The 144179-nt window shown below is 42.6% G+C and overlaps 1 protein-coding gene across 1 annotated transcript; it reads left to right on the forward strand.

The window, feature by feature from the left end:
• Nucleotides 1-9415: 9415 nt before the first annotated feature.
• On the forward strand, nt 9416-80773 carry FKBP12 (FK506-binding protein 12). The gene is made up of 5 exons (XM_086514639.1): nt 9416-9572; nt 9699-9732; nt 9887-9948; nt 29376-29428; nt 80438-80773. The coding sequence occupies exons 1-5, from the start codon at nt 9485-9487 to the stop codon at nt 80537-80539; spliced, it is 339 nt and encodes a 112-aa protein (XP_086370765.1). The 5' UTR covers nt 9416-9484; the 3' UTR covers nt 80540-80773.
• Nucleotides 80774-144179: the final 63406 nt, after the last annotated feature.

The raw sequence follows: 144179 nt of genomic DNA on the forward strand, positions 1-144179 counted from the left end.
CTTCAATCACTACAAAATCAACCAAAATTGGTACGATAACTGTATTGTCATATACAATTAAAAAGCACATGTAGTTGTAGGCAGAGAAATTGATTGGTAACAAAATATTAAACAATTTGTCAGCAATAAACATTAAACTGTAATATAATCAAACGCATAAACAGCTGTAAAGGTCAAAAATTGAACAAGTCTGGGGTCGCTAATTTAACGATCGAAAGGTACTAGAGGTCAACTATTAATACCATGGGCAAGCTTCTTGATTTTCTCTGGTCAATTAAGTTGTTTAACCGCGAGAGCCAAGTATTTCATGTCCGAGGGCTAACTAGAGGCTATACCTAGAAGACCTTGTAGTTAAGCTACGATTAAAGGAATTGCTCATGAAATCATCGCCTGACTTATTCCCTTTTCTTGGTGACTGCTTCCCAAGTGGTGATACCTCTAATGACTAGGCCATTGTGGATATCCTCATGTCATAATCCCCTAATGAATCTATCAAGCAATTGGTTATTATTGAAGCGCTCACTTGGATTACAACGAGAATTCAAATGCTTCAAGCGACTAACAAAGTCTCTCACCGACTCTCCTTCCTCTCGCTGGGCTTTCTGGAGCTAAGATTCTACACCCCAAAGCACTCCCTCTTGTATGTATTCTTTCAAGAACAGTCTCGTAAGAGTAGGGTAAATTGTTTTTTCTTCCCCCCTCAGGGTTCTATACCAATCCCCAGCCTTTCCACTTATGGTCAGGCTTACAACATTACTCTTATGCAGGTCATTGTGTTCTCCTAGAGAATCGTATATTTGTTCAAACACTTCGATATGCTTTCTCACATCCTCGTTTCTTCTAGGCTCTCTATCAGGCGTGTTACGCATATTCTCAGCAATAGATCAACCGATAGCTTGAGCAAATGTTGCCAAGTCACCTAAGTGAGCAAGCACCGTGGGTGAGGGCGCTCCAGAGACTACATGTGGAGTAGGTATTGGCATTGGGCTTGGCGCATAGGAAGCCCTTGGGTTCCAAGTTTGGTACGGTATTGTGCCATGTGGTGGTCCAAAGTTCATATAAGTGGCCCTAGGCATAGTAGACGTTGGATGTGACATGCTAATGCTAGCCGGTATGGTCCCATTGAAATAAGAGCTTGGGTGTTGTGGTTGTGGAGCATAAGTTGTTGAAACAATGGGAGGGGTAGGAGCTACATGAGTACGAGGACCCATAGGTGTATATGATTGGTACACACTTGTAGGTACTGTTGCAGGCATTGAGCTACCATGTAGCGGTGCTTTACTAACAAAAGAGGTCCATAGCGTGTCTCTTGGCATGCCCATCATTGGGGTAGGCATGGTAGCCGTGGTGTCATCAAGGGAAAGATGAGCTAGACTTGGAAAAGTAAAGCTATCACTTGTGGGCTCAGATTGCACTGAGACCCCACAAGGGAAAGATGAGCTAGACTTGGAAAAGTAAAGCTATCACTCGTGGACTCAGATTGCATTGAGACCCCTTGTGAAACAACATATGGAGGATCCATCAGACTTACTGAGGGAGTCTCCATTTGCGATAAGGTTGCTTGTTTATCCTTCCCTGTATCCAAGAATCTCACGAGACCCATTGAAGGCATGTGGATCCCCTTGTTCTGACTCTCTAGCTCAACAACCCTATGTATGACCTCACAAACTCTTTGTTATTGATTCTCTACACTAGTAGCACCCGTTGTGGATTGCAGGACATCTAACCAGCCCACGTGATAGGTGTGACCTGTGTATAGGTCAGTTAGATAGAGTTTCCGTTTGTAGTTCGTACTCCCAGTTCTCATTTAGGAACGCTCCATCTAGGATTGAGGTGCTAGGGGTGTCCTTTGACCCTTAGTGGTCTCTAATTCATGAGCACTCAATTGCTCTCCTAGCAAGGATATTGACATAGGGGCTTTCGCTTTTAACTCTCTTCATTGGTCTGCATTGGATAAGCTCTCAATTTTCATTTCCCTCGCAATGATGTACCGCTCAACCTCTTGCACTTTGGCAAGGCTTCTACCATCAAGTGATATAACCTCGGAGGGGAATAGCTCTGAAGAGTCAGGGGGTGCAATGAATGGAGTATCCATGTGCATGCTCTCCAGGAGCGTAGGGTCTATGTTGGTCATGAATGGTGAATTTACTTCCCCAGCCCCCTCATTTACATCATTAGCCCCATGTTCGGAGCGAGTGGCTCTACTAAAGGTTTCCTTTAAGCGGCTAAGCACGCTTGGCCCAGATCGTGGATCCACGACATGCATGTCTTGGCTTGATCTATTAGAATTAGGCATTGGGTAACCCTCCATGACGTCGTAGTCAGAGGAAGAGTCACTAGACGCAATATGTGGGTCCTGAGTGGTACTACCTTGGATTCCCGCTGAGGGCTAGAGCCTAAGGTAGAGGAATAATGAGTGCCCGCATATCTCGATGTGCTCGTCCTCTAGCCCACGACCAGAGCGTAGGTGCATGTGACCTCAATACTCTAGAGGCGTTGGTGAGTGTCCATGAAGACCGCTCACCTAGTTTTTTAGGTGTTTACAACCCAAATTGTTTTGTATTTTTGGTCCCTTTTTTTAAATGAGCCACGGAATATGGCGTATGATAGCTCAAAACGAGCATCTTGACTAGAGGGACGTGCCGTGCTTTACAACCCCCGATTTGGTTACGTACAACACTCAAAATCCTAAAACTAGTCTTTTCCTAAGTGGGGAGAGGGCTAAAATTAGTAAGTCCAAAGGGTGAGTGTGAAGGGGATGGTGAAGGACTTAATGAACTTGTCCCACATGCCCTCCCTTCACTCGAGGTCCTAGTCTTTATATATAAAGTAGTGCCAGTAGTATATCATAAGACTGAGGATTGAGGCCTACGCCTGGGCCTGGGCTTGGGCTTGGGCCCGATCCCTTCCTTTTAGAATAATATTTTTTAAATTTAATTTTCAAATTTCTTTTTGGTCTCAATATTCCCGAGCGGTTTTTTTAAACTTTTCTTATTTTTTAAACTTTTTTTTCAAAAAAAAACTGTGGCCGCATGGACGTCGAGCTCCCACGTGCACACATCACCTTCTAGGAGCTTTGTCTAACCTCGTAATAACAGCTAATTAACTATCTAACACAAAATTGCACACTCATACACAGTCAACTCTGCTGCTCACTGTCTACTCTACTTCTCACATTACACACTCACTGACAGCTCTACTAACACATGCACAATACAGATCTTGCAAAAGTAACAAAAACCAGTACAATGCAGCAATAACAGAGCTTACAGATACTAATAGAATCTGACAAAAACCTACTAATCTGCCCTTTACAGTCACTTAGCAGTTCTCACAGAACTCAGCAAAAAACAAAAAACAATGCTTCTAGAGGTAGCACTGAGTGCTCCTCGAGCTTAATGCAAGGTTGTCCCCGGCAACGACGTAAAAAATGTACACTTTGCCGTAGGCTGGGAACTTGCCTGTGCACTGTGTGCGAGCCTCGAAAGGCTGCAAACACACAACTAGAGAATCCTAGCAAGCTTAAAGAACAATGGTGTGTCACTCACCTCTCAATGCTTCCGTCATGAAGGATCCTGTGTTGTGAAGAAGAAGGAGCTGCCGCCGATGCCGCGCTCTACCGTCTCGCCGCTGCCAATGTCTCCGCAATGCTCTCTCTCTCTCTCTCTCTCTCTAGCATACACACACACATACATGAAGGAGAAGGAGACAGAGATGGAGCAAGAGCACTTCTTAGCTTACACCTTAATGAGGCTTTTTAGGTCAAATGGACCTTTTATAAGAGTTCGATCCATTCACACATGGGTGCCCAAAGTGGCTGGTCATTGCACAAATATTTTAAAAATAAGATAAGTGGTGCGTCTCTCATTGGCGATCACCTATTGGACCGACAAGCCCGGTCCATTACTCTATCAAATAAATAATACGGTGTCCATCGTAGGTGATGGGGTGTCCGTGAGGTTAACAGGGAAAATTACCAAAATACCCCTCTAATTTGTGGAAATTTCCAAAAATACCCCCAATATTTTGCCATAAATTTCCAAAATGCCCTTCATGTTTTGAAAATTCCCAAAATATCCCTAGTTGTGAGAGTAAATTTCTACTTTTTTTTTTGTAGCTTTTCATAAGATGACTAATTGTCTATTGTACAAGATGCTAAAACTAGAATTTGAGTTGGTTATGTAGGCTTTCAGGATAAATTGTTCCGTTATTTTTGGAGGTAATTTGTAACAAATTACATGCTAAGCACTCAAAAACGGATCTCAATTGTCAAAAAGGAATAAAGATTAGAAAATGTTGAACAATCCAACCAAAATAGATATAAGGGTGTTTTGGGAATTTTTGAAATTTGAAGGGTATTTTGGGAATTTCCACAAATTAGAGGGGTATTTGGGTAATTTTTCCTTGATTTTTTCTCTAACACTGTCTGAAGCATGTGAACTAATGATAGAGAGAGAGAGAGAGAGAGAGAGAGGAGAGAGAGAGAGAGAGAGAGAGAGAGAGAGAGAGAGAGAGAGAGGCGGACTGGGAGCAAGAGACTGACGCTCCACATTTGGATGATGCCTCAGAGTGCCCTTGTTGCTTGGACGAATGCTTGTCGCCAGCTTCTGAGACTTTTAGAGTGCGTGATAGAGAGAAGCGGTGTGAGTGAGCAAGAGACACAACACTAAAAATTCATTGAACTTGGCCGTTGAGGTGCTGGGTCTGAGAGGAGAGAGGGAGCATAACTGGCTACACTGGCTCACTGCCTGCTTTGGTGGAACTCTAGAAGGAGGTGGAGATGAAGCGATTGTTGAACAAGGGCATCGACGTATCAGGGTCATTCTTGATGCGCGACTAGAAAGGTTGAGTTTTTTAGAAGGGATTGCTTGGCTGTGAGCACGCAACTATGGAAGACAAACCTTGTTTTCTCTGTGTGTGTGTGTCTATCTCTCACACACACACAAACTCTTCATCTTCGTTCTCGCCGAAAGATGGGGCCGAGGTGATTGCAAAGGCGTTGCATGCGAGTGGTGATTACCGCTCATATCGGCAGTACTTTATTATCTTCAGCACCTCCCCCGCCCTTGGCCACGAAGTCTTCGTGATAAGGGCCTCCTCTTTTGTAACTCTCCATGAAAACTCTGAAAGAATCCGTAGTCCTCTTAAGATTCTCATAAAAAGTCCGCGTCGATGTAGAGTCATTCAGAGAGTTTTTTCAGGGTTTTGTTTATATTTGATCGCTAGTCAAAATAACGCTAGTTGACATTCTTGCCTCAAGTTTGCCTCCAACGAGCTTTTAGCCTTTCCTTGCACAACCAAATCCAATGAATATGGATCTCATATTTTCCTTTCTTAGCAACATTGTTGTGTCAAAGTTGTTGGTGGTAGTAGCCAATAACCCAGTGAGCCCTTGGAGGGGGGGTACCCTCTGGCCTGTTGGGTGGATTTCACTTTGTTCAAATTTTGTAAAATAGAGCACCACTTAATAGGGGAGGGAAAACTCCACAAGGTAGTGGAGAGGCTCTAGCATGAGTAGAACAAACAGGTTAAAAGGAAGCTGCAAGATTAGAGCTAAGTTGTTGCGCACATCGAGGGTCTCAATCTTGTAAGATTCTCACAAAAAGGGAGGGGAAGATGTTTAAGCCCTCTGGGAACGGAAAATTATCCCACAATTACGAAGGTAGAGATGTTGATGACGGTGAATCTGTCAATTAAACTACTGTGGATGCTATTGCATCCAACTCATTGAAATTGTTGATCGCATGCATTGCATGTGCGCTTGCGTCGCTATTGAAGGAGAGCCTCTTTTTTCACTTTTGTAGTATATCAAATCCTTCATGTGGCATTAAAAACAAATGTGGCGCTCTTCCATTTCTTCAAGTTGGGTTGCTGACGACTACGTGCATGGGCAGACGGAATGATGCGATAGTCACCTTACATTAGGGTAGTATATTTTTAAATTAATCAAAGCATGATTGAGAGAGAGGGGGGAGGGGGGAACGAAGAGAGATGAAAAGTTTAAACGTTATATGAACAAGCCCAAGAGAGCTAAAAAATGTAACCAACATCATGAAACTTTGCATCATTTCATTATTACATTCCATTTTGAAGACACTTGTGTTACGTTGGTGCACATAGACTTGTGAGATTCTCGGTAGAAGTGTATATTCCTTTTGGCTACTATTGCATATGCTCAAAAGGAGTTTGACTACAACCAAGTGTTGAACAAAAAAGTCTTTTCTAAAAATACAAAGCTCATTTTAATGAAATTTATAAAAGACTTGAAATTTTAGGATATCTTTAATGCTTTCACAATGTTCTTTTCAAGTATGTGATGCGAAGGATATTTTCCTTTTCCTCTTGGTTTCTCAATTGTCATGATTATACATTAAAAGATCTTTTTTGGGAGCTAAACAAAATGGAGCCACTCACAAAAAAAAAAACTCCAATTTCAATAAGGTACAATCTAAAGCCAAAGATCGCAAATACACACTATTCATATTCACTCCAACCTACCAATAAGATCTACCAACTCTACTTCTTCTATAACTTCCCTAAACTAGGCATCTCTTGACAACTTTTTTTGTAAAACAAGCCTCTTTCCTACAAGCACTTGCCATAATATTATGTATTGAGAAACCCTCCTCCCCCCTCCACAACATTACATGGACATGCACACACACTTTTTTACTTATCGAAGCATCTATCATGGTTTGACTATTGATGACCATGAGCTGTGATTCGAAGGAGGGAGCATAACCTTGGATAATCAAGAGAGGAGGAGTTCAATTCCCCTTGCCTCATACTAGTTGTACCTGTGTCTCAAGGCCGACAATAGCCTATGCACATATAAAACAACAATAGCCTATGCACATATAAAACGAATGATAACATACATGATCTACAACTCGTGCATACAAAGCATGAACCAATGCTCCTTGTGAGCTTGGATGATCAAAGCATGTAAATCTCCACCTGTATCATCAATGCCAAAATCTATTCCTCGGTCAAAAAAATCTATCAGACGAAAATATACCTATAACACTACCTAATCTCTGCCTCTGAGTAAGTGGGCATGCTCAAGGAATTGATTGAGCTTGAAGCTCAATCTGTCCTCATGGATATATGCTCTCATCGATGCAAATAGCCTATTTTCGAAGTAAAACACGAGCATGTGAGGATATATCAGAGAATACTTGGCGCATGTGTATGTCAAAGTTGCCATCATCTATATTGAAATTAGTGTAGCAGGGAAACACACATATCTTGGAGAAGATGAAGAAGCTCAAGGCACACAATCGAGAGTATATTGCTTAGTGCAGAATGGAAAGATAAGTTAACCCTCGAATGATGGGCGTATATACAATGCATGGGGGGGAAAACCTCCTAGTGAGGATAAATTCCCTAACGGTCCTACGTGTGCTCACACACATCACTAAGCACATAAGCCAAGATTACTGAGAGTCTCTTTGACATAGTGATAATGCACCTCAATGTGCTTTGTGCGAGCATGAAAAACTAGGTTCCTCGCAACTGCCAATGCACTCCGACTATCAATGTAGATGATGTTGGCAATGTCCTGTCCAACACCCAAATCAGCCATAACGCATCTGAGCCATACACACTCAACCATAGCTTTGAAGACTATCCTGTACTCACCCTCACAAATGGAAGTGGCCATAGTAGGTTTCTTCTTGCTCAACCATGATATGCATGAACTCGTGTTGCCTCTATTGCGCGCGCCCGCCCGCGCGCGCGCGCACACACACACACACACACACACACACACAGATTGTATTATCGTCCACGGAGGTCAATATATGACCTATGGGACCAAAATAGAACATTACATTGGGCTTCTACTAAGAGGTTGTGACAAACATCTCAATTAAGGACTGAGGGTCCGACAAAAAAGGAAAGGAAAGGAAAGAGCAAATCCTACGGAGGGTCAGGGGACGAAGGGACCGGTCTAGGAGTTTGAAATTCCTGGATGATGGCTTTATCGCCTTGATAGACTACCCATTTGCCTTGTTTATGAGCTAACATGCATCTTCTTGAGCTTAAGTTGATTTGGAGTCAACTCCTCGACGATCCAAAGAATTCTTCCTTTGAGGAGACGAGATTGCCGTAGTAGCTTCATCCGCTCCTTTTTATCCTTGAATGTAAGGATGCATTGCTTAGGTGGCACATGCTTGTTCGTGTCATTGATCCAAGAGATAGTGTTGGGCTGGATGTGGATTGGGTGGAGAATATTGATGATGGATTCTTCCAATGTATCCTCGTCGGTGCACCATGGGGGGTTGAGTCCCCCCGATCCTGACCTTAAGGCCAAGAGACTCTTGTAGTCGGCTTTCTTACAATACCATCTGTATCTTGGTGTCAAGCTTCTTGTGTGTTACCTCATGCATTTCCTTCTGTACCGCCATTACAGTCTCCGTGAGAGAGGTCTTGACTTCATGAGCTTTTGCGAATAGATTTAGGCTCTCCGTTTCCTTTGTTTCTTCAAGCAAGCTCAAGCATTGTTTAAGCATTTCGTTCTCCTTGACGAGTTCCTGAATCTGATTCTCTAGGATTAAAATTCGTGCATCTTGGTGAGTGAGAGGGTCCTTTTCTTGGTGCGGCTACCAATGCAGGAAAGCTCTTGCGGCTATGGACTGAGGTGATGGGGGAAGACATATCCCTTCTCTTGAAGAGTGTGACTCCACCCTTAAGTAGTTGTCACTGGAACAGTGAACCCTTGGTAGATAAAACAGGCAATGCCTCCTTGCCAATGGTGCCCCAACTCACTGCCTTGGCGGGCTTAATGGCGACCTATATTGAATGTCGATAGGCTCGCGAGTAGGTTTGGTAGCTCGCGACTCTGACAAAGGTGACGAATGGGCTGACTTTGCAGGCGATGGGTGATGGGCCTACTCATTGCTTTGGCGGGCTTAATGGAGACATGTATTGACTGTCAATAGGCTAAAGAGCAGGTTTGGCAGCTCGCGACTTTGACAAACGCTGACGAATGGGCTGACTCTGCAGGCGATGGGTGATGGGCTGGTGATGGTGGGCAGCGCTAGGAGTAACCCCCCCAACTAGGCGCTGCCTTCCAACCTAGCGGGGGGAGCAGCAAAAGGAGGGAGGGAGCACAAACCCTACGCCAGAGAGAGAGAGAGAGAGAGAGAGAGAGAGAGAGAGAGAGAGAGAGAGAGAGAGAGAGAGAACGAGAACAATTGGTTCTCATGCAACCTGAGAGTTCTCTCGTTTTGTGGTTTTAATCAAATATAAGTGTGGTAGAGAGAAGAGAGAAAATCTTTGTAGATTCTTCTCTCATTTCTTTTTCAAAATGGCTAGCGCATACGAGAATCTCTGTAGATTCCTCTCTCATTTCTTTTTCAAAATGTGTATATTTGCAATTTTTTTTGTAAACGTACAAAGGCCTCCCAGTCGTCACCGTGTGAAAGTCTTTGTAAGTCCCCCACACAGGAGATTAGCTCTAACGAATTTTGATTCTACAGAGATGGGAGTGGAGAAGACGGTGCTTCAAGCTGGAACTGGTCCTAGGCCTTCCGTCGGTCAAACCGTCACCGTCCATTGCACAGGCTATGGTATTCCCTAGCTTTGCGTTCAAGGGCGTTTGTCCTGTCATTAGGGTCTCTCCTCTATGTTATCTCATTTGCGTATTTGTCAGCAGTTTTTGGATGCTTTCTAACCATTTCTACATTCTGCCGCAGGAAAGAATGGAGATCTATCTCAGAAGTTTTGGAGGTAGTCTCATTGTTTCGAGTGTAGATGCCATATTTAGCATTGAAAACTTATTTTTATCCTGACAACACACTGGCATGTTTAGTATTTCCCGCAGCTTTCATTAGTCTTGCTCAAGACGATGGATTCAAGCTGTTTGTGTTTTTTTTTGATGCAGCACAAAGGATCCAGGTCAACAAGTGTTCAGGTTTCAAGTTGGACAAGGAAGAGTGATTAAAGGTACAATTGTGAGTGCTCATTAGAGTTCTGACATGGTTCTTTAAATTTAATTTTTAATCATTTTATATGCTTGTGTCCTGCTTTTTATCAACATGCACTACAGCATGCTGTTGTACATTTATAAACTTGAATTTGTGCACGTGACATACATTCCCGCACATGCCCATACATCTTAGAGATAGATAGATGTCTGCGATTGCTGATGCGTTAGTTTTTCCTATAGTGTTTGTGGATTGGGCACTCATTGGTAATGCACAGAGAGCATCCCATGAAACGCTTCAAGGCTGAAATGTTCACCCTCGAAATGTGTTGTTTCACCTTGAAACGGCAAATGTTAAGAGCTTTGAGAAACGTGGGGTCGACATGTCCATTGATGGATTTTGAAAAGCCCTAAATCGTAAAATTATGGTAGCTTGTTGTTAGAGAAATGACATATGTTTCACTTAATCGTGAAACATTTCAAGGCTCGAAACATTTCACCTGTCTAGACCTGTCAAAATGTGTTCCACGGTGACCATGTGTAACAGCAGCACACTATGGAGCTGCAACAGATACCTTGCTTGACCTTGAAATGGTAATTGAATTACTATGCAGGCTCTATCGATTTTTTTTTCTATTGTACAATATATGATATATCAAATAGAGAAGTGGTTGCAACTTACATAGCTTTCTCCATTTCCTCTTCAAACTGACTTCTTGATGCATCTTTTATCTTCTACATGGCAATAAATTACGCGGCTCGATAAAGAAGATATGCTTTCTTGGCTGGAACCTTAACTTGTTGCGCACATATACTAAATCATTGGCCATTCGATGTGAATGTATGAGGCAAGATGTAGACTCTTGAGACAAGTTCTTCATTGCTAAGCTTTGAAGGTGGGGAATGTTTTTCTTGTTGATCTCGGCGATGAAATGAGAACACTCTTTTGTATCATCCAATGCATCTATCTCGCCAAAGTTCCTTGTTGATCCAATGTTTATGAATTTCTTGCTACACAATGTGGTTTGCAAGCTTGCACTTTGCCCCATTATATTCGATAATCTATACAACATTATCAGGTCTCGTTCTTTAAAGTGAAAATCTCATGAGAAATCCTTTTACTAAAACAAGTATCCATAGAGCCACATCGGAAACTCACATATTAAATCTTTGAATTGATGTACCACGTGTGTGATTTGTGTAAGTGCATATTGGTATCTAGCTCTACAGCCACCATTGCCATTGATGATATTCGTGGGGATGTAGTACTGTTTTGTAAATACATGATGATGGAGCCGATGGTTGTATTATTTGTGGGTATTAGGTTACGAAATGTAGATGACCACCGTGAGTCTCTAACTTGCACTTTTTTTTAACGGTGGCTTCTCTTGGTCTAGGTCTAAATTTTAGGCGTATTGCATACGAGCAGATTTGATGTTGCAAAGTTTTTTTCTGAGTGTCACACAGTCCTTGGAGGTTGGATAATTACTATATTAAATGGGGATTGGTGCAGGATCATGGGTTTAGCTTCGCAGAGGAACAAGGAGTCATTCTTATCAGAGAGGGAGAGTCCTTCGAAACTATCTTTATACAACTTATTACCTTTTCTTTAAGTGCTAAGATACTTTCCTAAGCTATATATGCAACTTGATATAATTGCTAGATAGTGAAGTTAAGGCTTGTAATGTGCAACGGAAGTGAATGATGTGTATGGCTTAGGATGAGTGAACAGTAAGTGCTCAAGGTTCCTTTTACTTAGAGAAAGGGAGAGCCTTCCTCGACTTAATGAGAGTAAACATGCAATGAACAAACACGAGAGTGGATTGCAACTGAGTGAGTGTGCAAGAGAGTGCTAGAGAGAGAGAAGAGACGACACCAGATGGGGTCCCAAATCCCCCTCCAAGGGCCCCTCTCTCTATTGCTAGAGAGGTATTTTCTTTAGATTGCACAAAGTCTGGTACGATGCTTCTAGATGCTGTGGTACTTGATGACGACTATGTCAACGATGATGTTGACAACCACGATGGAGACTATGACGATGACGACGAAGGTGTCGTCGTCAAGTCTAGGATCTGCGACGATGGCGACGAAGGTGTGGTTGTCAAGATAGGGATCTTCGATGACGATGACAATGTCGATGTCGACGACGACGATGGCATCAAGGCTGACAACTAAAAACGCTAGATGCTCTGGGGATTTGCTATTGTGGTGGTATTGCGGCGTGGATCTGCAACCGCTTCGCCGGACTAGGGCTGAAATGCAAAAACGCTGGCTGATTTGCTGAAATCTGAAAACGCTAGGCTGATCTGGGTCTTGACGGGGAAACTGGCGAGGATCTGCAACCGGGTGGGAGCGGGTTCTCACAAGGCTAAGGGCTGAAAACTGAGAACGCTGGCAGAACTGGCTGAATCTGCAAACGCTAGGCTGATCTTGTGAGAAAATGTTGGGGCAAGCTATCTAGTTGCACTTTGCACTTGTGCACTGAGCCCGTCTTCTGTCTTATGTCTCTACTGAGTGCCCATTGAGTTTCTTTTATGCCCTACCTACTTTTCCAACAAGTCATTTATAAATAAATAAGTGAAAAATGTGTACTTTGGCGCGGCTATTCTTAAGTGCTTGGACATGCACGGCCTGTGCACAGGCTCAGAAAGGTGCCAAAACACTTCCTAGGCTTCCTAAACCCTAGAAGTAGAAACAGCTTGTTCACGTACACATAGGGTTAGTTTTGCACGTGGACATCTCCTCCTAGAAGTAGGAATTTCTTAGCAATTTGCCCTAGCTACTTTTCCAACAAAAGTCATTTATAAATAAATAAGTGAAAAATGTGTACTTAGGCAAAAAGGGTTCAATGCTCTAAAAAATGCTCATGCTTGGTTCTATATCATGATACTAATGATCTTGGGTTGTGCAATCAAAGGGTATGCAGCTACTCTCAAGTGCTTGGACATGCATGGCGTGTGCACAGGCTCACAAAGGTGCCAGAACACATCCTAGGCTTCCTAAACCCTAGAAGTAGGAACAACTTGTCCCTAGAAGTGAGATACCGGTATCGAGTTGTATGGTGTCGAGAGAGTGCGCCAACAACTTCTTTTATCATGCGAAGAACTCTTCGCCGGCCACTCTGCTGCGTGGGTCGTCCGATATTTGAACTTCATGAAGGTCTGCAATGCTTGCTTCTTTGGGCTGCGCCGAAAGCGACACAAAATGATCTGTTGCCATAGTTACCCGGAACGGGAACGGGGAACAGGAACGGGAACGGGAACGGGAACGGGAGAATTCGGAACGGGACGGGAACAGGGAGGAGGAGGGGGAGGGCGGAACGGGAACGGGGCCGGAACGGTCCACCTAAAGTAAGGCTTGAATTACCTCCATTCAACTTAGTCCCAAATAAACTCCTAAACAACCCCAAAACTGCCCCCAAATTTGCCCATTAACCTGGCCTCAAACTGCACCAAATATGTTCTCCGAATAGCCCCAAATCTGCCCCCAAAAGCCAACTTTTTTCTCCCAAATGCCTACTTTAGCCCGTTTCGCCCCGCGTTTCGCCGTTCCGCCTCGTTCCCCCCATCCCGGAACACTGTTCCGGTTACACCTCGTTCCGGAACGGCATTCCGTTCCCATCTCCGTTTCGGGAACGGGACTCATCCGGAACTCCATTTCGGAACGTTTGGGCTGTGTTCCCCCTATTCCCTGTTACACTGTCTATTGCGGCTCCAATGCTTCAACTTCGTCTATGATTGTGGGCCCACCTTCTTCAAGAATCTTTGAGGAGGAAAATTCCTGAAAGCACTTTCAACACAAAACCATAAACATGCCCATTCCATGTAGAGTGACTGGAAAAATACTATTCTCCCTAAATGATGGTGCATGCAATGTAGATGAACAAAGTGACAGAGTGCCAAACCATTTACCAAACACACGCAAAAAGTGGGATCGAAACTTGATTTTTTGACCGAAACCTACCAAGTGTGGCAAATCACACCGGAAATGCCAATGCTTGATGGAAAATCGTGCTCGTGCTCTTTTTGAGACCGTGTCATGCTAAGGAAGAAACATGTAAAAGCGATGAATTCCTTGAAAACAAATGTTTTTTCTTTTCGAGAGTGATCCGCATAAATTCATGCTCATTAGTGAGTGAATCATGTGCATCGTGCAATATGGCATGCCTGTGAAAAAGCAACACATAAAGATAGTGACGAAAATACAAGAAACCGTCACGAATGAGAAACTCGAACAATGCGTGTTGACTAATCATGCGAAGACAAAATACTTTTTGAATGGGTTCCTTGGACCTCGACTCAAGAATCAAGATCGGTCCTGCGTGACTGATCGTATTTGCAATGAGGTTAGCTTCACTAGAAACATCATCGTTCAAACCATCATCCTTGCGAACAATCACATCTCTATCATGCAAAAAATGTGTGTCGTGCTTCGGAGAAGAAAGGATTGAGAGAGTCTCCTCATGTTTCTTTTCAAGCTTTTCTAGACTGTGGGACCGTGTACCGAGAGAAACAATCATACTACGTGTCTTAACCTCTTTCGAATCATGAGAGTGAGATATTAATGACCTAGATTGAATATTCTTGTTGCAGCAAAGGATCACTGTAGTAATATCTTCAAGTGCGAGAGAGTATTTTCTTTCTAGTCAATCCGTTGAGTATAATGCCTAAACCACTAGATGCCAAAAATCATGTCACTTTCAGAGAAAGGAGAAACTACAACTCACGCCGAAACCCAACGTTTTGAATTGAGACTGTCACATTTGGACATTCATTCGTGATGGAAGAGAGCATGCCGGAAGCAAATCCATAGACCCCTATCGGATCTATTGGAAGAGCTTCTAAGTGTGCACTCTTCACGAGAGTCACTAATCACATCATGCATACTACCAGAATCAAACAAGATCACAATGCGTTGACCATTCACACGACCATAACACTTCATGAGAGACTCATCCGCTAGATGATCATTAGAAACTTGGGACACATTGGTGTTCTCCTTTATGGCATTAACATAGGATGTGGGTTCTGTGGGTTCTTTAGGTTTGTTGGATGCTTTCTTAGGACAATCTCTTTTCATATGACCTTTAGTGTGACATTCAAAACATCTTCTGTCTCGTGCAAATTCGGCTCATTCTTCAAGAGTTAACTAACCTCCTAAACTTCCTTGAGCAGATTTTTCATCATGCATCAACTTAGGGTTTTCTTGACTTTTAGCTTTTCCTTTTCCCTTAGGTTCATTGTGAGAGTTCTGTGCTTGAGAAGTAGACGAAGATTGATTAGGAGAATTACCGTTGTTCTTACCATTCTGCGGGTTCTGAGAATTCTGCGTGGTACTGTGAGAAGACTTGTTCTCCTTAGGCTTACCTTTATTGCGCTTCATCTCCTGTGCGAGAGCAACCACTACCGCCTTGTTGAGATCTATTGGGTCGAGGACTTCTACATCAAACTTGATGTACTTGTCCACCTGAAAAGGAATGTCTCTTTTCGTTCCGCATCCAATTTGCGTAATTGGGTGCTGAGTTGCAAAACACGGTTAGAAAAATACATAATTGGCTTACCAATTTGTTTAAGGTTACGCCAATCTTCTTTTAACCGAGCTAGGTACTGTGGCGGCATGAAACGCGCCTTGAGCTTGTCTTGGAAGTCGGCCTAATTGAAAGAAAGGGGCACGCCTTCCTTGGCTTCCTCTAGGTGTGCGGCCAATTGTGCCTCTTGCCACACATGATACCAATTAATGGCAAACCGGCAAGATACATGGTTGCCGTCAAAACTTTGCTATTGCCTGTTTTCTTAGTTGTCGCAAAGTAAGCATTAAATTGATGCAACCAAGAATGATAACATTAGCATCCATCTTACTGCCATACTTACTGAACGTCAACTTCTCAGTGACTGGGTTGTTGGAATCTGCATCTCTGTCTGTGCTACCTGATGAATCGCCAACGTCCTTGAGTGCCTCGGACTTCGAGGTGGGTCTCTCTGCGCCTCATGCTTTAACTCCATAGCTGCTTGCTTTTCTTCGGCCGCTATTCGTTGAGCTTCGCACGCTTGCTCGCGCTCAAGCTCCATAGTCGCCTTTCTTTCTTCGGCCGCTATGCGTTGAGCTTCGCGGTCGCGATCCATGGCGGTGCGTTGCGCCTCTTGTTGTAGCATCATGTCCATCATCGACTTGACCAAAAGCCTCTAGAGGATTTTTGCAATTCGTGGCGTAGATGGGGATGGAGGAGGATTGGGGAACAATCCTCTTGGTGTAGAAACTTCTTCTTCTCTAACTCCTCTCTCATCACCTTCATGCGTTTCCATTCCGCTTTGAGTGACGACCATACACTGAGATTTGGGTTCTTAGCTTGCAATCGCTGTTTGAGAAGGCGAGCTCAACTCTTTCCTTCGGGCGCACCCCTTGGTGGCCTTATGCTCACACCAAAGTTGCTTTTTCCCACCTCACATCGATTGGCCGGCCGCTAAGTGCACGGTCCGCTCTCAATGAGTGAAAAGAGGAACAAGGGGAGGCTGGACAATGTAAGGTGCAGCGGATGTGAATGTTGAACTTTGCTCAAGATGAGTGCTCCGAACTGTGCTCAAGGGTTCCTTTTACTTAGGGAAGGGAGAGCCTTCCGTTCCTTTAGTGAGAGAGTGCAAATGATCACAAACAAAGTGGATAAACACCGTGAATGAAGGTGCTGAGACTGGGAGATAGAGAGAGAAGAATACGACACTAGAATGTTGTCAAACCCTCCTCCAAGGGTCCCACTCTCTGTGGCAAGAGAGGTCTATGCTATTGATTGCACAAATCTCGTACAATGGCCTAAATGCAATGGACTTGCCGACGATGAGGAGATGGCAGGCTGAAATCTGAAAACACTAAGGGCTGAAATCTGCAAATCTTGTATTTGCTGAATTCTGACTCTATGTCGGTGACGACGGTGGTGATGATGACGTGACGACGATGGGCTGAAAACGCAGATGCTGAAATTTGCGAATAGCGGGCTGAATCTGGAAACGCTGGCTGAAGTGACCGTGCGGCGAGGATGTGCTGCAGGAAGGTGAGATCTGTGAGGTTTGGGGGCTGCGGTACGGAGTCTAACTGCTGAAAATGAAAAACGCTGATGCTATGGGCTGAACTGTCGTCGGGAATCTGCAAAACGCTAGACTGAGCTGCAATCTGCAAAAACGCCATGCTGTCTTGTGATTTGAAAAACGCTAGTGCTGATCTGTTGTTGCTGTTGAAAATGCCAGGCTGATCTGCAAGGAAAAACGCTGGTTGGTCCTTGTGGTTGAAAACGCTAGGTTCCCTTGTCGGTCTTGCTTTGCGTGTAACAAACTTGGACACTCCAAGTCAAGAATCAACCGCGACAGCACCAAATAACCACTTCAAAACAATTCACAGATCACAATAGATTTGCACTGGCCCGGCGGAGTTCCGTGCCTAGAGATATTGGCCCCAAAGACTGGCGCCCCTTTCGGTATTTCTTTTTGTATTAATCAATCATCAAAGTACAAGAGAGCAGTTAGGGTTTCACTCTCAGACTCTGCGTCCAGATGCTCTGAGAAGTGAGGCCCTCACCACTAATTTAAAGGTTACAAGGGATGCCCAAAAGCAGAGCCCCAAAAGCTTTTAAAATCAAAAGCATCAGTTCTCTCTCTCTCTTAGAGAGTCTTTTCTCTTTTTTTTTAATAAAAAAAAAGCAAAAGCAAAATTCGCGTCGCTCATCATTTTCCAATTTTTTTTTTTTTTTTAATTTTAATAATCCGCCCCCGCGATTTCCGGAATTTAGGGTTTTTGGCAAAAATTAGGGTTTGCAGGAATTTTAGGGTTTCTGCTGTCCGCCACGTCATCACTTTGTGACATTGCGAGATGCTATCTGCTGCCTCTTTTGCCAGAAAGTGCTAGCGCCAGCTTTTCTTATATATTGCCCGAGTCAAATTGTCCTACCTAGTTTCCCAACAAAGTCAGTTATTAATAATAAGTGAAAAATGACTAATATAGGGAAAATAGGTTTTGTGCAATGTAAAAATGCTCCTGATGGGTTCTGATGGTAATCTGATGATTATGTTGTATGCAACCAGAGGATATGCATCTACTCTAAGTGCCTAGACATGCACGGTGTACGAACACTCACAAAAGTGCCAGAACACTTCCTAAGCTAATTGAACCCTTGTCATGAATTAGCTTCTCCACGTACACATAGGGTCAGATGTACACGTGACATCCCCTCCTTTTTAAAGTGAGGTATTGGTACCGAACTGTATGGCGTCGAGGGAGATGGCCAACAGGATCTGGAATCCTGGAAAGGACTCTTCGTCGGTCCACTCTGATGCGGGGGTCATGCGATACTTAACTTCATAAAGGTCTGCAACGCTTGCTTCAGGTCATCTATGGCTCTTTCAATGCTTCAACTTCGTCTATAGTCATGCGTCTACCTTCTTCAAGAATCTCTGAGGATGAAAATTCCTGAAACCACTTCCAACAAGAAAACATGAACATACCCATTCCATGTAAAGTGATTGGAAAAATTCTAGTCTTCTTTAAAGACTGTGCATGTAATGTAGATGAACATATAGACGGAGTGCCAAACCTTTCATCAAACACACGCAAACAATGGAATCGAAACTTGTCTTTCTGATCTAAATCTATCAACTGTGGCAAATCACAATGGAAATGCCGATGCTTGATGCTCAATCCTTCTTGTGCTCTTTCGGATACTGTGTCTTGCCAAGGAAGAGAGATGGAATGTGAATTCCTTGGGTGCAAACATTTCATCTTTTCATGAGTAATCCTCATACATCCGTGCTCATTTATGAGTGAATCGTGTTCATCGTACCATATGGCATGCCTATGAAAAGGGATCACATAAGGACGGTGACTAAAATATAGGAAACCATCACGAATGAAACACTCGAACAATGCGTGCTGACTAATCATGCGCACACATAATACTTCCTGTGGGGGTTCTTGGGACCTCGACTCGAGAGCCAGAATCGGTTCTTCGTGATTGATCGAATCTGCAATGAGGTTAGATTCACTAGACAAAGTATCAACTAAACCATCATCCTTGTGAACTATCACATCTTGATCATGCAAATCATTATGTTTGTGAATAATCACATCTTTATTATGCAAATCATGGGTGTCGTGCTTTGGAGAAGACAAGACTGAGAGAGTCTCCTTCTCTTGATTCTTTTCAATCTTCGCCTGCAGATTAGAAATGAGAGATGCAGAATGAAAAACCTTCTCCCCACGAATGACAATGGGAGAGTCACTCTTGGCATTGAAAGTGAAAGAACTAGCTGCCCAATGAATGAGAGGGTTATGCTCACAAAACCATCGAATGCCTAAAAGCATATCACATCCTGAGAGAGGAGATACTACAAATTTTCTGTGGAAGGACGCTTATTGAACAATGAACAACACGCCAAGGCACTCTTGCGTGATGAGAGAGTCCATACCGGGAGCGAAGCCCGACACCTCGAAAGGAGATGTCTTGCTAACCTCCAAGCGGGCTCTTTTGACAAGAGAGTCACTAATCACATCATGCATATTGCCTGGGTCAAACAATATGATAAAACGCTGACCCTTCACATGACCATAACACTTAATGAGAGACCCATCAATGGGAGGATCATGAGAAACTTGGGTCACACTCGTGTTCTCATTTATTGCATTGACATAGGATGTGGATTCTGTGGGTTCTTTAGATTCATTAGTGTTGCTAAATTGGCTTTATCAAACAGGAAAATAATTCAAAATGAAATATTGGATTTATAAGTGAGAGGGTTTTCTCGCTTGGAACACCAAGAAAATAATTCTAAATGAATTATTGGAATTTTAAGTGAGAGGGTTTTTCTCACTGGAGACATCCGAGTACAGAGTATTCTTAGTGCGTCATTCAAAGTAACGACAGGAGCACTGTGAACGGGAATATCTGTAAGGCCACCAGGAATGGGTACTTCTGATGCGTCACATCGGATGGGTGATAGGGAGCATCGGGAAGAAGTATCCGACCATCCGGGAATGGACATCTCTGATGCGTCATAGGATGGGTGACATAGAGCATCGTGAAGGAGATTGTACCACAAGTTCGGTAGGAAAGGACTAGGTGATGGGTATTCCTGATGCGTCACAAGGTGGGTGACGGGTGCATCAGAAAGGAGATATCCATAGTCGAGAGGAAATCCGAACTGGAAAGAGGAATACGCGTAAAGACGCAAGCACAAAAATAAAGATGGGTTTTGAGAAGCTTTTCTTAAAAAGCGGAAAAATTGAACGAGTTTTTCGGGAAGAGCAAACGCTTTCCCGCGAGGAATCTATGTCTGCATTGCATTTATGCATGCATCCAGGGACGCCTGCGAAGTGCTGTGAAAGCATTGTTTTTAACTTATAAGGTTTTATTGAGTTTTTGGGCAGATTCAGACTATTTTTAAAATACGTCGGCCGTCCATTTAATAAGTGGGCAGCCATCCGATAAATAAGGCAACAGATCAGCCAGCGTTTTCTCTTTCTCTTTTTCTGGCAAAACAACGAAAAAAAAATTTGAAAAAAAAAAAAGGCCGCGATCTCTACGCGAGCAGCTATTCGTGTCGTGGCGAAGGAGCTATAAAAGCACCACATGCCCTCACTAAAAGGAAGTTACCAACGCCAGCAAGGGAAGACTCTGCCGCCAGATAACGCAAGAGATCGCAAGACTACGAAGCACGGAAGTCGCTTTTCCCGCGAAAGAGCGACAAGTATCTATTGTGGATTCGTCGTACGAACTGTTGTCGCGTGTTTCCGTGGAAAAGCGAAAGAGCGACAAGTATCTATTGTGGATTCGTCGTACGATTTGTTGTCGCGTGTTTCCGTGTGTGTTTGCAGGTATTTCATCGCGAAGGAGAAGCGAGAAGGCTTTGGCCTACGCTTGGAAATCCCGAGAACGGAATTCGGGAATTGTCTGCGGAGTCTCTACTCCGAGTACAAACGGAAAAAGGATTGAGAGCTCGTCTCTCGGATTTCCCTTACGGGAAGGTACGACCATCGAGTCAGAGAATTAGAACGGAGGGGTTTTCTCCGGTTCTTGTGCTTGTAAAAAGATTCTCTTAAATAAAGAATTCTCTTTAAGGGGGGGGGGACCAACCCATCTTCTGGTCCCCAGTACTGTGTCGATCTTCTCACTCTCTCTCTCTCTCTATTTATTTCTCTCTATATCCTTTGGCTTCAGTATTAAGTGATAAATTCTATTCATCCGAATGTATTTTATATTGTTATGCGCTCCCGTTTGTGACTTTGGTATCAGAGCATGGTCTCCTCTCTTTCTGTGTAAAGGAGGACGACTCTGGGAAGATACGGGAAGAAGCCATGACAAGCCAAGAGAGAAGTAAGCAGGCGGAAAGCTAAGTCCTACAGGAAAAAGCTCGCAGAGTTGGAAAAAAAAAAAAATCTCCGCAAGAAGTCGACACAAGACTTGGGATTCTCTGAGAAGGCGACAAGAGCTTGATGCTCAAGAACCTAAAGAATCCAAGGAGCGGAATCCTCAAGATCCTTCAGAAAATATCCATGAACATCAATCCAGAACCATAGCCAAGAAATCCAGTCATTCCGGGAAGGATATGAAGAAGGTCTTTAGACCTTAGAACAGTCCGGTCAAGTTTGATACTTTTGACGGAAGAGAATATGTCCCGAAAGCTACGGTTTTCATTCAACAGTATGAAGTTGCCTTTGCAAACGGCAATTTCTGAGAAATGTCAAAGGTGAGGCATGTGACCAAACACCTCTAGGGGATTGCAAGTGCTTGGTGGTATACCAAAGCTCTGCAAGGAACTTACAACAAGACTTGGATTCAATTCAAGGCTGAATTTTCCGACAAATTTTTTTCCTCTACGCTTTGAGGAAGGCATTCGAGAAGATTAGGATTGGTTTGCCCAATAGGAACACGAGCGAGTCAAAGCAAGTAGTGGTTCACTCTTGCCAAGGTAGGTCCATTCTTGATCCTCTTTGAGGAAGGAAAGATGAACAAATTTAACGAAGGACTTTTGCCCGAATTTTGTAAACCCATCTGCAAGATACTTTGCAGCAGATGGTGGAGTCAGCAATAAAAGCTGAAAGTGTACACCTTGATGTACATAAAATACAATCCCCGCAGTGGGACGAGAACCATTGAACATAGAAACAACGAATTTTTGTTACCTCTCCTCGAAGGATACATTGCTATCCGGAGAAAGTTTGGAGTAACAAAACTCAATCTAATTCCTGAATTTTTGACCCTCAAACTTTAAGTGAGAGGGCAGATCTTTGATCAAAGTTAAATCTTTGAGGAATTCATAAAATGCGTATTGCTTTTATGCACGACATATGCACGTGTCTAACCAGGACAATCACTCTCGAGTATTTATGAGAGTAGGATCGATTTGAAACATTGTTTTTTGAGATGAATTGGTTTGCTCAACCATCCGGAAGGTCAACTATTGATCTCGTATCCGGTAGTTCACCAACAAATTACCTGCTATTGCGAGTAGGACGGCAGAAAGGAAGGAACCATTCCGAGCTTTCAACCAAGAAAAGCTTTCACTAAGCTTATGAACCAACACCCCCTACCCGGTCAGGGAAGACATTGTAGTGCTTTTCGCACAAGTGAATGAACACTCTCTTTACGAGGGAAGGAACAAGTGACGACTATGGCCTGTGCTCGAGGAATCCAAGGATTGAAATCCTAGTTTATTTGATGAGCGGGTTTTGCTCTAAGATCAAGCCAAGGGATCGTCAGGTTGAGCGTCTTCGCTCTAAGGATCTTACAAAGGGAAGGTAATTTCCCAGGTTCACCGAAACTCTAACACAGCTTATGTACATGGATAACACACGAAGATGCAGACCTATGCCAAGGAACTGGACGAGAGTTTGTTATACTCTCTTGAGCGCCTTTTTGCCCAAGGTTATGTGCAAGGGCAAAGACCTAGATTGATTTCTAGGAGGATTATTCTTCTCGGGATTGAGAAGGTGGAATTGAGCTAACAGATTCTCGGATAAGGAAAACCTCCGATCTGTTGGAAAGACGTGAATGATGAGTTCTTACATGGCTCGTTAGTTTGATGATTGGTGAAGGATATCCTCGAGGTACTAGAGGAAGGACATGAACCGGTAAGGTAAGTATTGAATTATTGAATTTCTGTTTGGTTTAATTTTTAAGTTCTCTTTTGAGAAAGGACCAGCTCAACTCACCATTGAGCAAGATTTGGAATTTTTTCCCAGTTTCTCCCCGGCAGTTCAGTTGGACCTCTACAGTTGAGGGCAACTGTTTATAAGTGAGAGGGATGTTGCTAAATTGGCTTTATCAAACAGGAAAATAATTCAAAATGAATTATTGGATTTATAAGTGAGGGTTTTCTCGCTTGGAACACCAAGAAAATAATTCTAAATGAATTATTGGAATTTTAAGTGAGAGGGTTTTTCTCACTGGAGACATCCGAGTACAGAGTATTCCTAGTGCGTCATTCAAAGTAATGACGGGAGCACTGTGAACGGGAATATCTGTAAGGCCACCAGGAACGGGTACTTGTGATGTGTCACATATGATGGGTGACAGGGAGCATCGGGAAGAAGTATCCGACCATTCGGGAACGGACATCTCTGATGCGTCATAGGATGGGTGACATAGAGCATCGTGAAGGAGATTGTACCGCAAGTTCGGTAGGAAAGGACTAGGTGATGGGTATTCCTGATGCGTCACAAGGTGGGTGACGGGTGCATCCGAAAGGAGATATCCATAATCGAGATGAAATCCGAACTGGAAAGAGGAATACGCGTAAAGACGCAAGCACAAGAATAAAGATGGGTTCTGAGAAGCTTTTCTTAAAAAGCGGAAAAATTGAACGAGTTTTCCGGGAAGAGCAAACGCTTTCCCGCGAGGAATCTATGTCTGCATTGCATTTATGCATGTGGTTGCATCCGGGATACCTGGGAAGTGCTGTGAAAGCATTGTTTTTAACTTATAAGGTTTTATTGAGTTTTTGGGCAAATTCAGACTATTTTTAAAATACGCCGGCCGCCCATTTAATAAGTGAACAGCCATCCGATAAATAAGGCAACAGATCAGCCAACGTTTTCTCTTTCTCTTTTTCTGGCAAAACAACGAAAAAAAAACTTCAAAAAAAAAAAAGAAACGGCTGCGATCTCTACGCGAGTAGCTATTCGTGCCGTGGCGAAGGAGCTATAAAAGCACCACATGCCCTCACTGAAAGGAAGTTACCAACGTCAGCAAGAGAAGACTCTACCGCCAGATAACGCAAGAGATCGCGAGACTACGAAGCACGGAAGTCGCTTTTCCCATGAAAGAGCGACAGGTATCTATCGTGGATTCGTCGTACAAATTGTTGTCACGTGTTTGCGTGTGTGTTTGCAGGTTCTTTATCGCGAAGGAGAAGCGAGAAGGCTTCAGCCTACGCTTGGAAATTCGGGAACGGAATTCGGAAATTGTCTGCGGAGTCTCGACTCCAAGTACAAACGGAAAAAGGATTGAGAGCTCGTCTCTCGGATTTCCCTTACGGGAAGGAACGACCATCGAGTCAGAGAATTAGAACGGAGGGGTTTTCTCCGGTTCTTGTGCTTGTAAAAAGATTCTCTTAAATAAAGAATTCTCTTTAAGAGGGGGGACCAGCCCATCTTCTGGTCCCCAGTACTGTGTCGATCTTCTCACTCTCTCTCTCTCTCTATTTATTTCTCTCTATATCCTTTGGCTTCAGTATTAAGTGATAAATTCTATCTATTGAACTATTCATTCGAATGTATTTTATATTGTTATGCGCTCCCGTTTGTGACAATTAGAGTCGTTTGTGACAATTAGAGTCAAGCTTAGGACATGTTCTTTTTATGTGACCCTTGATGTGACAATGATCACATCGACCTTTCTTAGAATAAATGCTATGTTCTTCCGACGTGATTTATCCTCCTAAGATTCCTTGTTTTGCCTTTTCATTTGGAGTGAGCTTAGGTTTAGCAATTGTATTTGCTTTACCCTTAGGTTCATTTGGAGAGTTCTTTTCTGAGAGACTAGAGGAAGATTGGTTAGAAGAGTTACCATTCTTACCGTTCTTATCGTTCTGCCGGTTCTGAGGAGTCTGAGAGGTACTTTGAGAAGTCTTTGTCTCCTTAGGCTTTCCCTTATTGTGCTTCATCTCCTGTGCGAGAGCAATCGCTACCCCCTTGTTGAGATCTACGGGGTCGAGGACTTCGATATCAAACCTGATATAGTCGTTCAACTCGAAAATGAAAGCTTCCTTGCGCTCATCATCGGATTTGCATAATTGGGTGCCGAGCTGCAAAACACGGATAGAAAAAGGCATAACTGGCAACCATTATGCTTGAGATTGCACCGATCGTCCTTCAATCGTGCTAGATACTGTGGTGGTATAAACTGCGCCTTGAGCTTGTCTTGGAAGTCGGCCCAATTGAAGGGAAGGGGCGCGTCTTCGTTGGCTTCCTCTAGGTGCGCGGCCAATCGTTTCTCTTGCCATGCGTGTTACCAGTTAATGACATCACCGGCAAGGTACATGGCTGCCGTTAAAACCTTGCTATTTTCTGGCTTCTTAGTTGTCGCAAAGTATGCATTAAGTTGATGCAACCGAGAATGAATAATAGTAGCATCTATCTTACCGTCGTACTTATTGAACGTGATCTTCTCTGTGACGGGGTTGTTGGAGTTCGAGTCTCTGCTACTTGAGGAACTACCAACATCTTTACAGGCTCGGGTTTCGAGGTAAGTACCTGTAGGACCAACTCTTGCATGCGTTGGTCTCTTTGCGCCTCATGCTCTAACTCCAAGGTCGCTCGTCTGTCTTCGGCCGCTACTCGTTGGGCTTTCCGTGCTTGCTCACGCTCAAGCTCAATAGTTGCCTTTCTTTCTTCGGCCGCCAAGCGTGCTTGCTCACGCTCACGCTCACGCTCCAAGGCTACCCTTTTCTCTTCATCCGCCAAGCGAGCTTGCTTGCACTCACGCTCGAAGGCTACCCTTTTCTCTTCGGCCGCCCAGTGCGCTTGCTCACGCTCTCCAAGTCGACCTTTCTTTCTACTTTTCTTTCTTTGCACTCGCGATCCAATTCTGCTTTCTCTTTCTCGCGCTCGCGATCCAAGATTGCCTTTCTCTTTCTCGCGCTCGCGCTCCAACGCAATGCGTTGCGCTTCTTGTTGCAACATCATGTCCATCATCGTCTTGACCAAAGCCTCCATAGGATTTGGTGCAATCCTTGGCGTAGATGGGGAAGGGGGAGGGTCTAAAAAACCTCTTGGTGGGGAAAATTCTTCTTCGCCACTTCTATGCTCACCACCGCCATGCAAAGTATCCATTCTTCTTCGGGTGATGACCATACACTGAAGTCTTGGGTTATTAAGTTCACGAGGAACTTGGGTTCTTGTGGTTCTTGGGGGTCTTGAGTTCTTGAGGGTCTTTGAGTTCTTGAGGTTCTTCTTTAGCTTGCAATCTGTGTTAGAGAAGGATCTTCTCTTACCCGAGCTCCTCTTTCCCGCGGGCGCACCCCTTGGCGGCCTTGCACTCACACCAAGGTTGCTTTTTCCCACCTCACGTCGATTGCCCGGCCGCTATCTTGGGTTTCTTGTCACTCTTCAAAAACACGATTAGGAATTGACACGCCCAAGTGGACTTGGGTTACGTGCGACCGCAACAAGCAAAAAACATTCTTGTGTTTTTTTCCTTGAGTGATACAGAACATTACCAAAGCTCTGATTGCAATGTAAGGTGCAACGGATGTGAATGTTGAACTTTGCTCAAGATGAGTGCTCCGAACTGTGCTCAAGGGTTCCTTTTACTTACGGAAGGGAGAGCCTTCCGTTCCTTTAGTGAGAGAGTGCAAATGATCACAACAAAGTGGATAAACAGTGTGAATGAAGGTGCTGAGAGAGAGAGAGAGAGAGAGAGAGAGAGAGAGAGAGAGAGAGAGAGAGAGAGAGAAGAATACGACACCAGAATGTTGTCAAACCCTCCTCCACGGGCCCCACTCTCTATGGCGAGAGAGGTCTATGCTATTGATTGCACAGATCTTGTACAATGGTCTAAATGCAATGGACTTGCCGACGATGAGGACGGCGGGCTGAAATCTGAAAACGCTAAGGGCTGAAATCTGCAAATCTTGTATCTGCTGAATTCTGACTCTATGTCGGTGACGACGGTGGTGATGACGACGCGACGACGATGCGCTGAAAACGCAGATGCTGAAATTTGTGAATAGCGGGCTGAATCTGCAAACGCTGGCTGATCTGACCGTGTGGCGAGGATCTTTTGCGGGAAGGTGAGATCTGGGATGTTTGGGGGACTGCGGTACGGAGTCTAACTGCTGAAAATGCAAAACGCTGATGCTATGGGCTGAACTATCACCGGGAATCTGCAAAACGCTAGACTGAGCTGCAATCTGCAAAAACGCGAGGCTGTCTTGTGATCTGCAAAAACGCTAGTGCTGATCTGTTGCTGTTGAAAACGCCAGGCTGATCTGCAAGGAAAAACATTGGCTGGTCCTTGTGGCTGAAAACGCTATGTTCCCTTGCCGGGCTTGTTGAGAAGGTGCATTGCGAGATGCTATCTGCAGCCTCTTTTGCCAGAAAGTGCTAGCGCCAGCTTTTCTTATATATTGCCCGAGTCAAATTGCCCTACCTAGTTTCCCAACAAAGTCACTTATTAATAATAAGTGAAAAATGGCTAAAATAGGGAAAATAGGTTTGTGCACTGTAAAAATGCTCTTGATGGGTTCTGATGGTAATCTGATGATCATGCCGTGTGCAACCAGAGGATATGCATCTACTCTAAGTGCCTGGACATGCACGGTCTGCGAACACTCACAAAAGTGCGATAACACTTCCTAAGCTAATTGAACCCTTGTCATGAAGTAGCTTGTCCACGTACACATAGGGTTAGATGTGCACGTGACAGACAAGCCCTTCTTTCTTGAGTTACCTGCCACTCTTCAAAAACACAATTAGAAATTGACACGCCCAAGTGGACTTGGGTTACATGCGACCGCAATAAGCAATTTTTTTTTGTGGTTCTTTCCTTGAGTGATACCGAACACTGCCAAAGAGCTCTAATACCAATGTAATGTGCAGCGGATGTGAATGATGTGTATGGCTCAGGATGAGTGAACGGTAAGCGCTCAAGGTTCCTTTTACTTAGAGAAAGGGAGTGTTGGAATTAGGGTTGCAGACATACGCACACAGCTTGGAGAAGACGAAGGAAGCTCAATGCACACAATAGAGAGTGTGTTACTTAGTGTGTAATGGAAAGATAGATAGCCCTAGAGTGATGGGCATATATACAATGCTCGGGCGAAAAAAACCTCCTAAAGAGGGAAAAAATGCCCCGGCGGTCCTAGTGTGTTCACACACATCACTACATGTGTATGGTAACAAATCCCCCTTGGAGTGATGCGGTGAACGAGAGCTGGCACATGAGTAAAGGGAAGTGCCATGCCCTGAGGACATGATCAGTCCACAAAGGAGAGTAAGCCCAAAGCTTACGGAAAGCTTCAAGCTTCTCACGAGACAATGCCTTTGTGAAAAGATCTGCAAGGTTATCCTGTGTTGGCACATAAGCCAAGCTGATCTCTCCTGTTGAGAGTCTCTCCCTGACATAATGGTAATGCACCTCAATGTGCTTTGTGTGAGCATGAAAAACTGGGTTCCTCGCAATTGCCAATGTGCTCTGACTGTCAATGTAGATAGTGTTGGTGGTGTTCTGTCCAACACTCAAATCAGCCATAAGGCGTTTGAGCCACACACACTCAACTGTAGCTGTGAAGACTGCCCTGTACTCAGCCTCACAACTCGAAGTGGCCACAGTAGGTCGCTTCTTGCTAAATGATGATATACATGAACTGCCAAGCATGAAACAAAAACCACTTGTGGACACTCGCGTGTCAAAACAACCAGCCCAATCTGAGTCCGAAAAAGCATGTAAGTCTGGCGGCAATGATCCCCCGTTGGGATAAAACAAGCTAAGATGTAAAGTGCCACTAAGGTAGCGAAAAATCCTCTTGATAGCCTGCCAATGCTTAGACCCTGGGCTATGCAAAAATCTGCTGACCTGTGAGACTGCAAACTGAATATGTGGCCTCGTATTGCAATCGTTTGATATTGCAATTCATGTGAGTTTAAAGGCTTTGCGTATACACATTGTCAGTTGCTTATCGTTGATTGGTTCACATAATATACAATCACAGTAGTTGTGATACCTTTGGTCATTTGTATTTTTTGTCGTCATGCATCTCTTGGGGCTCTCAGTTTTTATTTACATAAGAACGCTAGAATCTAAGGAAAGTATGATGTTTATCCTTCTTTAAACCATTGCTCTTAATTTTTATGAGCACGAATGTTAGAAAGTAAGCAAAGTATAGCTTAATGTTTATCTTCTTGTAAAAGCTTATGATGGCTACATTTGAAGTTTGCTTTTTCAATTTCAATGTATTTTATTTAATCGTAGGTTGGGATGAAGGAGTTTTAGGCATGCAAGTTGGAGAGGTAGCACGTCTTAAGGTATGTTTTGATGCTTTTTTTTTGGTTTGGAAAGTGACACATATCTGCATTGAACGCAATTTGTGTTTACACAATAAGCATTTGAATTTGTTGGTATTTAAATGTTTTCATCATGATTTGGTCATCTCTTATGTAGTTTAGTACTCTAATTACGAGGCTACCTTGAAACATCAAGAGTTTTGCGAGTCTTGTGGTTTCAAGTCCGATGCTTAATGAGTCATGACCCTTTTTGTATTTGGTCTGAAAACTCCACATCAGTTTAGGTTCATAGCACCAACCTGACAAAGGTTTTCAAATAGATAGATTATTTGTTTCGAATCCATTTTGCCTAACTTGAAAGGGTCTTGTAAAGGAAGTAGGTGTGCCTACAAACTTGAGTTGGTTTCCAAAGAATCGATATCTATTTTCAAGCTTTTGAAGGAGAATTCATCTTTTTCATGCATGCAAATTTTTGACATTATAACTCCCTAAATGAAATTAACATCGGAGTGTTTTAAATCCAGAATCAAGTCTCTTTATGTCTAGGGGTTTTGCTTATAAGTTTAAGAACAATAGATAGAAGGCCATGCCTTCTAGAAAAATCAACCTTGCAGTTCGATTTTTTGTGGTTGAGATTCTTAATATATAAGAATGTAGACATAGACAATCTAACACTTATACATGCTCGACACACACCCACTTTCATTCACATTTAGCTTTCACTTGCCATTGTTGGGGTTTGAGGGTGAGTTTAGGTTTGAGTATTTAGGAGTTTTTTCTGCTACATCTACTCTCTCAAGCACTATGGCACCATCATTTGTTATCTCAGAGGATCTTAATCACAAGATTGGTGGCTGTGTTGAGGCTCTCTCTCTTGAAGGCGTCGTTGGCCGTCTAGTCGGATGTTCCTACACTCGGATAAAGATCCGAGAGTGGCTTACGAGCTGTTTAATCACTACAAACAAGGGTTCAGTGGAGGAGGAAAGACACTTTCATTGCTATTTTCTCATCACAAGAGCTTGCCTCGAGGGTTGTTGATTGCACTCCTCTCACTTTGAGGGTGATTTTTTAACATCCGTGGTAGGACTCTTGCCGTTTTATGCTTGTCAAACGTGACCTTTTGACACAAACACGTGCATACAAAGTCATCCACGTCCTTCTTGATTTGAGACTAGCAGAAATACTTTTCCACCCCTTCCAAGGTACTCTCGATGCTTCGATGCCCAACTAAAGGAGGATAATGACACTCCATCCACCTTTTTTCTCAAATCCCTTGTCACACACAACATAGTTTTCCTCATCAAATAACCTTCTTTGATAGTATAACCTTCAGCTGCCTCCCCACTCTGTCATCGGATAAAGATGTCTGCCAAATTGGGATTTGTAGTATACTGATCAAGCATATCTTTAAAGTTCTGGTGATGTATTGCAGAGATGGTTGATACGTATGACTTTCGAGACAATGCATCTACCACCAAATTCTTCTTTCCGGCAATGTGGACAATATGGAAATCGAACTGAGACAAAATATTAGCCCATCTCATTTGCTTATTTGCAAGTTGCTTCTGGACAAAAAGTATTGCAAACTTTGATGATTGGTAAATATTGGGAAATCTGCTCCAAGCAAGTAATTTCTCCATTGATTGAGAGCGTTTATCAGTGCTAATAACTCCGCCTCGTAGATCTGTGCAACAGATCTAGAGAGCACTCTACTCTCGTAAGCTATGACATGGCCCTCCTGCATTAAGACCCCACCTAGACTGCTACCACAAGCATGGTAGTAAACTTCAAACTGTTTTTTTGCAGATCTGGCAAAATCTGAAATAGGACCAATCGCCAACTTCTCCTTGAGTGTATTGAATGCTGCAATTTCTGAGGGTCCCTAAGTGAATTGAACATCTTTCTGACTAGTTCATACAACAATTTGACGTCGCTTTCTGGGGAGGTCCGTTCTCGGAATGCTCTAATGTGCGAAGGCCATGAAAGGAAATGCACAGACATGGTGGTATACTTCGTTGTTACGCAAAGCAGTACCTAGACATGGGTGAAATTTTCACTTTTGCGTGAATATGAAGAAGATGTCATCACAGCTTAAAGAAAGACACATTGGATGACTACTGCAAGAGGATTTTGGGATACCTATTTGCCAGTGTCCTCGTTTCAAAGTGTCACTTTGAGGGACCAGATTGAGCGGTTTTACTGTGGTTTGCCTTAGACGGTATTGTCTGCAATAGAAGTCTGACTTTATTGAGAGACTTATGGGACATGCCAAACAAGGTTTTGGTATGCATGCTAGCTCATCGACTTATCCTACGGACAAGGGAGTGTCCACCTCAATAGGGCAAGAGTCTCCAAATGAAGAGAAGAACCAAGGGAACCGGATGAAAGTTCATCAAAGTATTCCGGAGAAGGAAGGAAATCAGATGATTGTGCATGCAAGGGTTTCAACGAACCAAGGGAACGAGATGAAAGTTCATCAGAGGATTCCGGAGAAGTAGAGAAAGATGAAATGTGAACAACATTTTGTTTGATAAATGATTTAAATTTAGTGCATCTAAACATCTCTTAGAGATCAACGAGATTTGGATGTGATGGCTAAGTGATTGTGAATTGAATGAGATTGTAGTGCATCAAGATTTCTATTTGGATGAGATAACTGGATACTATTGTGAGTGCATCAAGAGTACCGGAAGGATGAGATGGCTGCATAGTGATCTAGGTGCATCAAGAGTTTTGAACGGGATGAGATGGCTAGATTGAATGATTGAAACACGGTGTTCGGTGTTAATAAAGTGTGTGATTTTGTGAACTGCATGCTATGTAGATGTATTGTCTTGCATGCTATGTGGATGTATTGTCTTGTGGAGATGGTCATGGGCATGACTTGCTTGATTGAAATGTGAAAAGAAAGGATATGAATGTGATAGTAACAAGATTTAGTAGATCAAGATATTCGTGAAAAGATCAGCGCAGTCTTGGACGTGATTGCTAAATGGTCACAATGATCATGATCCGTATTCGAGACCCTCCACAGAAATGTGATTGATCAGTGACTGTTGTCTTTGTAAAACTGATGGATTGGTGGTGTTTGGTGCATGAGTATATAGAGTCAGTGTCTACTGAAGAAAGTTTTCGTCCTTTGGGTGTTTAATATAGGTGTAATCGAGTGCGATTACAATTCTTTCAAGGGGGGGGGGGGGGGAATGTCACAAGTGATGACGTGGCATGCCCAACTAGAAGAGAAATGGCCACTCGTCCAGTGTCCGGGCGGACGTAGTGTGAACACGGCCAGTGTGGTCGGCCATTATCATAGAAGGGAGGCCAAGGCCTCAATTGGAGTTATCGACCTCCACGGGCAGAGTGCCAATGGTTAGCCCGCGAGGCTAGTAGTGCGCGAGGTCACCTCGAGGAGGTGAGGCTGGGTGGTATGGGATGCTCGGTCTTACAGGTGCACGCCTACGTCCTTGGACGTTGGCCCAAGCACGGGTGAGTTGCCGGATGATGGCTATGGTCGGGTGGTTCGTCTGACGCGTATCTGTAGGCGGGAGATCTTTTCTCCTCGTTCGTTTCATGGTATCAGAGCCGGCTTGGCTGCACGAGGGATCGTGTGCACACCTACGGATCCGTTTGAGTCGGGGAACCTCAATTTCATGTAATTGTTAGTAATTAATTTGTTGAAATTACTTACTTTTCGTCTCGAAAGTATGTTTCCAGGTAAAAAATAATGTTTGGTTGCTAATTGACAGGATGAAGTGCTGAAAATTGAAGTTTTCTATTGATTTTGCTCACTTTCGATGAAAATCAGTAAATCTCTCATTTAATTGTTGGTCTTCGACTAAAATTCAGCATTAGATAACTTCAATAACCTTTCTCTGTAATCTCCTCTATGTCTGTGCGAGGCGCACACACAGAGAGAGAGAGAGAGAGAGAGAGAGAGAGAGAGAGAGAGAGAGAGAGAGAGAGAGAGAGAGAGAGAGAGAGAGAGAGAGTACCTCTCTCTTGCAAGAAGGGGTTGCTTGTTCTTCTGCTGTGAAGGGGAGAGACAGAGAAGCCAACGTGCCTTTGTTGCAGCGCTACAGGAGAGAGAAGAGCCAGCGTTTTCCAGCGTGGGCTTTCCCTTCGCGTGTTAGCCACAAGCGGGCACAAGCCTTAACGTCTCCTCTTTTCTCCACGCGTCATCTACTCTTGTCGCTTGCGTTCGATTTCTTTTGGTTTCGTTGGCAGCTCTGCGTTGGGTTTTTTTAACCCACTTAAGAGTTTATTTAATGTCCCTTTTATTTTGAATGGCCAGGACATTTTGAGTTTTTTAAAGCATGGGCTGAAACCTGTGCTTAATTAAAAACTCACTTACAGAGTTGCAAAAACTTACAGAGAACTGCTCTCCTGCTCCTCTCTCAAGCCTACTCTCTCTCACCTGCTTGCACTCCCGCGCTTCCGCCATCACCTACTCGCCTTCAGACGCTCACGCCGACGCGTGGAGCTCCTCGAACTTCAACTTTTCGCGATCGAAAAGTGTAGAAAAGGCCTGGTTTCGCGTGAAACTGAAATTTTCACGCACTTTGCCATGGATTCCTCCAGCTCAGATGTGCAGCGTGACGACGTGCCAGGTAATGTTCAAATTCCCTTCACACATGCTCTCTACACATGGATTACAAGTACTTTCGAGAGTTTCGACCAGCGTTTTACCGCTCTGGAAAACGCGAACGTTCAGACGAACCTTCGCTTGGCCTCTCTCGAAGGGGTCGTGCAAGGGCTTAGTTCCCGGCTTACTGCTTTAGAAAATACGGCTTAGTCGATGACTGCGCGTATTTTCGAGAGCGAAACCCATCTCGAGCAATTGCGGACGCAGATTGCTGCTTTTGGGCGTTGATAGGGTGGTCCGATTGTCACCATTCCGTACAAAACTACAAATTTCTTAGGTGAAGAGAAGGAGTGTACGGAACTGGCCGTAAATAACTGGCTGCACCAGTGGACTACATACTTTGATCTCCATGGGGAGCATGATGAACGGAGCATTCAAACGATTCCTCTCTATCTGCGAAGTAAGGCGCTTACTTGGTGGGGTGACATGACAAAGAAGCCTACGACGTGGACTGACTTTTGCGTGAAATTCAAGAGGGATTTCGCCAAAATGGATCCTTTGAAAGCCTATGCCAAACTGCAGAGTCTGTCGATGAAAACTCTGTCTTTTGATAAGTATACGATAGCTTTCAAGGAGGCGCTCTCCTTCTGCAAGGTGGATTCTACTCACGCTGTGCACATGTACCTGCTGGGATTGCATGAGGATTACCATTGGGCCTTAATCAAGGACAAAGCCCCGACTGACGTTGAGGATGCAGTGGCAAAGGCCATGATGTTCCATTTGATAAATGGAGCGAACTATGAGAAGAAAAGAATTGCAGACCATCAATCCGGTGAGGGTGCTCCGAGGAAGCGACCCCGATTCCAGCATAAGTCTAAATCACCGCCAAGATCTTCTCAAGAGAAGAAGAAAGCCAAAAATGCTTGAGTTGTTGATGCAGTGAAGAAGGGGGACTTGCTTCGGATGTGGCCAGACGGGTCACCAAATCAAAGATTGCCCCAAGAAGAAGACGAAGAAATCGCAAGGCCGTCCTTCGGTTCAAATTCACGAGATCTCAAGTATCTCTGATGTCATTCAAGTTGAAATCCATCATTTAGTGCATAGTTCATGCACTAATTGTACTTTTAGCACCAAAGTGTTTGGTAAGCACGATCTTCTCCGTTTTCTCGGGAAGATCAATGGTCACGACGTGACCGTACTCCTTGATAATGGAAGCTCACACAATTTTGTGGATGCAAAATTGGTGCAGAAACTGAGCCTTCGGACACGAGACAGTGACCATGAGTATCGCGTGAAGATGGCTTGTATCGAGGATACAGATGTATGGATTCGGATGTTCCAGATTTGTCGCTCGAGCTGGCTGATTACAAAGAGAACTTGGATTTCCACATCATGCGCCTGGACAGAGGAGATGTTATTTTAGGAATTCCATGGTTTTATGATAAACAAGACTCATTGTATATAGACTATGTATATCACTCTCTTGTTTTTGTTAAGCAGAACATGCCTCATGTATCTGTGTCGCTTTGTAATCAGAAGTGTGTAAATAATGGTTTTACAATACCAGTTATTACTGCTTTGGAAATGTATAAAGAAATAAAGTCTTCTGATTGACTTTTAACAATGTGTACCATCTGCTTGGTTTGATTCATTAGGCTTGGTACTTCTGTCACTGAATTTCGTAAAAATGTTTTATGTTCTTTTGTTGAACTTGGGGATTCCGACGAATCCAACCTTATCCGAGAAATCATGATTAATTTCGAGGATGTTTTTCTTGATGATCTACCTCCTGGCTTACCGCCTTGGAGAGGAGTAGATCATGGCATTGAGTTGGTGGTTGGTAGCCAACCCTTCTCAAAGCAACCCTATCGGTTTAGTAAAACCGAAGAGGACGAGATTCAGCGGCAGCTGAAAGATTATCTCGACAGGGGTTTTGTTCGACCAAGTAAGTCCCCGTGGGGAGCATCAGTGTTACTTTCTCGAAAGAAGGATAACACTATGCGCTTTTGCGTGGATTACAAGGGGTTGAATAAGCTCATGGTCAAGAACAAGTATCCGCTCTCGCGCATGGACGATTTGATAGATCGGCTCCATGGAGCGTTATATTTTACGAAGATAGACCTGCGATCAGGCTATCATTAGATACGGATTAAACTGGAAGATATTCCTAAGACAGGCTTCCATACGCGTTATGGTCACTATTGTTGGGTTAAAGGCCTAAATAACCCCTTTTTGTACATTTTTATACTTTGTCCAGATTTTTTAAAGGTCACTTATAATAAAAGTGGGAAAACCCAAAACTCACTTATTGAGTTTTCCCCAAAAACGTGAGCTCTCTCTCTCCCCCTCTTCTTCTGCTAGCGCTTCCTCTCCTGTTGCTCTTCGCCTCCCCTCTCTGCACACACACTGCAATTCCTCGCGTGCTCTTTCACTTGCACACACCGCCGCGCGCTGATCAACTGGTATCAGAGCCTCGATTAGGGTTTTCCCCAAACCTGCAAACGCTGAATTTCAGCCAAGAAGGTCAACTTTCACGCGAGATTTTGCAATTTCGTCGCCGAAGGACTCGTCCTCGGACACTAGAGAGCTCCCGGCAACCAAAATTGACCTAAAACAGGCTGAAATTAGGTAAAAAACAGGAAATTACAGGTTATGACAGCAAAATACAGGTTTTGCAAATGATGTATTAAAGTGTGGGAATACTTTTGCTAAGTCCCCGCTACCTAAAAACCCTGAAATTGCCGAAAAACAAGCCCTAAAACAGGTGTTTTAAGCAAATTTCAGATTTACGCAGGTTTTTGCAAGTGTTTTTATGGTACGATTACATTCGGGAAAGTGCAAATTGATGCAATCTACGCACATTTGACAAATTTTGTCGATGTATGACCATTTGTGGCTCAATTTCATGCAATTTTGATACTACAAATTGGGGCTTTTGTGCTTACATGCTTTTAAAGGCTTTGTATTAGCCTTATGTATGTCTTCTGAGACTAAAAACAACTAAATTTGTTGTTTTCGAGCACAAATTCGCTCGCTGAAATTTCCTGCGCATAAATTTCAGAAATTGAATTTTGTGCCCAAATCGACCTATTTTGCCCCAAATTGCTTCTGTGACCATTTGGAGCTGTAGTGCACATCTCCGTGAGGCTATACTCCGATTTTTTTCGCATTTTGTCCAAAAATTCAGCGTATTATCCCTCTTATTTCGTGCAACTATGGCCTCATCTTCTTCGGATGTGAAGAACCTCTTCGAGATTAGGAGGTTCGATGGTACAGGTTTTGATCTTTGGAAAGACAGGATTCAAGGAATCCTATTTCTTAAGGATTGCGAAGGGGCACTTGAACAGGTGAAGCCACAGAATATGACGGATGAAGCATGGGTTAGCATGAACAGGAAGGCCGTTACATACATTAAAATGGCCATGACAGATGAGACTGTCATTGATGTAAAAGGTCTCACGACTGCTTTTGATGTGTGGGAGAAGTTAAAGGGAATGTATGAAAATACAACGCCTGTCAACCAGGTGCACTTGATGCGAATGCTTGTTGGCATGCAACTAGATGAGTCCAAGAGCGCGGCAGAGCACTTGTCATTGTTCGCAGGTACTTTGTCGCAGTTACAGGATTCTGGCTTGCCCCCTTTTGATGATAAGCTGAAAGCTATCTTCTTGCTTATGACCTTACTTGAGTCATGGGAAACTTTGGTGGTTTCGTTGTCCAATAATCCCAATTTGACCTTTGATGGTGTTAGGGGTTCTATCTTGAATGAAGAAATCAGGAGGAAAGCAAGTGGAGAGGGAGGCAGCTCTGCCAACATGGTTAGAGGCATGACAGAAAAGAAGAATGCTTATGCACAAAGGAGTAAGAGTAAGAGTAAAGAAAGGGGAAATGCAAGCAAAGGCAAGGGTGATGTGACTTGCTATCAATGTGGCAGGAAGGGTCACAAGAAACTTGATTGTAGGTACTATAAAGTTGAGTTAGAAAGGAAAAAGAATGGTGGAGACAAAAAGAAAGAGAAGAAGGAAGTCAAGGCAGATGCACAGGATAGCTCAAAGGACAAAGAGAAGGCCAATGTGGCTTCTAGTGTCGTGATTGAGGAGCTGTCAGATGTAGAGGACATCTTGTGTGCCACTTTGTCAGATGATGATGCTTATGTCTTTGATGCCTCTCTAAATGTTCATTTACAGGACATGCAAATCACCAAGAGTGATCTTATTGATGCTTTGTTGACTGTCAATGATGCATTGTCCCAGACTTGGATTGTTGATTCCGGTGCTTCATTTCATGTGACTCTTATCAAGGAGTGTTTCTCTACTTTTGATGCAGGCAAGCGTGGCCATGTATACCTTGGAAACAATCACGCATGTTCCATTGAGGGTATTGGCACTGTGCATCTCTCCATAGATGGCACAAATGAGCTTGTTTTGCATGATGTTCGATATGTGTCGGGAATCAAGAAGAGTCTGCTTTTTGTTGGTCAGATGGATATGCATGGTTACAGCATCTTGTTTGAGAGAGGGTCATGGAAAATGACTGAAGGCTCAAGGCTGATTGTAAAGGGTACAAAGAAAGGGACACTTTACTGCATGCATGGAAAGGCCGTGTTGGGCAAGTTTATTGCATTGGCTGAAATTAACTCTCACATGGAGTTGTGGCACAAGAGACTTGGCCATATGAGCCAAAAGGGTCTTTCTAAGCTTTGTACTTTGAACAAGCTTTGATGCTAAAGGCACAAAGCTTGACTTTTGTAATGAATGTCAATATGGCAAGCAAGTGAAGCGTTCTTATTACTCTGGTGTCTCTCGTAAATCTTGTGTGCTTGATCTTGTACATTTCGATGTATGTAGCATGCCTACTAAGTCTATGGGTGGTGCATGTTATTTTGTCTCCTTTGTTGATGATCATTCTAGGAAAATTTGGGTTTATTTGCTTAAGTCTAAGGATGAAGCCTTTGCTGCGTTTAAGAGATTTCATGCATTTGTGACCACCCAAACTGGTAGAAAGCTAAAATGCTTGCGTATAGACAATGGGGGGGAGTACACAAGTGCTGAATTTAACAAGTTTTGTGAAAATTTGGGCATTAAGAGGGAGCTTGCTGTGCCATATAGCCCCTCTTCTAATGGTGTGGCTGAAAGATTCAATAGGACACTTTGTGAGAGGGTGAGATGCATGCTGTCCACAGCTAATCTCTCTCATGGATTTTGGGGAGAAGCTTTGAAAACTGCACTGCATATATGCAATCGATCCCCTCACATGTCTTTGAAAGGTGACATCCCTGAAGAGGTTTGGTCTGGCAAGCCTGCTTCATATGATCACTTACGCATTTTTGGTTCCGAAGCTTTTGTGCATGTTAGACCTGAGTTGAGGAGTAAACTAGATGCAAAGTCCATTAAAGACCTCTTCATGGGATATGGTGAAGAAGGCGAAATGGGTTACCGGATTTGGTTACCTTAGCTCAAAAGGGTTGTACGCAGCCGGGATGTTGTTTTTAATGAGGCAAGGCTGCTTCAAAACAATTGTGTCTCAAAGCATGACCATAAAAGGGTGAAATTTCAGCATGACCAGCCACCTGTTAGGCCTATTTTTGACCCTCAGGATGCACCACAAATGGCTGAAAATGTAGATGATCTAGTGGTGTTTGAGCCAGATGATGTTGGACAACAAATTGAGGCTCCTGAAGGGCATTTGCAGCCAAGAAACAATGCTGAAAATGGTGCTGAAAATGATGTACAGCAGCCCATTGTTGATGATTTTGTAGTGCCACCTGATGTAAACCCATTGCCGGATAATGTGGATCATTGGGTGAGGCGGTCTACTCGTCAAAGACGGCCTGTGAGTCGATATGACCCCTCTTTGCATTACATTATGTTGACAGATGAGGGAGAGCCTCTTACGTATAAAGAGGCAAAGACACGTGAGCACAACGACAAGTAGGAGCTTGCTATGCAAGAAGAGATTAAAGCTTTGCATGCTAATCATACTTGGAATTTGGTTGAATTGCCCAAAGGAAGGAAGGCTATTCCTAACAAATGGGTGTATAAAATCAAGACTGTTGATGCAAAACCCAAGTATAAGGCAAGGCTTGTGGCAAAGGGATATGTTCAAACCAAGGGCATAGACTTTCAGGAAGTGTTCTCTCTTGTTGTGAAGATGACCACTTTGCGTGTATTGTTTGCCATTGTGGCTGCTCTTGATTTACATACCGCTTTCTTGCATGGTGATGTGGAAGAAGAGCTTTACATGAAGCAACCCGAGGGTTTTGTCATCCCTGGCAAGGAACATTTGGCATGTATGCTCAATAGAAGCTTGTATGGGCTGAAACAATCATGTAGACAGTGGTACAAGAAGTTTGATCGCTTCATGCTTAAACATGGTTACAAAAGAAGCCATGCAGACCATTGTTTGTATACCAAACGTGATGAGGATGGCAGCCCTATCATTCTTGTGCTCTATGTAGACGATATGTTGATAGTTGCAAAGAAAAGAAGCACTGTTGATGCTCTTAAAGGGCAGCTGAAATCTGCGTTTTCAATGAAAGACCTTGGGGCAGCTGAACATATACTTGGAGTGCGTGTTACACGGCAAAGAGACAAGCGCCTATTGTATTTGTCGCAAGAAAAGTACATTGAAAAGGTGCTAGACAGATTTAACATGGCTGAAGCAAAGCCTCTTGGTGTGCCATTATAGCCATATGTCAAGATCTCCAAGGATGATTGTCCTAAGTCAAAGGAAGAAGCCAATGACATGCAAAGTGTGCCTTATGCTTCAGCTTGTGGTTCACTTATGTATGCTATGGTTGCTACTAGGCCTGACATAGCCCATGCAGTGGGAGTTGTGAGCCGATTTATGGCTAATCCAGGCAGGTTGCATTGGGATGCAGTAAAGTCCATTATGAGGTACTTGAAAGGGACTAAAAACAAATGCCTCTGCTATGGTAAAGGACCAATGGAATTGAAAGGATTTTGTGACTCTGACATGGCTGGTGATGTGGATACACGGAAATCCACAAGTGGCTATGTATTTACTCTTGCGGGAGGTGTTGTTTCATGGTGTTCTAGATTGCAAAAGATTGTTGCATTGTCTACGACAGAGGCTGAATATATTTCAGCCACTGAAGCTTCCAAAGAAGCTATTTGGTTAGCACGCCTATGCAGTGAGTTTGGTTTGCCTGCCAAGGCACCTACGCTTGGTTGTGATAGCCAGAGTGTCATATGTCTGGCAAAGAACGCCATGTTTCATGCACGCACAAAGCATATTGATGTGCTGTATCACTTCATACGAGAAGTGCTTGAGGATGGCCTTATTACATTGGTTAAGGTCCATACATCACAAAATCCAGCCGATGCTCTCACTAAGTGCCTAGCCAAAGCACAACATCATCTATGCATAGAGATGGTGGGAGTCACGTAGCTTAAAGGCACCATTTATGCCTTTAAGTGGGAGGTTGTTGGGTTAAAGGCCTAAATAACCCCTTTTTGTGTTGTTGGGTTAAAGGCCTAAATAACCCCTTTTTGTACATTTTTATACTTTGTCCAGGTTCATATTGAACCTGGACACCTTTTAAAAAGGTCACTTATAATAAAAGTAATATGAACCTGGACACCTTTTTAAAAGGTCACTTATAATAAAAGTGGGAAAACCCAAAACTCACTTATTGAGTTTTCCCAAAAAACGTGAGCTCTCTCTCTCCCCCTCTTCTTCTGCTAGCGCTTCCTCTCCTGTTGCTCTTCGTCTCCCCTCTCTGCACACACTGCACTTCCTCGCGTGCTCTTTCACTTGCACACACCGCCGCACGCCCATCAACTACGAGTTTTTGGTTTTGCCTGTTGGTTTGACCAATGCTCCAGCTACGTTTCAGCAGATGATGAATGATCTGCTGAGACCGTTTTTAGGCAACTTCGTTGTTGTATTTCTCGATGATATCTTGATCTACAGCCGAAATTTGCCTAAGCACCTAGCGCATATACGCACTGTTCTTGAAGTACTGAGGACTAAGAAGCTTTACGCTAAGGCTTCCAAGTGCGAATTCTTTAGGAAAGAGCTTCTGTACTTGGGTCATATCATTACTCGCGATGGAATTCGCGTTGACCCTGAAAAGTTGGATAAAGTGCGAAATTGGCTCATTGTGAAGAATGTACGCCAAGTTAAGTCTTTTTTAGGCTTTACTGGATTCTTTCGCAAGTTTATCAAGGATTACTCTAAAGTTGTTGCTTCGCTTACGCAGCTTTTAAAAGGAGGGGTGAAAGGGCCAAAGACTTCGGGTCCTCATCGTAAAGGTAATCCCCTTGTTGTCTGGAATGAGCGTCTCGACGAGAGCTTTCGGACACTAAAGCACTTGGTGACTACTGCGCCAATATTGCACATTGTGGATCCTAGCAAACCGTTTGTGGTTGAAACGGATGCTAGTGATTATGCTATTGGTGTGGCATTATACCAGGACGGACGTCCTGTTGCGTTTGAAAGTAAGAAACTTTTTGGCGCTGAGATGCGTTATCCAACGTATGAGAAGGAGCTTTGCACCGTAGTCCACGCCCTGAGGAAATGGCGGCACTACTTGTATGGCTCTACGTTTGTTGCATGGACAGATCATCATTCCTTGCGCTATATCTGTGATCAGGGTGATCTCAGAGGCTGGAAGGCTAGATGGGTTGAGCTTATGCAAGAGTTTGACTTTGAGATCCGTTATAGAAAAGGATCCAGCAATCGAGTTGTCGATGCGCTCAGCAGGATTCATGAGGTCAATGCCTTGTCTATGGCTGAAATCTCGACGGATTTCTATCTCTCTCTCCGAGGGCTATGTCGTTCCGATGGCTATTTTGGCAAGATATGGAACGAGGTCGAAGCGGGGCATGACTCGCATACAGGCTTGCGTGGTCCGGAGACCCAAGTGAGTCGTGCTGGAGAGACGAGACAACGACAATATTCCATAAGAGGTGGACTATTGTTCAGAAATGGTAAAGTCTGCGTGTCAGAAATCGATGAGATTCGACAAAGGATTTTGTGCGAATGCCATGATGTTCTTAGCGCTGGGCACCCAGGCATCCAGAGAACTTTGGCTTTGGTCAAGCGATATTTCTATTGGCCAAGAACGCGCTCTTACATAAAGAGCTATGTGAAAAGATGTGCTCAGTGTCAGGTCAATAAGGCAGAGCGCCTTAGGAAAGCTTGCCTGCTACACCCGTTGGAAATCCCAGATGCCAAGTGGCAAAGTATTTCCATGGACTTCATCGTTGGTTTGCCAAATACTAGTCGGGGCAATGACGCTATTTGGGTTGTGGTCGATAGACTTACAAAAATGACGGAGTTTATACCAACGAAGTCGATAGTAAAATGCCATGAGTTGGCAGTTTTATTTGTCGATCAGCTTTATAAGCTGTATTGTCTCCCAGAAGATATCGTCAGTGATCGAGATACTAAGTTCACTGGCCGCTTTTGGCGAGATGTCTTTGCTCACCTTCAGACGAAGTTGAGTATGTCGTCTTCTGACCATCCTGAGTCCGACGGACAAACTGAGAGGATGAATCAAACATGTCACGTGACACATCCAACCCTATGTGTCTGTGGACAAGCTACAGTATGACCAAGGTTCAGTTCAGTCAAGTCAGTCTAGATTTAGAAGTGATCTGACACTTTTGTGAGTCTGTTCACAGACCGTGCATATCCAGACACTTAGTGTAGATGCATATCCTCTGGTTGCACACAACATGATCATAAGCATTTCCATCAGAATCCATCAGAATCCTTCAGGGGAATTTTCCAGTGCATTTAGCCTATTTTACCTATTTTTGACATTTTTCACTTATTATTTTTAAGTGACTTTTGTTGGAAAGTAGGTAGGGCAAATTGAGTAAGTTTGTATATAAGCAAACCTAGACTAACACTAATTGGCAGAAGAGGCAGCTGGAGCACCTTGCTCAACAGGCAACTTCTCAGCAAGACCAACCCCCGCGACAACTCTGGCATTTTCTCTCTACAGAAGGCCTAGCATTTTTGCACCAAATCAGCTAGCGTTTTTGCACTTGCAGATTCCCGGCGACAGTAGACATCAGATCAGCCCTAGCGTTAGCAGATTCCCACAGCAACACAACAGATTTCCTAGCGTTAGCAGATTTCCCCGCAAGGACAGTTTTCAGCCCTAGCGTTTTTGGTTTGCAGATCAACCTCAGCGTTTTTGCAGATCTTCGTGACAGGATCAGCCCTAGGATCAGCGTTTTCAGTTTTCAGCCCTTAGACACCGCAGATCAAGTCCCGAACCTCGCAGATCTCACCTTCCCGCAGCAGTTCCTCGTTGCACGGTCAGTTTCTGCAAGGTTTACTGTTTCAGCCCGGAAAACACAGATTTCAGCATCTGCGTTTCAGCGCGTCATCGTTGCATCGTCGTCATCGCCTTTGTCATTGACATAGAGTGAGAATTCTGCTCATCGTCGTCGACATCGTCAGCAAGTCCAAGCATTGTAGAGATTTGTGCAATCATAAGTAGACCACTCTCGCCATAGAGAGTGGGGCCTTCGGAGGAGGGTTTTACAATGTCTCTGGTGTCGTATTCTCTCTCTATCTCTCAGTCTCATACACTTTCACGCTCAATGTCCATTCACTTGTTTGTGATCATTGCATTCTCCCATTAAGAACGAAAGGCTCTCCCTTCCATAAGAACAAAAGGAACCTTGAGCACAGTTCGGAGCACTCATCTTGAGCAAAGTTCAAACATTCATTCCGCTGCACCTTACAAAACATTAGAGGACATGTTGAGAGCCTATGTCTCTCACAAGCAATCTGATTGGGAAAAGTATCTTCCACAGTTAGAGTTTGCCTATAATAGTAGCAAGCATTCTGCTACTGGATTTAGCCCGTTTATGCTAATGTATGGATTTGAGCCTAATTCCCAATTGCTATTGGCTTAGAGAAAGTCAAGGAACGCCAAGCTCGTGATTTCTCTAGATGTGGAACAATGGGTCTATCTGAAGATACCCAAGGATTCCAAAACTATGCGAACAGGAAAGCATTATAAGCTTTCAGCTAGATATTGTGGTCCGTTTTTGATCACAAATAAAATTGGCCAAGTTGCCTACAAACTGGCTCTTCCTTCGGATGTTAGTGTATATCCATTGTTTCATGTCAGCCGCCTTAAAGTGAAATTGGGCGAAGCCGACGTTGTTGTGCCTATCTAGGAAAATGTACGTCAAGATATGCAAACTGAGTATATTCCTCGAGAACCCGAAGCAGTTTTAGACCATCGTACGTGTCATTCACGTCAAAAGGCTTATGACGAGTACTTAATCAAATGGAAGGGTCAATCTGAAAGGTTTGCTACTTGGGAACCGGTTAGAGCTTCGAAGGCTCAATATCCCCACTTAGGACATCAATGGTTCTTAAGGGGGGAAGTATGTTATGTCCCGCTCACAGGAGAGGGGATCTAGCCCAGATGCCGTCGGGATGGGCGTCTAGTATCCAAGCGGACGTAGTGTGAACATGGCCAGTGTGGCCGGCCATTATTATAAAAGGGAGGCCAAGGCCTCATTTGGAGTTATCGACCCCCACTAGCAGAGTGCCAGTGGTTAGCCCGCGAGGCTAGGAGTGCGCGAGGTCACCTCGAGGAGGTGAGGCCGGGTGGTATGGGACGCTCGGTCTTACAGGTGCACGCCTACGTCCTCGGACGCTGGCCCCAGTACGGGGGAGCTACCGAATGGTGGCTATGGTCGGGTGGTTCGTCCGACGCGTATCTGTGTATCCGGGAGATCCTTTCTCCTCGTTCGTTTCACCAGTCCTTACCTTGAGTGGTGTAAAGGATAAAACAGATGCAGACTCTTGCAGCATGACTTTACTCGTTGCAATTGAATCTTTGGACACAACTTGTTCTATTGATAAACCTTTACAGATGGATATACCTCCCAACACTACTCTGACGACATCCCTTAAGGACGATTTTACTGTTCCGGACAAACCAATGGAATACCTTGCAAATTTCCAACTAGTGATCATCACTCAACAAAAAAGTTTACCAATAGTTTCACTGGAAGCAGATAACGATTCAATCTTTTCTTGGACAAAGCTCGAAGTTACAAATGACTTTGACAAAAGCACTAATCAAGTTGCAGATGTGATATTCATACCTTTGACAAAGATGGGACAAGTTGTAGATATGATCAGTTTTTAGTTTGGCAAAATAGTTATGGTCAATAACAGTGCCATGACGTGGGACTTAACAGAAAGAGCTTTGGATGCAGAAGCAAGCAGAAATATATTTCCTTCTTCCGGAGTTTCTACAACTAGCTTGGGTTTTATTTTAAATGGGAGGGAATGTCATGATTGTAACTATATTGTAGTATTACATCTACTCCTAGTTGCAGATACGTAAAGTGCCATGCCAAGGAGAACCCCTACGCTTGGATGGTCATGACCCTTCGCTCAAGAGATGTACCTCTTCGCCAAAAGCCACACTCCTGCGACGACTGGTCACACCCCTTCGCTCTACGGTTGCGACTCTTCGTCCAATGGTTGCTGCTCTTCGTTGAAAGGATGTGTCTTTACGTCTAAAGTCGTGTCTCTTTACCATGAGACGTGTCTTTTCATTTGTGTCTCTTCGTCTTCTATATAAGGAGCCTATTGTACTTAGTTTTCAAGCTTTCATTCAATCAATCACACACACATTCAGTCTCTTGAGTCTCAGTTTGATCTTATAGGATTAGCACCACTAATCCCTCACATGTATTATGTAGATCAATGCTCTAAGACTAAGAACTTGTTGTTACATGCAAAAAGTTTTGTTTAGAATGCTTGTAAGATGAAGCAAACTTTCCAACTTATAGCGGTTGCGAACTCTCTCTATGCAAGAGGTTATCTTGAAACAATAGGACTTTTGTAACTCTTTTGGTTTCAAGTGCCATCTAAATTACCTCCTTTTGTATATTATGTGGAACTTCCGAAAACTGACAAAAAAATCTATTAAACCTAGATCTATATGTGCTTCTTGTAACACATCTTGTTTCGAAGCCATTTTGCTCAGCATACATGACCAAGTTCCGGAGGGTGATAGAAACTTAGCTCGTTGGTTTTGTAGAGTACCTTCAAAGCATGAATGACCTCTATATAAACCTGCACCTACTCTTGGGTACTGACGACGTGAGTAGGGATGTCAATAGCTGTTGTCCAAGCTATGCATGATAAAGGTGATAATCTTATTCTTCCTGTTTGGACAAGCAACGAAGTTGAGATCACATATTGTCAAGTTTGGTTCTTTGCTCTTCGTAGGTTTGTAGTAGTATTCATTTTTCGATTTCGTATTTAGCTTACCTGAGGACTTAAGAATCTGTTCCTTTAGAAGTTGAAACTAATTTGACTATTTTGTTTCTAATTTCTATTTTCTAGAATTAGGACTTTAATAAGAAATGTGCACAAGTTAACTAATAAGTTAAGGAATCACAGATCTGTAAGAAAAACCATAAGGAAACAGACAACTCTAGTGTGTCATATGATGGGTGACAAGAAGCACCGTGAAGGAGTTGGCCTGTTAGTTCGGTGGGAGAAGACCAGGTAATGGTGGTCCCTGATGAGTCACAAGATGGGTGATAGGTTCATCGATAAGCGGACACACTAAGGGTCTAAGGAGGAAATCCGAACTGAGTAAGAAAATACGCGTAAGAACGCAAGCACAAGAATAAAGATGGGTTCAATGAAGCTTTTTACGAAAAGCAGGAACAATCGCGGGAAGGCAGACGCTTTCCCGCGAGGAATCTATGTTTGCATTGCATTCGTGCATGTGGTTGCATCCAGGGACACCTGGGAAGTGTTGTTAAATGCATTGGTTTTAACTTATAAGGTTTTATTGAGTTTTTGGGTAGGTTCAGACCAATTTTAAAATATGCCGGCCGCCCACTTAATAAGTGGGCAGCCACTTAGAAGATAAAGCAACAAAACCAGCCAGCGAATTCTCTCTCCCTATTTCGGGTAGAACAACGCAAAAAAAAAAAAAAAAAAAAAACCGGTCGCGATCTCTACGAGAGCAATTATTCGTGCCGTGGCAGGGAGCTATAAAAGCACCACATACCCTCACTCACGGGAGGTACCAACATCAGCAAGAGAAGACTCTGCCGCAAGAGATCGCGAGACTACGAAGCACGGAAGTCGCTTTTCCCGCGCAAGAGCGACAGGTATCTATTGTGGATTCGCCATACGAATTGTTGTCGCGTGTTTGTGTGGTTTGTTTTGCAGGAATCTCCCATCTTACGGGAAGGCCCTTCACGGGAAGTACGGCTTCACGCCTAAGTCCCTTACGGGAAAGTACGGCTTCGCGGCTAAGTCCCTTACGGGAAGGAACGGCCTTGTGCCCAAGCCCTTTACGGGAAAGCACGACCTTCGGGTCTAAGATTACAGAACGGAGGGGTTTCCTCGGGTTCTCGTGCTTGTATACGAATTCTCCCTGAATAAAAAAATACTCTTAACGGGGGGGGGGGCCAGCCCATCTTCTGGTCCCCAATACTGTGTCAATCTTCTCCCTTCTCTCATGTTTGCAGAGTATTATAATTTTCAGATTTTCCAAGTGCTCGTGTACGCTCCCGTTTTGTGACAGTGGTATCAGAGCATGGTCTCCTCTCTTTCTCTGTAAAGGAGGACGACTCTGGGAATATACGGGAAGAAGCCATGACAAGCCAAGAGAGAAGTAAGCAGGCGGAAACCTAAGTCTTGCAGGAAAAGCTCGCAGAGTTGGAATTTTTTTTTCTCTCTGCAAGAAGGCGACACAAGACTTTGGATTCTCTGAGAAGGCGACAAGAGCTTGATGCTCAAGAACCTAAAGAATCCAAGGAGCGGAATGCTCAAGATCCTTCAGAAAATATCCATGAACATCAATCCAGAACCATAGCCAAGAAATCCAGTCATTCCGGGAAGGATATGAAGAAGGTCTTTAGACCTCAGAACAGTCCGGTCAAGTTTGATACTTTTGACGGAAGAGAATATGTCCCGAAAGCTACGGTTTTCATTCAACAGTATGAAGTTGCCTTTGCAAACGGCAATTTCTGAGAAATGTCAAAGGTGAGGCATGTGACCAAACACCTCTAGGGGATTGCAAGTGCTTGGTGGTATACCAAAGCTCTGCAAGGAACTTACAACAAGACTTGGATTCAATTCAAGGCTGAATTTTCCGACAAATTTTTTTCCTCTACGCTTTGAGGAAGGCATTCGAGAAGATTAGGATTGGTTTGCCCAATAGGAACACGAGCGAGTCAAAGCAAGTAGTGGTTCACTCTTGCCAAGGTAGGTCCATTCTTGATCCTCTTTGAGGAAGGAAAGATGAACAAATTTAACGAAGGACTTTTGCCCGAATTTTGTAAACCCATCTGCAAGATACTTTGCAGCAGATGGTGGAGTCAGCAATAAAAGCTGAAAGTGTACACCTTGATGTACATAAAATACAATCCCCGCAGTGGGACGAGAACCATTGAACATAGAAACAACGAATTTTTGTTACCTCTCCTCGAAGGATACATTGCTATCCGGAGAAAGTTTGGAGTAACAAAACTCAATCTAATTCCTGAATTTTTGACCCTCAAACTTTAAGTGAGAGGGCAGATCTTTGATCAAAGTTAAATCTTTGAGGAATTCATAAAATGCGTATTGCTTTTATGCACGACATATGCACGTGTCTAACCAGGACAATCACTCTCGAGTGTTGAGTCAGAACATTGTTTTATACGATGAACTGCTTTGCTTAACCATCCGGAAGGCCCATGATTGATCTGGTATCCGGTAGTTCTCCAACAAATTGCCTGCTAGTGCGGGTAGGAAATTATGAAGGAACCATTCTGAGCTTTCAAGCAAAGAACAACTTTTATCAAGCTTAAGTACCTTACAAACCAACACTCCCTACCCGGTAAGGGAAGACCAATCTTTGCAAGGAAGAGATGCTGCTGTAGATTTCAGCCGTAAAGAAGACGTTGCCGGTGATGCCCATGGCTGCCCCCAGTGTACCAGATGTCGTCAAGACCCAGTGCGCGAGTTCCCTCGCGAAGAAGTGCCTACGGAGCATGTTTTCATCGCAACAAGCTGCTGTTTTTCTCTGTTTTCAGCCCATAAACGTCGTAGACAGGGCTGATATACGAGAAGGAACCCGAGAACTCACCTCTTTTGTGTGTAGGATTGGAAGAGAGGATTTTCTGTGTAGAGATCTCTTCCGGGGAATTGCTTTTTCGAGAACCGAGTTGTGTTACGAGCGTCGTGACTTTGAAGGTATGATTTTTATGTTATGATCTCTAAGTATTTGATTGCAGGTGTACTTTCTCTTCGTGAGGGAGTAGGAGCAGAGGAAGGCATGAACCTCTGCAGGATAAAAGTGCTTTGAGGAACTAGAGCCAGATCAGCCCAAGGGTTTCGTACCCAAGTTCGGGAAGCAGATCCACGGATTGAAGAGAGGTAGACTCTCAAGATGTGATCCGGAAGTTGAAATTCCTAAGGAAAGGACTTCGTGTCCAAGAAAGCGGAGTTACTCTGCAGGAACAGGACTCTGGAAATAGAGTTGGAAAAGTGTTGCAGGGATGCCATGCCCTGAGTAGGACGGCAGAAAGGAAGGAATCGAGATTCCAAGCAAAGAAAAGCTTTCATTAAGCTTGAATACTCTTTATCCCACACCCCCTACCCGGTCAGGGAGGACATGGTAGTGCTTTTCGCACAAATGAATGAACACTCTCTTTATGAGAGAAGGAACAAGCGACGACTACGGCCTGTGCTCGAGGAATCCAAGGATTGAAATCCTAGTTATTTAATGAGCGGGTTTTGCTCTAAGATCGAGCCAAGGGATCGTCAAGTTGAGCGTCTTCGCTCTAAGGATCTTACGAAGGGAAGGTAATTTCCCAGGTTCACCAAAACTCTAACACAGCTTAAGAATTATGTACACCTTTGGGTACATGGATAACACACGAAGATGCAGACCTATGCCAAGGAACTGGACGAGAGTTTGTTATACTCTCTTGAGCGCCTTTTTATGCGCAAGGATATTCCGACACGAGAATTAGATGTGTTCGGTAGAAGGATTCTCTACAGAGAAGAGGTTTTCTAATGGTCGTTGATTATTGAGTACGCTATGTGCTTTTATTATTACAGTAGCAACTTTTGGTTGCGGTATATGTTTCTCCATGAGCAGGTCAAGTAGCATTTACATGCTGCTGGAATAAATTCGAACTATTATGTTCGTAAGAGTAAAATTTGCCAACCATTTTAAAATGGTAAGAATTACCTTAACCACATGTGGGAGAACATCCTTGAGATCCAAAGCGGGTTCACCCTTAAGTGGGCCAAGCTTGAACTTATGTTCACAGAATGGTATGGCTAGAATTTTATATGCTTAAGATTTTGCGAGGAATCCTAGATGCTTGCAAGGATGGCCTCTGCAAGGAAGAGACGCTCGTCACGAGAACACTGCTAGTGGTAATAACTTACAGGAGGAAAAGATTGGAAGGAAGTGCTGCCGTGCACAAGGAATCTTCGGATTGGAACCGCTCGCCTACGTTGAGTGACGGCCCGAAACAAGAACCTTCTTTAAGGTGATCGAAGACCTTGTTTGTGAAGGAAGATATCGAAATTAATACTCTTATGATTTGGGCATTCCCTATGTGGGAGGACACAAGAGGTTTAATACCCTCTGGACTAACGGCGAAGGATTATGCGCAAGGATAGATGCCTAGAGTGATTTCTAGGAGGATTATTCTTCTCGGGATTGAGAAGGTGGAATTGAGTTAACAGATTCTCGGATAAGGAAACTTCCAATCTGTTGGAAAGACGCGAATGACGAGTTCTTACATGGCTCGTAAGTTTGATGAATGGTGAAGGATATCCTCGAGGTACTAGAGGAAGGACATGAACCGGTAAGGTAAGTATTAAATTCTTGAATTTTATTTAAATTAATTTTTAAGCTCTCTTTTGAGAAAGGACTAGCTCAACTCACCATTGAGTAAGATTTGGAATCTTTCCGGTTTCTCCCCGGCACTTCAGTTGGACCTCTACAGTTGAGGACAACTGTTTATAAGTGAGAGGGATGAAACTAATTTGACTATTTTGTTTCTAATTTCTATTTTCTAGAATTAGGACTTTAATAAGAAATGTGCACAAGTTAACTACTAAGTTAAGGAATCACAGATCTGTAAAAAAAACCATCAGGAAACAGACAACTCTGGTGTGTCATATGATGTGTGACAAGAAGCACCGTGAAGGAGTTGGCCTGTTAGTTCGGTGGGAGAAGACCAGGTAATGGTGGTCCCTGATGAGTCACAAGATGGGTGACAGGTTCATCGGTAAGGGGACACACTAAGGGTCTAAGGAGGAAATCCGAACTGAGTAAGAAAATACGCGTAAGAACGCAAGCACAAGAATAAAGATGGGTTCAATGAAGCTTTTTACGAAAAGCAGGAACAATCGCGGGAAGGCAGACGCTTTCCCGCGAGGAATCTATGTTTGCATTGCATTCGTGCATGTGGTTGCATCCAGGGACGCCTGGGAAGTGTTGTTAAATGCATTGGTTTTAACTTATAAGGTTTTATTGAGTTTTTGGGTAGGTTCAGACCAATTTTAAAATATGTCGACCGCCCACTTAATAAGTGGGCAGCCACTTAGAAGATAAAGCAACAAAACCAACCAGCGAATTCTCTCTCCCTATTTCGGATAGAACAACGCAAAAAAAAAAGAAGAAAAAAACCGGGCGCGATCTCTACGCGAGCAATTATTCGTGCCGTGGCCAGGGAGCTATAAAAGCACCACATGCCCTCACTCACGGGAGGTACCAACATCAGCAAGAGAAGACTCTGCCGCAAGAGATCGCGAGACTACGAAGCACGGAAGTCGCTTTTCCCGCGCAAGAGCGACAGGTATCTATTGTGGATTCGCCATACGAATTGTTGTCGTGTGTTTGTGTGGTTTGTTTTGCAGGAATCTCCCATCTTACGGGAAGGCCCTTCACGGGAAGTACGGCTTCACGCCTAAATCCCTTACGGGAAAGTACGGCTTCACGCCTAAGTCCCTTACGGGAAAGTACGGCTTCGCGCCTAAGTCCCTTACGGGAAGGAACAGCCTTGTGCCCAAGCCCTTTACGGGAAAGCACGACCTTCGGGCCTAAGATTACAGAACGGAGGGGTTTCCTCGGGTTCTCGTGCTTGTATACGAATTCTCCCTGAATAAAAGAATACTCTTAACGGGGGGGGGGGGGGGGACCAGCCCATCTTCTGGTCCCCAATACTGTGTCGATCTTCTCCCTTCTCTCATGTTTGCAAAGTATTATAATTTTCAGATTTTCTAAGTGCTCGTGTATGCTCCCGTTTTGTGACAGAAGTTGTTGTGTGAAGTTTGATTTCTAGGATTAAGTTTTTAAGATATCTTATCCTTTTTTGCTTAAAGTTGAGTACTTGTTTTAAGCCAAGTAAGTTGCGTGAACTTATTTTACACATGCCTTTTCTAAAACCATTTTTAAGTTAATAATGTTCTGTTTTATCTAGTTTTGTTTCGTAGCGAACTAAGTGATTTAGTTAGTTTGTTTGTTTGTTTGTTTTTGTTTTTCTTTTTTCTTGTGTCCCTTGCTTTTATAGTTTTATGAGTGCTTTATTCCCCTTATAATTCGTGAGTTCAGACTATTCTGAACTTAGAAGGTATATCATCTCCTTAATGTTTCCAAACTTTTGACTTTACAACTCTATACACGAAGTTGAATATGGAGGACATTAAATCGAGAATTGAGTTTTTTATTTTAAAGGTTTCTGCTTAGAAGATTGAGAAGAATAGGTATTAGGAGTTGCTAATAAGAAAGTAAGCATTGCGATATGTCTTTTTGTGGTTAAAAATAAGAATGTAGACATAGATAAAGGGAGGAAGAGATTCACCAAGATTATAGATGACATTAACATCAAATCTTAGTTGAATTTTCTTTTGAATAATGTGGTGACACTCTTTTCAAACAATTAATTGGTACCCTCTAGGTGCACTATTGTACGGTTTTTCTCGCCAATTTCCATCTTTTTGCGCATCCACAAAAGTTAGATAGAGACGTTTTTAAATACGATATACAAAGTACGCTTAAAGACGTTATATGGTATTGGACCTCAACTCTAATCCGTAAAATATGTGAAGTACTGAATGTTATATATTTTATATGTGCGACATGTATCTATGTGTGTGAGTTTGTGTGTGCGCTTTGTGTAATGTATGTATGCATGTCAAATGTGATGTTGATGTATATATGTGGATAAGAGTCAGATAGTGGATATTAAGCCTATACATAGCATGTGAAACTAAACCTTGAAGCTTATAGCTCTTTCTTTTTTTTTTTGGTTATTTGCAAAGGAAGCTGGGTGCCGATTATGTGTATTAAATTCTCAAAAACATAGTACAATGGTAACTCTTGCTTAGCGTATGGAACTAGAATGAAGAAATCCTAAGGAACTTCAAAAAATCAAGGTACTTGAAAAATAACTAGTACGTGACCCGCGCGTTGCTGCGGTTAAAAAAAAACATGACCTCTATTTTTATAAAACTAACCTCTAGTTCAAAGGGTAAAAAGATCAATGCTGGATTTGTGTTTCCGTGATGTAATATCAATTATACAATGGTTGCCACATCAATGTCCATATAAAATTTTTATTGGCAATGTCTTTTGGCAGAAAGGGAGGGTAAATGTGAGGGAATTTTAGCCAATGTAAATGTATGCACTCAAGTGCACTATAGGGTCACCATTGATGAAGATTATATATAACCTTCTCCCTCTCTCTCTCTCTCTCTCTCTCTCTCTCTCTCTCTCTCAAGTGCACTATAGGGTCCCATTGATGAACATCGTATGAGAGCTTGTGTGTGTGTGCACGCTCACGCACATGCCCTTGAGTTGAAGACTCCTCACAAAGGTCATGAGGTCTCTTGGAAGTGTTCTTATGAATTTAGAAGTTCTCTTCTCTCTCTCTCTCTCTCTCTCTCTCTCTCTCAACACATCTTGAGTTCACCACAGAGATTTTGACCCTTGTTAGCTCTCTCTCTCTCTCTCTCTCTCTCTCTCTCTCTCTCTCTAATACACACACACACACACACACACACACACACACACACATCTTGAGTTAAAGAAAACTTTTTGGCTAGGCCTTTGAGGTCTTTTGTGATAGCGCTAAAGTTCATGATAATGTGTAGGGTCTATTAGGGATTTTCCAATGAAGGTAAAGGCTAGCTCTGTGTGTGTGTGTGTGTGTGTGTGTGTGTGTGTCACATAGTGAGTTTAAATTGTAAGAGGGTGGAGTGAATCAAGGTTGCATCCGTACGTACGTACGGATTCTATCCGTACCGTACGTCCGTACAGTACGGTTCAATACGTACGGATAGGTTCCGTACACTTTTTTCTTTTTTGGTGTGTGTGTGTGTGTTTTTTTTTTGTTTTTGAGGCTGTTGCTCTATTTCAGCCGATTAGGCCTCTCTTTTTAAAAAACGCCTTGCCGCAGCTGAGAGCGATTGGTTTTAGCATAAATATAGGTACAATGTAGTGTGTGCTCCTCTCTTGCAGGTGCCAGCTTTGAGTGCAGTGTGCGGTTTGTAGTACTTACTACTTATTAGAGTCCGGACTTCAGACTTCAGTCTTGGATTATGATGATTCATTATGTATTTATTTTGATGCTCTTAGTTTTATGTGACCATGACAGCAGACATCTGACACTATTTGGTTAGCTAAGCTCGGCTTTGTGTTTTCATTGTTTCGTTAGAGTTGTGGACTCTAGTTTTTGGCATTTGCAATGGTCTATTGTTGATTTGCTAGTTTTTATTAAAAGTCTTGGTGAATGCATATATAAATGTATGAAGTACTCTCAGTTTTAGGCTTTGTGAAAAAAGTATGAATTTTTACGTACCTAAAAACTCAATGCATTCTGTACTACGTACGTTGTGAACCGAATTTGTATCGAACACTACGTACCTAACTACCTTGGAGTGAATAGAGGGCACCCCCATATGCTCTCTAAAGGCTCCATTGGGAGGCCCTTAACTTACGTGACGTGGTGCTCTGTATCCTTCAAATTTTCTCGACGTGTGGCAATCGTGGATGGGGTGCTTCTGTTGTCCTAGAGGGTTCTCGAGCCACCCTCCACATTCTTAACACTCCTTTTAGGTTGGCTCCTTCAAGTAGACTCCTCGATTGCCATGCGCTTCTCTGCGTACACGAAAACAGTTGATTTTGACTCTGACTTGTGAGCAATTGTGTTAAGAGATGAACATGTCAGTTAAATGCCCTTCACAAGGCCTATGAAGGAGTCTTCACTAAGTTCCATAAGAGAGATTCCTCTCTCTCTCTCTCTCTCTCTCTCTCTCTCTCTCTCTCTCTCCACACCCTCGCTCTATCTCTAGGCACTATTTGCAATCTATATTTTGTAAACACTGGCTGCATCTCTCTCTCTCTCTCTCTCTCTCTCTCTCTCTCTCTCTCTCCGCGGGGCAAAGTTAGGTTGCATGTGCAGTTGGCACGTAGAACATTATAGGCGGGGGTGCATTGTGCCAGTGTCACAAGGCGGGCACCACGTGCCAATAGAAAAGAACAGACTGAACAGACTTTTAGCACTTCATATAACAACTGAACTGAGAGAGAGAGAGAGAGAGAGAGAGAGAGAGAGAGAGAGAGAGAGAGAGAGAGAGAGAGAGAGAGAGAGAGAGAGAGAGAGAGAGACGACACGGAGTGGTGGAATTCCACCCCAGAGAGTATTGGCCCCAAACCTTGGTGCCCCTTTCGGTATTTCTTTATATAACTGCTGATTCGCAAAGTACAACAGTCGGGGAGCATCTGCTCTGCAATCTGTGCGCTAAAAAGTGCCAGAGAGGCCCCCCAAGGCTCATATTTAAAGGCCCAAAGCCTAAAAGCATCAAATGTGAAAAGCTGACCCTAAAAAATCACTCTCCTAAAATTTCGGAATTTCCCTAAAAATCCGCCGCGAATTTCGGAACGTCCGTACAGGTGCCACATCATCATATTTTGATGAGCAAAGTCTTTTGAGTGTGTTCTGCTTTATTTTTAATGCCACATCATCATATTTTGATGAGCAAAGTCTTTTGAGTGTGTTCTGCTTTATTTTTAATGCCTTTATGTCACTTGGGGCCCCATCGGACGGGGTCCCCATAAGTTGGTAGGACTTCTTCTTCTGTTGCTTGTTCTTCTTAGGGTTTGCAGGTTTTAGGTTTAGGATTTCCAGAATTAGGGTTTCAGCAGTTAGGGTTTCTGACAAAAATTAGGGTTAGGGTTTCTGCTCTCAGGCAGCCACATCATGTGTAAGTTGGCTCCATTCTTTAGGCTTTAACACGTCAGCAGTTTGTTACAGCCAGGCTTTAGGTCATGTTTGCAACTGGACACTGACACATCGAAATTTTCTTGGGCAGGCTATGTGATCATGGGCGCCAACATCCATTTTTGGTTGCCGTCTCTAGTGGAGTACAATGCGTGAAATTGATAAACAATGTATTTTCTTTTGCCTCAAATTGAAAAGCTAAAAAAGAAGTTGTGCGCAATTTTTTTGCATGAAATTGGAATCGGTGCATTATTGACGCGCAAAGAATGATCGAAATTGGAAACCAATGCTTTTTATATAGTTAAATTGGAAATTGTGCTATTGATGTTTTTTTTTTACCGCATGGAAGCTTACTTCATTACGCAAATGCGATCCCCGCCTTGCAAAAGGGATCGTCCATGCTTTTGATTGCCCATACCTCCCTATGAGATGCACTATCTACGCTCCTGAATGCACTTCCTGGGTGCTCTATCTCACCGCCACCGTAGAGCCTTCTTTGTGTCGAGTTTCCAAGCACCTGAAAGAGATGTGAAAAATATCTCTCTCTACAATACTCGCAAGAGCTGCGCTCGAAATCAATAGACAAATTTTGAGATTTACTCTAAACTTTAAATTTGACGGTGAGAAATCCTACAAAATTTACTGTAAAAACCTATAAAGCTAGTCAATTTACCTATTTTTCTGAAAAAAGTCTCTCTCTCTCTCTCTCTACGTTTGGTGATGATGTCCGTCTATTTCTCTTCTCTTATCTGCGTTCGTCTCTAATCTCTCTCTCGCCCCGCTCTGCTCATAACAACATGTTGGTATTACTCTTTGCAATTGGATTGTCCATGCTCTTGATTGCCCATACCTCCCTATGAGATGCACTATCTACGCTCCTGAATGCACTTCCTGGGTGCTCTATCTCACCGCCACCGTAGAGCCTTCTTTGTGTCGAGTTTCCAAGCACCTGAGAGACGTGTGAAAAACATCTCTCTCTCTCTACAATACACGCAAGAGCTGTGCTTGAAATCAATAGACAAATTTTGAGATTTAGCTCTAAAATTTAAATTTGACGGTGAGAAATCCTACAAAATTTATTGTAAAAACCTATAAAGCTAGTCAATTTACCTATTTTTCTAAAAAAAGTCTCTTTCTCTCTCTCTCTCTCTCTCTCTCTCTCTCTCTCTCTACTTTTGGTGATGACGTCTGTCTCTTTCTCTTCTCTTATCTGCGTTAGTCTCTAATCTCTCTCTTGCCCCGCTCTGCTCATAACAACATGTTGGTATTACTCTTTGCAATTGGAAATTGTGCTTTTGATGCTTTTTTTTTTCCGCATGGAAGCTTAGTTCGCTACGCAAATGCGATCCCCGCCTTGCAAAAGGGATCGTCCATGCTCTTGATTGCCCATACCTCCCTATGAGATGCACTATCTACGCTCTTGAATGCACTTCCTGGTTGCTCTATCTCACCGCCACTGTAGAGCCTTCTTTGTGTCGAGTTTCCAACACCTGAGAGACGTATGAAAAATATATCTCTCTCTCTCTCTCTCTACAATACTCGCAAGAGCTACGCTCTAAATTAATAGACAAATTTTGAGATTTAACTCTAAATTTTAAATTTGACAGTGAGAAATCCTACAAAATTTATTGTAAAAACCTATAAAGCTAGTCAATTTACCTGTTTTTCTAAAGAAAGTCTCTCTCTCACACACACACACACACACACACACAGTACCAAGAAGTTCCGTCTCTCTCTCTCTATGTTCGGTGATGCTGTCCGTCTCTTATCTGCGTTTGTCTTTAATCTCTCTCTCTCTTGCCCTGCTCTGCTTATAACAACATGTTGGTATTACTCTTTGCATTTGTGGATGCTAAGGCCTGTGAGAGAGAGAGAGAGAGAGAGAGAGAGAGAGAGAGAGAGAGAGAGAGAGAGAGAGAGAGAGAGAGAGAGAGAGAGAGAGAGAGAGAGACCTATTACCCTACTCCCTTTGGTCTATAAGATATTAGCGTTACTTATCAGCCATCGCTTGCGCCCGTTCTTACCAGATATTATTCACACTTCTCAGACGGGCTTTGTCATGGATCGATGCATACTAGATAATATCTTCACTTTTATGAGGCAGTAGAGTGGGCCAGATCATCTTCTGAACCTCTCGCTTTCTTCATCCTTGACTTCGAGAAAGCATACGATCGTGTTGAGTGGGAGTTTCTCGAAGGATCATTAGCCAGGATGGGTTTCCCTTCGAGATGGATCTCAGGCATTTCCGCTCTCTTCAGGACTGCCAGCAGTGCTATTACTATTGGTGGTCGTGTCAGTCGCAGTTTTGAGCTCTCTCGATCTGTCCGTCAGGAATGCCCTTTAGCAGCATATCTGTATCTGTTTGTGGGAGAGACTATGTCCGACTTTCTTCGTGCTCAGAGTCATGCATTTCGTGGCTTGACCATGCCAGTACCTTCAGCTCCGGACCTTATCGATCAGGAGTTTGCTGATGACACTATGCTGATGTTGCGCTATTTGCTAGCAGCTCTTGATGCCACGCGGGGAGCCCTGGAGGTTTTTTGCATTGTCAGTGGTGCACGCATTAACTGGCATAAATCCTATGGGTTATTGGTTGGCAGTGATGACATACCTACTTGGGGGGTAACTGATGGTTTCACATGGCTACAGCCAGGTCAGACATGCAGATATTTGGGCTTCCAGGTTGGATTTGACGTTTCCTCATAGCAGCAGTTTGCACCCGTACTGCAGTCTATTCGCAGTAAGCTTTGTCATTGGTCTTCACGTCATCTGTCGTTGGCTGGCTGTGCATTGGTTGCCAACCAGGTCATTCTGGCTACAGTATGGTATATGGCCTCCTGTTGGATGCTACATTCTGGAGTGATAGCTCAGCTCCGCAGACTCGTGCGGAACTTTTTATGGAGTGGCACAGATGGGACTACTGATACTCGTGCTCGAGTTCGCTGGTCCACGATTATTCGTCCTAGATCAGAGGGTGGCCTTGGCATTATCGATCCAGAATTACAGAGCCGCGTCCTTCTTACCAAGCTTATTGTTCGGGGTCTTTTTCCCGGCCAAGAACCTTGGAAGATGCTTCTTCAGGCTGCTCTTTCCACAGCGACTCCGCGCCACGACACTAGAGATGGCCATACTTGGCAAACAGGGTATCGTTTTCTCTTTACTGATGCCCCCTTGTGTACCAGCACTCTCTCACCCTTCATCCGATCGCTCCTTCAGATTTGGGTATCCATGCGACGAGCTATCAAACGCTCACCTCCCTCATGCCGTGAGGAGATTGAGCGCCAGCCTCTCATTTGGAATGATGCAGTTCTTGATTCTTCGGTTAATCCACCCCGTCAGCTTGGAGAGAGGACTCACATTGATTGGGCTGCTTGGGACACTGGCCCTGCTGACTCTATGCGGCTATTTCATGAGACACGTATTCTGGATGCAGATTTTGTGGCAGAACATTATGACATTGGTCGCGGGGTAACAGACAGACTGCTTGAGATTGGCTCTGCCATTCCTTCACTCTGGGACGCAGTCATGCGAGGCACAGTTCAGATGCCTCCACATTGTGGTTGGGAAGGCCTCTATACTCAGAGCACTCTCTTATTAGTTCGTTTCGACACCATGCTGTTCACAGTTGATACTGACTACGCTTCGGGGATGCATGCTAGGCTGACATATGCTACTACCTCTCCGCGCCTTGTCTACCCCGGCGCTCGATGGGAGGCCATACGAGTAGTTGGCACCCGCGGGAAGCGTCGTTGTGTTGACCCCCGTTTCGCTTCCGCTGATGTTGCACTTTGGAGGCTTTGGGGGTGGGAGGGTCGTGCCCTATCTCAGCTTTATTGGGACCCAGAAAAGTGGCATTGGCCTCACTCTAACCCCACCGGCGCACATGTATCATTCTTTGAGTACACAGTCAAAATTGGAAGATTTGCATTGATGAGACAACACCCAGAGCAGCCCACTCGTATGCGTTTCTGGTTACATTCAGGTCTCTCCCATGCCTATCTACAGCAGTTTTGGTCAGCCATCTGGGATTTACATGTGGCTCGTCGTATTTCCTTTTTCCTGTGGATGACTGCACATGCCGGACTTCCAGTTGGGACTTGGTTAGCTTCTATGGGTCATGATCCGTTATGTACTCGCTGTTCTTTGTGCCTACCAGAGTCACCTGCACACTGCCTTTGGTCATGCTCGTCTTCTCATGCAGTATGGCTAGCAGTTTGCTTTTTACTTAGCAGAGCTGGTGTTCAGCATGGATTTCTCACTTGGGATCTGACTCCTGGTTGATGCCGATGCCCGGACCGCATCTTTTCTACGAGGGCTCAGACACAGATCCAGCTCTTATGCTTACCATGACTGGTTACCGACGAGGGACTTTGGCTATGTTACCACAGATTGCTTGGCAAGGGGATCCTCAGACACGTGATGAAATCTTCTCAGTCATCACTAGCATTGCACTCTGGAATGTTTGGAGAGCTCGTTGTCTTCATATTCTCAGTGCAGCTCCCCAGCTCCTTCCAGATACCCTCACTGCCATTTGGCTGGACATCATTCACACCCTCATTTGGCAGTGGGATTCTTCCTCAGGTACATCTAGAGCAGCCGAGGCTCGTCGATTTGACTTCCTTCGCCGTTGGGCGCGATCTCCACTCTTCTTCACACTTACAGGTGGACAGATTACATGGCATTATGCACCTCCTCAGTGGTTTCTCCTCCACTCATCATACAGACCACCATGAGATTGTTCTAGTCGAGTTGTCACTATTGTGGCTCTCAACCTTACATTCAGCTTGTACACCCCACGTGATAGGCTATTTTGGCATCTGCTGGGGATTATCTTGTACTCCGTAATATACAGCCCTGATTTTTACAAAAAAAGAGAGAGAGAGAGAGAGAGAGAGAGAGAGAGAGAGAGAGAGAGAGAGAGAGAGAGAGAGAGAGAGAGAGAGAGAGAGAGAGAGAGAGAGAGAGAGAGAGAGAGAGAGAGAGAGAGAGAGAGAGAGAGAGAGAGAGACTATGGCAGCCTAGTTGCACTCCAGCAGTTGCCTACACAGCTTATAACACACACAACAACTCCCCTCATGAACCCACCTACTTGCAATGCAGAGAGGCGTTCGAAATGCGCATACAAACCGTCTCTCTCACACAAAATCTCGATTTTCCCAAAGCATGCGTTCTCTCTCTCTCTCTCTCTCTCTCTCTCTCTCTCTCACACACACACACACACACACACACACACACACACACACACAAAGGGAAAACATTGAATCTGTCGCGTGATATTCAAGCACGGGGGTTGGGGGTGACGAAATAATGCGAGCAGGGAAAAGGGGGGGGGGGGGGGGGATTGCACCCTGCAAGATGCGCACACGTTCGCTCAAGCTAGAAAAAGCTCCAAGTTGACGACACGTGGCAATGCTCACCCCTCAAGAAAATTTAAACCTCATAAAGAAGTAGTATAGAAGGTTAAATAAACAACATGTAATAGTATAATAAATATTGGTTGACGAGTATGTTGCGCATGGAACTTAAGTCTTGGTGGATGATAAACGACCTTGGTAATACGACAAGTTTGCCACTTGTGGGGACATTAAGAACATGCTCATCCTCATCAACACGGAAGTATGAACCACCATCAATTGTACCATCACCATGATTTTACAAGTCATTCAAGATTGGTCCATGCGTACGATATGTACGATACTGTGCAGTATGATACGCAGTATGGTACGCTCTCGAAGGAAGAGTACGTAAAGTACAACTAGATCTTTCTATGTCAAGTAACATTGATAACATCGAAATGAAAGGACCAAAGGAAATATACACTATTTCCAGCCACTCAATCCTTAATCCAACCCAAACATGTTTTTCCATGAGCAAACACCATGTCATCATGAATTAGCGTCAAATGTGTGAGTGCGGGGAAATTAGTATGGGGGTGTTTTCTCTTTCATTTTACCTTGCTCTTGTGTCTTTTTATCTCTCTTTTAGTGTTAAGGTCGTTGTGGGCTCTTATATGTGTGATCCAAAGATCCTGTCATGACAACGGATATCGTACTTAACAGAGATATACGGAAAAGATCAATAAGTATGTACAATATGTACCCGAGTATATATTGATTCGAAAGTACAACTATCAGACCCAACCTTGAAGCCATTTCTCGGAATGGGTGGAATAGGAGCCTTGGAGGAGGTTCATTTGCAAGGGAGGAGTCACCAACAAGCTCTCTGAGTAAAGGCAAGGCCGGGGGTAAAGCATAGTTTTAGGAACTGAAGCCCTCTCTAAAGGAACATGCTTGTCCAAAAACAATCTCATGATAATTCACAATGATATCTTTTCGCTCTAGGTCCCAAAGACGATATATTTTGAAGAGAGTGTTGTAGCCAACAAAGCTTATCTTGTGGGACTTGAAATCAAACTTCCCCTAGGCCCGTCTGCTTCTTTGAAACATGGACATAGGCATCACGAGTCACTCCCAAAACTCCGAAAATGGCAGATGCCATACTTTCTAACACGGCCATCACGATTCACTTCCAAAAATTTGAAACTGGAAGATGTCACGCTTTCTAACAAGGCTTTGTGAACTGCCGTGCTACAATATATGATATTGTTATTCGTCTCATATGTGGTTGGTGGGTGAAAAATTGGAAAACCAATGTTCTGCCTCCATAAATGCTGCCATGTCATTGAGGTAGACAAGGAGTGTTGCTCGAGACAGTTTATCCACCATCTGGACCTTGCTGTTTCACACACACGAGAATTCACCGAGTTTACTTAATTTTTTTCCCAAAAAACCAAACAGATATGTTACTATCTAGAAAATGTTAAAACTTATGTTATGGCTCTCATGCCCTCTAACTGTTTATTCAAGACTTCATAAAGCTCCCTTTGTAACAAACTTGGACACTCCAAGTCAAGATTCTACCGCGACAGAGCAGAGATTCACTTCAAAACAATTCACAATTCACACTTGATTGACATGGCCTGGCGGAGTTCCGTGCCTAGAGATGTTGGCCCCAAAGACTGGCGTCCCTTTCGGTATTTCTTTTGTATTAATTTGTGTTCAAAGTACAAGAGAGTGGGAGGGTTCTCACTCTTAGACTCTGCGTCCAGATGCTATGAGAAGTGAGGGCTTTGCCCACTAATTTATAGATTACAAGGGATGCCCAAAAGTAGAGCCCCAAAAGCAGTAAGCTTAAAAAGCTTGTAAAAATAAAGCAATGAGCCAAAAGCTTCAAAATCAGCCAGCGTATTTTCAGCCCTGCGTTAAAGCAGATTCATGGATGCAAGGGCTTTAAAATTATCATCTAAGGTATCATAAAGAAGCAACCATTAGTTTGATGCAAGACCGTGAATAAAGCACCATACCTTCCACTTTGCCATAATACTTACTAGATTGAATCCTCATTTGGAGAGGTGAAAACGGTCTAATAGAATCGTTGTAGAACTCTACAATGGCCGGTACTAGAAACTTTTCCATTATCAAGGGCTCTAAAGAAAGCGGGTGAATGACTTAAATAGCAATGAGTTTGTAAAGCTCCGCCATTTCATGGCTTTAAAAGTAGATGGATATTAAAAGGAGTGAGTGTCATAGCAAGCTGAAAAAGGAGTGAGTACCATAGCTCGTGAGGAAGAATGTGTGCTAGATGGACTTCCCCCATTGACTTCTGAATGTGATGGTTTTGTAAAATATATCACAACACTCTTTCTCCCTCCACAATATCTAGAGCAGACTTAATCCAATAAATTGATCCAACTTTGTGAGCTATTTCAAAAACTTTGTGTCACATGCGCACTTCACTTGCATTGCGTGGACATGCTTCTGCTACAGTCTAGCATGAGTCTTAGCTTAGGACCTAGCCTGTCACAAACTGTTGACGTGTCAAGTCATTGAAGAACGGAGCTACCAACCGAGGGGCCTAAACCCTAAGAAGCATAAGCAATAGAAGGAGATGACCTGGCAGCTGTACGGATTCACGGAATTCACGTTGTACGGAAAACCCGGATTTGCACTAGATTGCTGACGTGGCAAACTTCACGGATTTCCGCGTTTCACGCTAACAGTGATGACATGGCAGCTTGTACAGATTTCCGTGATTTACACTAGCTGAATTTTCAGCGCCAGCTTTTGGGACCGGTTGCTTTTGAGTTTGACTGCTTTTCATATAACTGCTTTTCAAAGCCAAGGGCCTTTAAATAAGTGCAGAGGGCTCATTCTCTGGCACACTTTAGTGATTAGGTGCAGAGCGCGAGTACCGGCATTGTACGGAGTTCAAGTAATGAAAAGAAATACCAAAAGGGACGCCAAGGTTTGGGGCCAATACTCTCTGGGGTGGAATTCCGCCACTCCGTGTCGCGTGTCGTCTCTCTCTTTCAGTTCAATTGTTATTAAAGTGCTAAAATCTGTTCAGTCTGTTCTTTTCTATTGGCACGTGGTGCCCATCTTCAGCCATAGACCTGCCGTCGTCGTCGTCGTCATTGTCGTTGACATAGACCCATCAAGAATCTCGTCGTCGACATAGACCCATCAGCACCTCGTCGTCGACATCATTGTCATCGACATAGACCCATCATTACCTCGTCGCTGACATCATCGTCGTCGACATAGACCCATTAGCACCTCGTTGTCGACATCACCGTCGTCGACATAGACCCATCAGTGCCTCGTCGTCCACATCACCGTCGTTGACATAGACCTAGCAGTACCTGTCATTGTCATCATGGTCGCTGACATAGAACCTCTCAGTACCTTAGTATCCAGTACTACCCGGCATCAATAGCATCAATACCCATTAGCATCAGCATCTCATCATTTAGCATCATTGTACCAGCATTGTGCAAGAATAAAGAAAGTACTTGCGCCGACAACAGAGCAAGGGGGTCCTTGAGGGTTTGGGACCTGACATTCAGTGTCGTCTCTTTTCTCTCTCTCTTGTGTCTCTCTCTCTTGTGTCTCTCTCTCACATTCACTTCAGTTCAGTTCTTTCAAGTGAAGTAAAGTGTCCCTTGTGTTTGTGCGGAGTACTAGATCCGAGCTAAATTCTTAAACACTTCCGCTGCATCTGACATTGGTATTAAAGCTTTGTGCGTGCTTCGGCTTTGTGAACTCAGGGAAGAACTCCCAAGTACCCAAAGACACCAAGAACCCAAAGAACCCCATCAGAACCAAGAACCCAAAGAAAACCTCTGAGTTTTTTCCCCCCTTATAGAAGTTTCACGTCCCTACCTCGGACTTATTAGCCTCTCAATACCCTCAATATCAAGCATCCTGGACTAGCTCCCGTCTTCATGTCTTTGAACGAAGATCGACATCGGATACACGACAACCTAGATCTTGAGTACCAAGATCTTCTTGCCTTGTATCGATATGGAAGGAGTTGGAGATAGGATCCCTGACTCTCTTCTGCATTTGCATTCGCATTCGCATTTGCATGTAGCGTGCATCCACTTCTGTCGACAAGCAACCATTGAAATTACCTCCGAGCACCCTTACCTTTCAGCTTCACCTGCAATGTTTTCACGATAGGACTATTCGAGTGGTCGTACTTGCTGCCAAGGGAGAGTCAGCTCCAAGGATGGCATTTTGCGACAATAGTAAGACGGCGTAGCAACTCGTGTGGTCTATGTTTACATCGCACCAAAGCTACATTCGCAGTATGCATAGTTTGGAGGAGTTTTCATCGGTCGATGCATCCACAAGCATCAGAAGCAATCAACATCAAAAGTACAGAAAAGCATCCAACGATAGAAGTTCGTAGTTGTGTCTCACCTGTAACAGGGGGGGATATCACGTGCGCACTTCACTTGCGCTACGTGGACATGCTTCTGCTACAGTGTAGCATGAGTCTTAGGTTAGGACCTATCCTAGCACTTTGTGAGCCTCTAGCAGGACGTGCATGCTCAGACTGGTCATAGTTGCATACCCTCTCTTGCACAATATAATATTCAGTATATAGGAATTTTATCGTGTGTGAACCGCCTCTTAAGCCATTTTGTTAATAAGTGACTTTTCATTTACCCTTGTTGGAATGTAGGTAGGGCAAATGGCTAAAGGACCTACATCTCAGGTGCAACGGTAGTGTTTATGGATTTAGCTCGGATCTAGTACTCCGCACAAACACAAGGGACACTTTACTTCACTTGAAAGAACTGAACTGAACTGAAAGAAAGGGAGAGACGGGAGAGAGAGAAAAGAGACGACACAGGGACGTCGGGTCCCAACCTCAAGGGCCCCCTTGCTCTGTTGCCAGAGTAAGTACTTTCTTTATTCTTGCACAAATGCTACTATAATGATACTGATGCTAATGGGTACTGATACTATTGATGCTAGGTATTGGTACTGAGATACTGAAGGGGTACTGAGGTATTGATGGTCTATGTCGAGGACGATGATGTCGAGGATGAGGTCTAGGTCGAAGAGGATGACGTCGACGACGGGGTCATGCTATTCATGCTGGGTACGGGTACTATGTCGAAGACGGGGAGGTCGACGACGGGGTCGTGTTGGTTCTATGTCGAAGACGGGGTCATGCGGATCATGCGGGTACTATGTTGAAGACGGTGAGGCCGACGACGAGGTCTATGTCGAAGACGATGATGTCGACGACGGGGTCATGCTATTAATGTTGGTCATGTGGTTCTATGTCGAGGACGGGAAGGTCGGCGACAAGGTTCTATGTCGAAGACGGTGAGGTCAACGATGGTGTCGTACTGGTCATGCTGGTACTATGTCGAAGACGAGGATGTCATCAACGAGGTCACGCTGACTTTGCAAAACGCTGCTCAACCTTGCTGGAAAGGGTGGCCAAACAAGGCTGAAACGCTGGTCTTAATTGCTGAAAACGCTGGTTCCACTTGGCTGGAAACACTGCGGAGAAAAGGGCTGAAAACGCTGGAGTTCTGGGCTGCAACTGCTGGCGCTGCAGGCCTCTGCTAACGCTGCCTCCTCTGCCTACTCCAAGCGTCCAAAGGGCACTTATATAGTTGTTGAATGCTGGGTCGAGCAAGCTGTTCTGAGAACTCCATGATTCCACTCAATAAATGCTGAAAATTCACTTGATGCCCTGCTAAGGGGTGGTTCACACGTGGTAAAAGTGCCTGCATGCTAAACTATCCTTCCTGTGCAAGAGAGGGTATGTATAACCGGTCTGTACACAGTATAGGGCGGTACCAAATCTACAACATGTTAATTACACATAGAGTACCGATGGGAAAGAAAGAGAGACTCAACACTTGCGTCCAGCAACTAGAATGTCACTGCGCACACGAGACCGACACACTGTAGGCCCCAAAGACTGGTGCTCCTTTCGGTATTTCTTTATTCGGTTTAAGGTAGACGATCCGACCACTCAGTACAAGCTTTCACAAAGCTGTCCAAACCTGGCAAGGTCTGAAAACACGTGTTTCCGACCTGATTTCGGTAGCATAACGGTGCGAAAACCCTTGTAGGTCAAAAGTACTTGTCTAGGGCGGATTCCCTCGCTATCTGGAAGCTTTCTGGTGAGCTGTCACAGAAATTCAGCGTGCTGTAATTCTCTGTTTTTCACTGCCGGGTGCTCAAAAGCCTCTACACCCATTGTAAGGCCCTCACAAGGCTCCCTTGGTGTTCCCTTGTAGTTTAGGTGCGAAACCCTAAACCTGCAGAAAAATACGGCAGTCTGTAATTCCCTGTTTCGGATCGGCTTTAGCGGAGCGAACACACCTACGCATGTCCCAGGGCTCCCGCACGCAATGGGACAGTTCCCCTATGAATTGGACGAGTTTTCACGCGAGAAAATTCTCCAAACTCGCAATCTTTTGTGATGGAACTGTGCATACCTGTGGGGGGTTAGCAATTAGTTAATCCGGTTCCTGTTCAGAAGGCTCTTGCCTTGGCAAACGCGCATAAACCTCGAGAACTGTACATATTCATCTTAGTAGCCCAACTAGTGGGGATTACCATATGTGCCAAATGGGAGAGAGAGATGCACGAGAGCAAATCATCGCGCTACATGAGACAGAGGAGAAAGCAAGCTTTTCATTAAAGCTGTGGACCTGCACCCACTACTCACACACACACTGTAGGTGCACTTAGTGTAAAAATCAGCCTCCTCTCTCAAATTGGGCGCCCCCTCTTCATGCTAGAAGTGGCAAAGTCACCTGGAGCCGCTATGTGTCCATTTTGCCTCTTTTGAGTTAATACTCTAGTTCCACTAACTTATAAAGTTATTAGTGACTTGCCGAGTGGCCCAAATTCCATATGGCGTACACAAGCTTCCGTACTCATTAGAATTCAGTGCTAATTGGCCCGACCAATCCCAAAATGACCGACCTAGACTCCTGATGTGAGAAACCCGTTCGGCCGCATCCGTTTCACACTGGCCATGCGATGTCCACTTGCACCTTTTCAAAGGTTCCGGGGGAAACAAGTAAAAATAAAAGAAATAAAAATACGTAGTACGTATTTAAAGAAGGCAACTTGAAAAATGCACCGCCTGGTGACACACCCCACCCTTAAAATACTGCAAGCGACCTCGCTTGCATGCTAATAATACATGCTGTTATCTCCTGATAACACATATATTCTATGATGGGAATCCAAGATACACACGCTTCCGGAAATGTAGTGTTGGAGGATTAAACAATCCCACCAACCCGGCTACCACACATATATCAAGCATAGAAGTCTTCTGGCATACTCTCAAGCACAAACTTTTCTAGCCAAATTCTATATGGAAAGAGTAGATACAATTGCTTAACTACTCTTTTGAGCATCATGAACCATGCTCTCACATTGCACCATAGAGCTACATCAAGTCAATGTGGGTTCCATTTGAAAGGCTTCAAGATATAGTTGCAATAGTTGAGGTGAATCAATCAATTCAGACTCTTCCATCCATTTAGCATCCAACGATGGATAGTTCTTAAACTTCACCAAGTAGCGTCTTGCAACCTTTCTTCTAACCTTCCTGTCCTATGTGCCAATATCTGTTCAGGAACAAGAATCTCATCCAATTCTTCCACTTCGGGCTGTTCCTCACCAGGCATATTCTCTGGCACATCACCAACAAAGGGTCTTAGAAGGCTTACATGAAAAGCTTTATGTATTTTCCAGCCTTTTGGGAGCTTCAACCTATAAGCTACATCGCTGATCGTTTCTGAAATCTGAAAAGGACCATAATATTGCATATTGAGCTTAGGAAACAAACGTTCCTTGCCTTTCCTTTTCCTTAACCTGGCCTTTTCAAAGTGCAAAAGCACCCAATCACCAAGTGAAAATACAAGTTCACGACGGTGAAGATAAGCAACTTTCTTTTGCTTAGCCTGAGTCTTCTCAAGAGCAATCTTTATCTTCCTGTATGTTTCATCCATATCTTGCACATACTTGTCTGCCTCAAATATCTTGTCCTTAGTCTGCAAAATGGGCGGGACTTTCTTCCCTCCTTCCACTATCTCAAATGGTGCTTTACCTGTTGACGTATGCACAATTTTATTATAAGCATATTCAACCAATGGGAGCTGGTGTTCCCAAGTTGCCTTGTGCTCTAACACATAGCATTTGAGCAGACCAAGGAAAGTAGAATTTGCCTCTTCTGACTGTCCATCAGTTTGCGGATGAAACGAAGATGAGAACTTTAGCGTAGTGCCCATATTCTCAAACAATGCCTTCCAGAAAAGACTCGTCATGCGTGGATCCCTGTCACTGACAGTTGACTGAGGCATCCCGTGATACTTACAGATATTACTCATGAATATCTTGACCATGTGTTTTGGCTTTATCTTCTTCCTAACAAGAATGAAATGGGCCTGTTTATTGAATCTACAAATGATAGTCCAAATCCCATCATTGCCTGTTTGCGTCCTTGGAAGATCAAAGATAAAGTCCATTCCTATGCTTTCCCATGGCCTATCAAGGATCGGCATGGCTTGTAACAATCCCAGTTGCTTTTGCCTGTCCAATTTGACTTTTTGGCAAACTAAGCATGATCATACAAATGTGTCAACATCTTGACGCAACGCTGGCCAATAGAAGAATGCCTCAACCCCTTTCATGGTCGCATCAATTCCACGGTGCCCAGCATAAGGTGGAGCATGACTTTCCATCAAAACCTTTGGCCGTAACTATTTCGTAACGCATAACTTTCCATGCATCATGAGAAAGTCATTCTTAAGCATATAGTGCTCATGATGTTGCCCATCAACAAGCTGATCATAGATCCTTGCAAAATCTGAATCTTCAGCATATCGTGTCTTCATTTCATCTAGTTCACAATGGTATGGAATTGACACTGCTGAAATTTGGGGCTTTCGTGACAACACGTCAGCCACCACGTTCTTTTTCTCTTGCACATGCACAATCTGGAAATGGAACATTGACAAGATGTTTGCCCATCGCATGTGTTTCTCTGACAACTTCGTTTGTGTGAGAAAATATCGCAAGGTTTGATGATGTGTTTGGACAACAAAATCAGCCCCTAGCAGATAGTGTTTCCAACTAGTGAGAGCATGAATTATTGCCAGCAATTCTTTCTCATAAACTTGCAAGTTCCTTTCGGTCTTCAAAAGAATTCTGCTCTCATATGTGACTACTCGGCCATTCTGCATTAGAACTGCACCAAGACTATGGCCACATGCATCACACTGAACCACAAAAGGTTTCGAAAGATCTGGCAAAATGATTACCGGATCTGAAGTCAGCTTCTCTTACAAGTGTTTGAAGGCTAAAATTTCCTTGGCTGTCCACTTAAAAGTAACTCCTTTTCCTTGCAGTGCATGGAGTGGAGAAGCAATCTCAGCAAAATTTCGGATGAACCTCCTATAGTAGGAACATAAGCCTAGAAAGCTTCGAATGTCATGTACAAACTTCAAGTCTGGTCATGACCTAATTGCTTCCACTTTGGTGGGATCCATGTTACCCCATCCTTTGAAACAATGTGCCCAAGGAAGTGAATCTCTTCCAAAAAGAATTCACTCTTTTTCGCATCAATGAGTAGCATGTTCTTGCGTAGCTCATTGAAAACTGCGGTCAAGTGGTGTCTATGCTCCTCTTCAAACTTTGAGTAGACAATCACGTCATCAAAGAAAGTACGCATGAAGTTTCTATGTTGTCTAAAAATTTTGTCCATCATTCTATTAAATGTGGCAGGAGCATTTGTGAGACCAAATGGCATGATAAGAAACTCATAGAGACAAAATGTTGTCATGAACGTAGTCTTATGAACATCTTCTGGCCTAATTAGCGTATCTGGTGGTACCCACTCTTTAGGTCTATCCTTGTAAACAATGACGCTCCCTCAAGCCGATCAAGAATGTCATCTATCCTAGGTATGGGGAACTTGTTCTTGATGGTATTTTTATTCAAGGCACGATAGTCAATGCACATGCGCCATGAACCATCCTTCTTCTGCACTAGGAGTACAGGTGAACAAAAAGGGGATGAACTGGGCTGAATCAGCCCCTTTTCTAAAAGCTCGTTGACCTAACTCATAATCTCTTTCTGTTGGGCTGCACTAACCCTGTATGGTGGTCTATTCGGTGGACTAGAACCTGGCACAAGATCTATGGTATGATCCTCAGGTCTCTCAGGAGGTAACTCTCCTCGCAAAGAGTCCGAAAAAAAATCACCAAAACCACTTTAAAAAATTGACCTGTCTTTATCTGAAGTAGACAAATTAGATACAACTTCAGGTACTTCTTTTGCAAAGATCAAGTATGCAGAAAGATGATTCTTTATTACATATGAAATAGCAGAAGCAGAAACAACTGTAACAGACTCGCCTTTAAGCTTTACATCAAGGACATGAGTCTTTCCTCTATGTACAAGGGTAATTTTTTTGTTGTAAGTATCCACCGTAGCATGCAACCTATAACACCATGGGTAACCCAATAGCACATCACAACCCTCAAGTGGCACAATATGGAATTCTTCCGCATCCACATAACTCTGAATGTGCAGACGGAGCTTCCCCAAAATGGGAGTAACAGGCTTTGAATGACCTGGGCATGCCAAACCTGCCTCACTTGTCATACCCATCTCCTCTACACGAATGCCCAACTTTGATACCAATTCTGGTGATATAAAATTTGCATGGGCTCCTGGATCAAAGAAAACCAGCAATGTCTGGTTTCTAGCTTTGCCCCAAGCTCTGCACAGTTCCGTGGCATCTATGTTTGGTTGATCACCAACCAAATCTGGGACAAGTCCTGCACTTGGCTTGGCTTCTTCCCTTTATGGTCTAACTTGTCATCCTTATCCTGTGACTTCCTCTGCGGGCATTCATTAGCAAAATGTCCCTTCTCTTCACAAATGTAGCATTTCTTGGCCTCTCTTAGAGCTTCCCTCTCCTCAAATGGCTTGTTAGAAAAGTGCCTTTTCTTCCCTTGGCTTTGCCCAGGAGAAGGTTTAAACTGCCTCGGTCCTCCGAAAGGCTTCTTGAAAGGTGGTACAGTGAGAGTTGTTGTGACATTGTCCTTGGCTGAAAATTGCTTGCCCTGGGACTCCTTGTTGCTGGCTTTAAATCCACTGAATTTACCTTGCAACAAGTTATTGGCCACTATCGCATTCTCAATCAACTGCATAATGTTGATGACATTGGTCTTCGTACAGTAGTCCTTGATTTCCTTTGGCAATCCTCAACAGTACCTTTCAATTTGTTCTGTCAATGGTACAAAACTGTAAGAGCTTATGGGTAACAAGGCATCCCAAAATTTTTGATTGTACTCTTCCAGATTTGCACAATTTGATGCATTCAAATCATACCACCTCGAAAGTGTTTGTGAGCTACGCAGGAGCAAATATCTGTTTAAATTGAACCCATGATGTAGGTGCTTGGCCCTGATTTAACAATGTGGTCCACCATCTCAACGCATTACCCTTCAAAAATGTGGCATCCTTGCTTATCTTGGAAGACTCTATAAAGTTTCCACCTGCATCAGTGTGACATAAAAATGCGTTTCATGCAGATGAAACCCCGAAACCCCGAAACCTATGAAACGTTTTGCCGAAACGCATGAAACGGACATGCTTTTTTATAAAACGTTTAAAATTGGGGCTTTTTTCCCAAAAACTTTGTTCAATAGAAGTACTTGCTAAATGAATCAATGATGCATCAGTTATGATTCATGAAACTAGTGGCTGTGTTTTAACTTTCATCAATATTGAATATCTCTTTGATCGTGCTCGCTTGAAGTCGCTTCTAAGCAGTGAGCACTGAGCAGTGAGCACGTCTCTCTCTCTCTCTCTCTCTCTCTCTCTCTCTCTCTCTCTCTCTCTCTCTCTCGTGGACATTAAAGTCTAGAGTCATGTGTGCTACATTGTATACATATTTATCATATTTTATTAATATATAATTTAATGTCGTTTATGAAACCTGTTTCATGTTTTTGACGCTATGAAACGAAACGTTTCAAGACCTCGAAACCTCGAAACGACCGAAACCACGAAACATTTCATGTCACACTGGCCCTGCATACGCCGCATCAAATTGCTGTATGAAGGTCAAGGCCTTCATTTTGTCGTGTGTGCCATTAAAAGTGTCAAACTTCACAACTGCCCCGTCTTCCTTGTATTCCTTTGGCTGGCTCGTAGTAACCACATTATCATCAACAGGTGCTTTAAGAAGTGGTACTTCTCGGTTAAGCATTCCAACACTCATATCACGTGTTTTGCCAGGGTTATTCGGATTCTGAGCATTTTGTTGTGAAAAGCCAGCCATGCCAAAATGTGTTCCAGGCATCCCAAAATTGCCATAGGCACCCTGAAAGCCTGGTTGAACACCTATGTTCCCGTACATTGGGTTAACCGCACCTGGTTGCATTGCCCCAAACACATTTCCTAGTATGTACCCTTGTAAACCTGTGGATGGTCCAGCCATAGCCTGAAACACTGAATCACCACCAAAGTAACTAGGTTATGAAGTAAACGGTGGAATGGTCTGTCGAACGGCTTGTTCATTACTGCCTTGACCATTCACAACCTCATGTTCCTTTGGACGTGTAGACACATTGGGTGTCTTCACCACCTGCTGCTGCTCTTCCACAGGAGCCTTTCCATGAGTGTCATGAGACCCCTCTGCATAGGGGAGAGACATCCCGTTAGGAGCATGTAAGTACTTCTGTAACTTCGGATTCTGAGCCATTTGCTCGAAGATATCCATGATCTTCAAGAACCGAGCTTTGAACATAAGATCCTCATCCTCCGGCTCCATGGGTCGCTTCCCTTTGTCAACAACCCTATGCTCCTCTTGCCCACTATAAGAGGACGCTTCCTTTTCAAAACCCTTGTCTCTCCTTTCTGCCATAGTCTTATCCCATCGATGGAACCATATAACCAACCTGTACACAGTATAGGGCGGTACCAAATCTACAACCTGTTAATTACACACAGAGTACTGATGGGAAAGAAAGAGAGACTCGAACACTTGCGTCCAACGACTAGAATGTCATTGTGCACACGAGACCGACACCTTGTAGGCCCCAAAGACTGGTGCCCCTTTCAGTATTTCTTTATTCAGTTTAAGATAGACGATCCGACCACTTAGTACAAGCTTTCACAAAGCTGTCCGAAACGTAGGTTTCCGACCTGATTTCGGCAGCATAACAATGCAAAACCCCCTGTAGGTCAAAAGTATCTGTCTAGGGCGGATTCCCTCGCTATTTGGAAACTTTCTGGTGAACTGTCACAGAAATTCAGTGTGCTGTAATTTTGTGTTTTTCATTGCTGGGTGTCCAAAAGCTTGTACACGCATCCCAAGGCCCTCACAAGGCTACCCTCGTGTTCCCTTGCAGTTTAGGTGCCAAACCCTAAACCTGCAAAAAAACACAGCAGGCTGTAATTCCCTGTTTCCGATCGTTTTTAGCGGAGCGAACACGCCTACGTGTGTCCCAATGGCTCCCACACGCAATGGGACAGTTCCCCTGTGAATTGGACGAGTTTCACAGGAGAAAACTCTTCATTTGCAATCTTTCGCGATGGAACTGTGCGTACCTGTGGGGGTTAGCAATTAGCTAATCCGGTTCCTATTCAAAAAGCTCTTGCCTTGGCAAACGCATATAAACCCCCAGAATTGTACATATTCATCTGAGTAGCCCAACTAGTGGGGCATTACCATATGTGCCAAATGGGAGAGAGAGATGCACGAGAGCAAATCATCGCGCCACATGAGACAGAGGAGAAGGCAAGCTTTCCAGTAAAGCCGTAGACCTGCACCCACTACTCACACACACACACAACTGTAGTTGCACTTAGTGTAAAAATCAGCCTCCTCTCTCAAATTGGGCGCCCCCTCTGGAAGTGGCAAAGTCACCTGGAGCCGCCATGTGTCGAGTTTGTCCCTTTTGAGTTAATACTCTAGTTCCCACTAACTTATAAAGTTATTAGTGACTTGTCGAGTGGCCCAAATTCCATTTGGTGCACACAAGCTTCCATACTCATCAGAGTACAGTGCAAATTGACCCGACCAGTCCCAGATTGACCAATTTAGACCCCCGATGTGAGAAACCCGTTCGGCCCCGCAGCCGTTTCACACTGGCCATGCAATGTCCACTTGCACCTTTTCAAAGGTTCCGAAAGAAGGCAACATGAAAAATACACCTCTTGGTGACAGTATGCAAGTGCGACTGGCTTGGACATGCACGTCTTGCTAGAGGCTCACAAAGTGCCAGCCTTAGTCCTAAGCTAAGACTCATGGTAGACTATGGCAGAAGCATGTCCACGTAGTGCAAGTGAAGTGCGCACGTGACATTCCCCCCCGTTGAAGGTGAGGCACAATTGCCGAACTTCTGTGTACTTCTGATGCTGATTGCTTCTGATGCATGTGAATGCATAACTAATGATGATTCCTCCAAACGGGTGGATACTACGGATGTAGATCTGGTGTGATGTCAACACCTACCATAGCCTTCCTACTGTCGCAGAATACGAGCCTTCGTGCCGACTCTGCCTTGTGAGCAAGTACGACCACTCGAATCTTGCACAAATGCTACTACAATGATGCTGATGCTATTGGGTACTGATACTATTGATGCTAGGTACTAGTACTGAGATACTGAAGGGGTACTGAGGTAGTGATTGTTTATGTCAAGGACGATGATGTCGACGAAGAAGTACTAATGGTCTATGTCGACGACGAGGTCTAGGTCGAAGACGATGAGGTCGACGACGGGGTCGTGTTGATTCTATGTCGAAGACAAGGAGGGCGACGACAGGGTCATGCGGATCATGCGGGTACTATGTCGAAGACAGTGAGGCCGACGATGAGGTCTATGTCGAAGACAATGACATCGACAACGAGGTCATGCTATTCATGCTGGTCATGTGGTTCTATGTCGAGGACGGGAAGGTGGGCGACGAGGTTCTATGTCGAAGACGGTGAGGTCGACGACGGTGTTGTACTGGTCATGCGGTTACTATGTTGAAGACGAGGATGTCATCGACGAGGTCATGCTGAGGCTGAAAAGCAACACGTTGGCTGGGTTGTGCTGACTCTGCAAAACGCTGCTCAACCTTGCTGGAAACGCTGGCCAAACAGGGCTGAAACGCTGGTCTTAATTACTGAAAACACTGGTTCCACTTGGCTGGAAACGCTGCAGAGAAAAGGTCTGAAAACGCTGGAGTTCTGGGCTGCAACTGCTGGTGCTGCAGTCCTCTGCTAACGCTGCCTCCTCTGCCTACTCCAAGCGCCTAAAGGGCACTTATATAGGTGTTGAATGCTGGGTCGAGCAGGCTGTTTTGAGAGCTCCACGATTCCATTCAATTAATGCGTAAAATTCACTTAATGCCCTGCTAAGGGGTGGTTCACACGAGGTAAAAGTGTCTGCATGCTAAACTAACTATTCTGTGGAGAGGGTATGCAAGTGCGACCGGCCTGGACATGCACATCCTGCTAGAGGCTCACAAAGTGCCAGGCTCAGTCCTAAGTTAAGGCTCATGCTAGACTATGGCAGAAGCATGTCCACGTAGCGCAAGTGAAGTGCGCACGTGACACTATAAAAGAAATCCCTTCGGCGCCAATAGGAAGCAGAAGAGGCAGCAGCAGCAGAGGAACCTGTAGACTTGGGGATCGCAGTCCAGCACCTAGCGTTTTCAACCTTCTTCTCCATCAGCGTTTTCAGCCAAGCAAGCCAGCTTTTTTGCCTTTCCTGGCTTCCCGCCGCAGCACTCCCAGCAGATCAGCCCTTCCCTCGTTGCAGTCGGTCGTTCCATCGCGGCCAAGTCGAGGGAACAGTTTTCAGCATTCAGCCATAGACCAGTCCTCGTCCTCGAGATAGCCCAATCAAGAACCTCGTGGTCGACATAGGCCCATCAAGAACCTCGTTGTCGACATCATCGTCGTCGACATAGACCCATGAGTACCTTGTTGCTGACATCATCGTCGTCGACATAGACCCATCAGTACCTCATCGTCGACATTCGTCATTGACATAGACCCATCAGTACCTCGTCGCCGACATCATCGTGGTCGACATAGACCCATCAGTACCTCGTCGTTGACATCACCATCGTCGACATAGACCCACGGCGTTGTCGACATCACCGTCGTCGATATAGACCCAGCAGTACCTGTCGTCGTCATCATCCTCGTCAACATAGAACCTCAGTACCCAGTAGTACCCAACATCAGTAGCATCAGTACGAGTACCCGGTAACAATAGCATCACTACCCATTACCATCAGCATCTCAGCATTTAGCATCATTGTACCAGCATTGTGCAAGAATAAAGAAAGTACTTGCTCTCGCAGCAGAGCAAGGGGGCCCTTGAGGGTTTGGGACCTGACATTCGGTGTCATCTCTTTTCTCTCTCTCTTGTGTCTGTCTCTCATTCACTTCAGTTCAGTTCTTTCAAGTGAAGTAAAGTGTCCCTTGTGTTTGTGCGGAGTGCTAGATCCGAGCTAAATCTTTTAACACTTCCGTTGCAACTGACACTTTAGAACGAACAACATGGGGCTGTTCTGTATGGTCTAGAACATTTGATCGTGTTTCATACTCGGGTGCAAAGCCCTCGAATTCTTTCCATTAATTAACTCAACAATAGGAGGTGAAGCACAGTCATGGTGACTCTCATTGGTGAGCTTAAGACAACTAGACTTCTATGCTTTCTGTTAATTAACTCAACAAGAGGAGGTGAAGCATAGTCATGGCGACTCTCATTGGTGAGCTTAAGACAACTAACAAGGAGTCTTACCTTTTATAGCGGTTGGGGAGTGCCACAATGTTGCCCTCACCCCCTAGGCTAAGGAGCCCCAAGAACTTAGGAGAAACAGTCTAAAACAAGCCAATTTTAAACTATATGGTCTCGGTGCTTGCTTGTGACCGTTGGGATGCGTCCTTAACGAGCCCCCATCATTGGGACGCGTCCCCGTCGACTCTCTTGTGACCCTGTTGGCGTCTGGGTTGTCTGACCGCCCCAGCCTATCCTCGATTTTGGGATGCTATCTTCAGCCTATCCTCGACTCTGGGATACTATCTTCCTGGCCCTAGGCCTCATTGATACTGTCCGATTTTGTGTGCATGTGCATACGTGTGTGCACATGTGCAGATTTTGGGGGTGGGTGAGTGTGTCCGTGTATGTCAGAAGACGTCTATCAGACTCGTTTCTAATAAGCGTAGCCAGCACATGCCTGTCAGTCTCTTCTCTAGTGTTATGACAGAAATTCAGTTCGCAGATCGTTGTATTGATGTATGCTAGTTTGTGTATGGTGTGGGTGTGTGAGAGCATACATTAGTAGCTAGTTCGATACCCACAATTGGGTCCTGACGATGTTAGTGGGGATGCTGTGGGATCTAGTCAATACTATGCATGATGGAGCTGATGGATATATTGAGTTTTGGATGAGTACCATGAGTCTATACCTTTAGAGATGAATCCGGGCTTATCCTGGATTCTTCTAGGTATATAAATATGCTTTTTGCTATTGGTTTTGGGAGTCCCATCATTGTGGGTTTGTATTTGTGTGTTCGCGCGCGCATACATTTGCCTTAACAACATGGCTTTTTCATATGGTTTTAATTACCATGAGTTGATGGGGTTGAGAGCATTATTTACAAGTAGATATTGTAATGAGTTTTAATTTTTTTTGAAGGCAAATGCTCTTTTTCTGTTTGTTAAGTGAGTGTTTTTTTGGAGGGGCCTTTATATTTGGTATGGTATTCTGTAAACTCAACTAAGATTAAACCTATTTTGTGTTTGTCTGATGGTCGCAGTGCTCGCCAGATTATGCATACGGAGCAGGAGGTTTTCCTTCGTGGGGGATTCAACCTAATTCTGAGCTTGTGTTTGAGATTGAAGTCTTAAGCGTCTCTTAAGTATATTAAAAGACTGGTGTGTAAGTAGGATGTGCTTGGCTGGATGTGAGCACTTCTATTAAATTAAAACCAATGGTAGTTTTTCCTGCTGGAATTCGGCTTTTACATCCTTGATGGCCAGAATTGGGAGTAATCAAGAGATACGTCCAAGAAGCAAAATGCTGAGAAAGCTGGCTGTTGCAAGCCTCAAATTTTCTGTTTACCTTAATTATTCTCTAGACTTCTCTTGTGATTTGTGGTGTGCCAGCTTCTAAGAACCCTATTGCATTTGAGGAGTAATTTTGGGGTGCATTGGATGAAGGGTAATGGAATGGCGGCCTTTTGCTTAAGATATAGGTGTTTAAACACAAAAGCATGTGGAGAGGCAGGAGACTTAATATTTGTTGAACGATTCTGTTTCTTTGTTTCCAAGAATGCTTCCTAAATTCTGGCCTGTGTTTGTGTTTCCCATGCACAACATCACATCGTAATATGTAGCTCCCATGGATGGTTGTCTTGAGAGTATGATGATTGATTTGATTGCATTTTATTGGTTATGTCTGTTCAATCGAGGCTCCCGGAGAAGAGGAGCGGTGTTTTGAAAGAGATTGATTGTATGAGATAAATGTCCCGGAGAAGAGGAGCGGTGTTTTGAAAGAGATTGATTGTATGAGATAAATGTTTACTTATTGACATTAATATCTCCACTAATGTGAGCTGTGCCACTTTGTAATTGAAGTTAGGGGGGTATCCATGGCCATTTTGTTCGATGAGTTAGTGATTGGTGGGTGATTTATTGTTTGGTGGGTGAACGTAATTGCGGTGCCCCTCCCAGCAGGTGTTCTTGCGGGATGTATATTGGCATCCACATAGCAGCAAAAATTGCAGAGGAGAAGTTAACAAGGTGGCTGTAGGTTAGCCTCTTCCCTTTTTGAGTGACAAACATTGTATGGAACAGGGGATGAGACAAGGGAGCCAGTTCTTACAAGAGATAGCAAAGAAGAGCAAGGGTTAATATGTTGTGTTTTTTTTGTAGTTGAAAGGAAGTTATGGTAATCGTAATGAAGGAATTGACTTAAGTATTCTGGTGTTAAATGTGAATCATCTGTATCAATATGTTTTGCATAGAAGATTGCATTTGAAATTTTATGAGAATGTATTTGAAAGGTGTCTAGCAAGGAAGGCATAAGGCAAAGCAGAAGTTGGCTAAAACACTAGCCAATCAAACCAACAATGTATAATCAATCCTATGGGATAGGCTTCGATGGTTTGCAAGAATTAGACCCTCCCACTTTGCAAGAAAGGACTAGTGCTAGCGAATGAGCTCCCCTAACATATGCCGGTTTTTGTAATATTGTCGAATCATTGTCTGTTTTGTGACTAGTTTGCAACTCTTTGGTTATTGGGTTGTCCACCTCATTTAAGAGTATGCGTGATCGTATCTAAAGTATCTTCTATAAATGTTGAAATTGTGTCTGAGGCCTCTCATTTAGACACAGCCCATGACTTATTCCTAGAAGGGGACCGATTTTCTGTATTTGATATCCATTGTTTGTTCCTAGTATATTTTGCCTGTTGACTTGTGGTTGGTTCCCTGACGTATTTGCAGGTGGCCTTGCAAAATGTTGGAATAATAACACGAAAGTCCATGCGTGGGTGAGAAATTTGCGGGCATGGAATGTATATGCCCCTTAAATTGAATGTGAACCAAAAGTAAATGACGTACTCTCGAGTTCGCTTCCACCACAACTTGCGTCATAGATGGAGTGGCTTGCTTTGTGGTAAGAAAGACAAACCCATCATAATGTTGCCACAGTGCAATAGCTTTGTTGATGCAGTGTGGATGAATGAGACCGATACATTCTTTTCAATCTCTTGGTATCTTGCATAGAACTAAGAACCAAGCCAACTAAAAACAATGTGTCGTCTTGTTATATGCCGCCCTATGTACTTTTCTCCTAGCGTTTTAAAATGCTGAGCCGTCAAGGGGCTTTTTTGACAAGACCATCTGGGGAGTGCTTCTCAAAACGCAATGAAAAACAAGCTCACAACTTATGTCGTCACACCAAGTACCCATGTCGGCAAGTGTTTTGAAATGCAGGGACATGGACTGTAGAAAACGGCACCGTGGGGGGGTTCTGCAGCTGGCATTACAAGATTTGCCGATGGTACAAGCCAAGCCACAAAGCATCGACGGAAGTTTCCGAGTACAAGGGAGGGGGTGACAGCACCAATGCTAGTTGCGTTTTAAAACGCAAAAAGGGGGAGAAGAAGGGGGGGGGGGGGCAATAATGCCCAACGTTTTGAGAGGCCGCCAGGTAGAGGAGGATGGACGCACGCCGCCTCAATAAATTGCCCTACCGAGACTTTGACAAATAAGTAATAAGTACCTAAAAGCCAAAATAAATAATGGATCACATTGTGCAGTTCAATTGAGACGCCAAATTTGTATTCTACCTTTGTAGTTCATATTTCCCTGGAAATGGGCGTCAAGAAAGATTGCTTCCTTGAAGTCGCCTATTTACTACTATCAACTTTGAACTAGCTAGAGTAATAGAAAATCCTTGAGCATAACACCATATTTTAGATTTATTTACACTCGTCATCAAATCAACAAGATCAATGTGGTTATTACATTCTTGACTTTGCCAAGAATGTAAGACTTTTTTTTTTTCAGCCTTTAATGCAATGCTTTTATTACTATATTGTCTTTAAAAAAAATGATAAGTCTATGCCCTGTTATCCAGTGTCATGGTTTTGCCGTTTTTGAGAAGATTAAGATAATACCTACAACATTCATGTGTTTATTCCATGACATAGTGAGAAATGTAGAGCAAGATAGGCGTTGAAAGAGAAAACACACCTTGTGGTAAACCAAAAAGAAATTAAATGCTCTTATATGCTTGAGGGACTTTAAATGAAGATTTATATTCTTTGGAGGAACATACTGCTTTTGTAGCTGTAAGCATTTCTCCTATCCCACTAACAAAGCACAGGCAACCAATCACACTATACATATTCTTTGGCATCTGAGAATAGAGTAGGCCATCAAATTCTAATCATCGTGATTGACCATGTAAAAAGTGTCCTTGATAGTCTTGCATGGGTTTCTTCGAGATTGGAATGTAACCACCCCCCTCCCCCTTCCCCCCACCCCCATAAGAGTGAGTATTTTTCTCTTGCACGTATTTATTTATAGATATAAGACAGTGCTTTAAAATGATTACAACTCTATATTCTCTTTTTCCCTTTATTTAATTGAACCCTTTAGCAGGCCTACGTTCAAACACTTGCACATGGGCTTCTCCACACACACTATAGTGGAACTAATCAGCATAAAAGACTTTGGGGCCCTCCTCTGTGTCAAAGTTGATGATGCGGAAGCGTACAAAGAGCGAGAAAATACACGAGAGAGAGAGAGAGAGAGAGAGAGAGAGAGAGAGAGAGAGAGAGAGAGAGTCTACTGAACCAACCAGATTGTGCAATGAATTAGTGATTTACAATGTGGTCCTTATATACTCACCTTAGCAATTTTCCCTACCCAAAAACAAATAAGTAAAATAATACCTAAAGTCAAAATAAATATTAGAATCACATTGGATATTCACTTGAGATGCTTTCACTTTTCTGCAGCTCATAGTGAACATATGTAGGAAGACCAAGTCGATGTATAAGCTACCATGGGCACCCCAATAGCTGATCATTCTACTGGATACACCTTGGTTATGCTACCACCAAATGTTTACCTTAGAAGAATGCCATTTTGAGCACCATTTGCCTCATAGAAAATTAAATTGTAGACCACACTATGTCCAAGAATCCCCATTCATGAATTGTGAACACATCAATCCAAGTATTCCTAAACAATGAACTTTGAAACACATCCTATCCATAATCTGACCAACAACGATAGATTGGTCGACACATCCATAGTGGTTTTATACGACGTGTTGGTTTCTTACCAAATGCATGTTCCTCAAACTAATTCGACCCACAGGTACAAACATCGATAACTTGAACACTAATGCCTAAGTTCAAATCATTTGTAGGGAGCTTCTCTTGCCACTCTTTGCTGCGCACAAGGCTCTCTTTGATGAAGCTAGTTGCGACAACTGCCACCTGACTAGATATGTGGCGTCATGGTCAGTGTGGCGTCACCATGTGTGCCATGCCGATCTCTGTCAAATCTTTATCACCATTGTCTCTCTCTAGCTTGTCTTTGCCTTTTTCTTTTTGTGAGTTCCTGCTTTTGCCTTTGGCTTCACATTCCCGAGCCAAAAAAAACGTCTTCTCCCATTCATAACTACTGTTGAACCTCGTGGGTACCAAGGTAGCTAAGTGAGAATAGGTCATGTCGTCCTCATCAAGGATGCCTTTGCCTCTGTCTTCTAGCGAGCTTGTGCAGTTGCCTTTGGATTCATAATCTCGAGCCAAACAAATTGACGGATTCCTTGAGAAGTTCATCCGTGCATAGGCCGCTAACTGGGTGCTAGTCCTACTGTCCTTGTCAAACTTGTCTTTGCCTCTGTCCTCTAGTGAATTGATACATTTGCTTTTGGCTTCAAAATCTTAAAGCCAAACAAATTGACAGATTCCTTGAGAACTTAGTCCGTGCATAGGTTGCTACGTGGGTGATGGTCGATACACTTTCCATAGCTTTTAGTTGGTGTCGGTCTTGGTTCTTTGTAGTCATTCGATATGCCGATGCCACATGTTGCATAGACGCCACTTTAAAGCTCAAAAAACTCCAATCATTAGGAGATCACCCATTGAAGTGTTTCAAACCGCTAGCAAGGGCGTGTCTCAAAAAGCTCTCCAATTTTTGCAACATATCAAAATGCTTGCCAAACTTTGTCCAAAACGGGAAGACCGCCTATGGCACTTGATCTGCATCTCAAAACGCTATAAGCTTTGCAACTTTGCGGATAAACCACACGTGAACACTCATGTGTCATAGAAACTAGCACAATCCGAGTAAAAAAAGGCATGTAAATCCAGCATCAATGATCCCCCCTTGGGATAAAATAACCCAAGATGGAGAGTGCTTCTCAAGTAGCAAAAGATCCTCTTAACTACATGCTAATGCTTAGACCCTAGCCTATGCATATATTTATTTACTTATGAGGATGCAAACAAAATATCTAGCCTTGTATTGCATACACAAATGAGGCAACCAACAACTGCCCGGTAGAGGGTAGTATGTACAGGGTCTCCAACATCACATAGACTTATATTAAAACATGTTTCCATAGAAGCGGAAATTGGTTTGCAATCATCAAGTTCAAATTTTCTTACCCTTTGAAAATTATAGCATTGTTATTGCTACCTCTTCTTTGTGCAACAACAAAAGCACCAGCAATAGCACGTTGCTTAGCCCTATTTTTCCTTTACATAGCCTCTTGTAATAGCAAAGTGACCAACCCATCTAAACATTGGTATCATTGCCTTGTGCAAAAATCTTGAAAGTAAGACAGTCTACACAAGTGAATTGTCGGGAATGACTTTACTTGCAACACTAAGTTGCTCATTGATATCTTTAATGTTAGTGAGAAAATTTTTTGCTTCATCTTTCTCATGCACGATGTTTGATTCTAGCCGTTTGCATAGATATGCTATTTTTGTCTCTCTGCGACCTGCATACAATCTACCTAGAATGTCCCAAGCATGTTTTGGTATTTTGAATGAACGCATGGTGCTCTTGATGGACAACACAATCAATGCATGCACATATATATCTCCACTATCCCAATGAGCACAAGCGTGTTTAGTTGTAGGTAAAATGACATTAGTAGTGGGAGCACCCAGGGGATTCACTGTGTTTTTGCGTACGATACCACATGAGTGTACAAAGGGGGGGGGGTGTGGAGGGGTCGAGGGAGCGGGGGGGCTACATACCACTACCTAGGCCACCTTAAATTCAATGTTTGAGAGAGAGAGAGAGAGAGAGAGAGAGAGAGAGAGAGAGAGAGAGAGCTAAGTTGTTTTGAGAGAGAGAGAGAGAGAGAGAGAGAGAGAGAGAGAGAGAGAGAGAGAGAGCTAAGTTGTTTTGACAAAGAGAGAGAGAGAGAGGAGGGGAAGAGAGAATTAACTCCTATTCCTTCTAGAAGAACATATTTGGACTTCGACTCCTACTCTTTGTGTGTGTGTGTGTGTGTGTGTGTGTGTGTGTGTGTGTGTACATCGATGAGTACTTTCATGGCTTGGTATGTTGTTGCCAATCAAAGTCTGAAATGGAAACTTTCACAATGCCCTCACACCTACTAGTAATTCAAGGTTTGGTAAATGTTGTGTGTGTGTGTGTGTGTGTGTGTGTGTGAGAGAGAGAGAGAGAGAGAGAGAGAGAGAGAGAGATTTTCATGTTTATGAATGGGGCTTGTCTTTATAGATAAGCAGACTCTTCTCTGTTCAAAAAGTTTCTTTTAATGGGTTGTTTTGTAATGGTTTTGATTTGATAAGTGAAACTTTCCATGGTTGTTTACGAGTATGTCATTAATTTTTATTTAGAGAAAAATCCATTTCATATGTGTGCTTTAAATCCATGTGGGAAGTCTACTGAGTATGTGGCTAGTATCATTTTTTGTGAGATTGAGATTTGTATCAGTTTACAAGAAAAATGTTGTCTGTTTTTTGACAAATTACATTGAATCGATTGGTTTATTTTAATCTAGTATTCATTATATTTTTTGCTTTTCATGGTGGTTTGTTCTCTCAAATGAAAACACACTACGATCTACACTTTTGTTCATTTGCAATTCAACATGTATTTTTGCAAAAGCATGTGCTTCTAAAATTGTCTTATTATTAGTATACATAAAATAGTGGGTCATTACATTCCGTATGAACTACATATGGGGGGATGGCTCAATGCGAGAACTTCCATATGTAGGGGGGTAGGTTAGCATGTAAGATATGGTACATAAAGGAGTTTCTCTAATTTGGATGCACGTAGGTGACATCCCCCCATTACTAATAGTGAATCCCCCCAGGTGGGAGCACAACTACTAGAACCTGCAACATCTTCCATAAAACTTGAATCCATAGAACTTGGGCATACATCAAAACCTTTAACAATGTTTCATACACCCTCGGAAACAAGTACATGCTATGTCATGTAGCCCACAATAGATAGTTATGTCCATTCAATTTTTCATCAATAGACAACATCTTGAAAACATCATTGGCCTTTGCCATAGTGAAAGACTAAACCTGATGTAGAAAATGCCCAAACTGAGTTGAAACTGCATGTGCTATATACAAAAAACTCAGTAGATTGTTGAAGATGTATTATGCAAAAATTTAAAGTGGACATAACTCTGCATAGAAGGACAAAATTGCTTGTGTAGTGGCTGTAGTAGTGGAAAGGGAGGTCAAAACAAGCCCGGATCAAGATTATGAGCACACCAAGCTCAATGAGCCCTCCCAAAGTGTTTATCAACCGTCCGATGACACTCGCCAAAGCTCACCAAAATTGGTGAAAGTGAGCAGGGAGATGTTGATGATGCGGAAGAGTATGCCCATGAGAGTGCAACCTAATCTAATACCAATCGTTGGAGTTAGAATTGTAGGAATGCACACACAAGTTGGAGATGGGGAAGAAACTCAAGGCACACATGAATTACTAAATTTACAAATACAAGATAAGATAGTCCTAGAGTGATGGACATATAAACAAAGCATGGAGTAAAAAGCTCATAGTGGTGGAAAAAAATGTCCTATAGGTCCTAAGTGTCTAAACACATCACTCCCATATACATGGTAATTGATCTTACAAGTGATTTCAATTGTCAAAATTTTATCCAAAATGGAGGTCACTTTATAGCTTTTGGAGTGCAGTTCTTTATTTCACATAGTGAGTTCAAAGCTCAAACACAATCATCATCTATCTGGTTAGGACTAATTGCAAAACTTGCAATACATGCAATCATTATAGATTGTTGATTATCACATTACTTATTATAATACACATAATACAGAGTAGATATAAAATAGTACTTTGATGTCAACTACTTGTACAAGCAATATTAGTGTGATAAATTTGGTTAGCATTCTTACTTTTGTTTTGATTTACGTGAATCTAGTTTTATTGTTACAACTGATTTTATTCATGCTACACCTTCTACTTTCCTTGTGACGGTTATGAAGTTGTGCTTTAAGATTTTGTTAAGTATTAACATGGACTCAAACTTTACTTAAATTAATTTTATTGTTACAAAACTCAAGTTGGGCTTGTATTAAAATCTAGTAGTTTGATAATGCTCACCTTCTCTATTTCTTGTAAGTTATGATCTTTGCCAATAAACCTTAGACGACTCAAGAAGTTCAAGACAAAGGAGAATACCGTTGTACAATTTTAGATGGAGATTCTATAAGTATGTATGTGCATCTAATATGACATTCATTTTGCTTTCTTTTCCTCATCAAGATTATCTTTTTTTTTTTTTAAACAAAACTCACAACCAAGAGTAGAATTCAATTAGTTATGGCAGGCGAGAAACCGTTGGGTGTTTGAAAGAGAAATGGCTCTAGCAAGCTTCTCGGAGATTATACAAGAGAGCAGAGTAACGATGTGCATGATTGGATGCAAACAAAACTTGAGTGATTGGTTTAGGACTATCAAAGCGATGTTGGCACCCATGAGGTAAAACCTAAAAGATTAGCTCAAATATATTGTAAATGCGTCCAGTTTGTTATCTTCCGAACCTCAAGGCTCAGTTTGAGCTTGAGGTCATTTTGTATTTCTTTCGATGGTTATAATACAATTCACTCACAATTGTGAGTTTTGCCAAAAAATAAAAAAAAGAATTCAATCAATCAATCCAAAAATTGTACATTTGCATGTCTCTCGGAGACCAATGGTGAAGCCATTTGCTAAATCATGGCATTATGCCAATATGTCTCGAGAGAAAAATATTCGTTTCTTAAAAGAAATCATTTATTTATGTTTTTTTTTTTTCAATACTCTCGTAGAAAGAGAGAGTTAGATGGATGGTATTAAAATAAGAGGATCATACAAGAACACACCATGCTCAAAGTGAGCCATGGGTTGCAAAAAAGAATTACCTATATGGAACAACTAGGACGTAAGCTGGCACACACCATCATTTATTTATGCTATTATAAACAAATGGACATTTGTTTATAAACAAATGTTAATATCAAGGCCATTTGTAAATTGTACCTCCACGCGAGCTATTGCCGATGTCTTTGTTGAGTGCAGTACTTGTATGTCATACGTTTTTTTATGAGCAACCCTTTAAGAATACAATAAATTAGCAAAATAGAAATAAAGGTATGCCTATACATAGAAGAATTTCGATCACGAGTAACCACCACCGCACCCCCTCCCAAAAAAAAAGGGAAGAAAAAGAGAGTTATGACTGTGAGTGATCACCCCCCCCACCCCCTCCCAAAAAAAGGTCAAAAAGAAAAGGGAGAAAAAAGTATTACTACTGCAAGTAGCCGCCACCACCACCACCACCACCACAACTTCCCCCCGCTCCCCCTCCCAAAAAAAAAAAGGTGAAAGTTCACACTTACATTCTAAAACATCAAAATAAAAGGGAAATCAAGTCATATAACTATTTAAGGTTTTGAAAAAGAGCGAAACCTACCGAAGATTATAATTGTTCACGTGAAAAGAAAGGCCTGGTCAGACTACAAAATAATAAAATTCTCAATGCAAACCTAAATGTCTTTCTCCTCTATAGCTTGTCTTAGAAAGCCAAAAAGCTGAAAAGGCAATCCTAGGCTTTCAATGAAGGGACTGTTTTCAAAATAAAATAAGCCTTTTCAAAACCAAAATTTGAAAAGAAGTAGTAAAGTCCTTCAATGAATGCACTGAAAGGACCCCGTTGCAAACTAAACAAGTGAAAGGATCACAACAGCTTTCAAAAACAATAAGAAAGTGATAGAATTGTTAGGTTGAATTTAACTAGAATTATATAAGGTGAAGTAGTGTTCATGAATGTCTCTTTTATTAAGCGATCGAGTATCCTCCTTGTAAAGTAGCAAACAAAAAATAATAGCATTTTTTTGAAATTTGTAGGATTTTTGAACTAAGTTTTGTCATCATTGCATTGGTTTTTTTCTTCTCTTTACCATGGTTTGCTCATTAATATATATATATATATATATATATATATATATGTGTGTGTGTGTGTGTGTATAAATATAAATATAAATATAAATAAATAAATAAATAAATAAATCAATGGATAAATTTATATGTATAATAAAAAGAACTCATTAACATATATTATATATTTATTATTTATATTGTGTCTGTGTGTGTATATGTATATATGTATATATGTGTATATATAGAACTTACTAGAATTATGCAAAGTGAAATTTCACCTTTATCATTCTAAAAGAATAGAATGCAAGAGAAGTCAAGCCATGCGAAGAAGTGAAATGAAAGATGAAATAAAAATATCTATTTAATACTTTAAAACCAATTAAGGTAAGTCTCAATCATCACCGAAAACATTGAAAGTATGCGTAACCCAACACTTTTCTAAGGCTTCTTTTAAAAAGCCAAAAATTGGATCCAAAAATTTGTAGACCTTTCTCCTTATTGTCATTTGTTAAGCATGTTTTAACATTCAAAATAAGGTCAAATACCTGTTTCAAAATACGTCTCAATAACACCCCTTTTGGATCTAGCTAGAATTTCATGTATTAGAGGGACCCCTATAGTGATCATAGTAGGTGATACAAAAAGGTAATTGAATATTGACGACTATATTGTTCCATTGAATTGGTTTTTGTTTGTTGTCTATTGATTAGCAACAAGCAACTTAGGGATGATTTTTTTTTTTTGTTCCTAGCATGGATTAATTATTTTAGGATCTACAGATATGGTGTATACCCTTTATATACATGGTCTATAATGTATTGGGAATTGTAAACTTGCATATAAGTAATATTTTAATCATAATTTTTAGGAGTGTTGCTGTTCAATTAGCTAAGAAATGACCTTTGCTATTATCAAAAAGCTAATGCACGAGTTCATCTCTCTCTCTCTCTCTCTCTCTCTCTCTCTCTCAAATAGATGCTCACATACTACAATATTCTTTACAAAGGAAGCCACGTAGCTCTATAAAAGGCCACTGAGAATTTTCTATGGCAACATTTTGAAGTAATTCACCATGAAGATGCTTGCTAACCTGAATCTTTGTTCAACTATGTGCTGGGCTAGGTAGTGGACATATTTAATGCATCATGTATGTGGGGCTCTATTAACGCCATGGATAGGCTTTGTAGCCTTATTTCTCTACGTGTCATTGTTTAAATAAGTTTTAAGTGACATTCTTTATCTTTTAATCACTTTGTTTTAACAAAGATAAAAGAGATTGTTTCCATAATTGTTATGTAATTGTAGCTTGAACTTTGACGCAATGCAACCCCAAGCCATTACTACACTCACTACTCATATCAATATAGCCTAGCATAGTCCTCACAACTCTCCCCATTGCTACCCTAGCCCACTGACTCTTGCCAAGATCCATTATAGCATCATTCAAACCTTTACCAAATTCCATGTTTGAGGATCCAAGGAACCACGAGGTAACCACACACAAAAAATTATATGGAGCTTGGTCTATAGAGGATCTAGGTAAACATGAGATTGAGAGTGGGAAAGAAATCATCAATGATTTTTGATCATCTGAAACTCTCCACTGTGTGTGTGTGTGTGTGTGTGTGTGTGTAGACGGTGGTAATGGGCCTTCATCGTGTGCCAATGCAGTAATAAGGAAATGACATTTATTGGATACGTTTACCACAATAACTACACAATGCACATTCATTGAGAGCCCAATCCAAGTACTCATAAATAGGACCCATTCATTTCATGGGATAGTCATTCTAGAGTCTAGAGTCACCCTTTTGTACTTATTGTGCATTTGCTCTGAGCATCAATTAGCTCTTTCAGAGCTCTATCTGGTGCAAGCTATATGCTTTCTAATATTTGAATACATATTAGTTCCAATTTCTTGTCTTTATGTTTTCATTTCAAACTTTGTCTGGGTTGTTAGCTATTTGAAGCTTGAACCTGAAGTCTGAATACTGATATGTATTCAGAAAACCCAGAATTTGTCTGGGTTGTTTTCTATTTAAAGCTTGAACGTGAAGTCTGAATATCTAATTTGATTTGACCAACTCTTAATTTGTAACCTAAAATAGCTATTAGAAGTGACTACCTCATTTCATTGTAGTAATCATGGTGGTAAGCTAACGCTCTGGACAGAGAACCTATCTCCTAATTAGAGTTTGGGATGAGTTGCAGTTCAACAATGCCACCAAGAAGGGTCAGTCACAGAAGGAGATCTACCGTGATTTTGGAGGAGCAATATCTTGTCACCACAATGGATGATGAGAAGGTGAGGCACAAACAACACTAAACTTGATCATGGAAATGATATAGATGTGCACCTTGACCAGAGGGAAAGTCCCTGCATTCAACTCACTCTAGAAGATAACATTCAGGGTGAGCAAAGAGGTGCTCTCAATGGAATGGATCTCAATGGATAGATAAGGGCAAAGGTAAGGATTAGACTAAGGGTAGTGATGGGAGAAAAGGGATCATAGATTAGCACGTATGTGTTAAGTATGGAGCCTGATTTACCCTTGCAATTTTCTGTGGTAAAAGCGCACATTTGTAAGGCCCCCATTATGAGGAGAAGCCATCGTGCGTGAAGGAAACTCACTCACCGGAAACCAAAATTTTCACGAACAAGAATCAGGGACAACTTTAGGGGCCTCGAGGGCGGAGGCCCCTGAGACTTTTTTTTTCCTCGCCGGAATATTCTTTTTCGCCGGAATATTATGGTCGGACGGCGGTCGGAAAACAACCGTCGGTTGGCCGATGGCCAGTAGTCAATGGCCGGTGGCCGGTGGTTGGAGGTCAATGGCCGGTGGCCGATGGCCGAATTCAATGGCCGGTGGCCGAATTCAAAAGCGGACTTGTCTTCCCATGGGTGACAACAACAAATGCTTTGTATTTTGGAAGAACTGATATTCTTCTAGAAGGGTATGCTGATGCAGATATGGCAGGTGACAAAGATACTCGAAGGAGGACTACTGGCTATGTGTTCACGGTTGGAGGCACAACAGTAAGCTGGGCTTCAAAGCTACAGAAAGTGGTTTCACTTTCTACCACGGAAGCAGAGTATGTAGCAATGACGGAGGCAAGCAAAGAAATTCTGTGGCTTCACAGATTCTTAGAAGAGCTTGGATTCAAACAAGACAATTGTGTCTTGTACAGTGATAGCCAAAGCGCTATCCATCTGGCAAAGAACTCATCCTTTCATTCAAGGACAAAGCACATTGAGGTGAGATATCACTTCATACGCACTCTTTTGGAAGAGGGACAACTAAAGCTAGGAAAGGTGCATACAAGTGAAAATCTTGCAGACATGTTTACAAAGGTGGTCAACAAAGAGAAGTTGAGCTTTTGCTCATCTTCAATCGGCATTCAAGGATAAGAAGCCAGAATGGAAAGTAGTCACAGGTTTGGTTTGGAGATCAGTCTCCAAGTGGGAGATTGGTAAGTATGGAGCCTGATTTATCCTTGCAATTTTCTGTGGTAAAAGCGCACATTTGTAAGGCCCCCATTATGAGGAGAAGCCATCGTGCGTGAAGGAAAATCACTCACCGGAAACCAAAATTTTCACGGACAAGAATCAGGGGAAACTTTAGGGGCCCCCGAGACTTTTTTTTCCCTCGTCGGAATATTCCTTTTCGTCGGAATATTATGGCCGGACGACGGCCGGAAAGTGGTCGGAAAACAACCGGTCGGTTGGCCGGTGGACGGAAGTCAATGGCGGGTGGCCGAATTCAAAAGTGGACTTGTCTTCTCAAGGGCGGCCACACATGGGCGGATTGGAGGTTCCGATTTGGACTTATTCGCACAAGGGCGGCTACACATGGCTGTCTCTCATAAGAGAGGACAGCCCTTTTGGCCTATAAAAGGAGGCCATTTCTACACACATTTCATAGTGTGAAGTTGATGCAACAAGGTGAGTGTGAGGTGGTGAGAGTGAAGCAAGGCGGGAGCTCTATCAAGGGTTTAATCCCTTTGTAAACTACTTCTTCTTTTGAAGTGCTAAAGCCATTGAGTGGCTGCTTTCCCGTGGACGTAGCCCACATTGGGTGAACCACGTATATCATGTGTACTCTCTCTCTCTCTCTTTCTCTACTCTATAATCTCTTGTGTGTGAAATTTATCTCTCTCCATTAAGTAATCTAATCAAAAATCTATTTAGCTACGTCTTATTTCCTAACAGGTTCGATTTGGACTTATTCGCACAGGGGCGGCTACACATGGCTGCCTCTCATAAGAGAGGGAGCCCTATTGGCCTATAAAAGGAGGCCATTTCTACACACATTTGATAGTGTGAAGTTGATGCAACAAGGTGAGTGTGAGGTGGTGAGAGTGAAGCAAGGTGGGAGCTCCATTAAGGGTATAATCCCTTGTAAACTACTTCTTGTTTTGAAGTACTAAAGCGATTGAGTGGCTGCTTTCCCGTGGACGTAGCCCACATTGGGTGAACCACATATATCGTGTGTACTCTCTCTCTCTCTCTCTCTCTCTCTCTCTCTCTCTCTCTCTCTACTCTATAATCTCTTGTGTGTGAAATCTATCTCTCTCCATTAAGTAATCTACTCAAATATCTATTTAGCTACGTCTTATTTCCTAACAACTGGTATCAGGGCAAGGTTTGCTCGTAGCTAAATTATCTCAAGGAAAGGATTCCTTGAATTGAGTGGGAGTTATGGCGGAGGAAGGGAAGCTCAAGATTGAGAAGTTCAACGGAAAAAACGACCAACATTGGAAGATGCAGATTGAAGACTATCTCTACCAGAAGGACCTCTATTTGCCACTAGGCGGTCTTGCGAAGAAGCCCGCAACAATGGCAGATGAAGCATGGATTGTCCTTGATTGAAAGGCACTGGGAACAATCCGGTCAAGCTTGGCGTCAACGGTGGCCTTCAATGTTTCGGAGATGAAGACCACGGAGGACTTGATGAAGTCACTTGACGACTTCTACAAGAAACCATCAGCATCCAATAAGGTATTTCTCATGAAGCGCTTGTTCAATCTAAAGATGGGAGAGAATGGTTCTGTTGCAGAACACCTAAATGACTTTAACACAAACATTAGTCAACTTCGATCGGTGAAAATCAATTTCGATGACGAAGTGAGAGCTCTCCTTATACTATCATCTCTACCGGATAGTTGGGACAGCCTTGTGATGGCTGTAAGTAATTCTATCTCTGGTACAAATACTCTTAAGTTTGATGATGTTGTGGGTTGTTCTCCTAAGCGAGGAAATACGAAGGAGAAGCACAGGAGAATCATCAAGTGCTGCATTGTCAGTGGAAACAAGAGGAAGGCCTAAGGAGAGGTTCAAAAACCAAAAGGGTCGTGATCACTCAAGGCGGAGCAAGTCACGCACAAAGTCAGTTCTTGAATGTTGGAACTGCGGCAAGAAGGGCCATGTCAAGAAAGATTGCTGGTCCAAGAAGAAGAAGGAGACTGAGTCTCAAGACAACAAGCCAACATCGGAGGCCAATGTGGCAAGTAAAGTAGAGCAAGATGCTCTAATTCTCTCATTAGAAAATGTGTCTAATTCCTGGATAGTAGATTCCGGGGCTTCATTCCATGTGACACCACACAAGCAACATTTCCAAGATTACACCAAAGGTAATTTTGGGTATGTATACTTGGGAGATGATGAAGCTTGTGAGATTGTCGGCAAAGGTACAGTTTTTGTCCAAACTGCTAACGGAAATGAATGGAAGCTTAAAGATGTTAGGCATGTTCCTTCTCTTCGCAAAAAATTGATCTCTACAGGACAATTGGACGATGAAGGTTACAACATTGCATTCGGGAACAAACGGTGGAAGATCTCAAAGGGATCTTTGGTGGTTGCCAAGGGAGAAAAGGTCGGTACACTTTACTTGTGTACTGTTAGCACGCAACCTTCAGCTTGTGCAACAACTACAAAAGTTGACAGTGCCGTGTGGCACTATCGACTTGGGCATATGAGTGCCAAAGGAATGCAAATCCTTCAAACAAAAAAGCTTCTACCAGGTTTGAAAGAAGTGGACCTAGAGTTCTGTGAAGATTGTGTTTATGGTAAACAAAAGAGGGTAAAATTTCAAAAATCAGGAAATGAAAGAAAAAATAAAAAACTTGAGTTGGTTCATTCTGATGTTTGGGGTCCTGCAAGTACCATCACTTGGTGGCTCATTGTACTATGTAACATTCATAGACGATGCAACTAGAAAAACATGGGTTTATGTCATGAAGAATAAATCCGATGTATTTTCCATATTTCAAAGGTGGAAAGCCTTTGTGGAGAATGAAACAGGTACCAAGGTTAAATGCCTCAGATCTGACAATGGAGGTGAATATTGCAGCCAAGCTTTTGAAAGCTTTTGTGCTAGCAATGGAATTCGGAGGCAAAGGACAACCCCAAGGACACCTCAACAAAATGGGATTTCGGAAAGGATGAACAGGAAAATCATGGAGCGAGCACGAAGCATGCGGCTACATGCAGGTCTACCGCTTGAGCTTTGGGCGGAAGCTGTAAGTACGTCTGTGTACTTAATCAACCGGTCACCCTCAACGGCATTGGATGGGGGAGTTCCAGAAGAGGCATGGACAGGTAAACCGGTGAATTATGCATTTCTCAAAGTGTTTGGGTGTGAGGCTTTCATGCACATAGATAGAAGCCTAAGATCAAAGCTAGATGCAAAGTCTAAAAAGTGTTTCTTCATTGGCTATGGAGAAGGTGACTTTGGGTATTGCCTATGGAATCCTGAAGATGGTAAAATCTTAAGGAGTAGGGATGTAATTTTTAACGAACAAAATATGTACAAAGATTACTTGGAAAGAAATTAAACAAAAGAAACAGGTGATGAGTACATGGAGCTTGAGGACGGTGAAGACTCAAGGACTGCAAACGGTGACAATGTGCAACAACATCAACCAAATGAGGAGCCTCAACCTATTCCCCGAAGATCTACAAGAGCAAGTAGACCTCCAGAAAGGTTTGTTCCTTCCTTCAACCATCTCTTGATCTTAGATTCTGGAGAGCCGGAATCATACGAAGAAGCTATGCAACATGAATCCAAAGAAGAATGGACGAAGAGCATGCAAGTGGAGATGGACTCACTACATCGCAACCAAACATGGGAGTTGGTTGAGTTGCACAAAGGTAAGCGGGCACTTCAAAACAAATGGGTGTACAAGCTGAAGGAAGAAGAAGGTGGGAAGAAAAGGTACAAGTCTAGGCTTGTGGTAAAAGGGTTTTCTCAAAATAAAGGTATTGACTTCAATGAAATATTTTCTCCTGTTGTAAAAATGAACTCAATTAGGCTTGTCTTAAGCCTTGTGGCTGCTCATGATTTAAATCTTGATGTAAATACGGCATTCCCTCACGGTGACTTAGAGGAGGAAATCTACATGCTTCAACCAAAGGGGTATGAAGTAAAAGGTAAGGAGAAAATGGTTTGCAGATTAAAGAAGAGCTTGTATGGTTTAAAGCAAGCATTAAGAGAATGGTACTTGAAGTTTGATCGATGGATGTTGGATCATGGATTCACAAGATGCAACTCGGATCACTGCGTCTACACGAAGAATTTCGGAGATGAGAAATTCATCATCCTATTGTTATATGTTGATGACATGTTGATTGCAAGTGCTAACATGAAGGACATCAAAGACCTAAAAGAGGAGTTGTCTAAATCTTTCTCAATGAGAGATTTAGGTGCTACAAAGAGGATACTTGGTATGAAAATATCAAGGGATAGGACGAAGAAGACAATAAAGCTATCTCAAGAAGATTACATCAAGAAGGTACTAGAAAGGTTTGCAATGCAAAATGCAAAACCTGTTTCTACACCTTTGGCTGGTCACTTTAAACTAACGAAGGATTTGTGTCCAAAGACACAAGAGGAGATAGACTATATGTCTAAAGTTCCATATGCTGCAGCGGTAGGTTCTCTAATGTATGCTATGGTCTGGACAAGGCCAGACATTGCACATGCAGTGGGAGTTGTGAGTAGGTTCATGGACAACCCAGGTAAAGAGCATTGACAAGCTGTGAAGTGGATACTTAGGTATCTAAAAGGGACAACAACAAATGCTTTGTATTTTGGAGGAACTGATATTTTTCTAGAAGGGTATGCTGATGCAGATATGGCAGGTGACAAAGATACTCGAAGGAGCACTACTGGCTATGTGTTCATGGTTGGAGGCACAACAGTAAGCTGGGCTTCAAAGCTGCAGAAAGAGGTTTCACTTTCTACCACGGAAGCAGAGTATGTAGCAATGACGGAGGCAAGCAAAGAAAATCTGTGGCTTCACAGATTCTTAGAAGAGCTTGGATTCATTAAGACAATTGTGTCTTGTACAGTGATAGCCAAAGCGCTATCCATCTTGAGAAGAACTCATCCTTTCATTCAAGGACAAAGCTCATTGAGGTGAGATATCACTTCATACGCTCTCTTTTGGAAGAGGGACAACTAAAGCTAGGAAAGGTGCATACAAGTGAAAATCTTGCAGACATGTTTACAAAGGTGGTCAACAAGGAGAAGTTAAGCTTTTGCTCATCTTCAATCGGCATTCAAGGATAAGAAGCTAGGATGGAAAGCAGTCACAGGTTTTGTTTGGAGATCACTCTCCAAGTGGGAGATTGTTAAGTATGGAGCCTGATTTACCCTTGCAATTTTCTGTGGTAAAAGCGCACATTTGTAAGGCCCCCATTATGAGGAGAAGCCATTGTGCGTGAAGGAAAATCACTCACCGGAAACCAAAATTTTCACGGACAAGAATTTAGGGGCCTTGGGCCCGAGAATTTTTTTCCCTCGCCGGAATATTCCTTTTCGCTGGAATATTATGGCCGGACCGCGGTCGGAAAGTGGTCGGAAAACAACCGTCGGTTGGCCGATGGCCGGTAGTCAATGGCCGGTGGCGGGTGGTCGGAAGTCAATGGCCGGTGGCCGAATTCAAAAGCGGACTTGTCTTCTCAAGGGCGGCCACACATGGGCGGATTGGAGGGTCCGATTTGGACTTATTCGCACAAGGGCGGCTTCACATGGCTGCCTCTCATAAGAGAGGGCAACCCTTTTGGCCTATAAAAGGAGGCCATTTCTACACACATTTGATAGTGTGAAGTTGATGGAACAAGGTGAGTGTGAGGTGGTGAGAGTGAAGCAAGGCGGGAGCTCCATTAAGGGTATAATCCCTTTGTAAACTACTTCTTGTTTTGAAGTACTAAAGCCATTGAGTGGCTGCTTTCCCGTGGACGTAGCCCACATTGGGTGAACCACGTATATCGTGTGTACTCTCTCTCTCTCTCTACTCTATAATCTCTTGTGTGTGAAATCTATCTCTCTCCATTAAGTAATCTACTCAAATATCTGTTTAGCTACGTCTTATTTCCTAACAGTATGGAACTAAAAAAGAAGCATGACATGGAAACAATTGACTGAAATTGATGATCAATATAATGATAAGTGGGATGCACACACAAACCATTATAGCAAGTGTCGGCCCATAGAACAAAAGTTAACTTCGAAGGCCAAATTCAAACATACGGACCATGCCACACATCGTCACCAAACCAAACACATTGAGCCTTAAATGATCTAGAGCTTGCTTTTACAATCTTCAAGGGTGGGAAAAAGGATGATCTTGACGTTCACATCCAAGAATTTGAGCTATATGTTGAGCTAAAAGACATTGATGAAGATAAGTGGGGAGAATACTTTCCACAAACCTTGAAGGATGGAGCATGGAAGTGGTATTACCACTATCAGACATGTAAGCGTAGAACATTGTTATCCAAATTCCATACACAGGCACCCACCTGGCTAGACGCTACATTTTTAATTAATTTGTACTCTATTATTTTCTCAAGCTAGTGTAGCTACACTGTGTTTAAATTTAATCCCAGAGTAGCAGATCGATACCCTGAGTTGTAATTCTGTCATTACATTTGTAAAAGCCCATTGCCGGCCATTGGCCATTTAGAAAGCCCTAGGTATAAAATTCAATAACTCTAATGTGAAAGGAGGCTTATCTTTTTGCAAGAAGAAAGATCTCTCTCGTATGTATGCTCAAGAAACAAGTTGCTCCAAATTGTAATGAGATTTTCTAATGATTGGGTAATTAGATTTCAATTTCAAAACTTGCATTGTGTTCCTCTTCTCTTGCTCTTTCATTTAAGTGTAAGCATTGCTAATTTTGTTGTGGTTCACAACTACGCATCTAGGAGCCTAATCTTTAGATTTGAGTGCTTAAATTAGTGTTTTTTTGACATCTTCACTATAAGAGAGTGTTCCTAGATCATACAATGACCTTCCTGAATACTTGTGATGCAGTTTTGGTGACTTAGATAATGATGGATTGCGATATATGTACCTTGTTAGAATGCAACAAAACCTTGTAGACTTGTCCCTTTATTCTAGTGAAGCTTCTTGTAAAGTTTCGTGACAATCCGAGTTCGTTTAGTCATCGAAATGGCGTGACGATTGAGAGCAAGGAGAAAGGACATAGGAAAATTTTCCAATCATTAAGTGGTGGTTTTCTTGTCAAGTTGATGCTTTTGCTTGCTAGGTTCACTTCTTGAGGATTTCTTGAGGACTGGCAACCTCAAAGAGTCTCTGTGCCCTAGCCGAGTCGCTTCCCTGGGTATTGACATTAAGTTAGTGCCAGACAACTATGCTGCAGACGTCCATCGCGATGACCCACTAACATTGGCGTCATTGCCGGGGAATGATCCTTAGATGGTGAGTGACCTAGCACGTATTTATAGCGTTTTTTTTTAATATTTATCTTTCCATTCCATTTACACGAGCAGCGAAGCAACTAGACATAGGGTGTAGTGCTTGATATAGTCTAGAAATCAGGGATTTTCTAGACCTACTTTTGAGGGGAAAAGAGAGTTATGAGTGAGATACAAAAATCATTTCATTATTCAAATTTCTCGAATGTATTCTTCTATATTCCCTTCCGCTTTTGATTTGTACCCTCTTGTTTGTTTTTTGTTCCTAGATTCTTTTCTAGACATAGGAGTAGGGTAAGTAGAAACCAATACCATTAAAGTTGGGTCGAAAGATCAGGGCAAAAATTGTTGAAAACCATATTTTGGCAAAAATGACCATAACTCTGAAATTCTAATTTTTTTATGGTAGAGGCATAAAGGATGATCCAAGACCAAAAATTTGATGATAGAGGGCTTTATAATATTCATCAGAACCAAACTAAAAAGTTTGATTAGACTCTATGGAGGAACATGGATCGTGATCCATGTACCTCAAAGGCCTTTTTTGCAAAAAAAATCCGGTGACACTTGATATTGATCTTATAAACTTTGTTTGCAAGAAAACTTCAAAAATCACCTGAAAATGGGCTATTAGGACAAAAACTGAAGAAATAGGGGCACAAAATTGGGCATATCTTGAGATTTTGTGATCCAAATTAAAAAACAATAGGGCATTGGCATCTACAAAGCATAGAGAACTAGCCGACCAAATTTCTTGGCAAAATGTTATCAAACATGGATCGCGATTTATGTCCCTTTTTGAAATTTTGATATGAGATTTGAGTAGTAGATAGCCGAGATATAGAAAAATACTTTTCCCAAAAGACTCATTGGCCCCAAAAAGTTGAAAAAAGTGATCAAAAGAGCAAAAAGCCAGAAGATTTTCAAAAACTGTCACAACAGACTCACGATTTCACTTTTTGTTGGCAAAAATTGATCTAAATTCAAAAATATTTTGGCAGTAGTCTATAAACATCATAAGCTATCAGATGGCCAAATCCGAAGTCCAGAAGTGACCAAACATGGATCACGATCCATGTACCTTATTTGAGTTTTGGGAAAGAAACTATACCAGCCTATTATAGAGACCATTGTGAACAAAACTACCCAAAGGAGGGTTGCCAACACAGAACTAGGGTTTCACTTTTACAATGCGTACCTAGTGTTGGACATTTGACGTATCAAAACAAGTCCAAATTCAAAAAGATTTGAGATATAGTTTGTGGACATAGAGTATAACAAGCTACCCAACGATCAAGTCCATATGTGGTGGAACATTGATCCATGTACCCCAACCTTAGAATTTGGTAAAAATTGGTACAAAGTCTATAGATGACTTTGTCTAGCTACTATCAAAATTTGACCGAGGAACATAGATCATGATCCATGTATCTCTTCATAGTGGGGTTATTTGACTTGATGAGCTTGTAGATATACTTGAGTACATCTCAAATCTCAAAATTTGAGCTAAAAGTACTTTTTGGAGACCAAGATACAAGACAAAGTTCTTGTTTCTTGATCTTGAGAGTGTTTTCAGTGTTGTTTCAAGTGCAACTCACCAAAATTTCTATATATTTTGATAGACAACTCCAAATTGAGTACCCAAAACGAGTTTCCATAGACCAAACTTTTCACAAAGACCTGACCTTTGAGAGAACTAACCTGGGACAGAAGGCGATAAGTTGCACTAAGCCAATGTAGGCTTGTCCAAGACTACCTTAAGAGTATTAAGTTAGCCTTAACCATGAAAATCATCCACCACCAAGTTTTTCTACTTAACTTAGAAATATGCTTGTAGAGGAGAGAGATCCACTAATCAACAAATGCAACGCAAGATACATCAACCAATGAAGCCATAGGATTTCTAACGGAGTATGCTCATGAGGGCTTGTATAGGTTAAAAAATGGCAAAATGTGTAGAACCCTATGCTAGAGAGTTGACGGACCATAAGAACCTCTATGCATTCTTGTTTACAGATGCCCAAGGAGTGCAAGTTTTGATGGTAGATAAGTATAAACAAGTGTACAAACTTGTCGATTCAATTTACTTAGAAAGATATACATACAAGGGTACTCCAATATCTACTTACTTTCAGTTGAGTGTGAGTGCACCAAGACATAGATTTCCAAAAACAATGCCAAAGCATATATCGAAGAGGATTCCACCATGATTTTTTCTTAGATGAGAAGAGAGAGTGAGAGCGAGATACGTCTTTGCAAGAGACCCCAAATTGGTCAGATTGGTGACTCAATCACAACAGATGAGACCATCTCAAGTGGATAAATGTGTCATGACCAAGTACAATGGGTCACGAGATCCATACGCTCATGTCTCACTCTTTAAACAAGTTTTAAGAGCTGAAAACATTGTATATTTCTACACACAGTATGAAGGATTTGGGTTGAAATTGGAAGGAATGGTCTTGATGTGATTCCAACCTAGAACCACAAGGATCAGTCAGGTAGCACAAGGAAGGCAAGAAATCACAACCAAGAGTTGACAGAAGCCAATCACAGCTAAGGGTGATACAACCTCTTGATGGATGCCTCATCTTCAATTACAAAAGCAAGGCTTTTACAAGGGTAATAATTAAATATGGATACAGAATCCTAGTGTCCATCATGTTATCGTGCAAAAGGAGCAGATGCGAAACCCAGTCATACACAGAATAAGAACAAGGTAAGCTCCAAAATTACTATTGGAAACTCAAACACAAGGCACCCACAGACAACACCAACCACTTCTCATGGGAGATAAAGCAAAGGCTTCGTCGGACCCTACTTCAATCATAGTACTTGTTTCACAAAGGAGTATCAACATATGATAAACAAATAAAGAGGAGGAGAAGTATGCCAACCTACTGGACAAAATGGTGACATCCAAAGACCAACAGAATGAAAGAGTCCTAAATCTCAAACTCCTATGGAATTGGGCTTAGCTTTCCGACTCTGTCTTTGAACAGGTACATCCAAGTCACCATTAAAAACACATGGATTAAAAGTTAGCATCGAAAAGCTAAGCCACTAAATGCGTGAGGCGTTAGTCCCAAAGCTTCAAGCAATATTCTTTGTGGTCTAATAGTCTTAGTTAGTTTAGGTACTACTCAAGATGGTAGAGTTGAGCATATTTATGTTGTGCTGCTCATGCTGGTATAGGTGAGCATAAGAGTCAACGTCTATGTATTTAAAGTTTGGTGAAGTGAAGGAGGAAGTCCAAAAGACACTAACACACTCAGCTCAATGAGGTATGAATGGAGAAGCTTCTACATCAAAAACCCTTCTTGGAAACATGGAAGCTATTGAGACATCCTTTGATGTCACATGTGCTACGCTTGTTCCTTGAAGCACCTTTCAACTCCATCTTTCACACTACATGTTTTTGTTTGAAAAATTTCTTATATGTATATAGAGTGCCCATAATTGACACTTGCATTAGGCACTCTTCCTTTGTTTCTCCCAAGCACTCACCTTGCATGAATAGGAACTTAAAATCCAAGTGCTCAACTCCAATAAAAGTGTATATCAAAGGCACTTTTTTCCCACTTGATTTTCTCCCTTTGGTCATCCAGGTTTTAGACCCTAATGTAGAAACACTCATCACTAACTTCTTGTATATATTCCTTCTACATCAACAATAAGAAAATGGCTACCCATGTCAATCATCAAAGAATCAAATCTATAGCTATCGTTCTAAACCATGCTTGTCAACAACAACTCTTATCTTCAAGGATGACAACAAAGCTCCATTGACGAACAATGGAAAATGGCATACAACAACAAGCAATGACAAATTCAATATAAGAGCTATTCACAAAAATCATAAGGAGCTCACACAGTGCTTCAAGGTCTATGAAATATTGCAGAGAACTTGCATTGGAGCAAAACCTACTGGCAAGATCCATTTTGAAATAAATGTCCCAAGGAGGCTCAATACCCAAAAAGCATTTGACAACACCCATTGTCATCTTCACAGTCAAAAGTGGCAACCAAAGGTAGATGTAAAACACAATAGATATGACTCACTCAAGGAAGGGGGGAGTGTCATCCACTACAAAGAAATTTCAAAGCTAAAGGCTATCTTTAAAGACAACCTGAAGACAACCCTAGCAATTAGCTTGAACGTAGTCGTGTCAAGGGAAGACACGAGCTGAGGGAATTTTTGCCAAATTCCATAAATGGACACCCAACTAGTTGAATACCACATTTTTAGTGAATTTGTACTATATTATTTTCTCAAGCTAGTGTAGCTACACTATGCATAAATCTAATCCCAGAGCAATAGATTTATCCCCTGAGTTGTAATTCTGTCATGACATCTGTAAAAAGCCCATGTGAGCTCGCCACTAGCCATTTAGAAAGCCCTAGGTGTAAACTTTTGTAACTTTAATGTGAAAGGAGGCTTATCTTTTTGGAAGAATAAAGAGCTCTACTGTATGTACGCTCAAGCGACCAAACTGCTCCAACTAGTAATTAAGTTTTCTAACGATTGGGTAATTAGATTTCAATTCCAAAACTTGTATTGTGTTCCTCTTCTCTTTCTCCTTCATTTAAGTATAAGCATTGCTAATTTTGTTGTGGTTCGCAGCTATGTGTCTACGAGCATAATCTTTAGATTTGAGTGTTTAAATTACTACTTTTTGATGTGTTTAAATTACTACTTTTTGATGTTTTGACTATAGAAGAGTGTTCCTAGACCATAGGAAGACCTTTTTGAATAGTTTTGTTGTAGTTTCTATGACTTGGGTCATGATAGATTGCAATCCATTTACCTTGTGAGAATGCGACCAGATTTGTATACTTATCCCTATAGGTTGTGTAGTTTTGTGACAATCCGAGGTTGTTTAGTCATTGAAATGGTGTGAAGACCAAGAGCGGTGAGAAAGGACACATGCATATTTTCTGATCATTGAGTGGTGGTTTGATTTTTGAGTTGGTACGTTTTCTTGATAGGTTCACTTCTTGAGGACTGACAACCTTTATGACCCATCCGAGTCGCTTCTTTGAGTATTGACATTATGTTAGTGCCAGACAGCTAGGTTGCAGACATCCGTCATAGTGACCCACTAACAAACATATAGCAAGCTGATCAAAGATTTTTGTTTGGAATAAACCAATAATCGAGGTGATAAGGACATCCTATGTGAGCTAGATAAAATCAAGCAAGGAAAACTTTTAGTCAAGAGCTATGTAGAAAGGATCAAAGAAGTGACTAGACAAGTGAATGAGCCTCTCTCAAAGAAAAGAATGTAGGCTTGGTTACTCAGTGGTTTCAAAAGTAAAAAGCTTAGAGAACAAAAGGTTTTAGTGCCAATGAAGAAATTCAATGAACTAGTCTTGTAATGGAAATGGCCTATGAACTTTGAGAGTAGCGGAATTAGGCACTTTTATGAGATTACTTTGTGAGCATAGCGGGTGAACTTAATTGATGGTAGCAACATAAACATGGTACTTAGTTAACTTGGCATGAACAATACTTTTGCAAGAGAGAGAGTTTAGAGAACATGACAACAGTTGAGGACCGGATTTATGCGGAGCTGGCGGTCCCCCCTCCAATAGGATTTTGTATTATAGATTTTCCCATAAAGAGAGACTTGGTATAATACAATCTTTGTGTTCCTTGCGACCTTGGTGATTCTATGAAGATGGAAAGCTTCATGCATCACGAGCATGACATAAACTTTGTAAAAGCATTAACTATCCCAAGCCTTAGTCGCAAGGCCTCAAACACCTTCAAAGGTGGAGAGAGCTAGCGGGGAATGAGGGTAGGAAGAGGAAGAAGAAACATTCCATAGGAGAAAATAGTTCCTCACTTATCATCACTCTTCTTGCTGAATACATAATAGCATAATAATGAAGGTAGAGAAGATAGCAAGCTTAAGCATTGAAGCATGGCTCTTGGTTGGATTTGCATTCCATAGCCAAGAGTGTTGGTGTAGGCACTCAACTTCTCAACAAGCTTGGAGAAGGAGGTGGAGTTTCTGTACTTTCACCAAGTGAGAATATTTTTAAAAGAATGAGTGTGTGAGAGGTGTATACCCCCCCAACACACCCCTTGCTTGCTTTGGGCGACTTCTACTTTTTGCTCATGCCTCAAGCTCATTGGACCCCTCTCCCACTATCCAATCATATGCACCATGCATTTCAAGTACATGGGTAGTGTTTGGACAAGTGTCCACCTTACTTCTTCTAGAGAGAGAGCTTGAAACTATCTAGATATTTGTTGAATTGAACTAGAAGCTCATTGCACCCCTCTTTAGCCCAGCCAATAGCATTCAAGCACACCATGTGGCTAAGCATAGGGATAATCTGACATGTGTCCATGTGCCCCTTGAAAAAAGGGGGTGTCCTTTGGGTGAGTGGGAGGTTAAGTCAAAGATTCCCCTAACTTTGGGACTTTTCCCCTCCTTTGTAGGGTCTCTTTTTGACACAAGCACCTTACCCCCCATGTATGGGAAGCTTCTTAAGCACCTTCCTCATCAAGCATGACAAGCACCTCAAGCACCTTAGTCATCAAGCATGACAAGCACCTCAAGCACCTTAGCCATCAAGCACGACAAGCACCTCAAGAACCTTAGTCAACAACAAGCACGACAAGCACCTCAAGCTTAGGTCGGGTTCCCACCTCAAGCTCAACCCTAGCTTGCCTAAGGTCAAAGGACTTTTAACACTAACCTTTGGAGGTCTTTAATGAAGCTAGCCCTAAGGTATTTTAAGCTCCACTAGATGCACGTTGTCGGGGGATATGTGCTCAAAATGTGAGCTGGCGGGTCAGCAATGGGGGCTAGTAGCTATGGGAGAAGAGGGGAAGAAAAGATGCACTACACCGCAAAATTATCAAGCAACCTCTTTGAAACAAGATCAAAGTGCTAAATTAATTGTTTTTTATGATGCCAAAAAAATTTGACGCACGTTAGCCAAGGTGGTGCTGTTAACAACACCATCAACTTAATTAACTGCAAATTAAGGAGTTTAAGCTCTCGTTTACAAAATCTAGGCCAAAATAGTTTAGCTTGCACTGATTCAAAATGACCACCGTTGATCATTGTTGATGAACATAAGACTAAACATGATGAAATGCTGCAAAAAGTTTCCCTGTGTTGCTAATTCTGCTTGTTTCTTTTTATTATCTCAGTCAAGAATGGCTTCTGCTCTACTAGAGAGAGGAAGAATCCCTCTTTGTTGCTGTGCTTTAACCCTTTGGTTTCTGCCTTCGACTCCTTGCTTGTCTTCTTTGTCTTGTCAAGAACAAGAGGAAGGGAATCTCCCTTTGTTTTGTCGAGAACAAGAGGAAGGGAATCTCCCTTTGTTTTGCTAGCTGAGGATGAGTGAGAGAAAGAGAGAGCTCGCCTTGCCTTCTTGCTTTGATAGTCGACCTTCTCTCCTTGCTTTGATTGAAGATAGATAGAGAGAGAGAGAGAGAGAGAGAGAGAGAGAGAGAGAGAGAGAGAGAGAGAGAGAGAGAGAGAGAGAGAGAGAGAGAGAGAGAGAGAGAGAGAGAGAGAGAGAGAGAGAGAGAGGTTACTGCTTGCTTTTCCCTTCGGACTCTCTTCTCCCCTTTCTTTGATTGGAGATAGAGTGAGAGAGAGCAAGCTCCTTACTTTGCCGTTGTGCAAGCTCTTTTCTCCTTCTTCACCACAGCTCTCCACACACCTCTCCTCTCCTCGTTCCAAAAAAAAACAACTCTTTGATTGCCCTTAAAAAACCCTATTTATAGCCCTTTTCTCCCTTAGCAACGACGGCGCCGTCGTTGCTAGGGAGGCAAGAAAAATGCCCTCTATGACGTGGCAGCGTGGGCTTTGAAGTGCACGGAATTCCACATACAAAATGATCAGGGCATTGCTAAGCACGTCGTCTCCTCCAACAGTCCTTGACTAACAATATCATCATGAATTTTGTTGCCCTCTCTAGCATCTCGTATAATGCCACATGCCTTTGAAATTCAAGTATAGGTGATTGTTTTTGCCGGAAGGCATTTCCTTGGCACTCGATGAAAATAGCCCAGAGCTGGTTACCGTGTTGGGCATTCCCCACAATCATTGGATTTTGAGAGACGACATTTTGGACACGATGCTCCTCGAGCACTTATTAATCTTTTAATTTCATTGTATTCCAGAGCCTAGTTGAACCCCAAAAACCCCCAGATGGCACACCGACCGAGGCGATCGACCTGGCACGAAACTGACCCTCGGTGAAATTTACTCTGGCAATATCTTGGCAACCAGAACTCCGATCACTGATCTGAAAAGACCAATGCACTCCACAAAGTGAGAACTTCAGGACCATGCATTCACTTCATCTCTATCTCCTCAGCTATAGTTTCCCAATCCGGTACGGAATTAGTAGCACCCTGTGGTGGCAGAGTGCACATCCTTACCAACTTGAGAGGTGTACGCATCGTAGTAAGATCCTTGCTCTCCAAAGCTAACTAAAATTGATCATATCTAGAGTAAAGATCACCCATAGAGTAAATTGATCTACCTGCAAAGGCTTCAGCAAATTCATCCACAATTGGGCAAGTACCCACATTGCGGATGGTTACCTTGTTAATTGGCTGCATATCCTGTATGAACCTTAAAGTACATTTTTCTTTGGAACTGTGAACCATCGATTGGAGTATGGTGCACACGATGGCTCCGAGATTCCCTTTTGTATCTTCTCATTTAAAAAAATTATAAGCTTTGGCAAGTGAGCTTTAGGAACTGGAAATGGGACGTAAGCTCCATGGCATGTGAGGAACAATGAATATAACCATAGGTGAAATGACACTTGGATCCACACACCCAATCTCACTTGGCTCAAAAGAAAAAGCTTTACCGTGTTTTTTGAGCATACCTTGAAAGCACTTGATTTCCTCTTTGTTGAGAAAACCATCTTCTCCAGCATAGGCTATCGAGAAGCTTCTTTAATCACCCCATCACTTCCTTCTGGTAGAGGTGTAGCCACTAGTCTCACTTTCTTTGCAACTGTCTTGTACTTCGTCTCTACCTGTGCTTCAGTTTCTTTATCCAAGTCATCCTCAATATGCATAAGTGCCTCATATATGTTCAACTCTTCGTACATGTCCATTGAGTGCACCTTAACAACTTTAGTTCCACTTTCTAACCTATTTTGTTTGATATCCTCAAGCTCTGACATAGTGTGAAGATAAGAAATCTCATTCACTACAACAAAAGAAGGTGTTATCGACGCATATATCGACGCTGCCCATCGCTATGAGCGTCGCTATATGCGTCGCTGTGAAACCAGTCGCTATTAGCGACGCCGATAGCGACGTGCATAGCGACGCATATAGCGACGACCATAGCAGAATTTTTTTTTCTTGGGCAGAGGGCAGGTAGCCTGGCTTGTGCCCAGTTAAAAGATGGACACAGCCACAGCCAGACTTCTTGCCCTCTGCCCAAGAAAGCAAGCAGCACCAAAATATCAACCATGCACCCGCGTGCAGAAATTTCGGTAGAGTTCCGTTTGTTTTTACATAAACTTTTCAAAAAAAACCATATCATGTACACGCCTCCTACATGCTATCCATGTAGGATCTCACATGAGATTTAAGGCCAATGAAAGACAACCGTACCAACTGAAAAGCATAGCCATAACTTAAAAGCATAACCATAACTTAAAAGCATAACCATAACGAACCATAACCATAACTTAAAAGCATAACCATAACTTAAAACCATAACCGGCTATAATCACTTTGATCAAAACCATAATGCAGATAACCATAACCATAAACAAAATTAACAATAACCATAAGCATAACCAGAAAGAGAAACAATAACTGTCTATACAATGACAATGACAATAATCATAACCATAAGGGAAACAATAACTGTTTGAACACTAACTGTTTGTACAAAAAAGAGACGCAGAAGCATGTCTGTGTCTCACAAAGCATATAGATGAAATCTGGTCCACTAATGACTAGGCGTCGCAACTTGCACATAGGACAACTCACAAAATTAGTATTGATATTACTTCACATATACTGACTTAATTAAATCAACTCACAGATATTAACGTCTCACCTCAAGCGATCAGCGAGACTGTAAGGCCTCCCAGTCTACAGGCTCTCCTGAAGCTTCAAGATCATTCAGTACTTCATAGATACCTCTGCGATATCCATCTGGCTCCTCCTCGCGTGATGGAGCTCGATGCATCGCAAGATTCTGCGTTTATACAAAAATCAAAGTAATAAGAATACATGATTCATCGCGTTTTAAAAAACGCAATAGTTAAGATTGGATTAGAAACTCACAAACTCATAGCGAAAGGTGTCGAAGCCTCCGCTGCCAAGATGAGATGTCCCCCTAGTCATCTGTCGTACCTGCGCGGCCTCACACTGCTGTCTGAACCATGTGGCCGCTGTCCGCTCATCCTCCCTGATCTGCAGCCACGTCTCGTGTGGGATGCCCGAAGGCTTCGGCGAGCCGGTCTTGAAAGCCTTCCGAGCTGCATCTCGTCGATGTTTGATGGTGTCCCGTGCAACACCCTTGATCCCCCGCGCCGAAACAACGGAAGAACCCGGAGCAGGCTGGTACTCTCTGAGGATGGTCTCCACTATGTAAGTGACTTTTTCCTTCTCTTGCTGATCCCCAGACGTCAGAATGCTGGTCGAAAACTGCAGCTCCACGAGCTGGCGAATCCACTGTCGCATCTCAGTCCCGACTCTATCCATGTCAACAGAACCATCTCCCCGTACAGTATAGAGCTTGGAGGCACGAGGATCGTGTGCCCCCCAAGGTGTTCGAGGTGTGCCAAGAGGTGTGTCGAGAGGTGTGCCTGGGTAAGACGGGGGTCGTGAGCGAGGAGGGGTCGAAGCATCTGTGGACCCTCCTCCACAGTAACCACCACCTCCACCTACGATCACCGAGATCGGCGAGTGCGCCCGTGCTGCGGAGATGAGGACATACCCACCTCTGCCCCACCCCTAGGTGTCGAAGCGGCCGTGATGGGAGAAGAAGGCGTCGTACCCATAGGCGTCCTGAACCCCGTAGGCGTCCCCCCCCTAGGCGTCGGTCCCTCGGGTGTGAATCCCGGAGGCGTAGTACCCGTGCCTCTGGCTACCCAGTACTGAGAAGCCTCTGCCATCTGAGCAGGCGTCATCCGTGTAACGAAGCCCATGAATGCATCTGCACTCATGGAAGCGGGATCTGGAATCTCGTCTGCCATACTAGTGTCCTGCACAAAGAAAGTAAAATAAAGCGTCAGAACACAGTTGTTTAAATTAACTTTAAGCTTAATTTTAAATCAAAGTCTTTACACAAACACTTACAGGCCTAGGCCTCGACGAGTGAGGCATCATCGATAAGATCTTGCACCGTATTATCGTCTATCTCTAATTGCAAACATAACTCTGCCCCAACTCGTTCTGGCAGATTGTCTTCATCCATTGCATCTTCATCTACAAGTGTCAATTCTGGCTTGTCTGCGTCATCCCTCGTATATCTGTCAGCTTCCTCTGCCATACCTTTGTCCATCTCATCTAATGTCACAGTAGTATGGACGTCGTCTGACTGACTTTCCTCCAGGATATCTTGCCCTTCAAATACTTGTTTATTTCTTGGAGCAACCTGAACCACAAACCACCAATGTCGCTCTCGAGGGTCCGGTACAAAGACCACTTGCTCGCAATGTTCGGGGAGAGCAAATGTGTCGCTCGCATCTGTCCAAGTCTTTGTAGAATCTATTTGCACAAGTTTGTTTCCATCTCTGCGTACCATTGCATTGCGACCAAAAGTAATCACCTTGAACCACTTCACATCCAACAAAAACATCTCAAACCGCTTGAAGCTTACTTTCAGGATATCTGACATCTGACCACAGTAATCCAGGTTGTTAGTGCTCTCATTCGTGTCTCTAGCATTGGCCCTGCTCTTTTGCATGAAACTAACCATTACCCCACTGTCAAACATGTTTCTTCTGCTGTCAGTTTGTTGTGTTCTGAAATGCTTTCCATGCGACCACAGTGCCATGTATGTATGATACTTCCAGTCACATCCAATAGCCAGCTCTTCCTCTTCTAGAGATATGGGTTCTCCGATCAGTCGAGCTGCTCTCACTGTCTTGTCCAACCATGCCATTGTAGGGAATTCAGGTAGAGGAGTGAGATAGCCTGGCAAGGGTAAGCCTCTAGTTGTTCGACTTCGCCTGAAATCCTGTCGCTCTAGATTGCGTCTCTCTTTCTCTTCTTCGTACCTTTCAAGCCATTTTTGCATCGGCGCTGAATTTAGTATACAGAAATTTATGATCTTTTCTCGCATGGCTAGGTTCATTTTCTTTGGCACCCCTTGCCCTTGCAGCTCCTCTCCCACCAGTCTTGCATCCTCCTCATCGCTCTACAGTCGAGGCATTTCTGGGTCATAAACGGATAGAAATTCGGTCGTCAATACAAGAGACTCTTGCACCGGCCATCCTTCTTCCATGCTCCCCTCTGGACGCGCTTTTTGGCGAACAAAACCCTTAAGTGTTTTCATGAACCGCTCTAGAAAGAACATCCAACGACTGTGGACTGTACCTGCCACTGCAACCTCATCTACTACATGGACGAGCAAGTGCATTTGGATAGTTAGGCAGCTCGTGGGTAGATACTTATCAATCATGCAAACTGCCTCAATGGAGTTAGCCCTTGCGACTGCAATAGATTCCTCCCATATCTCCTTGGAAGAGATCCACCACACTAGCACTTCCTCCGTTAAACACCCCTTGATCGCAATTAGAAGAATGATTTGCAAGAACTTATGCCAGTCGTGCGATTTCAATCCTAACAGTTGATCGTCACGGGTGAATGCTGTCTTGAGACATCGCATATATCCTGTTGGTGTCCTGAACTCTGAAATCACCCTTTTCACTTGTCGCTCTTCGTTTTTTAGCAATACCCATGGCGCTCTTGGAAGTGTTGTTTGACCAGCTGCATTGGTGAAAGGCCACAGCTCTGGCATATTTCCAACCGACTGCAAATCATCTCGTGAAGCTCGATTGTCTTTCATTCCCATGATTGTCTTCTAGAGGAGCTCTCCCACATTCTTGAATATATGCATTGGATCCAGCAAATGGTTAATTAGTAGATCACCCCAGTACGGCAATGTATGGAGAATGGACAAACGTTTCATTCCTGGAACAGGTTGCCCCTCATGTTGCTCCCATCGGCGACGCCACTCTTGTACATGCATAGGACGACATTCGACGCGACCAATCTGGCCTTCGCGCAAGTGATGGCCATCTTGAAGATAACGGTGGTGGCCTTGATAAATTGTCTTTCGGTAGAATAGCGCACATCCAAAGACTGCCCGCAAATTGGACATGCATTGTATCCCGAAGTTGTTAGTCCTGCATATGCATATATCAAAGCATGAATCAGGCCAAGGCAAAGGGCTTGCGAATAGCGAGAATTTTGTAAATTAATAACCATTACCAGAAGCTTCTCCGTATCTTGGCCAATCATGCATAGTCCACATAAGAAGTCCATGGATCCTTGCATGCTGTTGTCCTACTGGTTCAACCGCATCTGCTATGTCAATCCCATGCCATAACTCCTGGAGCTTGTCAACTAGTGGATCTAGATAAACATCCATGTTTTTTGACTTGAATTTACCAGGTACAATCAAGCTTAAAATCAAATGACCCTTCTTGATAGCAAGCCACGGCGGGAGGTTGTAATTGATAAGGCACACATGCCAAGTGCTCCATGACGAGCTTCTCAAGCCAAATGGATTGACTCCATCCATTGCCATGCCCAAACGCAAATTGCGTGGTTCACTCTTAAAATGTGGCCAGGTATCTTCAATGTGCCTCCAAGCCTTCGAATCAGCGGGCACCCTAAATGTTGTGTCAGTGGATCTATTCATAGAATGCCACCGCATCAACTTTGGAATGGAACCACAACGAAACATGCTTTTTATCCTAGGAACAATAGGTAAATGCCGCAACACTTTAGCTGGCACTGTCTCGCCAACTGCATCTTGTTTGTAGCGCATTGCTCCGCACTTAGGACACGACAGACAATCTGCGAATTCATTGCAAAAAAGAATGCAATCATTTGGACATGCATGAATCTTGTTGTAGTCCAAGCCAACTGAGGTCAGAAGTTGCTTTGCGTCTGGCCTGGAGGGGGGCATTTCATTGCCAGCCGGGAGAAGTTGCTCCTGCAATAACCTGTTTAAGCCACATTAAATTAAAAAGCTCTCCGAGCACATCACCGTTGCAATCAAAAAATATCTTTTGTAAATTACGTACCTAAACAAAGCAGTGACGCTTGCATCTGACCACCCGTACACTGACTGAAGATTCAAAAATTCCAGACAAGTACAAAGCACAGATATTTTGGTGCCTTCATAGATTGGTTGACGTGCCAACTTCCTCAACATGTCTTCAAGAGATAGGCGCACGGCTTCTGGTGCTGCTTCGTTCGCGTTCTCCTCGCTTGTTTGGAAGAAGGCATCCAGCATCTCCTCCATGCCGTCGTCTTCTGTCTGTAAGCCCTTTTCTGCTTCCATCCATGGCTCTATATTGGTCGGACCTACACGCATAATCTTTTTTCTCTCTCTCAGATGTAGGTACTATGTCACGGAAATCAATGCCCGTTCCGTAGGAGTCGTATCGCAAATTCTGTACGGTTTCTCTAGCAAACTCTCCGTACTTGTGCACATGCTCATTACATATCCTACACTTGCGCAGGATTTGATACTTGCAGAGCGTGCACGAGCATGCAATCTTTTCCTCCATGTTAGTTGATGACGTTGCCATCTACAATGATTATGAATGTTGTTTTAATATATATATATATATATACTCCTCACAATGTAAACTACCTCGCATTCTCTACTCTTGCCCAATCTTCGTACACCTCGGTCCAGAGGTGTACGTAGATCAGGACCACCGGGTCAAAATCTCGTCTTTATTGGTCAAATCCTATATGGGTAGACACATACGTGCACTCCCAGGTGTACATGGCAATGCATGTAGCAGACAAAACCCCTTTGCCTCTTTTAGTTCCATAGTTTCTTCTCTGTCTACTAACCCACCTGCCTCCATTCCGAGGTAGCCTATCAGAGAAAGATTTCCAATGCCGCACTTGATGAATCATATATTAAAGCATGACCATTTTTGTCATTTTTGTAATGTTCCGTCTGTTTATAATTTTTTGCACAGGTTTTTCCAAGGATATTATGCCCATCCTGGTGTTTTTTTCACCACATACACAAGCCATGGAAGTTCTCAGCCCAATGAAAGTTTTCTACCTGATTGTAAATTGGACGGGGCCTCCATGTCCAAGCCAGAAGATAATGTGGAGATGGATGAGCAAATTGAGAAAGATTCAAAAGGCTTGCATGGTTGTTGCTCAAAAAAGCGATCTCGATCTCTCTTTCTCTCTCGATCTCACTCTCGCTATCTCTCTTTCTCTCTCTCTCTCTCTCTCTCTCTCTCTCTCTCTCTCTCTCTCTCTCGATCTCGCTCTCGCTATCTCTCTTTCTCTCTCTATTTCCTTATTTTCCTATCTCTCTCTCTCTGTCTCGCCTTCTTCAAATCTATAGCCAATTCAATAGCAAATTTGAGTTTATACGAGGGCCCTTTAGGCTTACCTTTCTTTTTGTCCTCCGGAGCCTCCTCCATAACCACTTCAGGAGCAGGCTTAGGAGCAGGCCCTTCTTCTTTCTTGTTGCTGGATCTCGTTGGCCTTTTTGACGTCCCAGCAACCTCTTCATCCCTTTTTCGCTTCTCTTCCACCATAGCTTCATTGGCTTGAGCTTTAGCAATATATGCATACATTGAAAGAGAATCTACTGGATTGGTCCACCCAATAGTTTCCCAAATTGAATTCCGTACTTGGTGTAACTTCCCATACGTTACCTTACCTGCTTCTACTGTCTTTAAAGCATATGGCCACTACTGGCCCTTTGCACCTGTACCTTCATCAGCTCCGTTACCACAAACCTGCAGCCCATATGTAGCTGCCTCCACAAGAGCAACATTATGCTGTATTTATTCCACTAGCTTCTTCATACCGCCCTTGCCAATGTTTAAGCGGAGCATCTCTCCTGTTGCCATGAGATGAATCTTTCGATCTTTCCAAAAAACCACATTCTTTTTGTAAGCTTCATCAAACTCATCACACTCTTTCACATACCTATGGTATTCAATATCGCACCACATGCATCGATTATCCTAGTTTTTACGTGGTGGCTACTGCTGCTTAAGTTCAGAAGTAGATGCTTTTGCATATAACCCTTCAAATTTAACAGTTTTGAAATTTAAATTCAGCTCTTGAATACCTTTAACTAGATAATAAAAAACGGGCCCCTCCACCTTGGGTACTGTCGAGGGTGATTTCTCTTTAATCTCTTCTTTAACATCATCTATTACCTTGACCACGATCTGCTTGTCAAATCGCTTCTGTCGTTTGACAATCATATTCACCGCTTCAGAGACTATTTTCCAATCTGATTTCAACCCCAATTCTCTTGTCGAGTCCTCCAATAATTACCCTAAATTCATTGTAGTCGTGGATCAGCAGCTTGAATAAAAAATTCCAAACTTCTAATCCTTCAAAGAACGTTGTTCTCTTGATGGCAATCGATCAAACTTCTTTTCAAACTCTCGTAACAGTGCTCGTGCAGATAAATTTTTACTCTTCTTCTATACCCACTTCATAAAACTCTGTCTGGTCACCCTCTAAGAATCTTCCAAAAAATATTCCTCTTGCAGTGCCTTCTTGAAGTCCTGCCAATCTGGTCCTTGAGCCGCCTGAATTTCTTTAATCCGGGCCCGAAGTTCCGACACTGCTATCAGATGAAACCCTTCCACTGAGTCCTGTTCTTAAATTCCATTATCTTCCATAGACTACTCATAAAATTAGATTTTTTTTTGAAATATCTCGGCCTTCAAATCGCTGCAACTTCTCTGTAACACTTTGCCAAGCTTTACAAATCCGCTCTTGCAGATTATGTTGCTGTTGGATAGCCTATTGCTACTGCATATACGCTACAAACTGCTGCATCATCTGTTGCATGGCTACCTCTTGCGGTGTAGACATAGGCTTCTTATATTTTCCCACCCCGGCTCGGGTTCGCGTTGGGTTCACCAGGTGTCGGGGTATATGTGCTCAAAATGTGAGCTGGGTCAGCTTTGTGCTGCTAGCTGTGGGAGAAGAGGGGAAGAAAAGATGCACTATACCGCAAAATTATCAAGCAACGTCTTCGAAACATGATCAAAGTGCTAAATTAATTGATTTTTATGATGTCGACAAAATCCGATGCACGTTAGCCAAGGCGGTGCTGTTAACAGCATCGTCGACTTAATTAATTGCAAATTAAGGAGTTTAAGCTCCCGTTTACAAAATCTAGGCCAAATTAGTCTAGCCTGCACTGATTCAAAATGACCACCGGTGATCGTTGTTGGCGAACGTAAGACTAAAGATGATGAAATGCCGCAAAAAGTTTCCCTGTGTTGCTAATTTTGCTTCTTTCTACTTATTATCTCAATCATGAATCGCTTCCGCTCCGCTAGAGAGAGAAAGAATCCCTCTTTGTTGCGCTTTACCCTTTGGGTTTCTGCCTTCGACTCCTTGTTTGTCTTCTTTGCCTTGTCGAGAACAAGAGGAAGGGAACCTCCCTTTATTTTACTAGCTGAGGACGAGGAGAGAAAGAGCGAGCTCACCTCGCCTTCTTGCTTTGATAGCCGACCTTCTATCCTTGCTTTGATTGAAAATCAAGAGAGAGAAAGAGGATACTCTTTGCTTTGCCCTTCGGACTTCCTTCTCCCCTTGCTTTGATTGGAGATAGAGAGAGAGAGAGAGAGCAAGCTCCTTGCTTTGCCCTTGTGCAAGCTAGAGAGAGAGAGAGAGAGAGAGAGAGAGAGAGAGAGAGAGAGAGAGAGAGAGAGAGAGAGAGAGAGAGAGAGAGAGAGAGAGAGAGAGAGAGAGAGAGCAAGCTTCTTGCTTTTCCCTTGTTCAAGATTTTTTCTCCTTCTTCTTCACAACTCTCCACACACCTCTCCTCTCCCCGTTCCCAACAAAAACAACTCTTTGATTGCCCTAAAATAAAACCCTATTTATAGCCCTTTTCTCCCTTAGCAACGATGGCGCCGTCGTTGCTAGGGAGGCAAAAAAATTCCCTCTATGATGTGGCAGTGCGGGCTTTGAAGTGCATGGAATTCCCTGAAAATAGCACTGAAAAGAATTGCCTTGGCCTGCTCTCCCACTTCCTTTTCATGGCCGAGATCGACCGAGCTGCTTAGCGGCTAGTGCGAGTGCTTCTTTCCAGTGCCGCCCTTCCGCTCGCTGCTCGCCCCCTTCATGCCATGCTTTTCCTTTCCTTCACACACTTAGGCTTTATTTTTCTCAATGGGTGAGCAATTCTTCATTGTGGGCATCCAATTAATGGGCGGACAATGCCCCAAAACCCCTTGGATGACCGTTCTTTGGTTGCCTTTGGGCGGCCTTCTCAAGTTTATGGGTGGCCCAACAACCTTCTCAAGTCGAGCAACCTTTTAACGGGCATTGAATTTAGCATACATAACGATTAGGGCATTGCTAAGCACGTCGTCTCCTCCAATAGTTCTTGACTAACAATATCATCATGAATTCTGTTGCCCTCTCTAGCATCTCGTATAATGCCACATGCCTTTAAAATGCAAGTATAGGTGATTGTTTTTGTCGGAGGGCATTTCCTTGGCACTTGATGAAAATAGCCCAGAGCTCCTTACTGCAGCTGTGTTGGGCATTCGCCGCAATCATTGGATTTCAAGATATGACATTTTGGACACAATGCTCCTCGAGCACTTATTGATCTTTTAATTGCACTGTATGTCAGAGCCTGGTGGCAACCAACCTGGCATGAAACTGGCCCCCGATGAAATTTAATTTGGTGTTATCTTGGCAACCAAAACTTTGATCACTGATCTGAAAAGGCCGATGCGCTCCACAAAAAGTGAGCACTTTAGGCCCACTCATTCACTTCATCTCTGTCTCCTCAGCTATAGTTGCCCAATCCGGTATGGATCTGCAATTGACTCAAACTTCAAACTGCCATAACTTCCTCACCATAGCTCCAATTGACGAGCCGTAAAGACATGCCGCTAGAGAACTTCAAGCACTACAATTCTAGATCATAATCTCCCTTTTGTGCTCACTTCAAGAATACTCATTTATCATCATCAAGGCATTTGTTGGCCCTTTTAAGCCACATATGGCATACATTCAACATTAAACTGGGCTTGTTACCAGGCCCTGGACATTGTTCATTAATCATGTAAGCTTCAAACAAGCTTGATGTGCATTTTTATGGTATCTTTCTTGGCATGGGAGTGGAGCTGCACGACAACATTGCTTTTTTTGATAGACTACCCCCTTTTGGACCCCTATTGAGATGTAACCATGTCTTCTCTTCGTCCCCTATTGAGATAAGTCTAGAAGCACTTATTGCACATTGACTTTTGGTAGACCGTCTCCTTTTGGACCCCTATTGAGATGCAACCATCTCTCTTTTTGGTCCCCTCTTGAGATAGTTCTATAAGAACTTATTACATATTTCTCTTTGGTAGACTATCTCCTTTTGGGCCCCTATTGAGATGTAACCATCTCTCCTTTTGGTCCCTTGTTGAGATAGGTCTAGAAGTACACATATCTATGAGTCTAGCTATTGTTCTTTTTTATTCTCCCACATTGAATGATCATTTTAATATGAGAAAATCATTTGAGTTAGCTAGATATTAGATTTTATGACAAGTCTAGAGAGCATTGAAGCTCGAGAAACATTCAAAGAAATAAAGGGGCCATAAGGGATGAAGAGACTTGAGTGATAATGAAACACCAATTGAGGAGTTGGAGTGTAGCTTCAGTTCTGGTTCATCTGATAGTGAAGCAGATGATCAAGTCAAAGGGAAGAAGAAAGGGTCCCGGACAAGAAAGATTGAGGCAATGTCACAGTAGATCGAAGAAATGTCCAAGACTAAAACTTCAATCATCAAGGTCGAGACTTGGTGTTCAACATGGAGATCCAAAGATCACAAATTTGATGACTATTCGCAATGTACACACTGTAAGGCATTAGTCCATGTTTGGAATAATTACAAAATTAGAATACATCATTTCAAGAAGGGAAAAGATATGTCTATGATTGCAAATGAACCCGAAGGTGGCGAAGATAGATAGAGTATCTAGTTCTACAAAAAACAAAGTTAGTATGAGTTCTAGGCTTGGAAGAGGAAGATAATAGAGGGTTAATGGCCAAGGGTGAGGTAGAGGTGATTATGGAAGAAGAAATTTTAGTTGCTACACTACTGGGAAGTATAATCATTTTGCAGCTCGATGTCTTGATAGTGTGAATCCATAAGGACATGAAACAAATCCAATAGAACCAGTTTCAATGTGAATCATTAGTAGAAGCAAGGGAGTGGTGATCAAAGATGACCCTGAGTAGGGAACAAAGTAGATTGAAGAGGCTCCAAGATGGGGATTACACTGGGATACTTGGAAGGCAAAGGGCAAGGCAAAGGTGGTTGATGAATGGCAAGAGCAAGAACTGATGACTAAGGTCAAGAGGATCTAGCTAAGAAGATGCTGGAGCAATCTGAGTGCTCTGAGGCCAAAATCATCTAGAGGATACCACCATAGTTTTGAATAGCTCAGGGAAATAAGCCCATAGGAGTATCTTGTAAGGAAGAGGCTGGTAAGGGAGTGGACGAGCTAATAACATCATCAGTGGAGAGTCAGTTAGAGGGAGAGAGTTTATTATCTGCAAAATGTTATTTTGGAATAGCTCTACTTTTCCTTCAGTGGTCACATAATTGCAAATTGTAGGTTGACTGCCATCTGCAGTGCACTCTTTTATACGCTGCTCTATTGGAATTAGGGTTGCAGAGAAACACACACAGCTTGGAGAAGACGAAGGAAACTCAAGGCACACAATAGAGACTGTATTACTTAGTGTGCAATGGAAAGATAGATAGCCCTAGAGTGATGGGTGTATATACAATGCTCGGGGAAAAAAACCTCCTAAAGAGGGAAAAATGCCCCGGAGGTCCTAGTATGTTCACACACATCACTACCACATGTATATGGTAACAAATCCCCCCTGGAGTGATGCGGTGAACGAGAGCTGGCACATGAGTAAAGGGAAGTGCCAAGCCCTGAGGACATGATCAGTCCCCAAAGGGGAGTAAGCCCAAAGCTTTGCGGAAAGCTTCAAGCTTCTCACGAGACAATGCCTTTTTGAAAAGATCTGCAAGGTTGTCCTATGTTGGCACATAAGCCAAGCTGATCTCTCCTACTTAGAGCCTCTCCCTGACATAGTGGTAATGCACCTCAATGTGCTTTGTGCGAGCATGAAAAACTGGGTTCCTTGCAACTTCCGATGCACTCTAACTATCAGTGTAGATAGTGTTGGCAGTGTCCTGTCCAACACCCAAATTAGCCATAAGGCGTCTGAGCCATACACACTCAACCGTAGCTGTGAAGACTGCCCTGTACTTAGTCTCACAACTGGAAGTGGCCACAGTAGGTTGCTTCTTGCTCAATCATGATATACATGAACTGCCAAGCATGAAACAAAAACCACTTGTGGACACTCGCGTGTCAAAACAACCAGCCCAATCTGAGTCTGAAAAAGCATGTAAGTCTAGCAGCAATGATCCCCCCCTTGGGATAAAACAAGCCAAGATGTAAAGTGCCACTAAGGTAGTGGAAAATCCTCTTGACAGCCTGTCAATGCTTAGACCCTGGGCTATGCATAAATCTACTGACCTGTGAGACTACAAACTGTATATGTGGCCTTGTGTTGCATACATAAATGAGGTAGCCAACAACAGTTTGATAAAGAGTGACATCAGCAGGATCGCCAGCATCATGTAGACTCAACTTCAAACCTGTTTCCATGGGAGTGGCAATAGGTTTGCAATCCTCAAGTCCAAACTTACATAGCAATGTCTCTATGTAACTTTTTTGACACAACGCAATACCACCATCACACTGCTTAAACTGTATACCCAAGTAATGATACAGCAGCCCCAAATCTTTCATCTTGAAAGTAGCATTCAAATCAGCCTTAAATTCAGCAATATGTCTCTCATTTGGTCCAATGATCAGCAAATCGTCTACGTAAAGACCCACAATGAGAAGTACATCACCCTCATGCTTTACATACAAAGTGCTTTCTGTTGGACTGTTACGAAAGCCTCGTTTAACCAAATGAATGTCAGCTTTCTCATACCAAGCACGAGGAGATTGCTTCAACCCATACAAAGCCTTGTTACATTTTCACACTTTGTCCTCTTGTCCTTTTATGACAAAACCGCGAGGCTGCGTTACATAAACTTCCTCAAATATGTCACCATTCAAGAAAGTAGTAACAATGTTTGATTGATGTACATCCCAACCAAAATGAGCTACCAATGCACATAGAAAACGCACTGTAGTCATACGACAAGTGGGAGCAAAAGTCTCTTCATAATCTATGCATTTTTGCTGTGCATAACCCTTTGCAACAAGTCAAGCCTTATGGCGATCGATCTCACCATCCGGCTTGCGTTTCAACTTGTAAACCCACTTCGTACCAATGGCCTTTTTGCCAGGAGGCAAATCACATAAAGTCCATGTGTCATTTTCTATAAGTGCATCATATTCTGATTGCATGGTAGCCATCCAATTTTCTGAATTCTGTGCTTCATCAAAAGACAGAGGCTCATGAACATCATGTAAGCTAGACACAGGCAAAGCATAACAATCTGATGCATAAGATGCATGGCGAGAGCTTTCTATCATGCCATGCTTCATATTAAGTAATAGACTACAAAGCTTTCGTAGGACACCTGTTAAGTACATAAGTGGCACACATGATAGCCTCAAGCCAAAAAGAATGCGGCAAAGCTTCACTTTTGACCATACATCATGCCATTTGCGTCAGTGACCTGTTTCTCCTCTCAACAACACCATTTTGCTGAGGTGTATAAGGCACTGTACATTGGTGTTTTATCCCACGACTAGCCAAAAATGCATTAAATTCATGAGACATATACTCCCCCCCTCGATCAGAACGGAGGGTGTCCATAGTACATTTTGAGACATTTTTAGCCATAGCCAAAAATTGTTTGAAGCACATAAAAACTTCAGACTTTGCTTTAAGCGAAGATACCCATGCATGCCTGGAGTAATCATCAATGAAAGTCACGAAGTACAGGTAATTGCCCAAGGACGGACTTTGCATGGGCCCACAAATATCACTATGCACAAGCTGCAACCTGCATGTGGCCCAAACTGAACCATCCTTTGGAAACTTAGAATGCTGCATCCTACCCAAAATACAGCCTTCACAAACATGTTGACAGGTGCCTCAAGAGGTGGCAAAGAAGCAACCATATTAGATTTCTGCAAACGCAACAAACTGGAAAAATTCAGATGACCAAAACATGCATGCCAAAGTTTTGCATCTGAAATAGCCCTTGAATCTACAACAACATTTGCAAAATTTTGTCCACACTTGTCATACAAAGTGAGCTTATACAGCCCACGGCACAAAAGGCCATATGCAACTATTTCATCACCAAAACTGAGATCATGAACTGTACATCTGTCATCCACAAATTTGACTACAAGTCCAAGTCTAGCAAGTGCGGATACAAACAAGAGATTCTTCTTGATCCCGGGTACATAAAGTGCATCAACAAGTGTGAAGGAACTGCCATTAGCAGCAGTAAGCACAATCTTTCCAACTCCCTAAACCGGATAAGAGGCATTGTTGGCACAAGTGACTGAATTCCCATGAGGGACAGACTCGAGAGAGGTAAACAATTCACGATGTGAGGTAATGTGCTGTAGAATTTTTGCCACTCGCAGCAGAACCATAAGAAGTGGCTGCATTGCTGTTACCACCCTTTCGTTGAGAAGCAATTAAAGCTTGTTCTGTTTTTTTTGGAAAGTGACTCTTGCAACAGCAATGTGCATAATGCATCAAACTTGACAACTGTAGGGTTTCCTTGGGTCATAAGTCTCCAAGTACTAGCAAAAGTCTGGTAAGAATCTGGTAAGGCATCAAGAATAGTATGCACTAGGGAACTGTCTGAAATGACTTTACCTGCAGGATTGAGTTGGTCATTGATATCCTTGGTACTAGCAAGGAAAGTGCCCATATCATCTTCCTCATGCATAATCTTTGACTCCAGCTCTTTACGCAGCAAAGCAATTTTAGCCTCATTGCGACTTGCATAAAGACCAGCCAAAATATCCCAAGCCTGTTTTGCAGATTTTGCTGGAACAGATGTGAGGAACAATGGTGCGCTTCATAGACATCGCAAACAATGCATGAGCCTGTGCATCCTTAACATCCCAACGAGCTTGTTCTACCGTAGGCAAAACAACTTTAACAGCAGCAATCCTTGTAGCAAGACCTGCAACATCCTCAACGTTGCCTACATCCTCTGAACCAGGACGTACATCAATGCCCTGCACAATATTGTAGACTCCCTTTGACACAAGAACATGTTGCATCATGTAAGCCCACATAGGGTAATTGTCCCCATCCAGCCTGTCCTCACCAGCAAACATCTTGAACACATCTGTGTTGTTGTTGTCAGCCATGGTAAATGCTACACATGATGTGAAAAGTGCCAGAAAATAAGAGAAATGAAGCGGGAACAACACGTGCTATATAGCATGAACCGTAGAAGACTATGAGACACCTGTTATGCAAAAAACGGCACTGACAAAAATTCTGTACAAAATGATGAAATAGCCTGTGCAGGACTGCCTATAGTGGAAACGGAGGCTAAAATGAGCCCGAATAAAAAATCTGAGCAGACTAAGGTCTACAAGTACTCCCGAAATATTTGTCGACCTGTGAACACTTGCCAAACCTCACTGTAATTGGAGAAAGTGAGCATGGAGCAGCTAGCGACTAAGCCCGAGAGGACGCAACCTGCTCTGATACCAATTGTTGGAATTAGGGTTGCAGAGAAATGCACACAGCTTGGAGAAGATGAAGGAAACTCAAGGCACACAATAGAGAGTGTACTACTTAGTGTGCAATGGAAAGATAGATAGCCCTAGAGTGATGGGCGTATATACAATGCTCGGGGGAAAAAACCTCCTAAAGAGGGAAAAAATGCCCCGACGGTCCTAGTGTGTTCACACACATCACTACCACATGTATATGGTAACATGCTCTACATGGCCGCCATTCCAAAAATGTGAAATGAGCATTGAACACTCTACGCGGAGGACCACGGCAAGTGGATAAATAATGCCGTGATGAGCGATGTCCAAAACTGTGGCTTTGTCTTTGACCTGCTAATCCACTATGGGTCCATGCAAGTGGACTTTGAAGATCTTTGCTTGCATACAGTGGCTCTTTAAATGAAGTATGTGTGATACCTACACGCTTCACATGTGCCCAACTCCCTTCTCCCAGCTGTGGCGCTTGTATGTTGAAGATTGCAGTTTATGGCAAAAGATGTAATATAGGGCAGAGCTGAGACTGATCGAGAGCAAGAGTGGCACTAGCATCATACTCTATTCTAACAGCATTTCTTGGATCTTTAGTAGCATCAAAAGAGCTAGCTTCCACTCTCGTGCACTTTGCTTCTCTTTCTAGATTCCCCTTGCTCTTGAACTCAGTATACAACTATTGCACAAGTTGTATGCGAGTAGCTATGCCTGGAAAAGTAATGATTTCATGATTTTTTAGATCCAGAAAAATCTTTGCAATCTGTCCACCAATAGACTGCTTGACCATGTTCAATAATGAACATGATGTCATTAGAGATATGCCAAAAGTAGCGGGCGTAAATGCTTGTTGAAGCTGCTCAAATACCAACTTCGCTAAGGACTCTATGAACTGGTAATAATGTTTTGAAGCAGAGGGATTTAGGCAACAACAAATCTCAAGCTCTGACATGTGATGAAAGTGATGTACTATCACTTCAAAGGTGAATTTTTGTTGATGTTTTTCTAGCTTAGTATCCACCATAGCTGCAAGATATAATCTTAAAACATAAATGGTGTCAAAGGAGAGGGGAAACTATCAAAATCATGTCATGACGCTATCTAATCCATACACAATTGACATAATTCATAGAAAACAACAACATATTATGATTGCAATCCATACTTGTACAATAGAGAGGAGAACACACAAAGAGAGAGATGGAGAGAGGTGACATGCCAGGAGTGTGAGGGACGCTCATCACAAGAAATGGACCTTGTTATAATACACGTAAACAATTGGAATGTACATGTGAACAACCCGCTTGTGTGAGGTACGCTCAGCACAAGTCCTGGACGTTGTTGTAATGTTGATTGATATTTTAATCAGTCTAATCCCTGATGAAGTATGTGGAATGAAAAACACAACCATCAGCGGAAAGTTTAACAATCTCAGATCGTGGTCAAACATCATACATGTTTACATCCAAGACAACACCAAGTCATCTACTGATGAGTGGTGTATCTATGGATCAAAAAGTACAAGGGCAAGGCGTGTCATGCTAAGGTGAAGAGGGTGTAGGTATGCATCTCTCCAATCTTAGGAAGAAAAAAGTATCCCTCATACTTCTATGTAGTAAGAATGATGATGCGACTTAATCTAATCCCTAATGAAGTGTGTGGAACTCACAACATAAACATCATTGGACAACTTAACAATCGCAGATGCATGCCAAATATCATATGTATCTACATCCAAGACAACATCAAGTCATATAGTGATGAATAATGATGCATCTTTGGAGTTCAAAGCACAAGAGTAAACAATGCGTCACACAGAGATGAAGAGGACACAAACTATGCATCTCCCACTCTCTGTTTGACGAGCAGAACTCTTGCATTTCTATGTGATACAAACGATGATTTGAGCTTATCTAAAATTGAGAAATCTATAGGTCACCCTATAGTGAGAGTTGTAGCATCATGCCTACTGCTCTCCACGAGTGGACCACTAAATTCTAACTCAGCCCTGTGGTGAGAGATAGACTACTGCACCACACGAGTGAGAATCTAAGTCTGTCCTAAAACCCTTCTCTGCAGTGAGCCGAGTGACTGCACAGCATGAGAAAAGCGACTAGCTTCTACTCACTTCAAGAGTGAATCGGATGGCTACACACCACGAAGTGGCCTATAACATGCAAGCCAACTCTATGGTGAGAGAAAAACTATTGCATCACACAAGTCTAACACAACACACAAAAACAAGTTAGAACAAATGGAGACAACTTTAAAATTATACCTCAATAATCTCTAGCTGTCTATTGCACTCTCAACTGCAGTTGTTGGTTTTGTTCGAAACCGGTGACAGTCTATATATAAGTAGTTTTTTGATCGAAAGATATTTTAATTGAAAAGAAAAAATACGGCTGTTTGGTGATTATTCAAGATTTTGGCATATAATGACATTTTATATGTATATTTTTTTGGTACGAGCGTATAAATGCAATGCAGTTAAACATATAGTAAGCAAGTATCTTATCTCCCACCTTCTTACCACAATCCCTCTCGTTAATGGGTAGCAAAAAGATAATCTATCTATTTTCCATCACATGCAGATAAATAAATTCAAGTAAGCATTTTCAATTTAGTTTCTACCAAGGTGTAGGATCTAGCCTTGTAGGCCACTCCTTCCCCGCTATGTGACCCAATATCTTTTAGAATCTCCATATATTGTTTGCTTTGTTGGAAAATCCACAAAACCCCAAATGTATATCTTTCACAAATCAAATATTAGACGATACTCCTTTGTTTAAGCTTTGTTCCTCTTTTGAAAGGCATGCTACACCTTGTATGCATGCTAGAAGGGGTCCTTACAAGAAGACTTGGTTGCAAATTTTATTTTAAGCTATTTTAAACTCTCCAAACCAAAATTATTTATGCATGCACTTGTGGAAGACTCCAAAATTAGATAAAACACATTGAAAAGGTCAAAATTTACTTTTACAACGCCTGATCCTTAGTTATAAGTCAAAGGTGGGGCCCACATACATTATGCAATCCTATGGAGCCTCCACGACCTAAAATGCAATTTTTTATGAGTAAAAATAATCCCTTTTATTTTGATGATTTAAGAAATGGTCAAAGGATACCTAACTAGGGTTAATTACTCACCCTAATTAAGTGTAACATACTTCGACTCTTGCACCGCTATAAATAGCTCCTCTTGGAAAGACTCAAGGACACATACATACCTATTCCAACTCCATTTCCTAGTTTGAGTCTTTATGTAAGGAGGCCCCAACTCTCTCTTACTCAACTCTCAATACCTACACCCTAGTATTCCTCTTTGGAGGAAGTACCATTCTACTCTCTCTCTCTCTCTCTCTCTCTCTCTCTCTCTCTCTCTATTCTACAATTTCTTACTGCACCAATCCAATATATGTTGTAGCACATCAATATATCAAAAGACATCATGTTTCTCCAATTTGTATGATTAGTGAGCCTTGAATTCTCTTTGACAATCAAGCATTAAAATTCATGATGGTGTGCTAGCATCTTTTCTCCCATTCAATTTGCGTGGATGAAATATAAAGAACTTCTTGTTGAAGAGCTACCTTCAAGATTATTGCCTTCTAGAGTGGAAGACCACATAATAGAGTTGATTCTAGGTAGTGCGTCACTTTGTGGAGCACCATATCATCAAAATCAAATTGAATAAAGAGAAATTCAGCATCAAATTGAGCAATTATTAAATCAGGGTTAATTGGGCCAAGTAATTCACATTTTGATGCACCAATTCTCTTAGTCAAAAATAAAAATGGTACTTATTGTTTGTGTATTGACCAATGAGTACTTAATAAAATCATGATAAAGAAATTTTCTATTCCTTGTGATGATGACTTACCTAATAAGTTAAGTGGTGCATCCATTTTTTGTAAAATAGACCTTAAATCTAGATATCATCAAGTGTGTATGGTGGAAAGTGATGTTCATAAAAACTGCATTTTAAACTGAATTTGCTCATTATCCATTCCTTGCAATGCCTTTTGGTTTAACAAATACACTCGCTACATTTTCATGCATGTTGAATCACATTTTTTTGAATCATCAAGATTGTGTTGTGGTTTTCATTGATGACATTTTGGTTTTTAGTAAGAATAAAAAAGACCATTATGCATATTTGGATTTGGTTTTTGAATTGTTGTATAAAAACCAACTTTATTTGAATCTTGAGAAAAGATCATTCTTCGAAGTTGAGATTGAATATTTAGATCACATGAAGGAATTTTTGTGGATCTTAAGAAGATTCAATGCATTAAGGAATGACCTAGATCTCAGTCTACTCATGGGATTCATTCTTTTCTTGATTTGTGTAGTTACTATAGGAAATAAGTTTCATACTTGGCTTTACCACTCACAAATCTTTTGAAAAAGAACATATCTTTTACTTTGAATGACCAACATCAAAAATCTTCTGAGACACTCAGATATGCACTCACACATGACCTTGTTTTATAAATCTCTGATTTCAAAAGACCCTTCTTTTTTGTGACAGTTGATGCTAGTGGGTGTGGTATTGGTGCTATATTAACTTTAAGATAATCATCTCATAATCCGTTGCATATAAAAATAAAAAGTTAAAACCCAATGAGCTCAATTACAACACTTATTGTTGGGGTATAGGCGTCTGTGCCTTGCCCGACCGTCCAGAGTCTGGGTGCCCACTGACTTGTATACCTTATACATAGCATAAGTGTATAGGGGGTTGCTCACTCCTTTGAGTCTCCCCACCCATATCTATGTTGTGTGTCTCCTTCTCTCTCTCTCTCTCACTCTTCATCTGTGGTGCTCCTCGATCCCCTTCAATTGGTATCAGAGCGACAGGTGTGAGAGCATAGATGGACGACTTCGCAATGAACTCGTCGACTATGGCGGAGAGGTCACAGATCTGAGCAAAGAAATAGAGGAGGTTTGTGGGCATCCATACAGAGGCTTGCAGGAGAGCTCTCAGGAGCTTCCTAGTGCTCACAGATCAGAGTTCCTCTACAGATCAGCCCACAGTGTACATCATTTTCCCTCTTCGGGCAAGCTTTGCAACGGCTACATCGGAGACAGGTTGGAGCTTGGAGCTTCCATAGACATGGAAGCATTGTGAGATTGATGCATTCAGCTCACGCATCGAGGTGGGAAGTGAGTTTGAGCCTTTCTATGAGCTCAAAGAAGCACAGAAGAAAGTCGTTCAGTTTTTGGCAGTTTGACAGCAGTCTACTGTTTTGCTCATAACTTGAGCTACACAGCTCCGATTCCAAAACTTTTTGGTTCAAAACGGAGCTAGTTTCGAGCTCTACGACTTTGTAGAAGGAATTGTTTTCTAATTCAGAGTGCAGGTGGGTCTGAAATTAAAAACACAGAGACTATTTTTCATGACAGTTTTGGGCTCTGTTGTTTTCTTTGCTCCAGACAGCTTACCCCTGTATACTACATGTAGCATGCACATATGAGGTGTTACAAGATCGGGTTTGACTCCCAGGTACAGGTTGAGTCTAGTACTCCCACAGGTGTTGCCAGTTGCAGTTGAGTGGTTCTTCTGCAGTGTTGTGGCTTGCATACATGGTGTTTGAGCGGTTAATGCTCTATGTATGCTTATGTGGTGAGCAGTAGATCTTGTGAGCAAGTGCAGAGGTTGGTTATGGATGACATGTATGATCACCTGTGGTACTCTTTGTGAGCATTTGTTGGACACAGGTTTGCAGAGCTTATGCATGTATATTGAGTGTAGTTTGATGCGCATTGATTGCTCATTGTATTGAGCTTGCAGGACAATGGTTATTTTGTGTTGATAGCCATTGTGCGTCAAAACTCTGGCGAAATTTTCCCAGGAGTTTTATGCGTATCATTTATGCGATCTAGGTAGAGATTGCGGGTTGCACTCAGCATTTGCGTGCGGTGTTCTCTGCAGGTGGGAGATTTGTGCGTGTGTATGCATCGATACGGCACAGTGTGGGCTTGGTGATTAGCTCACGATTTGACAGGCATACAATTATCTTGACACACTCACAAGAGTGAATGTTGTGATGTATGCTTGTGTGGCTACGAGCTAGGTAGCCGGATTCGAGCACTAATGGCTTGAGGTTTTTCAGCAGGTTTCAGCTACAGGTTTACAAGTTTACAGGCAGGTTTGAGGTCTTATTTGGGCGCTGAATTTTCAGCCATTGTTTCCTCTTTGCAGGTGTCCATGTATGGCTCAGTTGTAGGCTGATCTGGGACACGTTTGTGACTTGTTTATGCAGCTGTTTAAGAGCTGAATTTTGGGGCTGATTTGCAGCCATATTTTACAACCATATTTGCAGACTTTTGTTGATGCGATTCGAGCCAGTTTAGGGCTGATTTGGTTGACATTTGCTACTCATTGTTGGTTGCTCTTTTGCGAGCATTATGAGTGATTTTTCATTTGACTTCCAGCGTTATGGTCTGACACAGTTTGATGGTGCAGATTTTGTTGCTTGGAAGGAGCATATGATTGTTGCATTGGCGGATTTGGGACAGGATAAACCCTTGCGTGGTTTATCGGCGAAGCCCAAGTCTATGCGTGATGATGATTGGCAGGATCTTGATGAGTTAGCAATGTCTACGATTCGTTTGCATCTGGTTGAGTCTGTTGACTGGCAGGTCTCGAGGGAGACTACAACTCATGCTTTATGGCAGAGTTTACATGCTATGTACGCAACATCCATGTCTACAGGGGAGTCTAGCCCACTTCTATGTCCATGGGAGAGATTGGTCCCACACGCAAGTCTCGACGGCATAGAGACTTGACAGGTTGGCATTGTGGACATAGAGGGCACATTAGGCGTCGATGTTTCAGACGTTTGAGACAACGGAGGCGACAGATGCGTGATGTAGATTTGGGCATGACAGATACTAGTGACATCAGTACGGTGTTTACTGAGTATGCTTGTGACGGCGATGTCACATTTACATCTAGCTTGTCTTCATACGATCTTATGTCTACGGATTGCATATCGGATTGCACATTGTCTTCACATTGGTTACTAGATTCAGATGCTACTTTCCATGTCACGTCGCATCGTGAGTGGTTTAGCACGTTTTCTAGTGGGAGGCTTGGTTGTGTGCACATGGCTGATGGTGTTGTGTATGACATTGAGGGTGCAGGAGACGTATGTTTGTCCTTGCCCAGTGGTATGAGATTTACCCTGCGTCATGTGCGTTATGTGCCAGATCTGAGATGGGATTTGATCTCAGTCAGACAGTTACAGGATAGTGGATGTCAGATTTCGCTACGAGAGCGAGATTTTGTGATGCATTTGGGTTCGCTAGTGATTGCGAGAGGTGCCAGGAGTGGTACAAGTTACCCATTGCATGTGGATCATGCGAGAGACAGTGTTGTCTCTGTGATCACGCAGCCAGGTAGAGAGCGAGAGAGCAGGCGAGTCTCTTTTGCTTGTGGGTTGCAGGATGCTTTGCATGGACTGCAGAGTAGTGAACTCGTTGTGCACACAGTTGGGGTACGACTTGAGCAGTCACACAGAGAGGTGACAGAGTCAGACATGCATGCTTTGATAGTGACTGCGCAAAGCAGAGAGTCAGTTGTGCGAGATACTTCTATGCAGGATAGACAGGTAGAGCGGTCTTTCTCTAGTGAGTCACTACAGGAGGACGTTGTGCAAGAGTCTATGCATATGGAGTTAGAGCATGAGAGCTCTAGTGAGTCACAGCAGATTGAGTGGTCATGTTTGCAAAGGATGATTGCAGAGGAGACTGAGATGTCAGCGATTATGCAATCATTCCTTTCTATGCTCGACAGTGAGCATGGGGATATAGTTGTGCAGGATATGTCTTCCAGCAGACACCTAGAGCAGCTGGTGTGCTCTGAGGTTGCACGACAGGTTGATGCGTCTTTTGTGGACAGTCAGGAGATGCATGTGGCTGACACGCCTTGTCAATCAGAGATGCCTATTTCCAGGGATATATATGTTGATGCATGCTCCGTAGAGCTAGCAGGGCCCGCTAGCATTGCATCGGCATTCGGTGGTCTCATGTATGAGATGTTGATCTTGAGACCGGATATCGCAGCTGCAGTGGGAGCATTTGCAGTTGGGGTTGTCAGTCGTTTGTTGACTGATGATGGCATAGTGCACGAGGGAGATATGCAGGTATTGCGTACATACTTGCAGTACGTGTGCGGTATGTCTGGTGGTGTATGGACTTACACGGGAGCAGGACAGCCGGATGCACACGATCAGAGCCAGCCAGTGGGCATCGGTTGAGAGCGGTTTTCTCTCACCTTTTGTAGTCTTTAGACTAGGTTCCCTTGCTTAAAGGCACAATCGCCTTTAAGTGGGAGGTTGTTGGGGTATAGGCGTCTGTGCCTTGCCCGACCGCCCAGAGTCTGGGCGCCCACTGACTTGTATACCTTATACATAGCATAAGTGTATAGGGGGTTGCTCACTCCTTTGAGTCTCCCCACCCATATCTGTGTTGTGTGTCTCCTTCTCTCTCTCTCTCACTCTTCATCTGTGGTGCTCCCCGATCCCCTTCACTTATGACAAAGAATTACTAGCGATTGTGCATGCTTTGAAATAGTGGGAACAGTACTTGGGATCTCAATTTTTGATTAAAATTGATCAACAAAGCATTCATCATTTTCTTTCACAACCAACTATCTATGATATTCGTCACACATAAAGTGGGCAACATTCATTCAAAGTTTTCATCCACTCATTCAATATCAACTCGAGCATAAAAATAAGGTTACAGATGCACTAAGTTGCATGCCATGGATTAATAGCATTTCTATTATTTCTTTTGAAACTTTTTCAAAAATAATTTTTATTGATGCTCATGAGTCCAATTTTGCTGACACTGATGCTTACTTTTGTAGCCATACATCTTTAGTTCATGTTGAATACTCATTTCATGATGGATATTTGTTCTTTGAAAAGTAATTGTGTGTATCCATTTCATTTTGTCAACTTGTTCTTAAAGAGTTCCATGAACCACCTTATATAGGCCACTGTGGAATGGCCACAACTATTCACATAGTAGAATCTTAATTTTATTGGCCCTCTCCCTTCAAAAAGATGTTGTTATATATTACACAATGTTTTTTCTTTCAACACATCAAGCATCATCATGGTAAACAATATGGCTTGTTTATGCTTTTACCTATTCCAGACTCTCCTTAGCAACATATTTATATTGATTTTATTATTGGATTTCCACTCACTTGTACATAAAATGACATAATCTGGATCATTGTAGATAGATTTAGCAAGCATGCTTAATTTCCACCTTACAAGAAGACACCCTCAGCTAAGCAAGCGTCTCTATTGCTTCTTAAGCATATTTTTCTTTTGCAAAGAATACCTATATCTATCATATTTGATCAAGATAGAAGTTTTTGTAATGATTTTTGGGTGACACATTTCATAAATTGGAGCAGTCAAATAGACTTTACTCTAATCCCTCAATCACGAGTACGCCCACTCCACTTAATCGAGAGAGTTAGATAAGGACTCCACTAATCGGAGTAGCTTAGCATAAGTAAGAGTTAGATTAGAAAAGATCAACACTTAAAAATAATGAAGGAAATTAGAGAAAACATGATTGAAAACATAATGAAGAGTAGATTAATTAAGAGAGGATTACACTAATTACATGTGATTAGCACTAACCTTCTACGCATGGGCATTAAGCTCAAAGGCTAGGCCATCAAGACCTACTCTAGGGAGAGAGTTCTCAAAAGGACCACTCCAGAATGACCTCTTTGAATAAAAGGGTTCCTTATAAGGGCATGGACCACAAACCCTCCTACTATGGGATAAAGTTGAGCTTTCTGGCTAGCATATACAACTTTGGAACTCCCAAATGAGCCCAAGACCTTATACAATGTGAATAGAAAATATTGTGTACATCCATAGCATATCCCCTGCTTGGTACATGCTTGGTGCAATTGTTAGCTGCTGCTAACACTCCCCCCTTCCTAATTTGGCACATGTCCTCGTGTGCCGGTGAAGCTATTGTGAAGATTAAACCACTTGAAATTTTAGTTTTATGCATGAGACACAAGCAATCAATTATGACCCTAGGCTAATGAAAGTTAATAAACCTACTAGCCTAAAAACTATGTGAACAATCTTAATAAATCATTCAAGTTTATCATGTCTAAGGGCTATAAAAAAGCTCCTAATCTATTAGTACATTGTCACAGATTTTTTGAAGCTCATGGAAGTTTTTATTTTGTCATTCATCGAGAAAATTAAAGCACAATCACAAGGCTACCACCCCAAGGCAAGTCTAGGTGCGACTCTTAGCTCGTTGAACCCTCAAGAAGGTGTTCCAAAAGCCTACTAGCTTACCAAGGCGACAGCTAACCCCTATCAACCCAGGGCATCGGTTTAGGGCCTTGACCAAGCGAGCCAAGGTGATTCCCCTCGCCTACCAAGTGCCAATACGACGCTAGGCCTTACAAAGACACAACATAACATAGAATTTAATATCATGTGCCTTAGTAGAATTTTTGCTATTTTTTTGGGCACTTCTTTGCTTCATGGTTCATTTTTTAGCACATTATTATTGCTTCCTTTATGAGATACTAATGGCAATTGGACTAAAAAAGACTAAAGCCTAATCATAGCCCTAGGTCATGACAAAAATGAATGGAGTATTAAGACTATCACTAAGAATATAGGACTAGCAAGAAATGAACCTACATTAACTTAAGGTCAAGGCTAATTACCTATGATTAGCACACATAAAACCTAATTTTTTGATGAGTTAGTTTTCACAAAGCAAAGTGTTGAAACTTTAAAATGCCTAGCTTTCGAACATGAAAAAAACCATAGCTTAGAAGCAAATTCACTTAAGCCAAGCAAGAGAATGAAGAGATAAAACAAGCAAAATCATGGAAGGATTACACCTATTCATGCTCTTTGTGCATCCTTGAGCAAGCATCCTTTGTGTAGAGAAGTCTCTTGATCCTTTTTATTTGCAAAAGAATCTTTTTGAAGCTAAGTGTAAACACAAGCTACAAAAGCCAATTATTGAAAGCCAAAAGCACACAAAAAACATTAATGAAAACCTAAAGCTAGGGTCTTGCATACCCGAATTTGCCAAAGGGAAAAAACCCAAGGGGAAAAAGTGCCTTTGGTTATGAACATGATGCTCTTTGATAGAAATTTTATGCATACATATCAACCATGAGAGATAAAATGAGCTTCTACATAAGCAAATAGTGCAATTTTTATCATTTCTCATGCATGATTCAAAGTTGACTATTTTCTAGCTCAATGAAATATGGAATTTAAAACAAGCCAAGAGCTGAAAATAATGCATCTTTTGAATGAAATGAAGTGGATCTTGATAGCCAAATTTTACAATTTAAAGCTTTTCAAAAAGTTGGCTAATAACTAGCTCAATGAATTTTACAATTTTAGAGCACGCTATGAGCTAGAGATGATTGCAACTTGATGAAATGAAAATGAATGGCTCTTACTAGCCAAATTTGTACTTTAAAAGCTCAAAAAGTTGGCTAAACACTAGCTCAAATGAAATTTTTTTCATTTTTAGACCAAGCTATGAGATAGCGTTACAACTTTAATCCAAAGAAATGGAATGGCTCTAAGTAGCCAAATTTTGCAATATTTTGCAATGATGGACCGTCCTTGGGTCAGTGAAATCACACACCTGCCACACCCTTTCAAACAGCTCAAATCATTAGTGCTTCTTAAGCATTTGGAAATTCAACACAAGCACTATAAATGCATGATCATCCACAAGCTCAAAATGATACTTCTTACCCATGGTCATTTAAAAAATCTCTATGGTCAGTGCTATGCAAACATGTTGACATTCAAGTCAAGCACTAAAGTTCACACTCAATACCAAACTCAAGTTTTAATGTACAAGACTTCTTGATCAAGCACGAAAAGCAATGTCAATGGTACTTTCAACAAGGTAAACACTCAGGCATATCATCAAGAAGAATTTCTTTTTAGTGCATCCAAGTTTATCATCGAAAGTGGCACTAATCCAATGCAAAAAAGGCAAAAAAATGGTTCAATAAAATTTCATTCATACATAAAAGTGCTCACACAATCAAAGCACATACTTGATGCTCATGATTTTTCTCATTATAGCACATATGGCATATATGGAAAATGGGGGAAAAATCATATAGTGACGTAGCTTTTTAGCTCTCCCAAGTCAATCACAACCAATCACATGGGTTTTTGATAGCACCAAAGTGCACCATTGGGAAACATCATTTGTAAAGAGCTAAAGTGTTGGCGTAATGCAAGAAGTTTCAAGTATCATGACCCTCATCAACCATGCAATTTTTGGACAAATCCTTGAAAAGATTGTTTGATCACTTAATGGGATGCACCAAATTCAAATGGATATGCTCTCCATGCCCTCATGCACAACAAGGGTAATACAAAAAGTGACCAATTGACTTTTTAACTCGAACTCTCTCACCGTTTTTCGAGGGAAGGGGTGAGAACAATCCCAAAAGGGTCTTTTTATTTTTAAAATTTTTAAAATTTTATTTCATTTACTGCTGGCGACATCCAGTGGGGGAGATGATTTGCAAGCAGAGCCAGAAGGTGGCACGCAGGAGACGATCAAGTCGTGTGTGTGTGTGTGTGTGTTGGATTGAGTGTAGCTGCCAAACCAAAAATGGCGGGCCACAACCTTTTGTGTGTGTGTGTGATCGACTCGGCAAGCAAGGGCAACCGAGGTGGGCCAGGGACAGCGAGCAAGGCGGGGTGGGGTATGCACATGATGGACCAGCGTGTGTGTGTGTGTGTGTGAGTTTGCTTTTAGCACCGCTATAAGAAGCTGAAGTACGCGAGCTAGCGGGTTTTGTGGGCTTTGAAAGCCTTAGTAGGCAACGCGGAGAGTGTGGATGATTATATGTTGTGCCATAATAGGCTTTGGCATCTACGCATTGCATAGTGGGTGGGTAGGTTTGCATTAGCGCGTCAGCCTCATGAAGGCATCATGCCTTCAAGAGAAGGTTGGATCCACCCAATTTAGTGTGTGTGTGTGTGTGAGGCTGTGTACTATGGCCAGCGCTGCAGAGGTGAGACTTAGCGGAAGCCGCGGCTCCGTGTGTGTGTTTGTGTGAGTAGCACCAAGCCAAGGCACGTGGGCATCCAACGACCATGCAGGGATGACTTGTCAAAAAGCTGCCAACATTGCAAGGTTAGTGGCGGCAGGCAACTTGCAGTGTAGGTCCCGAGTGTGTATTTGTGTGTATGTTGACATGTAGCGCATCGCCAAAATTGGCATAGGCAGCGTGTGCGAGTCTCTGCAAGCGCCAAGCCCTGTGTGTCATGTTGCGAAGCCAAGAGCCTGTCCAAGCCTGAAAAGGTGAGGAAAGGATCCCTTAAAATTCTAAATTTTTTCCTTGGGGCTTGTTCCCACATAGTAAGCTCAGGAGTTAGCATCAAACTTTCATTCTTGATTGTGTGAGATTGTGTTTGGATTGGCGAGGAGCATAAAATCAAAATTCATACATGAACTCCACATTATTGCTCATTTCATCTTCGAAAATTCCCAAATTCAATACCACATTGCCGTGTTCATACAAATTTTCAATCATAACAATGGCATCCAAACAATTTGTCCACAATTATGCATCGATTGAGCAATCAGCTTCAACCGTTTTGTCAAATTTGTGGTGCATCTATTAACCTTTGGCCAATTTAATAATCATAATTGGTAAAATACCAATTAATCATTCACAATTTAGGCATAATTGGCCATTAATTAGGCAGACACACCTAAATTTAGGCCGTCAATTTGTGCAAATTTTCATTAAACACTCATTGCATTTCATCAATTGCACACTTGATCACACATACTTGAGTATATACATGCTAAATTACCTCAATTTTAATAAAAAAATGATCAAATTTTAACTCAATTTAGCATTGCACACACACAAAAATTAGGTGCACAAATCCAATTTTTTGCTCAATTAGCAACGAAATTAGGCCAATTCCTAATGTTTGCACACACATTTCTTGCAAAATCATCAATCTACAAGCATTTAGGTGTTCAATTTGACCATAAATCTTCTCATCAAAGTTATTTAAAATGGGCACACACATTCAAATCTTGCCCTAATTTTGGCAATTAGGCCTACTCCATGACCAGAATAGCCTCACATACACATCAATTTAGTGATTTGTACACACAATTTATGCAAAACTACCATTCCACAAGCATCTAGGCATCCTATTTGATTACAATTTCATTCCAATTTCATCAAATTAGGCATAAATTCCATCAATTAGGCACACAAACCTAATTTTAGCAATGATTTAGCAACTCAATGGGATCAACTTAATCAATCAAAAATTGAACGGAGTAGATCAATCCACTTACAATTGATTGCTTGCTCGCTTAGTTCTTGCTCCTCGCGTAGACACTCCATTGCACACACATGTGTGCAACTCCGATTTGGTCCAAAATTGATCAAAAAGTTGACCAAAATCAACACTCAATCACATGATTAGGCATAGATTAGAGCAATTAAGAGTGATGATCCTCCTCAATTAGGGGGATTTAGCATACATTCCAAATCAAAATTAGTGGTTAGGTTCACACAATTAGCATGAAAGCAGCATGGAATTAGTACAATTAGCACGAAATTAGCATGAATGGGATGCAAAATTAGTGAAGGTTAGTGAAAAATTAGCAAAATCAAAAGAGAATTTAGGGGTTTTTGGGGTGAAATGACTCTATACACATCTAATTAAACCTAATTACACTACACACAAAACAAATACTCCCTAATTACAAGAAATCGGTAATCAAATTACTTTTATCTTTTGCGACCTCAACTCCACTAGCGTAGGCAACCCGTTCCCCAGCAACGGCGCCAATGTTGGAGGCTCGCCATAGCATAGGCAATCTCCCACAAAATCTATCAATCCGGAGAGAGAGAGCATGACCCGGCTAGGGCTTGGAGGCATCACACAAAGAATGTGCGAGAGCATCATCAGATGCAAAGATTGAGAGGATTCAAGAGCGTGCATCCTCCAATGCAAATACAAATAATCCCAAATCAACTAATGCTAATCGCACATCAAGCATCAATACAAGCAATCATCTACACACATCAAACAACGAAGTGAAACACACTAATCTTGGAGTCTCTCAAGCACAACTCTAATTACATGCATTGACGATTAAGCGCACAAGATCGCATTCAAGTCGGCCACCCCAACTATGCCAATCATGGTGTCCAAATCAAGTTACACATAATCAAATTAAGCTCAAGGCTTCTTAAACCTACACACACACAAGCACACCATTAGACGACAACTCTAATCCCTCAATCACGAGTACGCCCACTCCACTTAATCGAGAGAGTTAGATAAGGACTCCACTAATCGGAGTAGCTTAGCATAAGTAAGAGTTAGATTAGAAAAGATCAACACTTAAAAACAATGAAGGAAAGTAGAGAAAACTTGATTGACAACATAATGAAGAGTAGATTAATTAAGAGAGGATTACACTAATTACATGTGATTAGCACTAGCCTTCTAAGCATGGGCATTAAGATCAAAGGCTAGGCCATCAAGACCTACTCTAGAGAGAGAGTTCTCAAAAGGACCACTCCAGAATGACCTCTTTGCATAAAAGGGTTTCTTATAAGGGCATGAACCACAAACCCTCCTACTATGGGATTTAGTTGAGCTTTCTGGCTAGCATATACAACTTTGGAACTCCCAAATGAGCCCAAGACCTTATAGAATGTGAATAGAAAATATTGTGTACATCCATAGCATATCCCCTGCTTGGTGCAACTGTTAGCCGCTGCTAACACTTATCTTCTTATCAAAACTTCTTCTACAAGTTTCCTATTCCTTTTTCTCTTTATCAAGTCTTCTTATACAAGTTACCTACTCTCTTGTCTCTGTATCAAAGCTTCTTCTATAAGCTACCTACTCTCTTATCATTCATCTATTCCATTTCAATCCAAATTTTGAAATAAATTATCCACATTCCCATGGTGTAGACCCATAATCTAGCCCTGATTCTCCTTATACTATTCTTGAACTGTATAATTTACTACCCGATTGCAACATTGTTCTTGAATTGCCATCTCTATTCAAAATAAAACTATTTCTAACTTAAGTTGGTGGCTTAGATGCATTGGTCAAGAGTAGAGCTATGAGGAGGCCCTTACAAACTTCCCAACAAAAATAAAGAGTTATCCTTAGCTCCGAACAATAAAGGAAGACGGTAAATCTTCAATGGCAAGATACACCTTTGACTTCTAGATTACATTAGTTCCCTCTTATATTTAAGTCACAATCCATCCTTGTCTCTTGCAAAAATCTTACCTCCATCTACCTCCTTTATTTTCTTCTTCTTGATCACGAATTCTTTGGGACTTGTTGGACTTATATCTCTTTTAATCCTTTTGGGAGTCTCCTCGCTCAATATTATTACCTCTTATAAGGATTTTTAGCGAGTATTCATTTTATCACTGGCCATTCCTCATCTTCAACAACCAAGAAATTGTGTAAGGAGGAACGTTGTGGAGTAATATGAGCTCAATATGAGCACCTACGCTTACCTTACTTGGGAACCTTTGTAGCACACACCAAATGGTGGACGTATCAAGGCATAACAAGGGTGGCGCTCTCAGATTGGAACCACTTTCTCAACAATGTTGCGGCTTGGCTATGGGTTATCAAAGCTATAGGTTTGGAGTATTACTATGTGCTAAGGTCAATGTTTTATGGGTTCTTTGAGTGGGTCTTCTTCCTGCATAGTTTCTTTATCACCAAAAGATATGCCTTTATCCCACTTTGGGCTTGCCTTTTAAAGGTCCTTTTGGTAGGTCACCTTACTCCAATGAGGTGGGTGCTATAATAACTCACCAAATTATTCCAATAGATGAGTTACCTCATATGCATCCTTCTTGTAATAGTTTCTTCTTTGATCATGTGATGGACGGCCTTATTGAATTGTGATTTTTTTTAAAAATATCTTTGTTGTATCTCTTTGACAAGATCATCGTATACTATCTGTTAAGATCTTTGTCCTTATCTTAACACTAGAATGGTAACCTAACAGGACATAAAAGTGTCCTTTCAGGGTTTTGGGAAAAAAATTCCAAAACCATAGTAGATCCACTCATTTTGAAAAATCCTTTCATGAGCTTATAGTTCAATAACTACTACATATGGAAAAAATGAGAAACCTGTAAATTTTCTCATCCCTTGGTCACTACAAGCCTCCAAAGTTGATGGATCAGTGCATTTTGCCTAAAACAACAATTTCTTACGGTTGATTGCATATATATAAGAGTGGAGATTTTTGTAGGACATGAGATAAAATGCCCCGTTAACTTCAATGGGTTGGTGACCAAAACATATGGTTGCTTTTACCCCACTAATTTTGTTTTGGGCAAAAAAAATAGGTACAAAAAAGTTGCATTTTTACCATTCTGTGGACCTATCATCAAAGTTTCTATAGTCACGCTCAATACAGATACTATATACATGTTTTCTTAGTTCCCTTTGGGCCTCTGGATTCAAAAGGAGCCATGGAGCATGTCAAAAGGATAACGGATCTCTTACAATTGGAACCTTGGGGGCAATGATAAAGTGCTCAATACAACAAACATGAAAAAGCTGGGTTTAGCATTATGACCTCTAGAAACCCATAGAAACTACTCAATATCTAGCCAAGTTTGTAGTCTATGATTAGATATGGTTACTACCTACAAAATACACACAATTGGCCTAAGAAACTAGCAATATTGAGAAAGTTATACTTGCTACTCTAAAATGTATCGTATTCTTCAGCAATCAAAAACTTAACCATCATCATATACTATGCTATATAGCATATTAGGTCCCCC

The sequence above is a fragment of the Adiantum capillus-veneris genome, chromosome 6 (genome assembly GCF_014529385.1).
Source record: "Adiantum capillus-veneris isolate H3 chromosome 6, ASM1452938v2, whole genome shotgun sequence".
NCBI lineage: Eukaryota > Viridiplantae > Streptophyta > Polypodiopsida > Polypodiales > Pteridaceae > Adiantum > Adiantum capillus-veneris.

What these genes read in the sequence shown, in the direction of transcription:
- FKBP12 (XM_086514639.1), top strand. Translation starts at nt 9,485, where the DNA reads ATGGGAGTGGAGAAGACGGTGCTTCAAGCTGGAACTGGTCCTAGGCCT. An exon ending in CGTCCATTGCACAGGCTATG is followed by an intron (nt 9,573 to 9,698) that starts GTATTCCCTAGC and finishes ATTCTGCCGCAG; the next exon opens with GAAAGAATGGAGATCTATCT. An exon ending in CTATCTCAGAAGTTTTGGAG is followed by an intron (nt 9,733 to 9,886) that starts GTAGTCTCATTG and finishes TTTTTGATGCAG; the next exon opens with CACAAAGGATCCAGGTCAAC.